This window comes from Somniosus microcephalus, chromosome 10 (genome assembly GCF_052327205.1).
Source record: "Somniosus microcephalus isolate GS21.2 chromosome 10, FLI_Smic_1.0, whole genome shotgun sequence".
Classification (NCBI taxonomy): Eukaryota; Metazoa; Chordata; class Chondrichthyes; order Squaliformes; family Somniosidae; genus Somniosus; species Somniosus microcephalus.
Window position 1 is genome coordinate 80,251,306 of NC_140996.1, and position 144,179 is coordinate 80,395,484.

At 46.8% G+C, this 144,179-nt stretch overlaps 1 protein-coding gene across 1 annotated transcript; it reads right to left on the bottom strand.

The window, feature by feature from the left end:
- Positions 1 to 4,329: 4,329 nt before the first annotated feature.
- On the bottom strand, positions 4,330 to 120,408 carry LOC147111561 (unconventional myosin-XVI-like). The gene is made up of 5 exons (XM_085998273.1): positions 120,382 to 120,408; positions 118,526 to 118,634; positions 36,925 to 37,049; positions 5,915 to 6,040; positions 4,330 to 4,350 (listed from the first exon to the last, which is right to left on the bottom strand). Exons 1-5 carry the CDS (start codon positions 120,406 to 120,408, stop codon positions 4,330 to 4,332), a joined length of 408 nt encoding a protein of 135 aa, XP_085854399.1.
- Positions 120,409 to 144,179: the final 23,771 nt, after the last annotated feature.

The following is a 144,179-nucleotide window of genomic DNA, read 5'->3' on the forward strand; positions in this document are numbered from 1 at the left end:
AATAGAACACTGAAATAATAAAAATGTCATTTAAGTCTACACAAATAATTTGTTTTATTTTTCACACACAAGAAAAAAATATATTTTCCTGTAATGCAAGGAGCTTTTGACAACTCTCTGATTACAGTTATCACTGCGATGAATTATAACTCCATCCACTTTTCTATCTCCTCTCACACAAACAGTGTGCACAGCAAGCTACAAAATTTAATTTATTCTCTAATAAGTCCCTGCTTTGGAGAAGGATGCCAAAAGAGCATTGAATTCCACTGAATACAAAATACAATCACAGTCAAGTATTGTTATGAAATAAAATTATGAAGTTATTGAAAGTAATGTTTCCAGTCATGTAGCTACTTAAAATGTAATATTAACAGAACTAACTCTCACTCTTTAAACATAAGCATTATCTTTAACACCAGAGAATAGAACAGCAGTATGCATATGGAATTAAGAGATTCCCGCCTGGAATTTCCACGGAGATTCACCCGATTTCCCACTATTATCTTCAGCATAAGATCTGTGGAAATTCCAGAGAAGTGTCCATTGATGCCATTTCTCCAGCATTTCTGCGAATCTTCCTCCCTAGTTACAGTACAAGATCGGGAGGACCCTGCACACATTCTCTCTCCTTTTCTCCTTCTTTGATGAAGCCCACTGGTCCCAATAGCGCTCAGGAAACCAGCACATCACAGTACCCTAAAGATACTCATTACATAGCAGGCACCAGCATCAGCAGCATATTTACCCAGTGGATTTAGAATAGAGAGTCAGTTTGAAGAAGGTGTACCAATGAGAGTCAGTGTACAAGTAAGCAGGACCATGCAGTGGTGGCAGTTCAGCTAAGCAATCATACATGACTGTGGGCAGCAGACGATTTAGGGGACTTGGCACACGTGTTAGTGACAGCAGGAAAAATTGGTGCTCAGACAGCATTTTACTTTTAAATGTCGGCCCAGGGAAGACCGAATCATAGGGCTCTGCTATCAAGAATGGGCACAAGTTGGCCCTCAGGCCAGCAAATTATTGCTGCTCCTCTGTAGATGATCTCTACAATAGGGACTGATCTTACTGTAGCTGTGAAGGAAACCAAAGCACTGCGATTTTATGCCACTGATTCCTTCTAAGTCAGCTGCAGTCCATAGATGTATCTCACAAATGACAGATGGATTTTTTCCAAGGGACAACATGTTTATCGCTTTCATTGAGGAAAGGTGGAATAAGCTGGATTTGGCACAAAGCTTTTACCGATGGTGGCAAGGTTCTCAAGAGAACAGGGTGTTGCCAATGGCATTCACGTGGATAATGTAGATCCCTCCTTGCATGAGTGCATAGCAATGCACATGCATGTTGTTTGTGGTGGCAGTGTTGGTTCTAAGCCCACCTTTCAACATTTATATGCCATTGTGCAAGCTACTTGTGTGCCCCACAGCTTTCCAATTTTGTTTTGTGTAAGCTGTGGCTCAGTGTAGCACTCTCGCGTCTGAGTTTAAAGGTGTGACTTCATGTCCCACTCCAGAGACTTGAGGACATACCCTAGGCTGACACATCAGCGCATTACTGATGAAGTGCTGTCTTTCAGATGAGACTTTAAACTGAGGCTACGTGGTTAGAAGACATGGATAGAAAAGGGCAGTTTAAAGGGCAGCAGAGAATCGCATTTACTTTCTCTACTGAAACACTTGAGTAAGCCACTGCTTATCACATTTAGGATTCAACAAAGGAGGACAAAGGGATTAATTAAGAGGGGGAAAATAGAGTATGAGAGTAAGCTTGCGGGAAACATAAAAACTGACTGTAAAAGCTTTTATAGATATGTGAAGAGAAAAAGATTGGTGAAGTCAAGCGTAGGTCCCTTGCAGTCAGAATCAGTGGAATTTGTGGTGGGGATCAAGGAAATGGCTGACCAATTAAATACATGCTTTGGTTCGGTCTTCACAAAGGAGGACACAAATAACCTCCCAAAGATGCCGGGGAACATATATGGCCTACAAATTCGGTGGGCTGCGCCACCAGTTAGCGCCTGAAGAGGGCACTCAGTGGCTTTAGCGACACTGGCCGCGCCTCCCGCGATATTTAGCGGGGCGCTAATGGCGGCGTTAGCCTGTAGCGCTGCGCCGCCACCGATGAAGTCATCGGTGTGCGCAGCGCCCCGCTACCACCCCGATCGCGATATTTGGTCGCGCCCGCCTCTGTAACGCCGGTCGCAAATCGCGCCAGGTTCACGGGGCCTACCTGTGGCGGTAGTGGCGCAAATTAAGGTGGAGGTGCGGGGCGGCCACTTTTTTCGGTGGCCGCCTGCCAGCACCTCCGTCCCCGGCCTCCTGATCGCCCCCCCCCCCGGGCAGTGCCGGCTGTGTCCCGAGAGCCCGGCACTTCTCCTCGGTGCTGGGCGCTTTTGCCGGCACTCGCGATCGGTCATCGGGCTGGTGCAGGCCCCTCCCCCTTAAGAAGGGGAGGAAGGCCTGCAGTACCACAGCGCACCGTTGCGCTGTGATATTCAGTTTCAGCGCCCCAAGAGGGACGCGAGGTGCCTCGAGCAGCGCCCCGCGTCCCTCTTGGGGTGCTCAAACTGAATTTCCGGCGGGCGCAACGGCTCCGTTCGCAGCGGTAATTATGGCGCCCAGGCGAGCTTGGCGCCCCGTTTGGGGCTCCACCGAATTTCTAGGCCATAGGGTCTAATGAAAGGGAGGAACTGATAGAAATCAGTATTTGTAGTGAAATGGTGTTAGGGAAATTGATGGGATTGAGGGCCGATAAATCCCCAGGGCCTGATAATCTACATCCTAGGGTACTTAAGGAATTGGCCCTAGAAATAGTAGATGCATTGCTGGTCATCTTCCAAAATTCGATAGACTCTGGAACAGTACCCATGGATTGGCGGGTAGCTAATGTTACCCCACTGTTCAAAAAGGGTGGCAGAGAGAAAACGGGGAATTACAGATCAGTAAGCCTGACATCAGTAGTGGGGAAAATGCTAGAGTCCATTATAAAGGATGTAATAGCAGAGTACTTGGAAAAAAGTGACTGGATGGGACAAAGTCAACATGGATTTACAAAAGGTAAATCGTGCTTGACTGATCTACTGGAATTTTTTGCGGATGTAACTGGTAAAATAGATAAGGGAGAACCAGTGGATGTGGTGTATTTGGATTTTCAAAAGGCTTTCGATAAGGTCCCGCATAAGAGATTAGCGTGTAAAATTAAGGCACATGGGATTGGGGGGCAAGGTATTGACTTGGATAGAGAACTGGTTGGCAGACAGAAAGCAAAGAGTTGGAATAAACGGCTCTTTTTCCGAGTGGCAGGCAGTGACTAGTGGGATACCGCAGGGATCGGTCCTTGGACCCAAGCTATTCACAATATATATTAATGCTCTGGACAAGGGAACTAGATGTAATATCTCCAAGTTTGCAGACGACACAAAGCTAGGTGGGCGTGTGTGCTGTGAGCAGGATGTCAAGAAACTCCAGTATGATTTGGACAGGTTGGGTGATTGGGCAGAAGGATGGCAGATGCAATATAATGTGGATAAATGCGAGGTTATCCACTTTGGTGTCAAAAACAGGAAGGCAGATTATTATCTGAATGGCAATAGATTGGGAGAAGGGGAAGTGCAACGAGACCTGGGCGTCCTTGTGCACCAGTCGCTGAAAGTAAGCATGCAGGTGCAGCAGGCGGTTAAGAAGGCAAATGGTATGTTGGCCTTCGTAGCGAGAGGGTTTGAGTACAGGAACAATGATGTCTTGCTGCAGTTGTACAGGGCCTTGGTGAGACCACATCTTGAGTATTGTGTGCAGTTTTGGTCGCCTTATCTGAAGAAGGATGTTCTTGTCATGGAAGGAGTGCAGCGAAGATTCACCAGGCTAATACCTGGGATGGCAGGAATGGCGTATGAGGAGAGATTGGGTCAATTAGGCTTGTACTCGCTGGAGTTTAGAAGAATGAGAGGGGATCTCATCGAAACTTATAAAATTCTAACAGGACTAGACAGACTAGATGCTGGAAGGATGTTCCCGATGGTCGGGGAGTCCAGAACCAGGGGTCACAGTCTAAGGATAAGGGGTAAGCCATTTAGGACAGGGATGAGGAGGAATTTCTTCACCCAGAGAGTGGTGAACCTGTGACATTCTCTACCAAAGAAGGCAGTAGAGGCCAATTCATTAAATATATTCAAGAAGGAGTTGGATATATTTCTTAAGGCTAAAGGGATCAAGGGATATGGAGAGAAGGCAGGAACAGGGTACTGAATTTGGATGATCGGCCATGATCTCGTTGAATGGCGGAGCAGGCTCGAGGGGCCAAATGGCCTACTCCTGCTCCTATCTTCTATGTTTCTATGTTAAGTCTCTGATATAGAAAAAAAACACACATGGTACCATTAGACACTAGCCCATTGATACTTAATTGAAGTTGGTTTGGCGACTTTACAGAAGGAAAATACAAAGTATGAAACAATAGAGAAAAGAGTATGGTGGAATGTGAGAACCTCTTCACCCATGTCAAACAATAGAAGTAATGTAGTTAGTCTATTAGTTATTGCTACTGTCGTTAGCAGTTAATAGTGCTATCAAGCGGCACCTACTCACCATTAACCTGCTCACCGATGCTTAGTTTGGCTTCCACCAGGACCACTTGGCTCCAGGTCTCGTTACAGCCTTGGTCAAAACATGGACACAAGAGCTGAATTCCAGAGGTGAGGTGAGAGTGACTGCCCTTGACATCAAGGCAGCATTCGACCCAGTGTGGATCCTTAGTAAAAGTAAAGTCAGTGGGGATCAGGGGAAAACTCTCCAGTGGCTGGAGTCACACCTGGCATAAAGGAAGATGGTTGTGGTCATTGGAGGCCAATCATCTCAGCTCCAAGACATTGCTGCAGGAGTTATGATCTGGAATGCACTACCTGAAAAGGTGTTGGAAGCAGATTCAATGGTAATATCTCCCCTCTCTGCCTCTGCCTCAGTCCATTTGCTGCTGAAACCCTCATCCATTCCTTTTTTACCCCCAGACCTGATCGTTCTCTCCTGGCTAGCCTCCCAACTTACACCCTCCATAAACTTGAGCTCATCCACAATCTGCTGCCCATATCCTAACTCACACCAAGTGCCATTCACCTATCACTCCTGTGCACGCTGACCTACCTGGTCCACCAATGCCTCCATTTTTAAATTTTCATCCTCATATTCAAATTTTCCATTGTCTTGCCCCTCCGAATGTCTGTAACCTCCTCTAGCCCTACAACCCTCCAAGAGCTGTGCATTCCTCCAAATCTGGCAGCTTGTACATCCCTCACATCCTTTGCATCACCATTGGCAGTTGTGATTCAGCCGTCTAGGCACGAAACTCTGGAATTCCCTCCCCAAACCATTTTGCCTCTCCACCTCTCTCTCCTCATTTAAGAAGCTCCTTAAAACCTACCTCTTTGACCAAGAGTTTGGTCACCTATCCTAATGTCTGTTTCTTTAGCTCAGTGTCAATTTTTTAACCTGATTACGTTCGTATGAAGTGCCGTGGGACATTTTACTACATTAAAGGCACTAGTTGTAGTAGTAGTAACTTTCAAAAGGGAATTGGATTTATACTTGAAAAGGAAACATTTGCAGGGCTTTGAGGAAAGAGCAGGGGAGAGGGACTAATTGTATTCAATTATGATTTAAACTGCATGAACTTAACAAAAGACTCTAGCTTTGTAGCTTGTATTTTATTGTGACTGTTGCCCTAAAACATTACTCTACAGCAACAAAAATGTGAGCTGTTTTACTGAGGATCAAGAGACTACTTTGAGTTGTTTTCCCCAAAACTATAATTCTTCAGACTTTTTTCCCAATCAATGCATGTAAAACAATCACAAATCCCATTAATAAATCTTTCTTGTGAGAGAGTGAAATAAGACAGAGTTAAGACCTTTATTTACCTGTCCATACTTTGCAGCTAGGTGAAGTGGTGTCCAGTAGCAGTTATCAGGAACATCAGGGTTAGCTCTGTTCTCCAGGAGTACGGTGGAGACATCCTTATAGCCACTAGCACATGCCATGTGTAGCTGCAAACAGTAACAAAATGAATATGTTGATGGGCAAAGTATGAAAACCAAATAGATAACTAGAAAGCCTTATCTAAATGTAACACATGGGCACATAATTACTGCGAGGAGAATGCCAAGGGCTGGGCCACAAAGGAAATAAATTAACTAAAATCAGATCTCCCTTGGAGAAAATGTCATTTTACTTATAATTGTTTACGGTTTAGATTATCAAGTGTGTGCATGTGTGTGATGAGAAAGCACAACACGTCTGGATGCATTGCTGGTGGACATGTTTAGTTAATTAGATGATTTCAAAGCTGTTGCCAACTTAATTTGCAAGGTCAGAAATGCCCAAATGTGATGGATTTTAGAAATCTCATTCCAGTGGAATGATTGACACTTCATTTCCTTTCAGGTAAGCCATCCAAGAACAGAATATTGAAGGCAGATCTGTAGCTGGCGAACGGTGCTTGAATTTCAAATTTTATTACTAAATTATTTTTAAAGTATAAAAATAAACTGAAACACAATTTGGATTGAAAATTAATAAATTCTTTAGTACTATAAATCCCTTACTCTGTAGACATATCTGCACCTTCACTAAGACCACCTATTTCCACCTCCGTAACATCGCCCGACTCCGCCCCTGCCTCAGCTCATTTGCTGCTGAAACCCTCATCCATGCCTTTGTTACCTCCAGACTTGACTATTCCAATGTACTCCTGGCTGGCCTCACACTTTCTACTCTCCGTAAACTTGAGGTCATCCAAAACTCTGCTGCCCGTGTCCTAACTTGCACCAAGTCCCGTTCACACATCACCCCTGTGCTCGCTGACCTACATTGGCTCCCGGTTAAGCAATGCCTCAGTTTTAAAATTCTCATCATTGTTTTCAAATCCCTCCATAGCCTCGCCCCTCCCTAACTCTGTAATCACCTCCAGCCCTACAACCCACTGAGATGTCTGCGCTCCTCTAATTCTGGGCTCTTAATGACTTCTTGTAATTTGCTGCAGTCCTCCTCAGTATTGACTATCCCCTCCAATTTGGTGTTGTCTGCAAATTTAAAAAATGTGTTTTTGATTCCAAAGTCTAAATTATTAATATAAATTGTGAGCAACAGTGGTCCCAACACTGATTCTTGTGGGACCCGATTTCCCAGCTTCTGCTACTCTGAATAGCTACATTTTACCCCTACTCTCTGCTTTGTCTTGTAGCTAGCTAGCTATCCATTCTGCTACGTGTCCCCTGATTCCGCATCATTAGACCTTATTCATTAGTCTATTATGTGGTACCTTATCGAAGGCAATTTGGAAATCTAGATATATTACATCTACTACATTACCCTTGTCTACATTCTTTGTTATCTCTGCAAAGAATTCAATGAGGTTGGTCAAGCAAGACTTCCCCATTTGAAATCCATGCTGACCATTCATTATTATATTTTTGGTTTCTAGGGGGGGAGAAATTCATTATAGCCCAGGAATGGGCAGTATCTTCAGAAAAGTTTGAGATTTAGCACCAGGCGCTAATGAATCACACTGCATGCAAAATTAAGTATCATCGCTCAAAGAAAAGATTGGAGCACTAAATCAAGCGCTAATGGCCTAGCTCAGTGGCGCTACACTCAAAGCGCTAACCAATATCAGGTGCTGTCTAATCGCAAGTCATCATTGCCACAGGCTCTTTCCAGTTCTTAAAGGGGAGGTTCATTGATGCTGCAGAACCTCATTCTCAGCATTTCTGGCTGTTAACCTATGTCAGCAAGCAGGAGCAGGCCAAACCCAAGGAGCTGGATGACTCAAGCAAGTGTCCTAATGGTAGATCCATGCCCCAGGGTGAGAGCCCGCAGATTTTTGGACCAAGCACTGAAGGAATTGGTGCCTGCTGTGGAGAGACGGCGAGCAGTGCTCTACCCGGCAAGTGGCAGGGGGCCCTCGCCGCAAGTCTTCCGTGCCATGTGGAGGGAGGTTGCCCAGCATGTCTTGAGCAGCACTGTGGTCCCAAGGACCCACACACAATGCAGGAAGAAATTTAACAATCTCACTCAGATGGTCAGGGTGAGTCAATGCCTCAACAAATGCTACATACAACCATCTGAAACAGTCTGCACACACTGGCCAAAGCACCACACCCCCAGCACTCATCCACCAACAATCTCTACTTACTGACACTCACACCCACATCTCACACCTTGCACACAATGACAGCTATTCAACTATGGCAGGCACATCTCCCAAACACATTGCTCCACACTCACTCACACACTTCCTTTTCTCTTGCAGGCCAAGGTGGCTCACAACAGGAGGGAGCAGGAGCGCACTAGCGGGCGACAAGCCGACACCCAACCACTGTCTGTGCTGGAAAATGGAGTGCTGCAGATTATTGGGTGCCAGGTGGTGGGCGCCATGGCCACCACCGATGTTGGCCCCCTTGGGGACAACAATGGTATGTTCATCCCCACTCCTTCTTCTCACATCCCACTTCCCCCTCACCCCACAAGCCTTTGGCACTTTCCAGCTAATCACGTTGTATGCATGCATTTCTCCCTTCCTGCCTCCCTCCCCTCACCTTAACCCGACTCTTGTGATTTTATGCTTTCAGATAATGAGCAAAAACCTGAGCAGCCTATCCCTGAGGGCACCGTTGAGCGAGGAGGAGGAAGAACACACCGCATCACTGCATGTCTCACCCGCAGACACCAGCTCAGATACTGGGTGTCAGGGCGAGGCTGGTTCTGGACCCAAGTGCAGATAGATGAGGCGAGAAGTAGGTATGCAGTCTTAAATAAAAGTACTTTACTAGAATCACACAGGTAAACAGTTACAAACATAGGAGCTCAAGACAAGCTACCACTAGGTAAATGGCTTGTCAAGACTGAGCACAGAGGGAAGAAACCACAGAACTTAAATACAAGCAAAAACAGGTGAAACCAATAAACCTGATAAAAGGCAGTTAAGTAAACTAGTAACTATTTAGCAAAGGGAAACAAACAAGTGAAGGTGCCATCTAGGGGTTACTGAGGGAACTAACCGGCACCCTCACAGGACCCCCTCCCCGAGGAACGGCTCCTGACGTTCCTCCTGGACGATCAGGGTGGCGACGGCGAAAATCCCTGATGAGTTCAGGATCCAAAATGTCCCGGGCCGGAACCCAGAAATGCTCTTCACGACCATAACCCTCCCAGTCGAGCAGGTATTGAATGCTCCTCCGAACCCGGCGACTATCAAGGAGGCGACGGACAGTGTAGGCTTGCTGACCGTCAATCATGCGGGGCGGGGGGGGGAGGTCTGGAAGCAGGGAGCAAGGGACTGGTAAGTACCGGCTTGAGGTGAGAGACGTGGAACGTGGGATGTATCTTCATCGACCGAGGAAGAAGGAGCCGGTAGGCCACAGGGTTTACTTTTTCCAAAATCCTAAAAGGTCCGATGAACCGGGGAGCCAACTTGCGGGACTCCACATGGAGCGGAAGATTCCGGGTAGACAGCCAGACCTTCTGTCCAGTCCGGAACCGAGGAGCTGGGCGGCGGTGTCGGTCAGCCTGCACTTTCTGCTGAGAAGAAGCAAGCTGCAAGGCGGATCGGACCCTCCTCCAGGTATGGCGGCAGCATTGGACGAACCCCTGGGCAGCCGGGACTCCTACCTCCCTCTCCTGTTCAGGGAAGAGTGGCGGTTGGAAGCCACATTGACATTCGAAAGGTGAGAGGCCAGTGGAGGAGCTCTGAAGGGTATTGTGCGCGTACTCTGCCCAGACCAGATACTTGCTGTAGGTGGAAGGATTGGAGGACACAAAGCTTCTTAGCACCCTCTCCAGATCTTGGTTGGTTCTCTCAGTCTGGCCGTTAGACTGTGGGTGGAACCCAGAGGAGAGACTGACGAAGGGCCCAGGAGGGAACAAAAAGCCTTCCAGAACCTGGATGAGAACTGGGGACCACGGTCAGAGACGACATCCAGGGGCAAGCCATGGAGGCGGAAGACATGCTGGACAACCAGCTGGGCAGTCTCTCTGGCAGAGGGAAGCTTGACAAGAGGGACGAAGTGAGCAGCCTTGGAAAAGCGATCGACCACAACTAGGATGGTAGTGAATCCCTCAGATGGAGGTAGCCCGGTGATGAAATCCAGGGCGATATGAGACCAGGGACGGCTGGGGATGGGCAAGGGATGCAGGAGAACAAGTGGAGGTTGTTGGGATGTCTTGTTCTGGGCACAGACGGGACAAGCGGAGACAAAGGCCCGGGTGTCGGCTTCAATAAAGGGCCACCAGAACCTCCTTTTAAGGAACTCGAGAGTCCGACGGATCCCAGGATTACCAGTCAATCGAGAAGAGTGCCCCCATTGAAGGACCTGGGCGCGCACCTGACTGGGGACATAAAGGCTATTAGGAGGGCCTCCTCCAGGGTCAGCCTCCTGACGTTGGGCCCCTTGCACCACAGTCTCAATCTCCCATGCGACGGGAGCAACAATGCAGGAACTGGGGATGATAGGTTCCGGGGTCCGGTCCTTTTCCGAGGGGTCAAACTGGCGAGAAAGGGCATCTGGTTTGAGGTTCTTAGACCCTGGGCGGTAAGACAGGAGAAAGTTGAACCGGTTAAAGAAGAGAGCCCACCTGGCCTGCCGAGGGTTGAGGCGCTTGGCGTCCTAGATATATGTCAGATTTTTATGGTCGGTCCAGACGACAAAAGGATGCTCTGCTCCCTCCAACCAGTGTCTCCACTCCTCCAAGGCCAACTTAACTGCCAAGAGTTCCCTGTTGCCAACATCGTAGTTACTCTCTGCTGGCTTCAGGCGACGGGAAAAGAAGGCACAGGGATGTAGCTTTTGGTCCTTAGGAGAGCGCTGGGACAGGACAGCCCCAACTCCAATATCCGAGGCATCCACCTCTACGATAAAGGGCAGGATACTCACAGATATTGCGCTTGGCCTAACATATGAAATCAGATTACGTTGGATTGTAAATGGAACCTCTCATGGCAGATTCTCCATTACTCAAGTCAGGTTCTTCCTGGCAAAACTGCTTCCTGGGGTCAACAGGAAGAAAGGTAGGAAGGTCAAATGACCTCTCACAGGAAGAAAGGAACAAAGGTCAAATGACCTCACACAGGAAGAAAGGAATAAAGGTCAAATGACCTCACACAGGAAGAAAGGAACAAAGGTCAAATGACCTCACACAGGAAGAAAGATCAGATGACCTTTGCAGCATACAAACTGTTAACACAATAACCGCCACCAGAGGGTGCTATTGCATGTAAAAATGTCCAGAATGTCACATAATGTCCATCGGTCCAGAACATGTACTGTTGCCCTTTAAACGTAAAGGCAAACTTGTACTGATCCTCCCTCCTTAAAGGGATGGACCAAAACCCGTTGGAAATATCCAGCACCGTGAAAGTGGTCGCGGATGCTGGGATACTTCCTATCGGGTCGGCAGCTGCTGCTACCGTGGATGCACAGGCAGGGATGTTACTATTGAGCACCCGATAGTCCACCGTGGCCCTCCAGGAATTGTCCAGCTTTCTAACCGGCCACAATGGAGAATTCACGTGGGTGGCTATCGGTCTCAGAATTCCCTGCTGCACTAAGGAGGAAATGGCTGCTTCCATGCCTGGCTCTGCTTCCCTGGGGAAGTTATACTGTTTCTGTGGTCGGGCCATGGGGTCCCCGTCTACGCTGACCTCAAACCCGTTGACCCTCCCGCAGTTGTGTTTGTGTGTGGCAAATGTGGCTAGGTGGGCCTGCACAAATGCCTGGAGCTCCTGTGGGGTGTTACTGACCATAAGCTCGAGGTTATAACCCTCTTTGGGCTTCATGGTGCATAGGGTCCCCTTCCCTTCCTTTCCTGGGATTACTACTACCTCACCGTCCTTTCCTTTACTTGCCCCCCATAGGCAATGATTTCTCAAATCTACTAGGATCCCGTGGCCCACAATAAAGTCAGCTCCCAGGACCCCACTTCCACCCTCCACTTCCCATTTCATCAGGACACAGGTCCACTTAGAGCAGAGCGGTCCTAAACGAATGGCGAGCGGGATGGAAATGAGCCGGCCTGTTCTTTGCCTGTGAACCCCGACAGACTGTGTGGGACCCCATTAGACATAGGCGAGGTGGTGGGGTTAGCTGAGTGGACCATGGTGCATGATGCCCCCGTGTCCAACAGCTAGTTCCCCGTCACCTTTTCCACCTCCATCTCCACGAGGGGTCTTTTCCATTCATCGTACCAGAGAGAACACAGGTAAACAGGCTGCGCTGGCTCTAGTCAGGGCTGCGGGTTGGATGGGGCTGACGGGGTCAGAGCACCGGTAGCGGCTGCTACTCTCCCCTGGCCAGTCAATAAGGACCTGATGGTGTCCAAAAGTGACTCGACCGCGGCGGGAGGGATTCCTGCCTCTGCCTTTTGGGCTGGGGCAGTGGAATTCTTACCCTTGTTATCTTTCCAAGGGTTTTTGCACTCCTTCCGCCAGTGACCATCCTTCCCACACCCGTAACAATTCGTCTTTGTGTTGGGGGGTTATTCCCTTCCTGGTGCCACTCTTTCCTACCCGTTCCGGATTTTACCTCATGCACCTTCCCCTTGGGTTGGTGTCCATCGGTTCCCCTACCGTTCTTATAGGCTAGGGTCAACTGTCTGATCACTGTAAGTTCGGTGGTCTGGGGATTCTTGGGGTCGAATCAGACCGCCACCTTGGCCCGGACCTGTGGCAAGCTGTTCGCCACCAGGCAATGGAGCCAATGGGCCAGGGGAGCCCCGTTCAGGAACGCCCGGTTAGGTGTCCCTGGGCAGGCCCTCCGGTACACCAGCCATAACCGGTCAGCGAAAGCCTGCGGGGTTTCCCCTGTGAGCTGGACCGTCTTCTCCACACGGGAGAAAGGACTTCCCACATTCATTCCCATGGCCTCTAGAACTTCATCACTGAGCTCCTCATACCCGCTCTGTCCCTTCTTACACTCGTCAGAGAGGGATTGGAGGAGCCTACTCTCCAGGGAGAATAGCAGCATCTTGGCCTGCTCAGCACCATCGCAGTCGTTGACGCTGGCTGCCTGCTCTACTTCCCTGAAGTGGATTGAGGGGTCTCCCTTTTCGGAGAGCTTTGGGATATGTCTCACCAAGCTGTTGGGTGCTATAGGGTAATACAAACTGGTTTTGCAGGGGTCCCCCATCGTCGCCATTGACGGGTGGGCCGAACCTCCGATGCCGTGCTGGGCACATCGGTCCCGACTCCGACCTCTCTGGCGTGGTTGCTCCACCTCTGCTCCCACCTCTGGCTCCACCCCACCTTGCTGCCAGACCTCGCTGAAACCTGGCGCTACGGGTGGTGGTCGTGAGACCTCCTGTCCCTCAACCGGGTCGTCCCTGGGCACTACCGCTGATGTTTGAACTGTCCTCCCCTCGTTCCCCATAAAATCCACCTGACCTGCTTATGAGGCACACCATGCCTTTTGCCTTCCTGAGGACCAGGCTCAGATTTTCTATCCGTTGCTTGCAGGGGCCGTGATCTGCATCTTCAAACCCCTGTTCGCTTGCTAGCTTATAAACTGCCTTTACCTCCTGTACTTTCTCTTCCTGTTCCCTAGCTTGCTTTGCCAAGTGGGCGTTCTTTTCCCGCAACCTTAACTCATTACCCTTGGCTTCAGTGACTTGGCACTGTAGGTATTCCAACTGGGCCTTGTGTTCCCCCATTAAATACAACCTCTCCTGATTCAGGGCCTGCAATGCTACCATTAACTTTTCCCCTGCTAGAGCCTTATCCTGGTTCTCCAGTGCTGACTCATTTAACTCGGCTGCCTGTGCTGCAACGAGCCTGTCCAGAAGCTGGACCTGCTTTTTGAAACACATCAGCCAGACTGCATTCTCTAAAGACTTCTTGTGTTCCTTTCCCTCTCTCCACTTAGCTGCTGCACCTAACGGATGCCCAGCCCTTAACAGAGAGGTGATCCACTTCTTTGTGATATTCACCTTGCTAAGCACATAATCAGAAATCCTTTCCTCCATCATGGTTTGCTCATCCGAACCATTGTCTACTGCATCGCACCCCTGTTGCCGGAGTCCTGCCGCAGTCGCCATTTTCTGTAGGGGGTGGCGTGTGGCGCGTGCGCCCAGTCAGCTTCGCCTCTGACTGTCCCTTGAGTGGTTCAAATCGCTCCCACACCCCTGGGTTCTAGACACCGGACTTAGGTACAGGCGGCGATGCAGAAAATCGAGTAGACAAGTGGTTTGGTATAAGAAAACCAAGAATTTATTAAAACAGAATAAAACACAGTCTTACGAGAAGCTACTGGTAGAAAATAGAGGCATAAACAATAATTATACTTATATGGGAATGGGGAACACACGGCACATCGAGGGAAAAACAACTACATTAACAATCCCCTTATCCTTATCCCACCCCATACCTAACTAGGTTAAGCTATGAGGGGCCAGGAATTCATGCGCACCAATCCAAAACCTATTGCTTTAACGTTGTGAGTTTTGAGGTTTGGTCTTCTGTCCTTTGGGGTACTCCATCGCCACGTGGTCTCAGGGCACGGTGCTGGAGTTGTTGCTGCGACTCACCTTCCCTCTCCTCAGCTACCGTCGTCATCTCGTCGTGATGGGTTCTCTTCTTCTTCTCCCTTGGGCAGTCGTCGGCGGTAACGTTGCGGTTGTGGGTCGGTTGGCGGTCTTCACTGCTTATTTGATTTTACTACCCATTCTTTGAACGCTGGCATATTCGTTGCGGCACGGACACCCGCGTCTAACGCCAGCTTATTTGCAGTGTTTAATAGCCAACTTATTCTCACTGTCCATACATACACTGCTAAATTTTTCCCCAAATGCCAGCTTATAACTAGGCGTTTGGTTTTTACCAATGCGTCTTTTGATGCCCTTCTCGGCTCTTGTCAGTTTTTACCTTCTTCTTCGTCTCGCCTTGTCTCGTCTTGTTTCGTGGCCCATGTGTCCTGTATGACTTTGAACTCGGGTCTCGTTCTTCTCGCCCGTTTGGTATGGATGTCCTTGGTTGTTTAAACGGTGTGGGGAGCGAGAAGAGAACCCGCCATGAGGCCAGGGCACGAGTACGAGCAGCAGCAGCCCAAGACCAAACAAGAGGTCAGAATCAAGAGAGCGATTGCTACTGATGGGCCTCCAATTATACATGTTTCCTCCACTCCTTATCTGTGCGCCAAATCAGGTCAGTCCATTGTTTCACTTTTGGCGGGCTGTTTTAAATGATTACAACCATTTACTTTAACTACTTTAGGAGTGGGTATCTCCGGGTCTAATGGCCCTGATGTCCTGGTTGCTTTGTCATGGAAAATGACTTGATTGTCCTCATCCTACCTTGATGGCTACTGGGAGCTGTTATCGATTAAACATGCAGGGACCTAATGGCCACCATTATAGGCCCATCTAGCTTGATTCGATTCGATTCAAATAAATGCATATTCTGTGTTTACTTTGTCTGGCTGGGCTCCAAAGAGTCTCTGATCACAGATTCCTGCATTTTAATGTTTTGTCTGCAGGCCTGCTTGCTGGCAAAGCCTTGCTTTTAAAAATCCTGTCAAGGTTGGTCACGAGGTTTACAGAAGCCATTTTTGGGTACCCTATTTTTCAATGACTTGTCCAAAAACAGGGTCCCTTGATCCATAACTTGGGGAGTGCGGGAATTTTGAGAACCCTGCACTTACAAGACGGCCAATTACATCCACTTCTTAACGGATGAAGCAAGTGTCACTGTGTGGGCAGTTGCGTTTGCCAATACGGCAGGCTTCCCAAGGGTGCAGGGCATCATTGACTGCACACATGTGGCCATCAGGGCACCACATCATAACCCAGCTGTATTTGTGAACCACAAGTGCTTCCACTCCCTTAACGTACAGCTGGTGTGTAACCACAGGTAGAACAATATGCATGTGCGCGAAAAGTTCCCTGGCAGCTGCCATGACTCGTACATCCTGCGGCAGTCCACTGTGCCTCAGCTCTTCAATCTGCCAATCAAACTTTCTGGATGGCTACTTGGAGACAAGGGCTATCCCCTGAAGACATGGCTAATGACACCGATGAGGAGGCTGTCAAACGAAGCTGAGGAGCATTACAATGAGAGCCACATTTCCACCAGAAGCATCATAGGAATGCTCAAAATGCGCTTCAGATGCCTGGACAGGTCTGATGGAGCCCTACAGTATGCACCAACAAGAGTGTCCAGATTCATTGTGGTCTGCTGTGCCCTGCACAACATTGTAGAGTAGCATAAGAACATAAGAAATAGGAGCAGGAGTAGGCCATACGGCCCCTCGGGCCTGCTCCGCCATTCAATAGGATCATGGCTGATCTGAATCTAGACTCACGTCCACTTTCCTGCCCTCTTCCCGTAACCCCTAATTCCTTTATCTGCTAGGAAAATGTCTATCTCCATTTTAAATTTATCTAATGTTGCAGCTTCCACAGCTCTCTGGGGTAGCAAATTCCATAGATTTACTGCCCTCTGAGTGAAGAAGTTTCTCCTCATCTCAGTTTTGAAAGGGCAGCCCCTTATTCTAAGATCATGCCCCCTAGTTCTAGTCTCACCCATCAGTGGAAACATCCTCACCGCATCCACCCGATCAAGCCCCCTCACAATCTTATATGTTTCGATAAGATCGCCTCTCATTCTTCTGAACTCCAATGAGTAGGGTACCAACCTACTCAACCTTTCCTCATACATCAACCCCCTCATCTCTGGAATCAACCGAGTGAACATTCTCTGAACAGCCTCGAGAGCAAGTATATCTTTTCTTAAATATGGAAACCAAAACTGCACGCAGTATTCCAGGTGTGGCCTCACCAATACCCTGTATAACTGCAGCAAGACTTTCCTGTTTTTATACTCCATCCCCCTTGCAATAAAAGCCTATATTCCATTGGCCTTCCTGATCACCTGCTGCACCTGCACACTAACTTTTTGTGTTTCATGCACCAGGACCCCCAGATCCCTTTGTACTGTAGCACTTTGCAGTTTCTCTCCATTTAGATAATAACTTGCTCTTTGATTTTTTCTGCCAAAGTGCATAACCTCACACTTTCCAACATTATATTGCATCTGCCAAATCTCTGCCCACTCACTTAGCCTGTCTATGTCCTTTTGCAGGTTTTTTATGTCCTCCTCACTCACTGCTTTCCCTCCCATCTTTGTATCGTCGGCAAACTTGGATATGTTGCACTCGGTCCCTTCCTCCAAATCATTAATATAGATTGTAAAGAGTTGGGGTCCCAGCACTGACCCCTGCGGAACACCACTAGTTACTGATTGCCAGCCCGAGAACGAACCATTTATCCCAACTCTTTGTTTTCTGTTAGAGAGCCAATCTTCCACCCATGCCGGTATATTACCCCCAATCCCGTGATTTTTTATCTTGATCAGTAATCTTTTGTGTGGAACCTTGTCAAATGCCTTTTGGAAGTCCAAATACACTACATCGACTGGTTCCCCTTTATCCACCCTGTATGTTACATCCTCAAAGAATTCGAGCAAATTTGTCAAACATGACTTCCCCTTTGTAAAACCATGCTGACTCTGTCCTATTAAATTATGTTTATCCAAATGCTCTGTTACTGTTTCCTTAATAATGGACTCCAACATTTTGCCAACCACAGATGTTAGGCTAAGTGGTCTATAGTTTGCAGCTTTTTGTCTACTTCCCTTCTGAAATAAGGGTGCTACATTAGCAGTTTTCCAATCTGCCGGGACCTTTCCTGAGTCCAGGGAGTTCTGGAAAATGATCACCAATGCATCCACAATCCCTACCGCCACTTCTCTCAAGACCCTAGGATGTAGGCCATCAGGTCCAGGCCAGTGAATAGTGTTAGATCTGTGTATCTTGATGTTGTGTTTCCCTCAATAATGAGACAAGGGACTGCAGGGAACAATCAACAGGTGTTTACTGGATGAGGGTTACTCTAAAACTAACTGTACAGATCCCTACTCAGGGTTTATATACAGCTAGGGGTCAAATTAAAAAACAGAACCTCAAGGGTAATAATCTCTGGATTATTACCTGAGCCACGAGCGAATTTGGCTAGGACAAATAAAATTAGAGCGTTAAATGCGTGGCTCAAAGACTGGTGTGGGAGAAATGGGTTTTGCTTCCTGGGACACTGGCACCAGTACTGGGGCAGGAGGGAGCTGTTCCGGGCTTCACTTGGCCAGTGCTGGGACTAGAGTCCTGGTGGATCATATAACTAGGGCTGTAGAGAGGGCTTTAAACTAACTAGTGGAGGGGAGGTTCCTAGAGAGCAAATAATAAAAATGACAACAGAGAAGGTCATAGACTTAGGTAGCAGTGGGGAAATTAAAAACCAGAGCGTGTCAGGAAGGGGCAGAAGGTATGGAGTAAAAGGTAAAGTAATAAAAAGGGCAAAAGCAGGAACTAAGTGTCACAAAACATATTTGAAAGTTCTCTATCTGAATGCACGTAGCATTCGTAACAAAATAGATGAGTTAATGGCACAAATAACTACATATGGGTATGATCTTGTGGCCATTACAGAAACATGGCTGCAGGGTGACAATGCCTGGGAATTAAACATACCAGGTTATTTAACGATCAGGAAGGACAGGCAGGAAGGAAGGGGAGGTGGGGTGGCTATGTTAATAAAGGAAGGAATCACTGTAATACAGAGAAATGATATTGGGTCAAAAGATCAGGATAATGAAATAGTTTGGGTGGAGGTAAGGAATAATAAGGGGGAAAAAACACTAGTGGGCGCAGTCTATCGGCCTCCGAACAGTTGCAACTTCTCTTGGACGGAGTATCAATCAGGAAATAGTTGAGGCTTGTAATAAGGGAACATCTATAATTATGGGGGATTTTAACTATCATATTAATTGGGCAAATCAAATTGGGCAGGGCTGCCTTGAGGATGAGTTCATTGAGTGTATTAGGGATGGGTTTCTTGAGCAGTATGTAACTGAACCGACCAGGGGGCAAGCAACCTTAGATCTGGTCCTTTGTAACGAGACAGGATTAATTAAAAATGTCCTAGTAAAGGATCCCCTTGGAATGAGTGACCATAACATGGTTGAATTCCATATTCAATTAGAGGGTGAGAAGGTTGGATCTCAAACAATCGTGCTAAGCTTGAATAAAGGAGACTATGAAGGTATGAGAGTGGAATTGAGTAGAGTGGATTGGGAAAATAGATTAAAGGGTAAGATGATACATGATCAGTGGTGTACATTTAAGGAGTTATTTTACAACTTCCAAAAAATATATATTCCACTGAGAAGAAAAGGGTGTAAAAGAAAAGACAGCCATCCGTGGCTAAGTAAAGAAATTAAGGATAGCATTCAACTAAAAACAAGGGCATATAAGGTAGCCAAATCTAGTGGGAGGAGAGAGGATTGGGAAAACTTTAAAAGACAGCAAAAACTAACAAAAAGATTGATTAAGAAAGGGAAGATAGATTATGAAAGTAAATTAGCAAAAAATATAAAAACAGATGGTAAGAGTTTTTATAGTTATATAAAAAGAAAAAGGGTGGCTAAAGTAAATGTTGGTCCCTTAGAGGATGAGACCGGGAAATTAATGGTGGGAAATATGGAGATGGCAAAAACACTGAATGAATATATTGTATCAGTCTTTACAGTAGAGGACACTAAGAATATCCCAACACTGGACAAACAGGGGGCTATAGGGGGGGAGGAGCTAAACACAATCAAAATCACTAAGGAAGTGGTACTTGGTAAAATAATGGGACTCAAGGTGGATAAATCACCTGGATCTGATGGCTTACATCCTTGGGTCTTCAGGGAAGTGGCGGTAGGGATTGTGGATGCATTGGTAATAATTTTCCAAAACTCCCTGGACTCAGCAAAGGTCCCGGCAGACTGGAAAACTGCTAATGTAACACCCTTATTTAAAAAGGGCAGTAGACAGAAGGCTGGAAACTATAGACCGGTTAGCCTAACATCTGTGGTAGGTAAAATTTTGGAGTCCATTATTAAGGAGACAGTAACAGGACATTTGGATAATCATAATTTAATAGGACAAAGTCAGCATGGTTTTATGAAGGGGAAGTCATGTTTGACAAATTTGCTGGAGTTCTTTGAGGAAGTAACATATAGGGTGGATAAAGGGGAAACCAGTGGACGTAGTGTATTTAGACTTCCAAAAGGCATTTGACAAGGTGCCACACAAAAGATTATTGCTTAAGATAAAAAATCACGGGATTGGGGGTAATATTCTGGCATGGATAGAGGATTGGCTATCTAACAGAACGCAGAGAGTTGGGATAAATGGTTCTTTCTCGGACTGGCAATCAGTAACTAGTGGTGTTCCACAGGGGTCAGTGCTGGGTCCCCAACTCTTTACAATCTCTATTAACGATTTGGAGGAGGGGACCGAGTGTAACATATCAAAGTTTGCAGATGATACTAAGATGGGAGGGAAAGTAGTGAGTGAGGAGGACATAAAAAACCTGCAAGGGGACATAGAGAGGCTAAGTAAGTGGGCAGAGATTTGGCAGATGGAATACAATACTGGAAAGTGTGAGGTTATGCACTTTGGCAGGAAAAATCGTAGAGCAAGTTATTATCTTAATGGCAAGAAACTGGAAAGTACTGAAGTACAAAGGGATCTGGGGGTCCTGGTGCACGAAACTCAAAAGGTTAGTATGCAGGTGCAGCAAGTGATTAAGAAGGCCAATGGAATGTTGGCTTTCATTGCTAGGGAGATAGAATATAAAAATAGGGAGGTATTGCTTCAGTTGTACAAGGTATTGGTGAGACCGCACCTGGAATACTGCATACAGTTTTGGTGTCCATACTTAAGAAAAGACATACTTGCTCTCGAGTCAGTACAAAGAAGGTTCACTCGGTTAATCCCGGGGATGAGGGGATGGACATACGAGGAGAGGTTGAGTAGATTGGGACTCTACTCATTGGAGTTCAGAAGAATGAGAGGCCATCTTATTGAAACATATAAGATTGTGAAGGGGTTGGATCGGGTGGATGCGGGGAGGATGTTCCCGATGATGGGTGAAACTAGAACTAGGGGGCGTAGTCTTAGAATAAGGGGCTGCTCTTTCAAAACTGAGATGAGGAGGAACTACTTCACTCAGAGGGTGGTAGGTCCATGGAATATGCTGCCCCAAAAAGCTGTAGAAGCTACATCATTACATACATTTAAAACAGAAATAGACAGTTTCCTAGAAGTAAAGAGAATTAAGGGTTATGGGGAGCGGGCAGGAATTTGGACATGAGTCTAGGTTCGGATCGGACATGGCCCTGTGGGTTGCGAAGCGGGCCCAGGGGCCGTGTAGCCTGATCCTGCTCCTATTTCGTGTGTCTAATTCTGTTAGATTCAGGAGATGGTTCTGTGATAGTAGATTGGCGGTTAGGATCAGATCAGCCATGATCTTATTGAATGGCGGAGCAGGCTCGAGGGGCCGATTGGCCTACTCCTGCTCCTATTTCTTATCTTCTTATTGCCACTTTGGTCCCTAATGGGCCCTGCTCTTTCTCTGGTTATCCTCTTGCCCTTAATATACTTATAAAACACCTTGGGATTTTCCTTTATTTTGCCCTCCGGTGTTTGTTCATGCACCCTCTTCGCTCTCCTAATTGCTTTTATAAGTACCCCCCTGAACTTTCTGTACTCCTCTAGGGCTTCCACTGTTTTTAGTCCTTTGTATCTGCCAAAAGCCTCCCTTTTTTTCCTAATCCATTCTTGTATATCCCTTGACATCCATGGTTACCTGGGTTTGTTGGTCCCACCCTTGACCTTTACGGGAACATGTTGGCGTTGTACTCTCTCTATTTCCTTTCTGAAAGACTCCCACTGCTCTGATGTGGATTTTCCTACAAATAGCTGATCCCAGTCCACTTTGGCCAGATCCTGCCTTATCATATTAAAATCGGCCTTCCCCCAATTTAGAACCTTTATTTCCAGTCCATCTTTGTCCTTTTCCATGACTACATTAAATCTCATCGAATTATGGTCACTGTCACCAAAATGCTCTCCTACTGACACTTCTACCACTTGCCCGGCTACATTCCCTAGAATTAGGTCCAGAACCGCCCCCTCTCTTGTAGATTCTATACCCCGGAATACTGAGCTGCCAGTCCTGCCCCTCCCTCAATCATGTCTCTGTGATAGCAACAATATCATACTCCCATGTGTTCATCAACGCCTTCAATTCATCTGCCTTACTCGCAAGACTCCTTGCATTAAAATAAATGCCATCCACCCTTGCCATGCTCCCCTGTGCTGTTACATATTTGCTCTGCCTTCCAGGCTGACTTGTTTTTTCCTCTATATTTGGCTGTGCATCACCCCCTACTATCGCTCCACTCCATATCCCATCCCCCTGCCAAGTTAGTTTAAACCCCACCCCCCAACAGTACTAGAAAACCTCCCCGCAAGGATGTTGGTCCCGTTCCAGTTCAGGTGCAACCCGTCTGACTTCTACAGGTCCCACGTTCCTCAGAAGCAGACCCAGTGATCCAGGAAACTAAAGCACTCACTCCTGCATCAACTCTTTAGCCACGCATTCATCTGCTCTATCCTCCTATTCCTATACTCACTCATATGTGGCACTGGGAGTAATCCAGAGATTACAACCTTTGAGGTCCTGCTTTTTAATATTCTACCTAGTTCCCTAAATTCTTGTTGCAGGACCTCATCCCTCTTTCTACCCATGTCATTGATACCAATGTGAAGCACGACTTCTGACTGTTCGCCCTTCCCCTTCAGAATGCCCTGCAGTCGTTCAGTGACATCCTTGACCCTGGCACCAGGGAGGCAACATACCATCCTGGAGTCACTTCTGCCACCACAGAAACGTCTATCTGTTCCCCTTACGATAGAATCCCCTATCACTATTGTGTAATGTATACACCTTTAAGGGGGGAACTATGTTTTACAGCTCATGTATACTGCAGTACCGGCAGTGACCACACCTGTATATAACACTGAGTAATAATCTGTACAGATCAGTTCCAGTGTGAGCCACGTTGAGTAAACACCTGTTGTACCATTCTCCGCAGTCTGTGTCTTATTATACACGGACGTAACATTGGCGACAAGGCACGTTCGAACCTACCTGCAACTCTGCATCACCTCCCGGGGATTCGTTCCTGGAGATCAGTGGATTGGAGGTCAAGGCCAGAGACTCGGGCGTCGACCACGGGCAACCGCCCAGTCATCCAGCAGAGACTCGAGAATTGCAGGGGAGGCTGGCGAGAGCCAGGCTTGGCTTTCCAGTCAAGGTGGTCCAGCGAAATGGGCTGGCAACAGGTAGTGCGCAGACCCTTCCTGGACAGGGTCAGGCTAGAGCCCGACCAAGCGGCACAGCAAAGGGCCGAGCAGCGTCGACGGGGGAGAGAGAGAGGGCAGAGCGCACAGGGTGCAGCCGGTGTTCAGGGGCCGAGCAGTGTCGGAGAGAGGGAGAGAGAGACGCGCAGAAACCCGCGAGGCGCCGCCATTGCCACGAGGACCGCTGAGAGTGGCGTTGGCAGCAGCGCAGGAGACGCGCGCGAAACCTATAGGACGCTGCCATTGCCACGAGAACCGCCAGGAGCGGCGTCGGCAGCAGCGGGGGAGGAAGGAAAGCGCGGGAGACGCCATTTTAAGCCATTGGGAGATGCCATTTTAAACCACACCCAAAATGCCAAATAGGGCAGTATCACCACATTTGACAATGAAGTCGAAGATTGGACTACATATGTCGAAGGAATAGAGGTGTACTGCAAGGCAAATGGGGTGTCAGATGACAAGAAAGCGTCGGTATTGTTAAATTTAATGGGTGCAAAGACGTATGGTTTATTACAAAATCTAGTAACCCCAATGAAGCCAATGGAAAAGAGTTTTGAAGACATAGTAACAATACTAAAGGAACATTTAAACCCCACACCGCTGCTGATAGCAGAAAGATTCAAGTTTCACAAACGGAACCAGCAGAAGGATGAAAGCAATGCTGATTATTTAACAGAACTGCGCAAACTATCGAAACACTGCCAGTTTGGAGCGGGACTGGCAGATACCTTAAGGGACAAGTTTGTGTGTGGGCTTCAAAGTGAAGGAACCCAGAAACGGCTTTTATCTGAAAAGGACCTGACGCTGGAAAAGGCTTTCAGCATTGCGGTATCATATGAAGCAGCAGCACGGGGCGCTGCAGAGATACAACAGAGACCGCAAGAATATGGCACAAACGAAATGTCATATGGAACAGGGAAGTGCTATCGCTGCGGCAGAACAACACACGACCAGAATGATTGCTGGTTCAAAGACAAAGTGTGCAGACAGTGTGGATAAGTAGGACACATAGCACGAGTCTGCAGGTCGGGAAAGAAAACCAGCAATAAGAAACCGACCAAAGGAAAGTACAAGAAGGTACATGAGATAACGGAGAATAGTTCAGACGAACAAAAGAGTGATAACGACTCCGAAAGCAGGGAACTGAGATGTCTGAAACTACATCATCTGATCACAACGGAGGATCACCGAACCATTTGGGTCACTCTCAAGATAGCAGGAGTCCAGGTAAAGATGGAATTGGACAGAGGATCAGCCCTAACAGTCATAAACCGACGGGACTACGAGCGGCTATTCTCACACATACCCATTCTCACACAAAAATTATTTTGAAGACGTACACGGGGCAAAAAGGCTACCCCAAAGGAAAAATAAGGGTGACCGTTATATATAACAGTAAGGAAACACCAAAACTAGACCTGTATGTATTGCAAGATGGAGGACCACCATTACTGGGACGTGAATGGATCCGGAAAATACAACTGGATTGGCATTCCATACAGGCACTGACTGTGGCTGACAAAAAGGATGACGACGTCACACCTGGGCGACTGTCAAAGATCCTAACTGATGCGAAAGAAGTGTTCCAGCAAGGACTCGGAACACTAAAAGGCATGACAGCAACGATTAAAATTGAAGAAAACGCAAGCCCAAAATTTTTTAATGCCAGACCGGTACCTTATGCGATCCGCCCAGCCGTCGAAGCAGAGCTGGAGAGTCTGAAACGTTCAGGTGTACTGTCCAAGGTAGACTGGAGCGATTGGGCTACACCCATTGTCTCTGTGACGAAAAAGTAGTTGAGTAGCACGCCTGGGGAACCAAGGAAGGTTCGCATCTGTGGGGACTTTAAGGTAACAGTGAACCCGGTCCTTCACACCGTACAATATCCACTTCTGCGGATTGAAGATATTTTCGCCTCGCTATCTGGAGGGAAACGCTTCACTAAGATTGATCTGGCCCAGGCATATCTGCAAATGGAGGTAGAAGAAGCATCAAAAAAATACCTCACAATCAACACCCATAAAGGTCTCTACCAATACAACCGGCTGGTATTCGGGGTAGCATCAGCTCCGGCTATTTGGCAGAGGGCAATGGAACAAGTCCTGCAAGGGATCCCAGGGACCCAGTGTTATTTGGACGACATCCTGGTCATGGGCGAAAATAACAGTGATCACCTTGCCAACCTGGAGCAGGTGCTCACTAGATTGCAGGAATATGGGCTCCAAGCTAACCGCCCCAAATGTGAGTTTTTTAGAAAACAGATCTCGTATTGTGGCCACGTTATCGATAAAGAGGGGTTACATAAGTCCCCAGAGAAGATTGAGGCAGTAGTCAAGGCTCCAGCACCGGAAAATGTGTCACAACTGAGGTCGTTCCTTGGGCTGGTAAACTACTACCATAAGTTCTTGCCAAATTTGTCTACAATACTACACCCACTGAACACCTTACTGCAAACTGGGGTGCCATGGAAGTGGAGTGACGAATGTAGACGAGCTTTCCAGAAGAGCAAAACACTAATCACATCGAAAGAGGTATTGGCCCATTACAACCCAGCATTACCAATTCGGTGGCATGTGATGCGTCACCCTACGGCATTGGAGCGGTGCTGTCGCACAAATTCTCAGACGGCTCAGAGAGGCCAATAGCCTTTGCGTCACGATCACTAACCTCAGCCGAGCGTAACTATGCCCAGATTGACAGGGAGGCCCTCAGCCTAGTGTGGGGAGTGAAAAAGTTCAATCACTATCTGCACGGGCAGAAATTCACCTTGCTGACTGATCACCAGCATCTTGCCTCCATTTTTAATCTGAAGAAGGGCGTTCCGGTGATGACTGCGCAACGACTACAAAGATGGTCACTTTTTCTAGGGGCGCACCACTATGAGATTGAATATAAGGGCACGAAACAGCATGGAAATGCTGATGGGCTATCACGCCTGCCACGGCCTACTGCAGAGGAAGCACCAGCAGTGGATCCTGTCGAAATATTCCATTCGACTATAGTTGAATACCTACCGGTAACTAACGTTTGTATCGAAAAGGAAACCCGAAATGACCCGACACTGTCTCGGGTATATGATTTGACGGTGAAGGGATGGCCAGCACATGGCGACTCACTGTTGCCAGCATTCTCGACAAGGAGAGAACAGCTGTCAGTGTGCCGGGGGACCTTGATGTGTGGATCCCGAGTGGTATTTCCACCCAAGTTAAGGGATAGAGTGCTCAATGATGTTCATGAGGGTCATCTGGGAGGGGTAAAAATGAAAAGCCTAGCCAGGGCTTATGTGTGGTGGCCGGGAATCGATAAACAATTCGAGGACCTGACCAAGAGCTGCTCAGGATGCCAGAAAGTCCAAAATGCACCACCACAGGCCCCTCTACACCCACGGGAGTGGCCCACATCTCCATGGCAATGGGTGCATATTGATTTTGCTGGTCCATTCATGGACTCAATGTTTTTAATAGCCGTGGATGCGCACTCAAAATGGCCTGAGGTCATCAAAATGTCCTCTACCACCACGGAGAAAACTATTGCAGTCCTACGGACCATTTTTACCAGGAATGGCTTGCCAGAACAGATTTGCTCCGACAACGGACCACAGTTTGTGTCCGAAGAGTTCCGGAGGTTCTTGAAAAAGAATGGGGTAAGGCATTACACATCCGCCCTGTATCATCCAGCCACAAATGGATTGGCTGAGAGGTTTGTACAAACCTTTAAGAAGGCAATAAAGGCTATGTACAATGACAACATTCCGCTGCAGCACAAGGTGGACAATTTCCTGTTCGCCTCCCAGAATGTGACACATGCAGTCACCAACCAGGCCCCAGCCATGATGTTCTTTAACCGAAGGTTAAGATCTCGCCTGGATTTGCTCAGACCAAATGTACGAAGAGATGTTGAGAGTAAGCAATTCCAGCACATCCATGAGAAGCCAACAAGGAGCTTCAATGTAGGGCAACCAGTCTTGGCCCGCGACGACCGAATGGAAAAATGGCAGCCATGAACGATATGCACACGGCAGGGCCCACTAATGTACACAGTGGACGTTGGGGAGAGCATCGTGAGACGTCATGCTGACCAGATCCTAGAGTCACAGGAACAAGTCAACCCCATGCCTCACCCATACGTACCTGGTGATGAACCCGACGTACAGGTCGCATCTACCCCAGAAACAGTAGCATCGGAAGCTGATGAACCAACCGACGACAGGGGGCCAGAATCGCCTCTGCACCAAGAGCAAGACACTCGGGAAAGGCGCTATCCAGAAAGGATCAGGAAGCCTCCCCAAAGACTGAATATATAAATAGACTATTTTCAGCTAATGTTGCATGTTAAAAGTGTTAATTGTAATTAGTTTGATATTTAATTGTTAAATGAGTGTTATGGTACTGTTAGTCTAAAAGGGGAGGAATTGTAATGTATATACCTTTAAGGGGGGAACTATCTTTTACCGGTCATGTATACTGCAGTACCAGCAGTGACCACACCTGTATATAACACTGAGTAGTAATCTGTGCAGATCAGTTGCAGTGTGAGCCACGTTGAGTAAACACCTGTTGTACCGTTCTCCGCAGTCTGTGTCTTATTATACACGGACGTAACATATTGCTCTCCCACACTTTTTCCTCCCCTCCTGTGCAGCTGAGCCACTTGTAGTGCCATGGATTTGGCTGTTGCTGCATTCCCCTGAGAAACCATCTCCCCCATCAGTATCCAAAACAGGAAATCTGTTGGAGAGGGAGATGGACCCAGGGGACTCCTGCACTACCTTCCTAGTTCTTTTACTCTGTCTGGCGGTCACCCATTTCCTGTCTGCCTATGCACTCTTTACCTGCGGTGTGACCACCTCGTTAAAAGTGCTATCCACGAAGATCCCAGCGGATTGGAAGTTAGTAAATGGAACACAGCTATTCAAGAAAGGAGGGAGAGAGAAAACAGGGAATTACAGGCCAGTTAGCGTGACATCAGTCAGCGGGAAAATGCTGCAATCCATTATTAAGGAAGTGGTAACAGGGCACTTAGAAAATCATAATATGATTAGGTAGAGTCAACATGGTTTTATGAAAGGGAAATCATGGTTGATAAATCTATTGGAGTTTTTTGAGGATGCAACTGGCAGGGTAGATAAGAACATAAGAACATATTTGGCCCCTCGAGCCTGCTCCGCCATTCAATAAGATCATGGTGATCTGGTCTTGGCCTCAACTCCATTTTCCTGCCCGTTCCCCAGAACCCTGACTCTCTCATCGTTCAAAAATCTGCCTATCTCCGTTAGATGTAGCATATTTGGATTTTCAAAAGGATTTTGATAAGGTGCCACATAAAAGGTTGTTATGCAAGATAAGCCCTCATGGGGTTGGGTGTAATATATTAGCATGGATACAGGATTGGTTAATGGACAGAAGACAGAGAGTAGGAATAAATGGGTCATTTTCAGGTTGGCACTGTGACTAGTGGGGTGCCGCAAGGATCAGTGCTGGGGCCTCAGCTATTTACAATCTATGTTAATGACTTAGATGAAGGGAACGAGTGTAATGTATTCACATTTGCCGATAATACAAAGCTAGTTGGGAAAGTAAGCTCTGAGGAGGACACAAATAGTCTGCAAAGAGATATAGACAGGTTAAGTGAGTGGGCAATAAGGTTGCAGATGGAGTATAAAGTGGGGAAATGTGAGATTATTCACTTTGGTAAGAAGAATAGAAAAACAGAATATTTTTTAAATGGTGAGAAACTATTAAATGTTGGTGTTCAGAGAGATTTAGGTGTCCTCGTACAGGAAACACAGAAAGTTATCATTCAGGTACAGCAAGCAATTAGGAAGGCAAATGACATGTTGACGTTTATTGCAAGGGGGTTGGTGTACACGAGTAAGAAAGTCTTGCTGCAGTTGTACAGGGTTTTGGTGAGACCACACCTGGAATACCATGTACAGTTTTTGTCCCGTACCTAAGGAAGGACATACTTGCCTTAGAGCTGGTGTAACGAAGGTTCACTAGATTGATTCCTGGGCTGAGAGGGTTGTCCTATGAGGAGAGATTGAGTAGATTGGGCCTATACTCTCTGGAGTTTAGAAGAATGAGAGGTGATCTCATTGAAACATATAAAATTCTGAGAGGACTTGATAGGGTAAATGATGAGAGGCTGTTTCCCTTGGCTGGAGGGTCTGGAATTAGGGGGCATATTCTCAGGATAAGAGGTCGGCCATTTAGGACTGAGATGAAGAGAAATGTCTTCGCTCTTACAATCGAAATTGGGCACTTTAGCACCGGCTGTTAAGGTCAGTTTTGCTGAAAAAAATGGTAGCCACCTCACTTCTGACCGCTTCCGGCACGGAACGCTGCGGCCGCCATTTTGGGCAGGTCGGCAACGCTGCAGTTGCCTGTGTTCACCGCTTATATTTAAATGATGCAGATCATGATGTCAATCAGCATGCAACTGGGGGCTCGAGTTGCAGTCGCACTTGGGCTGCAACATCACATGCAGATGGAGCCGAAGCAGCAAAGGGGACAAGATGCTCACAGAGGGAAGAGGAAACAAAAGATGATAAAGCAGAAGAGGAAAAAGCAGAAGGAAGGAGGCAACACAGATAGCCCCTTTCTAGCCAGAATATCCGGGATCGATTCATTCACCTGCGGTAGCAGTGAACACATCCCCAATTTCCCTTTCAACATTTGTCCCACACCTTACCTTCCCTCTGTTACTGACCATCACAGCGTCTTCTTGGTCACAATGCTGAAATAAAAGCCACCACAAAGCAAGCTTTCCAATCCAACTTTATTCATATATGCATCCAATATTACATCAAGAAATCAATCCCTTAGTGAGTGTCTTGTGTGTGCCTTTGCCTATCTTAATGATGTCACACAGTGCTACCCTAGTGGCTGCAGCATGGCTGGTGAAAGGCTGCTGACTTTCACTGGGGGACACTGCAGTTGGCCTTGCTGGTTGACCTTGAGGCGCTGGTGGCTGGGAGTGTGAAAGTGATTGACGGTGTTTCTTCTTCACTCTCCTCTCCCTCTTCTTGTTGACCCACTGGCTGGGCAGGCTGGATTTCTTGGGTGTGTGAAATGAGAAAGGCACAAGGGTAGGGTTGTAGAGAGGAGAGGGGGGAAAGCAAGAGGTGCATGCTTACACCATGTGCAGCTTGTACATTAGAAGAGATTATGGGATGAGCGGGAGTGGGATATGAGAAGGAGCATAACATATGAGAATACCAGCAATACCAGCATCTTGTATTCTTTCAGCCCCACCTTTGGCCAAGGGCTCAGCCAAAAATGGCCAGCTCCGTCTCCTCCAAGGGGGTGAGGTGAAGCTAAGAAAGGGAGGTGTGCTTCGTATTTTATAGAGATTGTTGGTAGGTAAGTTGGGGTGGTTGTACATTGAGCAGTGTGTGAGGCTAGTGGTGCAGTTGGTAGGAGAGGGCTTTTGAAGATGCATTCACTGACTTTGACCACTCATCTGAGGTCATGAAATGTTTTGCCACTGGAGCCAGGTCCTGGGGGCGTCACTGCTGGCAGTGACGGCCTCGGCGATCTGGTCCCACATCCTTCTTCTGGAGGGCCTCCTGGCCCACTGTTGATAGAGAATCTCCCTTCCAGCGTTGACCCCCCCTGCACAAAGCTGGAATGCTGCATCTGAGGCCCTGGGTGCCCTTTCCATGGCCTGTTGAACCATATGTGTTGGTGCTGAAGCACTTTTCGTATTTTTTACGTGCAGAAGGCAGCTGAGCTTTCAGATCTGCAGACTGCCTAGTGCTGAAGGATTTTAAATGTTTTCTGTGCAGAGGCATTTTGCTTTAAGAGCTTTAAACTGCCTTGAAAAGGAGCAGGCTAGTTTAAGTAAAGCTAGCCTTGCTCCAGCGGCGTGAACATGGGCCTCCTGCTGAGCGCACAGCCTGTCAACCGCGCGTTCGTTACCAGACTCCACGCTCCTATTATGTTAATTAGCAAGCAGCACCAGATTGGTGTGCTGCTTGCGCTTTCTGAATAGGTGTGGACATATCTCACATCGCGGTGCCCGCGGCCATTTTTTTGGCGGTATCGAATTCCACCCCCTGAATCTTTGAAATTCTCTGCCCTAGAAGGGTGTGGCAGTTCAGTTGTTGATTATATTCAAGGCTGAGAGCGCTAGGTTTTTGGATTCTAAGGGAATCAAGGAATATGGGGATCGGGCGAGAATGTGGAGTTGAGGTCGAAGATTAGCCATGATCTTACTGAATGGCTCGAGCTCGAGGGGCCATATGGCCTACTCCTGCTCCTATTTCTTATGTTCTTGTGAAAGAATGAACATCTTGAAAAGAGGAGGCTGAGAGGTGACCTAATAAAGGTCTTTAAAATTATGAAAGGTTTTGATAGAGTAGACACAGAGAGAATGTTTCCACTTGTAGGGAAGGGCAAAACTAGAAGTTGTCAATATAAGATAGTCACCAAGAAATCAAATAGAAACTTCTTTACTCAGAGAGTGATGAGAATGTGGAACTCGCAACCACAGAGAGTGGTTGAGGTGAATAGTATAAATGCATTTATGTGAAGGCTAGATAAGCATATGAGGGAGAAAGGAGTAGAGGGTTGTGCTGATAGAATTAGATGAGGAAGAATGGGAGGAGGCTCGAGTGGAGCATAAACGCCGGCGTGGACTGGTTAGGCTGAATGGCCTGTTTCTGTGCTGTATATTCTATGTAATTCTATGTAAGGTCTACGGGCTGCCCTGTTGGCTGCCTTAGTAACATCCCCATATGCAACAAGTCAGCATGATTGACTTCTTTATTTGAAAGACATTCCTGAAATATGTGTTAGAAGCATAATCCTGACTAGATGTTGAGTCAGCTTCTGCAGGGCAGCCCCAACAAACAATGGCTGTTCTTCACTGAAATCAATTTAAAGTGGAACCCCAAAGTTGACAAAAATCCACAAGTTGATTCGAAGGAGATTACTGAACAAATTGATCAAATTTCAATACCCTCTTCCTCATCCTCACAACACAAAAAATAGGTTGACTTTAAAAAAGAAGGTAAAGGGATTTCATCCAAACATTATATTATGCAGCTTCACCCTAAAAAGTTACAACACAACTAAAACTATGCAACATTTCAAATTTTGGATATGCTTAGTGACATTGAGCAAAATCCCCCAAATGGTTGGTGTTCTGGACCGATGGACATTATGTGACATTCTGGACATTTTTACATGCAATAGCACCCTCTGGTGGCGGTTATTGTGTTAACAGTTTGTAAGCTGCAAAGGTCATCTGTTCCTTTCTTCCTGTGTGAGGTCATTTGACCTTTGTTCCTTTCTTCCTGTGTGAGGTCATTTGACCTTCTTACCTTTCTTCCTGTTGACCCCAGGAAGCAGTTTTGCCAGGAAAACCTGACTTGAGTAATGGAGAATTTGCTATGAGAGGTTCCATTTACAATCCAGTGTAATCTGACTTCATATGTTAGGCCAAGCGCAATATCTGTATCTTTAGTTCTTAGCATAATAGCAACGTTGTCAGAGTAATATTTTGATAACACTATGTTTATAAAAGGTTAATATTTAATAGTTACAGAAGTTAGTTCAAATGTTAGTTAGTTATACAATTAGTCTATTCTACTGTTGTAAATATGTTTATATCTTGTGTAATATCGAATGTTTAGTACTCAGTTTATGTACAAAACATACTTTGTCTTTGTTTACAGTTTCACAAATTTGTTCAAGTAAAAGCTTCAAAACAGCAAACGGCTTCAGAAGAATTATTTTGAATGAGTGTTTAACTTGCTGGACAGCTAGATAGGAGCACGTCTAGCGCGGCCAGTACAGTGAAAAGATAGCAATATGGCTAGCTGTGAAGAGCGGAGCAGGAGGAACCCAGAGTAAGCCTTAACCTCGTAGAGCACATCTACCTCACATCAACATGTCAGAAGATAATAACGAAAATGCTTTGCCGCAAGTAGAAGACCTTAAACAGGCAGACGAAATTGTAGAACGTGACAATCGGTCTATAAGCACCGGTTACTACAGGTCGCAAGTTGGCTCACGGTCATCGGGTGGTTCTAGAGTAAGCATAGCCCTCGCCAAAGCACGGGCTAAACTAGTAGCAGCTCAAGCCAGAGCTGCACATACGGACAGTGAAATAGAAATAAAAGTAAGTCAGACCCGTCTCCAAGCTGAACCCCAAGCAGAACAGGCCCAGCTCCAAGCAGAACAGGCCCGACACCAAGTGGAACGCCAGGCTGAACAGGCCCGTCTCCAAGCCACATTAGAGGCTCTGCAGCAACAAAAAGAGATAGATGCTGCATTAGCCGAGACACAAGTATTCGAGGCAATTTTGGAGGGAGCTGATCCCGAGACAGCTTACAAACCTTTAATTCCCATTCCGTGGCAGAGTCCACGACAGCGCACCATAGATTACGTGAGCGACCATGCCAACATACAGTTTACAGGAGAAAGGGATGGAAGCCCGCACATCTCTACAGACGCAAACACTTCGTATAACATGCCACAAGTTGCCAACCAAGGTCAAAGCAGACGGCGTGCCTCAAGCCGCAGAGTCTCCGCCAGCAGAACGGAAGACACGGTGCAAAGGAATAGGACGCCGAATAGAGAAAGTCGGAGGCAAATCCCCTCTCGGTCCCTTGAGACCCCCAACAGAGCCCCCAGCCAAGGCAACCCTGGCACAGGTCCCAGCACCTACGACCTCGCCAAATACCTTGCATGCACCCAGCTGGTGACTACAGGGTTAACCAAGTTCGATGACAGGCCAAAGAATTATCGGGCTTGGAAGTCCTGCTTCCACGATGCCACATCGGGCTTAGACCTGTCGGCAGAAGAGCGCGGCCTCCTTATCAAAGAAGCCAAAGCCAGCAATGACCCCAGCTTCAACTTCTTCTCCTCCCACCCAGCACTTGCCAGAAGAGACAAGTTCGACAGACATGGAAAGACACCAATATCTGTCCACAGAATACAAGTGTCCTCAACTGAGCACACAAAGATTCAGAAGAAACCTGAGGGTATGAGCAAACAATGCCCTATCCACAACAAGCCCCATCCTTTAAAGAAGTGCAGAGGCTTCAGGGAGATGTCCCTGGAAGATCGGAAACAATATCTTAAAGAGAACTCTACATGTTTCAGGTGCTGCTCTTCCACGAGCCATCTCGCCAAGAACTGCAAGGTATATGCAAAATGCACAGAAGGCGAAAGTGATCGGCACGTTTCAGCACTACACCCAGGCCCAGCTCCTTGGAAGTCAGAGACGCCTCCTCCCGCATTAGAGCACGGCGGGGAGAGAGAGGGAGTTGCTGGTCCAGAGATTACATCAAGGTGCACCGAGGTGTGTGGAGAAGGAGTGAGCGCAAGAGCATGCTCCAAGATATGCCTCGTTAATGTGTACCCTGTAGGACATCGCACACTAGAGAACAAGCCATCTCAGGTGAGCACACTCAAGACTTCCATCTTGGAGAATGGTCGTCCAAGCTACCTTACCCCATGCAGTAGTCAGATCCGTGTGGTGTTTGACTCCAGTGCACCATATCAGGGAGTCTCTCTCAACGACGTACTCCTCACAGGGCCTGATCTTAACAACAGCCTCTTGGGAGTGCTCATGAGATTCAGGAAAGAGCCCATCGCCATCACTGCCGATATCCAGCACATGTTTCATTTCTTCGTGGTGAGAGAAGACCACAGAGACTTCCGCCGCTTCCTGTGGTATCGGGACAATGACCCTAATAGAGACATTGTGGACTACAGAATGCGTGTCCATGTCTTTGGGAATAGCCCATCCCCTGCTGTCGCCATATACGGACTAAGGAGGGCTGCCAAGGAAGACGACGACGACTTTGGCAGCGATGTGAGAGGGTTCATCGAACGAGAGTTCTACGTCGACGGCGCACTGAACTCATTCCCGACCGAGCAGAGGCCATCAGTACCCTCGGACGAGCCCAGGAACTACTTGCACTATCCAACCTCAGGCTGCATAAGATAGCCTCTAACAGACCAGCAGTGATGGAGGCATTCCCCCCTGAAGATCGTGCTAAGGATGTCAAAGACCTAGACCTCTTCACTGATGACCTCCCCCTACAGCGTAGCCTAGGGGTGTCGTGGAACATAGCAACAGACACGTTCACGTTCCAAGTCTTAGACGCCAAGAAACCCTTCACACGTAGAGGAGTGCTCTCTACAGTCAACAGCCTATACGACCCTCTCGGCTTCTTAGCCCCTGTCACCATACAAGGCAGGTTGCTCCTCAGGGAACTCTCCACACGCGCTGAAGAGTGGGATTCACCTCTCCCTGAAGAGATGGAAGCAGTGTGGGACAGATGGAGAGACTCACGCCAAGACTTACAGGAGATCCGAATACCTCGCTGCTATTCGTCTTTCTCTCCCTTAAATGCCCAATTCAAAGAGCTTTGTGTCTTTGCAGACGCATCCGCTAAGGCCATTGCAAGTGTGGCTTACCTGAAGGTCACCCCTCAAGAAGGACAAAGCAAAATCGGCTTCGTCTTTGATAGAGGCAAGTTGGCGCCCCAGCCAGACCTCACCATACCCAGGTTGGAACTGTGCGTAGCAGAACGCAACCTACCCCCTCACAGCAGTCTAATGAAGCTGCATCCTATCATCGACACCGACGGACCGTCTCCGAGGTGGTTCTTCTTTTGTCGCCAGAGGACTCCAGTGACAAGTAGAGTTCGGACTATGTGGAGTCGTTAATGACCCCAGACGGGGAGTGTTCTGGACCGATGGACATTATGTGATATTCTGGACATTTTTACATGCACTACCACCCTCTGGTGGTGGTTATTGTGTTAACAGTTTGTAAGCTGGAAAGGTCATCTTTTCCTTTCTTCCTGTGTGATGTCATTTGACCTTTGTTCCTTTCTTCCTGTGTGAGGTCATTTGACCTTCTTACCTTTCTTCCTGTTGACCCCAGGAAGCAGTTTTGCCAGGAAGAACCTGACTTGAGTAATGGAGAATTTGCTATGAGAGGTTCCATTTACAATCCAGTGTAATCTGACTTCATATGTTAGGCCAAGCGCAATATCTGTGAGTATCTTTAGTTCTTAGCATAATAGCAACGTTGTCAGAGTAATATTTTGATAACACTATGTTTATAAAAGGTTAATATTTAATAGTTACAGAAGTTAGTTCAAATGTTAATTAGTTATACAATTAGTCTATTCTATTGTTGTAAATATGTTTATATCTTGTGTAATATCGAATGTGTAACACTCAGTTTATGTACAAAACATACTTTGTCTTTGTTTACAGTTTCACAAATTTGTTCAAGTAAAAGCTTCAAAACAGCAAACGGCTTCAGAAGAATTATTTTGAATGAGTGTTTAACTTGCTGGATAGCTAGATAGGAGCACGTCTAGCGTGGCCAGTACAGTTGGACTCAACAAATTTTATGAAGTTTTCCATACCCAGAACTTTCCCAGTTAGTCCCAAGGGCACTGCAGACATCAGCAATGAACTGTGAAATGTATAAGCTTAGTTGGATAACTAGGTGTCAACCAAGCATTAGTACACCAATGGTTTATATTTAGACTATCTAAGTATTAAAGTGTCATTTTGTCTATAACACTACATCAAATGAAAATATAAAAAGATCAGCCAAGACTGGTGGACTGAACTATGTTAAAGCAATTGAAGATAAAATCTTACCAGCGTGACTCCTTCATCATTCATTTGATTAACATTTCCGCCAGCTGCCAAGAGATTCCTAACATCTGCCAACATTTTTGAAGGGCGCTGCAGCTTCATCTGCCATAAGGAGTTGACATCAACACCTGTATATAGTAACATTTGAATTAAACATGAATAGCTGGTATATCCTGCAACACAATGACACGAGAGGAGAGCAAATGCTACCTGCGTTCTTGCTCTCAGACAAAGGTAGGTTTCAAGAGGATTACGACAACAACAATAACTTGCATTTATATTGCACCTTTTTCATAGTAAAATGTCCCAAGGTGCTTCACAGAAGTGTTATCAAACAGAATTTGTTACCAAGCCACATAAGGAGATGTTAGGATAGATTACCAAGAGTCTGGTTAAAGAGCTAGGTTTTAAGGAGCATCTTAAAGGAGGAAAGGTAGAGAGGCGGTGAGGTTTAGGGAGGGTATGCCAGAGCTTAGGGCCTCGGCAGCTGAAGGCACAGCCGCCAATGGTGGAGTGAAGAAAATCAGGGATGCACAAGAGGCCAGAACTGGTGGAACGCAGAGATCTCGGAGATTTGTAGGGCTGGAGGAGGTTACAGAGGTAGGGAGGGGCAAGGCCATGGAGATTTTTGAAAACAAGGATGAGAATTTTTAAATCGAGGCATTGTTGGATCGGGAACCAATGTAGGTTAGCGAGCACAGGGGTGGTGGGTGAACAGGACATGATGTGAGTTAGGAGGAGGGTTCCAGATGAGCTGAGGCGGTGGCGGAATCGGACGATGTTACTGAGATGGAAGTAGGCGGTCTTAGTAATGAAGCAGATATGTGGTCGGAAGCTCATCTCATGGTCAAATATGACACCAAGGTTGCGAATGGTATAGTTCAGCCTCAGACAGTGACCAGGGAGAGGGATGGAACTGGTGACTTGGGAATGGAGTTTGTGGTAGGGACTGAAGACAATGGCTTCAAAGAATGTGTTGAAGTCATGTCCTTATTCTGGCTTCCATATTCGGCAATAATACTTTGTCCATAGAACGTGTCTGTAATAATTTTGTCTCAATTATCTTGGGATGTACATGTCTCTCCTGCAAAACTGCCATCCAGGTTCAGGATTCAGCTGCTATAAGCCTCAACATCAAAGCTTGGGATGCTTTGGTCTTCTCTATCCCAAGAAAGAATTGTGATCTCAAACTAAGCGTTCGACTTGGTGCAGTGCACCTCTTGTTGGCCAGTAGTGAAGCAGCACCGAGAGGGGCTGTGGTGAAGCTGGCAGCTCAGACCATGCACAACATCAGCATCATCATTGTCATCACTAGACTAACGTCAGAGCTCATTATTCATCAAGCATTCGCTCTTTCATTGACTTGTTCTGTAAGGCAGCTCTGTCACAGCTTGCAGGTCGTGGATGTCATTGGCCAATTCAAGGATTAGCTCATCTGCCTTTGGGTGTTGTCTTCTCCATCAAGGGGCCCACTCCCCTCCTGCAGGTGCTCATCCAGGCGAAGCCACTGGCACTTTCTGAAGGTGGAATTAACCACCGCTCAGCACTCGGTGTTGACAGGCACAGGGAGTGCCATCTACTGTCATTACGGTAGCAGAGTTAACACCCAAACTGACTGGACCATACACAATCCTGGTTGAAAGAGGGAGGAATTATGCCAGAACTCAGCAACTGCAACTTACTGCAAAAGGGAACACTGATGCATATCTCAGTTCTAACTGCTTCATTTGTTGCCTTCATTGAAGTAGTGTCACATAGAATAAGACTTTCATGATATATGTTACCAGCCTCACCTCTGATTTTGAATTTAAAAAAATAATTATGTGTGATCCAGTATGATTGCACAGAGAGATTAGTTTTCCTATTGCATGTCAGTTTTGTATTGCTTTTCCACTTTTGTGATAAGTTCTATCTACTGCTTTCTGTCCTCTTTTAACCAGGAGAGTGCATTATCTGAGTTTTAAATTTCTCCACAACCACTATCAATGTCATTCCCCTACTGGCCAACAGGAGGCACACTGCAGGCAAGTCTGAATGTTAGTCCATTTCGGGATTCAAATTTCTTTGGCGGGAAACCTCAGAGTGTCGCAAATAGGGCTCATTGACCCTCTGGCCCGATTCTACAACCTGTGCTCCTGTCAAGGGACTCTGCACTGGGGGTAGGGTTGCCAACCCTCCAGGATTGCCCTGGAGTCTCCAGGAAATAAAAACTGATCGCCCGCACACCGTTGAAAGAAACCTGGAATAAAAATTACTAAAATAACAACAGAAAATGCTGGAAACACTCTGCAGGCCAGTTAACTCTGTTTCTCTCTCCACAGATGCTGCCTGGCCTGCTGAGTGTTTCCAGCATTTTCTGTTGTTATTTCAGATTTCCAGCATCCGCAGTATTTTGCTATTGAATAAAAATTACTATTGTTCTCAATTTACATAAACGATTTGGACCCGAGAATTGGAAGGAGAATCATAGGCCGCGATTTTGCTGACCTCGGTGAGTCCATGGCAGGTGATGTCGATGGTGGGACCCGGCCCCGCTGCTGGCTCCATCCCGCTGTGCAGAATGAATTTCCCTTGATGGGGCTTGTTAAGCTCACCCAGCGCGTTTCCCAGCCAATTAATGGAAGCGGGTCTGGTGACGTCATTTGATGACGTGTCATCAGCCGGTTTCCTTAAAGGGACCATGCATCTCTTTATTTTGACATTTGTGCTGTCAATGTTCTACAGCATTGAGGTGCTGAAAACACTGACATGCTTATGGAGGGAGTCACAGCTCGCAGGGAGGTCCTCTTCCCTTCCCATGGGTGGAAGAGACCTCCCAAGGAGATCAACACAGCCTGCTTGCACATTGCAGAGGAGGGCACAAGCAGGAATGTGGTCAGGAGGACCTGGGTGCAGCGCCGCAAACTTTTCAATGATCTCAGTAGATCACGAAACGTTAGTACAAAGCCAAACTCAACCTTATCCTGCTGTGCCTCTCATCACATCCCCATCACTCTACCTTCCCTACCCTACTCTTGCACATACTTAATCATACCAACTTACCCTGGACCTCCGCCATCCCTCTCTAGCTATATTATCACTTCTCCATCTCATTAGCCACCCCTCACACTCACCCTCATCCTAGTGCAATCATACCAACTAACAACATACAAGGATAGGCACTTGAGCGTTCTATGCAATATTCATGTAAAGTTTCTATTAATGTGGTGTCAAACATTGAAACCTTTATTTTCAACACTTTGCGTTCTTGGACAGATTTGTGTGCACCTTTGGAAGTGGCTTAGTGAGTTGCAGTGAATGGTGAGACATAATGATATCCCCCGCAATGGCGTTGAGTGTGAAAGGAATGGTTTGGGCATTGTAGGGATGTGTTATGGTGTTGGTGTGGGGTGGTGCCAACCTGTTGCATCATGTGGCAGTCAGGGTGTACAGTGTCAAGTGAAGTAAATCTGGCCATGGTGAGGTCATCCCTGGACTCCCGGGCAACAATGTGGTCGGGTGCTGATGCCCTGTGTCCTGTGCAGCATCAGTTGATTGCGGAGAAGGTTGGTGTTTGTTGTTGGTGCTGCTGGTGTTGGGGCTGATCGTGGTGGGATCTGAGGACCAAGGTGGGAAAGTATAAAGGGCACCCATGCTGATGGAATAGTTAGCAGTTGAAGTTGAGATGACATAAGCAACCTGTCAATGGTGAGAGAGGTTACTACAATGAGGTGACACAGGCTGGAGAATTTGCTCCAGACACTTACAGCCTGCATACAGCTCAATCTGTGTTCTAAAGAGAGAAAACAACAGCTTGGAAAATGAACTGGTGTGAAGTGGGAGCTTTTATACTACATTTCAAGCTGACACTCATCAACTGATTCAATGGCCACTCAACTTCCACCTCAGATTAACAGACGGTGTCCAGGAGCAGCATGGAAGCCGTGGGCGAGCTGTTAAAGTCAAAAGGTAAGGTTAAATTCAACAAGCCAATAATTATTTAACTTAGGTCCGCTGCTGCTGCCGGTCGGTCTGCTCAGCGCTGGCAGACCCGACATTGGGAAAGGCAAGTGTGCACGATTTGACAGCGGGTTTCCAACCCGCTGTCAATCATATCAAGTTTCACTGCTGCCCCGCCACCGATGGCCTCCGCTGAGCACCAGCAAAATTCCAGCCATAGAATCATAGAATAGTACAGCACAGAAGGAGGCCATTTGGCCCATGGAGTCTGCGATGACTCCCCCGCTCTTTCCCCATATCCCTGCAATTTTTTCTCCTTCAAGTATTTATCCAATTCCCTTTTGAAGGCCACTATTGAATCTGTATCCACCACCCTATCAGGCAGTGCATTCCAAATCCTAACCACTTGTTGTGTAAAAAAGTTTTTCCTCATGTCGCCTCTGGTTCTTTTGCCAATCACCTTAAATCTGTGCCCCCCTCCTTATCAACCCTTCAGCTACTGGAAACAGTTTCTCTGTCTTTCTAAATACTTCGTGATTTTAAACATTGCTGTCAAATCTCCTCTTGGCATTCTCTGCTCCGAGGAGAACAACACCAGCTTCTCCAGACTATCCAAGTAACTGTAATCCCTCATCCCTGGAACCATGCTAGTAAATCTCTTCTGTACCCCCTCCAAATCCTCCACGTCCTTTCTAAAGTGTGGTGCCCAGAATTGGACACAATACTCCAGCTATTGTGCTCTATGCCTCTATTTATAAAGCCCAGGATCCCGTATGCTTTATCAACCCGTGCTGCCACAATTTCAAAATTGCCGTTTGACACCAAATTGGGGGGTATAGTTAATACTGAAGAAGACAGCAACTAGATATAAAAGATGTTCATAAACTTGCAGAATAGGCATATAATTGGCAAATTAATTTTAATATAGGTATGTGTGAGGTGGTGCATTTTAGTAGGAAGTATAAGGAGGCCAATGACATGGATTAATAAGGCCATATAAAAGCAAACCAAGCATGGGATTAATTTCCAGAGGGATAGTATTGAAAAGCAGAGAAATTATGTTAAACTTTTATAAAACCTTGATTAGACCACACTTAGAGTACTGTGCACAGTTCTGCTCTCCATATTATAAAAAGGATATAGAGGTACTGGACAAGGTGCAAAAAAGATTTATAAGGGTGATACCAGAACTTATAAGGAAATGCTGAACAGACTGAGGCTCTTTTCTCCAGAGAAGAGAATGCTGATGGGTGAGCTGATAGAGGTCTTTAAGATTATGACAGGGTTTGATAGGGTAGACGTAGAGAAAATGTTTCTACTTGTGAAGAATTCCAAAACTAGAGATTATGGGCCAGATTTTCAGTGTGCCGTAAGGCGGGCTTTTAGGCGTGCGGGGGGCAAAAATCCCGAATTCGGGGGTCCCGACACCATCCCGCCCAAAACCCGCCTCCACTTAAGTTTCAGAAGAGACGGGTACCCGCCCTGCACTGGGACCCGCCGACCCGAGGCAGGAAGGGATTAGTGCCAATTAACTGCCAGTTAACAGGTAGTTAACAGGCAGTTATTAGCCTAATCACTATTTTGAGGGGTGTCGTGTGGGATTCCCGACGGCTCCAAACCACGCCAGGTTAGAACAGGCGGGCCGTCGGGTTGAAGGACTTGGAGGGGTCGCGATGTCGGTGTTCAGGTGAGTGATGGGTGCATGAGTGTAAAGGTAAGTGTGTTTGGTGTGTCTAAAGTGTGTAAAGAAGTTTAAATTACCTGTACTTACCTTAACAGCCTTTCTTCCTCTAGGTTTCGGGAGTCCATCACTCAGCCGGCACTGAAAGCAAAATGGCTGCGAGCTGTCAAAAGTGACAGCCTGCACCTTTCAGTGCCGGTGAAAGTTCTAACTGAGTCTGCGTAGAAGGACTCAGGTTAGAAGTAAGACTGTCAGTGTTTGGCAGCTTCAAACAGCTGTGAAACATTGATATTTCATCTGTCAAGACGTCTTGACAGATGAAATTTCAGTCTGTGACGTCACCTGTTGCCGGATGGCCTTAATTGGCCTGCTGAGCCCGCTGGGTGGGCTCAACAAGGTCAATCAAGGGACAATCGCGTGGATTGGCCAGACGTCGATGTAGGCGGGACTAAAACCCGAAAGTTGTAGTCCCGCCTCCTTCCCGGCTGCTGAATGAAAATCCAGCCCTATAATTCTAAGATAGTCACTAATTAATCCATAGGGAATTCAGGAGAAACATCTTTACCCAACGAGTGGTAAGAATGTGGAATGCACTACCACAAAAAGTATTTGAGGAGAATAGCATAGATGCATTTAAGGGGAAGCTAGATAAGCACATACGGGAGAGAGAGATAGAAGGATATGCTGATAGGGTTAGATGAAGAGGCACGTGTGGAACACAAATGCCAGCATAGACTAGTTGGGCCAAATGGCCTGTTTATCTGCTGCAGACTCTATGGGCTGGATTTTGATAATGGGGCGGGCTGGGGTCGTGTAATCCGCATTTCGTGTTAGCCACCCGATTCTAAATCGGTGTGGGAAAATGATGCCATTTTAACTTAATTGGCCAATTGAGTTCCAACGTGTGGGAACCCATGGCCAATGAGTTTTTCCAGTCTGAAAGTCGCCTCCGATGACGTGATCATTGCTGCTGCATTTAAGGTCTGCAACAAGCCTTGCTTCTTCTGCAGACTGCCAAGCTTTTGCCCTTGCATGTTAGAGGCACCTGCAGGGAGAATGGCCAGCCAGAGAACTAGGGCTGCACCCCGTTTTGATAACGTTGCCCTGCAAGCTTTAGTAGAGGGAGCAAGAGCAAATAAAGAGGTGCTCTTCCCTTCTTCAGGGAGGAAGAAGCCTCCCCAGCAAACCAAGGCTATGTGGATCCTGGTGGCAGAGGAGGTCAACTCTTTGTCAGTAACCCGCAGAACCTGGCTTCAGTGCAGGAAGAGGTTTCATGACGTTCTGCGCACTGGAAAAGTGAGTATGAATTTCCCATCACCCTCAATCTGATCCCCTTTGCCTCTCCTCACCAGCACTCAGCTTTGACAACCTCTTCCTCCACATCCCACTTGACACTGACATCCATGCACCCTTACCCATTCCCTCTCTCTGTATGGTCACATTCACCTAACTATTCGACTATGCAGCCCTCACACTCCCTATCACTGTGATGCAATTACAACTTACAACACACAGAGAGGGCTCCACCTGATCTATCCAGGCATTTGAAGTGCATCTTCAGCAAACCGATGGTTTGCTCGATAATGGATCTGGTGGAAATGTGACTGGAGTTGTTGCGCTCCTCAGCTTCATTGGCTGGCCTCCTCAACGGCGTCATTAGCCACGTCCTCAGGGGATAGCCCTTGTCTCCAAGTAGCCATCCATTAAGTTGGTCTGGCAGACTGAACAGCAGAGGCACACTAGACTGGCGCAGTATGAAGGAGTCATGGCAACTGCCAGGATACATGGCAAAAACATGCAAAGTTTCCTTCTTGTGGTCACACACCAGCTGAACGTTGAGGGAGTGGAAGCCCTTGCGGTTGACAAAAATACCTGGATTGCGATGGGGTGCCTTAAGGGGCACGTGTGCAGTCAACGACGCCCTGCACCCTTGGAAAGCCTGCCAGATTAGCTAATCCAACCGCTCGCACCATGACACTTGCTCGATCCTTGGTGAAATAGATGTGATTTGTAATGTATACACCTTTAAGGGGGGAACTATGTTTTACAGCTCATGTATGCTGCAGTACCGGCAGTGACCACACCTGTATATAGCACTGAGTAGTAATCTATACAGATCAGTTGCAGTGTGAGCCACGTTGAGTAAACACCTGTTGCACCGTTCTCCGCAGTCTGTGTCTTATTAAACACGGACGCAACATTGGCGACGAGGCAGGTTCGAACCTACCTGCAACTCTGCATCACATCCCGGGGATTCGTTCCTGGAGATCAGTGGATTGGAGGTCAAGGCCAGAGACTCGGGCGTCGACCACGGGCAACCGCCCAGACATCCAGCAGAGACTCGAGAATTGCGGGGGAGGCTGTCGAGAGCCAGGCTTGGCTTTCCAGTCGAGGTGGTCCAGCGAAGCGGGCTGGCAACAGGTAGTGCGCAGACCCTTCCCAAACAGCGGCGGGCTAGAGCCCGACCGAGCGGCACAGCAAAGGGCCGAGCAGCGTCGACGGGGGAGAGAGAGGGCAGAGCGCACAGGGCGCAGCTGGTGTTCAGGGGCGAGCAGCGTCGGAGCGAGGGAGAGAGAGACGCGCAGAAACCCACGAGGCGCCACCATTGCCATGAGGACCGCCGAGAGCGGCGTTGGCAGCAGCGCAGGAGAAGCGCGCAAAACCTACTGGGCGCCGCCATTGCCACGAGAACGGCCGGGAGCAGCGTTGGCAGCAGCGGGGGAGGAAGGAAAGCGTGGGAGATGCCATTTTAAGCCATTGGGAGACGCCATTTTAAACCACACCCAAAATGCCAAAGAGTGGCAGTTTCACCGCATTTGACAATGAAGTCGAAGATTGGACTACATATGTCGAACGAATAGAGGTGTACTGCAAGGCAAATGAGGTGTTAGATGACAAGAAAGCGTCGGTATTGTTAAATTTAATAGGTGCAAAGACGTATGGTTTATTCCGAAATCTAGTAACCCCAACGAAGCCAATGGAAAAGAGTTTTGAAGACATAGTAACAATACTAAAGGAACATTTAAACCCCACACTGCTGCTGATAGCAGAAAGATTCAAGTTTCACAAACGGAACCAGCATAAGGATGAAAGCAATGCTGATTATTTAACAGAACTGCGCAAACTATCGAAACACTGCCAGTTTGAAGCGGGACTGGCAGATACCTTAAGGGACAAGTTTGTGTCTGGGCTTCAAAGTGAAGGAACCCAGAAACGGCTTTTATCTGAAAAGGACCTTACGCTGGAAAAGGCTTTCAGCATTGCGGTATCATATGAAGCAGCAGCACGGGGCGCTGCAGAGATACAACAGAGACCGCAAGAATATGGCACAAACGAAATGTCATTTGGAACAGAGAAGTGCTATCACTACGGCAGAACAACACACGACCAGAATGATTGCTGGTTCAAAGACAAAGTGTGCAGACAGTGTGGAAAAGTAGGACACATAGCACGAGTCTGCAGGTCGGGAAAGAAAACCAGCAATAAGAAACCTACCAAAGGAAAGTACAAGAAAGTACATAAGATGACGGAGAATAGTTCAGATGAACAAAAGAGTAATAACGACTCCGAAAGCAGGGAACTGAGTTGTCTGAAACTACATAATGTGATCACAATGGAGGATCACCGAACCATTTGGGTCACCCTCAAGTTAGCAGGAGTCCAGGTAAAGATGGAATTGGACACAGGATCAGCCCTAACAGTCATAAACCGACGGGACTACGAGCGGCTATTCTTACACATACCCTTGAGAGACACAAAAATTATTTTGAAGACGTACACGGGCAAAAAGTCTACCCCAAAGGAAAAATAAGGGTGACCGTTATATATAACGGTAAGGAAACACCAAAACTAGACCTGTATGTATTGCAAGATGGAGGACCACCATTACTGGGACGTGAATGGGTCCGGAAAATACAACTGGATTGGCATTCCATACAGGCACTGACTGTGGCTGACAAAAAGGATGACGACGTCACACCTGGGCGACTGTCAAAGATCCTAACTGATGCGAAAGAAGTGTTCCAGCAAGGACTCGGAACACTAAAAGGCATGACAGCAATGATTAAAATTGAAGAAAACGCAAGGCCAAAATTTTTTAAGGTCAGACCGGTACCTTATGCGATCCGCCCAGCCGTCGAAGCAGAGCTGGAGAGTCTGGAACGTTCAGGTGTACTGTCCAAGGTAGACTGGAGCGAGTGGGCTACACCCATCATCCCTGTGATGAAAAGGTCGTTGAGCAGCACGCCTGGGGAACCAAGGAAGGTTTGCATCTGTGGGGACTTTAAGGTAACAGTGAACCCGATCCTTCACACCGTACAATATCCACTTCCGCGGATTGAAGATATTTTCGCCTCGCTATCTGGAGGGAAATGCTTCACTAAGATTGATCTGGCCCAGGCGTATCTGCAAATGGAGGCAGAAGAAGCATCAAAAAAATACCTCACAATCAACACCCATAAAGGTCTCTACCAATACAACCGGCTGGTATTCGGGGTATCATCAGCTCCGGCTATTTGGCAGGGGGCAATGGAACAAGTCCTGCAAGGGATCCCAGGGACCCAGTGTTATTTGGACAACATCCTGGTCACGGGCGAAAATGACAGTGATCACCTTGCCAACCTGGAGCAGGTGCTCACTAGAATGCAGGAATATGGGCTCCGAGCTAACCGCCCCAAATGCGAGTTTTTTAGAAAACAGATCTCGTATTGTGGCAACGTTATCGATAAAGAGGGGTTACATAAGTCCCCAGAGAAGATTGAGGCAGTAGTCAAGGTTCCAGTACCGGAAAATGTGTCACAGCTGAGGTCGTTCCTCGGGCTGGTAAACTACTACCATAAGTTCTTGCCAAATTTGTCTACAATACTACACCCACTGAACACCCTACTACAAACTGGGGTGCCATGGAAGTGGAGTGACGAATGTAGACGAGCTTTCCAGAAGAGCAAAACACGAATCACATCGAAAGAGTTATTGGCCCATTACAACCCAGCATTACCAATTCGGTTGGCATGTGATGCGTCACCCTACGGCATTGGAGCGGTGCTGTCGCACAAATTCTCGGACGGCTCAGAGAGGCCAATAGCCTTTGCGTCACGATCACTAACCTCAGCCGAGCGTAACTACGCCCAGATTGACAGGGAGGCCCTCAGCCTAGTGTGGGGAGTGAAAAAGTTCAATCACTATCTGCACGGGCAGAAATTCACCTTGCTGACTGATCACCAGCCTCTTGTCTCCATTTTTAATCCGAAGAAGGGCGTTCCGGTGATGACTGCGCAACGACTACAAAGATGGTCACTTTTTCTAGGGGTGCACCACTGTGAGATTGAATATAAGGGCACGAAACAGCATGGAAATGCTGATGGGCTATCACGCCTGCCACTGCCTACTGCGGAGGAAGCACCAGCAGTGGATCCTGTCAAAATATTCCATTCGACTATAGTTGAATACCTACCGGTAACTAATGCTTGTATCGAAAAGGAAACCCGAAATGACCCGACACTGTCTCGGGTATATGATTTGACGGTGAAGGGATGGCCAGCACATGGCGACTCACTGTTGCCAGCATTCTCGACAAGGAGAGCACAGCTGTCAGTGTGCCGGGGGACCTTGATGTGTGGATCCGGAGTGGTAAACCCACCCAAGTTAAGGGATAGAGTGCTCAATGAGCTTCATGAGGGTCATCTGGGAGGGGTAAAAATGAAAAGCCTAGCCAGGACTTATGTGTGGTGGCCAGGAATCGATAAACAAATCGAGGACCTGACCAAGAGCTGCTCAGGATGCCAGAAAGTCCAAAATGCACCACCACAGGCCCCTCTACACCCATGGGAGTGGCCCTCATCTCCATGGCAATGGGTGCATATTGATTTTGCTGGTCCATTCATGGACTCAATGTTTTTAATATCCGTGGATGCGCACTCGAAATGGCCTGAGGTCATCAAAATGTCGTCCACCACCACGGAGAAAACTATTGCAGTCCTACGGACCATTTTTGCCAGGAATGGCTTGCCAGAACAGATTTGCTCCGACAACGGACAACAGTTTGTGTCCGAAGAGTTCCGGAGGTTCTTGAAAAAGAATGGGGTAAGGTATTACACATCCGCCCCGTATCATCCAGCCACAAATGGATTGGCTGAGAGGTTCGTACAAACCTTTAAGAAGGCAATAAAGGCTATGTATAATGACAATATTCCGCTGCAGCACAAGGTGGACAATTTCCTGTTCGTCTACCGGAATGCGACACATGCAGTCACCAACCAGGCCCCAGCCATGATGTTCTTTAACCGAAGGTTAAGATCTCGCCTGGATTTGCTCAGACCAAACGTACGAAGAGATGTTGAGAGTAAGCAATTCCAGCACATCCATGAGAAGCCAACAAGGAGCTTCAATGTAGGGCAACCAGTCTTGGCCCGCGACTACTGAACAGAAAAATGACAGCCAGGAACGATATGCACACGGCAGGGCCCACTAATGTACACAGTGGATGTTGGGGAGAGCATCGTGAGACGCCATGCTGACCAGATCCTAGAGTCACAGGAACAAGTCAACCCCACGCCGCGCCCATATGTACCTGGTGATGAACCCGACGTACAGGTCGCATCTACCCCAGAAACAGTAGCATCGGAAGCTGATGAACCAACCGACGACAGGGGGCCAGAATCGCCTCCGCACCAAGAGCAAGACACTCGGGTAAGGCGCTATCCAGAAAGGATCAGGAAGCCTCCCCAAAGGCTGAATATATAGACTATTTTCAGCTAATGTTGCATGTTAAAAGTGTTCATTGTAATTAGTTTGATATTTAATTGTTAAATGAGTGTTATGGTACTGTTAATCTAAAAGGGGAGGAATTGTAATGTATATACCTTTAAGGGGGGAACTATGTTTTACAGCTCATGTATACTGCAGTACCGGCAGTGAACTCACTTGTATATAGCAGAGTAGTAATCTGTACAGATCAGTTGTAGTGTGAGCCATGTTGGATAAACACCTGTTGTACCGTTCTCCGCAGTCTGTGTCTTATTATACACGGACGCAACATGATTGTGTGCGAGGGCAAAGAGGGCATCAGTTACCTGCGTGATGCAAGTGTGTGCGGCCGCCTGGGAGATTCCGCTGATGTCTGCTGCTGATCCCTGGAATGAGCCTGAGGCAAAAAAGTTGATTGCGGTGGTGACTTTGATCGCCACTGATAATGCTTGTCCACCTAGTCCTCTGGGCAGCAGGTCTTGCTGTAGCATTGTGCAGAAGTCAGTCACTACCTCTCGCGAAAGTCGGAGCCGCCATTGGCACTGCTGCTCAGACATGTTGAGGTAGCTGACCCTGCGTCTGTAGGCCCTGTCTGTAGGCCCTGTAGGCCTGCTTCACGACGACATGCAAACCGTGATCCTGACCAACGGTTCCACCAGACCCAATTCACGTACGAACTGGGGTCAAGCAAGGCTGTGTCACAGCACCAACGATCTTCTCAATCTTCCTTGCTGCAATGCTCCATCTCACCCTCAGTAAGCTCCCTACTGGAGTGGAGCTAATTTACAGAACAAATGGGAAACTGTTCAACCTCCGTCGCCTCCAGTCCAGATCCAAGGTTGTCCCATCCTCTGTCGTTGAATTACAGTATGCAGATGATGCTTGCGTCTGCACTCACTCAGAGGTCGAACTCAAAACCATCGTAAACACCTTCATCGAAGCATACGGGAGCATGGGCCTTACACTAAACATCCGTAAGACAAAGGTCTTCTACCAACCTGCCCCCGCCACACAGTGCTGCCCCCCAATTATTAAAATCGCCGACAAGGCCTTGGACAACGTGGACCACTTTCTATACCTGGGGAGCCTACTGTCAACAAGGGCAGACGTCGACGACGAAGTCCAACACCGCCTTCAGTGTGCCAGTGCAGCCTTCGGTCGCCTGAGGAAGAGAGTGTTTGAAGACCAGGACCTCAAACCCGGCACTAAGCTCATGGTCTACAGGGCAGCAGTGATACCCGTCCTGCTGTATGCCTCAGAGACATGGACCATGTACAGCAAAGCTCTGGAGAGGTACCACCAACGCTGCCTCCGCAAGATCCTGCAAATCCATTGGCAGGATAGGCGCACCAACATCAGTGTTCTTGCTCAGGCCAACATCCCCAGCATCGAAGCTCTGACCACGCTCAATCAGCTCCGATGAACGGGTCACATTGTCCGCATGCCCGATACGAGACTCCCAAAACAAGCGCTCTACTCGGAGCTCCGGCACGGTAAGAGAGCCCCAGGTGGGCAGAGGAAATGCTTTAAGGACACCCTCAAAGCCTCTTTGAAAAAGTGTAACATCCCCACCGACACCTGGGAATCCCTGGCCCAAGACTGCACAAAGTGGAGGAGAAGCATCCGGGAAGGCGCCGAACACCTCGAGTCTCTTCTCCGGGAGCAAGCGGAAGCCAAGCGCAGGCAGCGCAAGGAGCGCACGTCAACCCAAGCACCCCACCCACCCGCCCCTTCAACCACCGTCTGCCCCACCTGTGACAGAGACTGTAGGTCCTGCATTATACTCATCAGTCACCTGCGAGCTCATTTTTAATGTGGAAGCAAGTCATCCTTGGTTCCGAGGGACTGCCTAAGAAGAAGAAGAAGGCCCTGTTTGGGGGGTATCTCCTGCGCCGACGGGCTTCCAGGTGCTGGCCTCTTCTGGCCTGTGCAGCTTCAGGTGGGTGTGCTGCTGTTGCTGGTGCTGCTGTTGTTCCTGGTTCTGTTGCTGCCGCGGCTGGTGTTCGAGCTCCTCTAATGCCCAGATGGGAAGGAAATAAATGGCTCCCATGCTTCTGGTATATGCCTCCGTTGAGGAAGCGCTGAGTGAAGGTGGCGAGAGGGGTTTCCCAGGAGGTCACACTGGAGATGGGTGTGAGGCTCTAAACTTCCACAGGTGTGGTTAAGCCTTCTAAAAGTTGCCCCAGACCTGAGACCACTAAGTCCTGCCGCCTGCAAATCATGGCTGATCAAATCTCCTCTTTAATGGTTGACCTGCAGTTGATAGTCAGCAATCCAATAGTGCTCCCACCAGGTTTCACATTCGTGTTTCCCACCAGGCGTGTTTCACGTAGGAAAAGGGTTAAATTCGCAATGGCCTTTCAAAATAGGATTATAGAGGCCATTTAGTGGTTGTTAAGGGCCTTAACAACCAGTCACGCCTGTTGGATGCGGGACGGAGTTGGGACCATCAGACATGACTGAGTTAAAATTGCTCGGAGTCGGGAACCAGGCGGGGGGAGTCCCGCCCGCCAGTTTTTGCGAATTTAACACCCCGCACGCCTCCAAGCCCACCTCCACAGCTCAATGAAAATTGAGGCCATAGAGTACAAAAGCAAAGAAGTTATGATGAACCTTTATAAAACACTGGTTCGGCCTCAACTGGAGTATTGTGTCCAATTCTGGGCACCGCACTTTAGGAAGGATGTGAAGGCCTTAGAGAGGGGGAGGAAAAGATTTACGAGAATGATTCCAGCTATGAGGGACTTCAGTTACGTGGATAGACTACAGAAGCTGGGGTTGTACTCCTTAGAGCAGAAGAGGTTGAGAGGAGATTTGATAGAGGTGTTCAAAATCATGAGGGGTCTAGACAGAGTAGATAGAGAGAAACTGTTCCCATTGGCAGAAGGGTCAAGAACCAGTGGACACAGATTTATGTTGATTGGCAAAAGAACCAAAGGCGACATGAGGGAAAACTTTTTTACGTAGCGAGTGGTTAGGATCTGGAATGCACTGCCTGAAAGGGTGGTGGAGGCAGACTCAATCGTGGCTTTCAAAAAGGAATTGGATAAGTACCTGAGGGGAAAAAAATTGCAGAGCTACAGGGAAAGGGCGAGGGAGTGGGACTAGTTGAAGTGCTCTTGCAGAGAGCTGGCATGGGCTCGACAGGCCGAATCACCTCCTTCTGTGCTGTAACCATTCTGTGATTCTATGATTCTAACTTGTTTGGGACAGGAAACAATGTGAAGCGGCTGCTGTTAAAAGTCGGTTGCTTACCAGTAAAGGAAGGTTTTGACATGGCACAATTATGCTCTCAAATATAGAAAAGAACTTATATAGAGCCTTTCACAAGCTCAGGATGTCCCAAAGCCAATTAAGTATTTTGAAGGGTAGTCACTGCTGTAATGTAGGGAAACACATCAGCCCATTTGCACCCAGCAAATTCCCACAAACAGCAATGAGATAAATGACCAGATAATCTGTTTGATGGTGTTGGCCAAGGCTGTCGGGAGAAATACCCTCCTCTTCTTTGAGAAGTGCCATGGGATCTTTTATGTCCACCTAAGAGGGCAGGCATGACCTCGGTTTAACATCTTATCTGACCAACAGCATCTTCGACAGTGCAGTACTGCCTCAGTCCTCAGTTCAAGTAGTGCTCATGGATGTTCTTGATTGATTTTGTGGATGCTTGGCAAAATGTGTTCAATGAAGAATGCTTGGAAAACTCCCCCATTTACATTGTATGCTTTGGAAGTCCTGTTGCAGGAAGTGCAGATAAAGAAGGTGCCCCTCTTTGGGGCAACAGGTCAACCTCCTGCCAAAGCAGAGATCTAATCTACTTGGATAGAGGTGGCCCATAGAGTGATGTAGTTGTGGCAGCAAGTGAGGAAGATGTTTTCTGGTATTAGGAGGAGTGCACCCAGGAGTATTTGTACCCAGTTATACACACTGTTATTAAGCATAGTATGCACCGCAGAAATTATGGTGATTGCATGGAGACAAATATTTTCCCTTTTCTACGCATTCTTTCATAACTCACTTTTTGTGAGGCAAAGAAACAGCTTGCACTGTGAGATGTAAATGTTGAAAGGTGTGCTCAGAAGCAGCACTGCCACCAGAACCAACATGCATGCTGCATTTGATTGCACTCACACAAAGAGTAGTGTCTATTTCACTTCCTATGTCTTGTGTGTGCTGCCAGGAGAAGGCAGCTCACAATCCTCATTCACTGCTGGGGGAACTGTCAATCTAAAGAGCCAATGTTAGACTTGAGGAGATGGAACTTTCCAATTTTGGTCCGTGTGAAGAGAGTTTGAAGGCATATCAGCAAATATGAATCTTTTCTTATTCTCAATGCTATGCGTAATCATTCTCTTACTCAGTACCACGGAGGGATAAATTGTAAGACTGTAGTAGCATGACAAACATTAATCTGGTATCTTACCTCTGTTAGAAGGCATTACAACCTGAAATTATTCCAACACATATTTTGCTCTTTCTATAAAGCCTTTCCAAGATGAGATGGCATCAATGGTGGCTGCCAGGCCACCAGTCACTTTACAGTAGGTAGTGTCACACACTGTATACTGATGGCAAGCACAGATCCAAGGAATTAGATAATGAATTTGAGGAGGGAGTGCAGGGTGAAACACTGATCACAAGTGAGGATAAACAAGTTGAGTTGATTCTTGAGGAAGAGTCAGCAGCTGTCCAGGGTTACAGTCCAAAGCATTCCTCTACTATGTAAACAAGGGATTGGTACCCTGCTGGTCCAGTCTTTAGAAGGGGTTGACCAATGACCAAAAGGTCATGATGACATTTTTTTGAGATTACGTTGAACATCTTACAAGGGTTACTGGTGAATGCACAGCAGTGCACCATCAACTTCCAGGCTGCATCCGGTGATGGATTTCCATAGATACAATGCACATGGCAACTTCAAGAAGGAAGAACTTTCATTTATATTCCCCCTTTCATACCTTTAAGATATCCTGCAGGGCGTACAGTAGCATAGTGGTTATGGTTACTGCTCTAGTCATGCAGAGGCCTGGCCTAATGATCTAAGCGACATGAGTTCAAATCCCACCATAGTAGCTGGGAATTTAAATTCAGCTAATTAAATAAATGTGGATTAAAAAAAAACTAGCATCAGTAATGGTGACCATGAAACTATCAGATTGTTGTAAAACCCCATCTTGGTCACTAATATCTCTTCAGAGAATGAAAATTTACTGTCCTTATCTGGCATGACTACAGAAATATAGTTGATGCTTAACTGCCCTCAAGAAGGCAGCTCACCACCACATTCTTAAGGGCAATAAATGCTGGCCTGGCCAGTGAAACTCACATCCTGTGAATAATTTTTTAAAAATCCTTAAGTGCTTCAAAGTCAATGAATTACAGGAAACTTTGGTTTATCTGGAGGTTGTATGGCCGGAAACCTCGATCTAACGGCAGAAATCAGCAGCCGTTCTGTTAGGTTTTTTTTCTTTTTTTTTCTTCTCCTAGCATTTTTTTAAACAGTCAGTCTCTGGAAAGCCTCTCTGAAGCTGTTGCTAAGCTGCAGAGACGCTTCCAAGGTACGGGCCGACTGTTTACAAGCTGTTGCTAAGCAACAGTGTTTGTTGTCAGATACGGAAATGAAAACCTCCGTATCCTTCAACATTAGCGCTGGTCTGTCCAGAAGTTTTCATAGATCGGCATCACGCCGGTCCCATCGGTGCCGGATATCGCGAAGTTTCCTGTACTTTGAAAAGCAGCCACCGTTTTGTAGGCTAAGCCAATTTGTTCACGACAAGGTCCTACAAACAGCAATAAGACCAGAAAATGGCCAAGCGGGTACGTGGAGATCCTGTCAATCTTAACAGCAGGACCTCATTAACATTTTGTAGGCCCGTCTCCCACCCGGCAGCTGGCCAAAAGGGCAGCCTGGCTGGCAGGCAGGAGGGAACACCAGTGGCTGAATGCAGTTGCCGGGGAGGGACCCTTGAGACGGTCCCTGGCAATCGGGAGGAAGTAGAGGCCCGTGATCAAAAGACGGGGAAGATCATCAATTGGGGCTGGGTAGGAGGTCAGCAATCGGGGCGCAGGGGGAGGTCGACAGTCGGGGCTGGGGGAGGCCAAAGACTTCCTTGAAGGGCTTTGGGGGAGTACTCCTGCCCCTCTTGGCCCACAAAAAATGCTGAGAGAGCCACTTACCCTGGGGAGCTGGCAGCTTCCACCTCCATTTCACTGCCGAGTTTCCCGATCCCTGACTAACCCGTGCAGCAGCAGCAATTTCAAATCATGCTCCCAAATGAACAGTGGGAGCCCGATTTAAATATATTAATTAAGCACCTCGCCTCTCCACAGCGAGACACTCGGGCGCCTTGATATCCTTCTCTGGTAAAAAGGCAGCAGGCACATGCACGACGGGTTAGGAACACGTTGCCCATATTTCACTTTTTAACCCCACCCCTGACCCTCTTCCAGCCATCGTGGGTGAGTTAATATCAAGGCCTTAGTGTCTTGGCAGACAGCAGCATTCAATGATGCAACGCTGGAGATGCTGTTACAGTGAGCAGAGGGAAGGGGACTAAGTGGGTTGCTGTGTGTAGAAGGAGGTGGGAATAAGGGTAATAGTAATCTGTAACATATAGGAAAATTGGTAGCAGATGAGCAAATCCATGAGGGGAAAACTCCACTACCAAAAGTATTGCATTACCGAAAAGGTTTTCCTGTTAATTTGTTACACTTTGATTGAGGCCAAAGGCACAGCATTCAGATAACATTGCAGCTCTTTCAGAGATTCGCATGTGTTAAGTCCATGAATGATTGAGACACGGACTAGCAGGAGAGAAAACAAACAGAACTTTACTGGGGAAAGGCATAAACGAAACTAAACAACAGAGGCTCCTAGCGCCTTTTATACAGGGGTGGTCACTGCCGGTACTGCAGTCTGAGACCAGTTATTCTCTTAAAGGTACATACACAACAATTCGTCCCCTTTAGATAAACAGTACATAACATTCATTTAACAACTAATGATAATGAATTACAATCACAATTACTGTTGCTAGATACATTGGTTAAGTTTAAGCAATTATAAGTTCAGTCTTTGAGGAGGCTTCCTGATTCTGTCTGGATAACGCCTCTTTGGGGTATCAGGTTCTTCTGGCAATGTTGAGTCGGAATCAATGTCGTTGTTTGGTTCATCTGCTTCCAATATTACCGGTTCTGCGGTAGCTGCAATTGGAACGTCGATTTCATTACCAGGTGTATCAGATCGTGGTGTGGAGTTGACGTTTTCCAGTGACTCTAGAATCTGGTCAGCATGGCATCTTACAATGCTCTCCCCAACGTCCATGGTATACATGAGAGGTCCTTGTCGTGTACAAATCGTTCCTGGCTGCCATTTCTCAGTGCGGTAGTCCTGGGCCAAAACTGGTTGACCTATCTTAAAACTCCTGGTCGGCCTTTCATTCATATTCTGAAACTGCCTGTTCTCCACATCTCTTCGGACGTTTGGCTTAACCAAATCCAAGCGGCATCGTAGTCTTCGATTGAAGAACATCATGGCTGGAGTTTGGTTGGTAACCGCATGTGTCGCATTCCGGTAGGCAAACAAGAAGTTGTCCACCTTGTGTTGTAGGGGTATATCTTCATTACACATTGCCTTGATAGCCTTCTTGAATGTTTGGACAAACCTCTCGGCCAATCCATTAGTGGTTGGATGATATGGGGCAGATGTGTAATGCTTAACATCATTGTTCTTTAAGAACCTCCGGAACTCTTCTGACACAAACTGTGGTCCATTGTCAGAGCAAATCTGTTCAGGCAGCCCATTCCTGGCGAATATGGTTCGTAAAACTGTGATAGTTTTTTCCGTGGTGGTTGAGGACATTTTTATTACCTCTGGCCACTTTGAATGTGCATCCACCGCAATTAAAAACATCGAGTCCATGAAGGGACCAGCAAAATCAATGTGCAACCTTTGCCATGGAGATGAGGGCCACTCCCATGGATGCAGAGGAGCTTGTGGTGGGGCGTTTTGGACCTTCTGGCATCCTGCACAGCTCTTGATCATCTCTTCGATTTCTCTATCGATTCCCGGCCACCACACAAACGCTCTGGCTAAGCTCTTCATTTTTACCCCACCCAGATGACCCTCATGAAGCTCATTGAGCACTCTATCCATCAACTTAGGTGGAATTACTACTCTGGATCCACACATCAAGGTTCCTCTGCACACTGACAGCTGTTCTCTTCTCGGCAAGAATGCTGGCAGCAGTGGTTCGCCATGTGCTGGCCATCCCTTCACCGTTAAATCATAGACCCGTGATAGTGTCGGGTCATTCCGTGTTTCCTTTTCTATGTTTGCATTCGTCACAGGGAGACATTCGACTATGGTCGAGTGGAATAACTCCATTGGATCCACTGCAAGGTCTTCTTCTTCCACCGTCGGCAATGGTAGACGTGACAATCCATCAGCATTTCCATGCTGTTTAGTTCCTTTGTACTCGATGTCATATTGGTGTGCCCCTAGAAAAAGGGACCATCTCTGCAGCCGTTGTGCTGTCATTATCAGTACGCACTTCTGAGGGTTGAAAATGGAGACAAGAGGTTGATGATCGGTTAGTAGAGTAAATTTTTGACCGTGCAGATAGTGATTGAACTTCTTCACCCCCCACACTAGGCTGAGGGCCTCTCTGTCAATCTGGGCGTAATTACGCTCGGCAGAAGTTAACGAGCGTGACGCAAAAGCTATCGGCCTCTCCGAACCATCAAGGAATTTATGTGACAGTACCGCCCCAATGCCGTAGGGAGACGCATCACACGCCAGCCTGATTGGCAGTGCTGGGTTGTAGTGAGCCAATACTTCCTTTGAAGTGATTAAGTCCTTACTCTTCTGAAAAGCACGCTTACAATCATCGCTCCATTTCCATGCTACCCCCGTTCGTAGCAGGGCGTTCAGTGGGTGCAGAATTGTCGACAAATTCGGCAAAAACTTATGATAGTAATTCACCAACCCGAGGAATGACCTCAGTTGCGACACATTTTCAGGCGCTGGGGCCTTAACAACCGCTTCAATTTTTTAAGGGGACTTATGTAACCCCTCTTCATCAATCATGTGGCCACAATACGATATCTATTTCTTTAAAAATTCGCACTTGGGGCGGTTGGCTCGCAGCCCATGTTCCCGTAGTCTAGTGAGCACCTGTTCTAGGTTGTTAAGGTGTTCACTGTCATCTTCACCTGTCACAAGGATGTCGTCCAAGTAACACTGAGTCCCCGGAATCCCTTGCAGGACTTGTTCCATCGCTCTTTGCCATATCGCCGGAGCCGATGCTACTCCGAATACTAATCGATCATACTGGTAAAGACCTTTATGAGTGTTTATCGTGAGATACTTCCTAGAGGACTCTTCAACCTCCATCTGCAAATATGCTTGTGCTAGGTCAATTTTTGTAAAACGCATCCCTCCAGACAGCGAGGCGAAGATGTCTTCTATCCTTGGAAGAGGATATTGTACTGTGCGAAGGACAGGGTTCACCGTCACCTTGAAATCCCCACAGATGCGAATCTTCCTTGGCTCTCCGGACTTATTGGTTAACGTTTTCTTCATGACAGGAACGATGGGTGTCGCCCACTCGCTCCAGTCGACCTTAGACAACACGCCCGCCTTCTCCAGATTCTCCAGCTCTGCCTCGACGGCTGGGCGAATTGCATATGGTACCGGTCTCGCTTTGAAAAACTTGGGAACTGCATTATCTTCTATTTTTATCGAGGCGGTTACGCCTTTAAGCGTGCCCAGCTCTTGTTGAAATACCTCTTTGGCGTTAGCTAAGATTGTTGACAATCGTCCAGGAGTGACGTCTTCATCTTTTTTACCGTCCACCGTCATTGCATGAATGGAATGCCAATCTAAGTTTATCTTCCTGATCCATTCCCGTCCCAATAACGGTGGTCCACCATTTGGCAGTATGTAGAGATACAATTTCCGTATTTTCTTGCCATTGTATTCGACAGGCACCCTTATTTTTCCTCGGGGTATACTTTTTGCCCTGTATACGTCGTCAAGACGATGGATGTCTCTCTCAAGGGTATGTGTGAAAATAGCCGCTCGTAGTCTCGTCGATTCATGACAGTTAGCGCTGATCCTGTATCCAATTCCATTTTAACTTGGGACCCTGCTATCGTGAGAGTGACCCAAATGGTTCGGTGATCCTCTTTTGCGATTACATTGTGAAGTTTGAGACAGCTTAGTCTCCTGTTTCCGGATTCACTATCGCTCATCTCGTCTTCGGAACTACTGTCCGTCATCTTTTGTACTTTCTTGTACGTTTCCTTAGTAGCCTTTTTGTAGTCGCTGGTCTTCTTCCCAGACCTACAAACTCGTGCAATGTGTCCAATCTTCCCGCATTGTCTGCATATTTTGTCTTTGGACCAGCAGTCCTTCTGGTCATGGTTAGTTCTGCCGCAGCGATAACATTTTGCAAATCCCCGTGTCATTTCGTGGGTGCCGTATTCCTGTGGTTTTTGTTGAATTTCTGCAGCTCCCCTGGCTGCTGCTTCATACGATACTGCCACGCTGAAAGCCTTATCTAGCGTCAGCTCTTTTTCTGCGAGTAACTTCTACTGTGTTCCTTCACTCAGGAGTCCACAGACAAATTTGTCCCGTAGGGTATCTGCCAGTCCTGCTCCGAACTGGCAGTGCTTTGATAGCTTGCGTAGTTCCGTAAGATACTCAGCATTGCTCTCATCTTTGTGCTGAGTTCTCCTGTGGAATTTAAATCTTTCTGCTATCAACAGCGGTGCAGGGTTTAAGTGCTCCTGTAGAACAGCAACAATTTCGTTAAAACTCTTTGCCTTCGGTTTGGCTGGAGTTATCAGGTCCCGCAATAGGCCATACGTTCTAGCGCCCATTAAGTTTAACAATATCGATGCCTTTTTCCCCTCCGCTATATCGTTTGCCTCGAAATATACCTCGACTCTTTCCACATACGTGGTCCAATCCTCTAATGTATTATCAAAAGCAGTGATACAGCCAGTCTTCAGCATCTTGCAAATCTAAAATGGCACCTCCCGCGCTTTGCCTTCTTCCTCGCTGTTGTTAGCGCTGCTTTCCACGGTTTCTTGCGCGTATTCTTTTTCTTTTATTATTTTCCCGTCGTGGAGCGGACCCTCTGGGACACTTCCCTCCCTCTTCTGAGGTCCGAACGCTGCCCAGCTTCGAAGCACCGGCCGCGCCCTGTATGCTCCACCCTCTCTCTCTCTCTTTGCTTCCCGACTCGCTGCCCGGCCCCGTTGAAAAGCCACCCGATTGAGCTTCAGCCCGCCGCAGCCTAGGAAGGATCAGAGCACTACCTGCCACGAGCCCGATTAGCTGGGAAACCACGGACCGAGGAACCCAGCCTGGCTCTGGAAAGTCTATCCTGCAAGTTTTGAAATCGATGATTGACGGTCGACGCCCGTTTCTCGAGTTTCAATGGCCTATTTTTTTTTTTCTTCTTTCCTCTGGCTCCGACCTTCAACAGCGTCGTCGGAGCTGCTGCTGAGTTGCAGGTAAGTTCGTTTCTAACTCGTCGCTAGTGTTAAGTCCGTGAATGATTGAGACACGGACTAGCAGGAGAGAAAACAAACAGAACTTTACTGGTGAAAGGCATAAACGAAACTAAACAACAGAGGCTCTCTAGCGCCTTTTATACAGGGGTGGTCACTGCCGGTACTGCAGTCTGAGACCAGTTATTCTCTTAAAGGTACATACACAACAGCATGCATGCCCGATACTACTGCAGGACAACCTTCATAGTTGACATTAATTTTAATGGGTGGAAAATTGTGTGGGATATGAATTAGGCATTCTGACCTCTGTGCCAGAATTCCCCACATGCGATCCTGTTACATGAAGCTTTGTGATGGGAGTGATAACATGTAAACTCTATTCCTACAGTCACTTTACATCTGTAAAGTTGTGTCCACAAAGCAAGCTTCTAACAAAACCCAGGCACATGGTACAAAACATACTGAGACAAAGGTTGTAACACATGGTTGGGCACTTTGGTGTCATTGTCAAATGTCTAACATCTCAACATGATTTAACTACTTTCAAAAGAAGAAGGCATCGACCCGGAAAGAGCAATCGTGCACGAGAAGAAGGCGCCACAGCTTTTTTAAGCCAATTTGAAGAGACAACTTTGGAAATCCTGGGGCTTGAGGCCATTCCGGAGGTGAGGAAGGGTGAAGGTGAAGGCCTCACCTAAGCTCAGAGTTGGTACTATCGTTTCCTAATGTTCCTTATCCTCCTGCTTACACACTACTTCACTATAACACAAACATATTCTGCAGGACAATACTGTGATACACAGTAATGCAGCTATGTAAGCTCCATTTGAAGGGATGTCTTACAGTCAAAATATTAAGGTGTTTCTCTCTTGTTTTCTAAATGCAACCTCACTCGTGATATGTACAAGATTACGCCTTTGAAATGGGATCCTAGTGCTTCAGTTGTCCCAATTCAACAATAGCTTCATACTGGGAACTTTCGGTGAATGATCAATAATTACACCAAGATCCCAATCCTTCTCCACCTTTGGTGTCAGCTGTGGTTCAGTTGGTAGCACACTCACCTTTGAGTCAGAAGGTTGTGGGTTCCAGTTCCACTCCAGGGACTTTAGCACATAAATCTAGGTGGGCACTCCAGTGCAGTGCTGAGGGAGTGCTGCACTGTTGGAGGTGCCGTCTTTTGGATGAAATGTTAAACCGAGGCCCTGTCTGCCCTCTCAGGTGGACATAAAAGATCCCTTGGCACTATCCTGAAGAAAAGCAGGGGAGTTATCCCCAGTGTCCTGGCCAATATTTATCCCTCAATCAACATAACAAAAACAGTTTATCTGGTCATTATTACATTGCTGTTTGTGGGAGCTTGCAGTGTGCAAATTGGCTGCCGCGTTTCCCACATTACAACAGTGACTACACTCCAAAAGTACTTCATTGGCTGTAAAGTGCTTTGAGACGTCCGGTGGTTGTGAAAGGTGCTATATAAATGTAAGACTTTCATTTTTTTTCTTTATGGTGAGAGACATGCTTTTCTTTGTGTACACTTCTGCTGGTCCCCATTCCAGTATACATCGCCCTACATTGAGGTCCATCTGTGTAGCTGCTTTGGATCTTTTTACATAGAAACATAGAAGATAGGAGCAGGAGTAGGCCATTCGGCCCCTCGAGCCTGCTCCACCATTTAATGAGATCATGGCTGATTATCCAAATCCAAATTCCTTGTGTGGTAGAGAATTCCACAGGTTCACCACCCTCTGGGTGAAGAAATTCCTCCTCATCTCAGTCCTAAATGGCTTACCCCTTATCCTTAGACTGTGACCCCGGTTCTGGACTCCCCCACCATCGGGAACACCCTTCCTGCATCTAGTCTGTCTAGTCCTGTTAGAATTATATAAGTTTCAATGAGATCCCCTCTCAATCTTCTAAACTCCAGCAAATATAATCCTAATCGACCCAATCTCTCTTCATACGTCATTCCTGCCATCCCAGGTATCAGTCTGGTGAATCTTCGCTGCATTCCCTCCATGGCAAGAACATCCTTCCTCAGACAAGGTGACCAAAACTGCACACAATACTCAAGATGTGGTCTCACCAAGGCTATTTACTTCCCTTATGTCCCCCACCTGCCCAAATAGCTTGTTATCATCAAAACAATTTCCAATGTGACAAATAGGATCCTCCTCAAATTCATTCATGAATAAGGGACACAAAACAAGGAGCCACATTACACACTGTTTTCCCGCAGAACCTATTCCATATTCTGCTTTATATTGCCAGACACTTTCTAATCCAGTTGATTAATTTTCCATTAAGTCCACAAGCCTTTTACTCTTTTAAAAGTCTTACAAGTGGAACTTTTTCAAATACATTCTGTAAATGATATCAAATTGGCAGCTTTTATCCATTAGTTTAGTTACTCTGCAAAGAATTCCAGCAGTTCAGTGATGCATGACTAACTGTTTTTCAATGTAAATCCATGCTGATCACTCCTGATGGCACTTGTGCTCTTTGGCTGATCAAATCCTATTGAAATTAACATTCAAAACGTGTCTTCATCTCGTGACAAATGTGATTTCTACACTATAAAATAATCATCTTAAAAAAAATTGGTCATCCATCTTCAGTCCCCAAAGATATTCAGAATTTGAAACTGGTAAGCCATAATTTCTGCACTTTAAAACTTTACAACAACAACAACTTGTATTTATATAGCGCCTTTAATGTAGTAAAACGTCCCAAGCCACTTCACAGGAGTATTATAATAAGACAACAAATTTGACACCGAGCCACATAAGAAGAAATTAGGGCAGGTGAACAAAATCTTGGTCAAAGAGGTAGGTTTTAGGGAGCGTCTTAAAGGAGGAAAGAGAGATGGTGAGGCGGAGAAGATTAGGCAGGGAATTCCAGAACTAAGGGCCGAGGCAACAGAAGGCACGGCCACCAATGGTTGAGCGATTATAATCAGGGATGCTCAACAGGGCAGAATTAGAAGAGCGCAGATATCTCGGGGGGGGGGTGGGGCTGGAGGAGATTACAGAGATCGGGAGGGGATAGGCCACGGAGGGATTTGAAAACAAGGATGAGAATTTTGAAATTGAGGCGTTGCTTAACTGGGAGCCAATGTCGGTCAGCAAGTAGAGGGGTGATGGGTGAACGGGACTTGGTGCGAGTTAGGACACGGGCACCGAGTTTTGGATGGCCTCAGGTTTACGTAGGGTAGAACATAGAAACATAGAAACATTGAAGATAGGAGCAGGAGTAGGCCATTCGGCCCCTCGAGCCTGCTCCGCCATTCAATGCGATCATGGCTGATCATCCAAATTCAGTACCCTGTCCCTGCTTTCTCCCCATATCCCTTGATCCCCTTAGCCTTAAGAAATATATCTAACTCCTTCTTGAATATATTTAATGAATTGGCCTCAACTCTCTTCTGTGGTAGAGAATTCCACAGGTTCATCACTCTCTGGGTGAAGAAATTCCTCCTCATCTCAGTCTTAAATGGCTTACCCCTTATCTTTAGACTGTGACCCCCTGGTTCTGGACTCCCCCGCCACCGGGAACATCCTTCCTGCATCGACAGGAGGCGGCAGTGAAAATACAACACCAGAAAACAGGTAGGTGACTGGTTGGTGAGTACTTTCACAAACTTATTCTAAGTAGAATTCAATAATTAAGCTAAATCGTAGTAAATAAAAGGGTATTGTAAGGGTTAAGTCATGGAAGGGCAGCTCGGACCCGTGTCATGCTTCTCCTGTGCCATGTGGGAAATCAGGGACACTGTCCCTGACAACTATGTGTGCAGGAAGTGTGTCCAGCTGCAGCTCCTAGCAGACCGCATGGCGGCGCTGGAGCTGCGAATGGACTCACTCTGGAGCATACGCGATGCTGAGGATGTTGTGGATAGCACATTCAGTGAGTTGGTCACACCGCAGGTAAAGGCTAGCTCAGACAGTAAATGGGTGACCAAAAGGCAGGGTAAAGGCAGGAAGGTAGTGCAGGAGTCACCTGTGGTCATCTCCCTCCAAAACAGGTTTACCGTTTTGGGTACTGTTGGGGGAGATGACTTATCAGGGGAAGGCACCAGCAGCCAGGTTCAGGGCACCATGACTGGCTCTGCTGCACAGAAGGGCGGGAAAAAGAGGGATAGGGCTATAGTGATAGGGGATTCAATTGTAAGGGGGATAGATAGGAGTTTCTGTGGCCGAGACCGAGACTCCAAGATGGTATGTTGCCTCCCTGGTGCAAGGGTCAAGGATGTCTCGGAGCGGGTGCAGAGCATTCTGAAGGGGGAGGGGGATCAGCCAGTTGTCGTGGTACATGTAGGTACCAACGATGTAGGTAAAAAGAGGGAGGAGGTCCTACAAGCTGAATTTAGGGAGTTAGGAGCTAAATTGAAAAGTAGGACCTCAAAGGTAGTAATCTCTGGATTGCTACCAGTGCCACGAGCTAATAAGTTTAGAGAGAGTAAGATAGATAAGCTAAATACGTGGCTTGAGCAGTGGTGCAAGGGAGAGGGATTTAAATTCTTGAGGCATTGGAACCAGTTCTTGGGGAGGAGTGACCTGTACCAAGGGGACGGTCTACACCTGAACTGTGAGGGAGCCGATGTCCTCGGGGTAATATTTTCTAGGGCGGTTCGGGAGGATTTAAACTAATTTGGCAGGGGGATGGGAACCTAGGTAGTGGAAAAGAGGGAAGTCATATGAAGTTAGAAATAGATGGTAGAAAGGTGAGAAGCAATAAGCAAAGGAGAGAAACACAAAGGGCCAAACTAATTCATAATGAGAGTGTGAAAAAAGCAAGCCTGAAGGCTTTGTATCTTAATGCTAGAAGCATTAGGAACAAGGTGGATGAATTAGTTGTGGAAATAGAGGTAAACAAGTATGATTTGATTGGGATTACAGAAACGTGGCTGCAGGGTGGGCAAGGCTGGGAACTTAACATCCAGGGATATACAATATTTAGGAAGGATCGGCAAAAAGGTAGGGGAGGTGGGGTAGCATTGCTGGTAAAGGAGGGGATTAATGCAATGGAAAGGAAGGATATTAACTCGGATGAAACGGAATCTGTATGGGTAGAAATGAGAAATAGCAAGGGGAGGAAAACGTTAGTGGGTGTGATATATAGGCCTCCAAATAGTAATATGGAGGTGAGGGAAGGCATAAAAAGGGAAATTAGAGAAGCGTGCGATAAGAGCACAGCTGTCATCATGGGTGACTTTAATTTACATATTGATTGGAATACCCAAATTAGTAAAAATTCTGAGGAGGAGGAATTCCTGGAATGTTTTCGGGACGGTTATCTGGACCAATATGTCGAGGAGCCGACTCGAGATCAGGCCATTTTAGACTGGGTATTGTGCAATGAGAAGGGACTTATCAGCAATCTTCTTGTACGAGGCCCCTTGGGTCAGAGCGATCATAATATGATCGAGCTCTCAGTCGAGATGGAGAGTGAGGAAATTGAATCAGAGACTAAGGTCCAGAACTTAAATAAAGGGAATTACGAGGGTATGAGACGGGAATTGGGTAAGATTGATTGGGTGGTGTTTCTGGGGGGATTGACAGTGGATAGACAATGGCAAGCATTCAAAGATAGAATGGAAGAATTCCAGAACATGTTTATACCGGTTTGGCATAAAAATAAACCTAAAAAGGTGACTCAACCGTGGATAACGAGGGAAATTAGGGACAGCATAAAATCAAAAAAAAGGGCATATCAACTGGCAAAAAAAAGCACCAGACCGGAAGATTGGGGGCAGTACAGGATACAGCAAAAGAGGACAAAGGGATTAATCAGGAAGGGGAAAATAGAATACGAAAGTAAACTTGCAGCAAACATAAAGACAGACTGCAAAAGCTTTTATCGGTATATCAGGAGGAAAAGACTGGTAAAATCCCAAGTCGGTCCCTTGCAGTCCGATTCGGGAGAATATATAATGGAGAATAAGGAAATGGCAGACCAATTAAACTCATACTTTGGTTCTGTATTCACAAAGGAGGACACAAATAACCTCCCAGGAATATCGACAAACATAGGGACTAATGAGAGGGAGGAGCTGACAGAAATTAGTATCTCTAGGGATATGGTGTTGGGTAAGTTGAGGGGACTGAAGGCCGACAAATCCCCGGGGCCTGATAAACTACATCCTAGGGTACTTAAGGAGGTGGCCCTGGAGATAGCAGATGCTCTAAGGATCATCTTCCGGAACTCCATTGACTCAGGAACAGTACCCGTGGATTGGAGGGTAGCTAATGTTACCCCAATATTTAAAAAGGGGGGTAGAGAGAAAGCAGGGAATTATAGACCAGTAAGCCTTACATCGGTTGTGGGCAAAATGCTAGAGTCCATTATTAAGGATAAAATAGCGGAGCACTTGACAAATGGGGAAAGGATCGGACAGAGTCAACATGGATTTACAAAGGGTAAATCGTGTTTGACTAATCTGCTGGAATTTTTTGAGGAAGTAACTGGTAAAATAGATGGGGGAGAGCCAGTGGATGTGGTGTACCTTGACTTCCAGAAAGCCTTCGATAAAGTTCCACACAAAAGATTATCATGCAAAATTAAGGCTCATGGGATTGGGGGCAAAGTATTAACGTGGATAGAGAACTGGCTGGCGGATAGAAAACAGAGAGTTGGAATAAACGGCTCGTTTTCGGAGTGGCAGGCAGTGACCAGCGGGGTGCCGCAAGGATCTGTCCTGGGACCCCAGCTGTTCACAATATATATAAATGATCTGGATCATAGAATTGGATGCAATATTTCCAAATTCGCTGACGACACTAAACTAGGAGGAGGGGTGGGCTCTGATGAGGATGTCAGGAGGCTACAGTGCGATTTGGACAGGTTGGGGGAATGGGCGGATACGTGGCAGATGCACTATAATGTGGATAAATGCGAGGTTATCCACTTTGGGGGTAAAAACAGGAGGGTGGATTATTATCTAAATGGCAATAGATTGGGAGATGGGGAAGTGCAGAGGGACCTGGGTGTTCTTGTGCACCAGTCACTGAAGGAGAGCATGCAGGTGCAACAGGCGATTAAGAAGGCAAATGGTATGTTGGCCTTCATATCAAGGGGGTTCGAGTATAGGAATAGGGATACCTTACTACAGCTGTACAAGGTGCTGGTGAGACCGCATCTGGAGTATTGTGTACAGTTTTGGTCGCCCCATCTGCGGAAGGATGTTCTTGCCATGGAAAGAGTGCAGCGGCGATTCACCAGGCTGATACCTGGAATGGCGGGAATGACCTACGAGGAGAGATTGAATAGTTTGGGCTTGTACTCACTGGAGTTTAGAAGATTGAGAGGGGATCTCATCGAAACATATAAAATTATGGCAGGCCTGGACAGGCTGAATTCAGAGAGAATGTTTCCAATGGCAGGGGAGCACAGAACCAGGGGCCACAGTCTAAAAATAGCGGGCAAATCATTTAAAACAGAGATGAGGAAGAATTTCTTCACTCAAAGAGTGGTGAGCCTGTGGAATTCCCTGCCACAGAGGGCTGTGAAGGCTAATTCAATAAATATTTTCAAGAGAGAATTGGATATATTTCTGAAGGCTAAGGGGATTAAGGGTTACGGAGAAAAGGCGGGGATGGGGTACTGAACTGGTAAGATCAGCTATGATCTCAGACGAAGATCAGCCATGATCTCATTGAATGGCGGAGCAGGCTCGAAGGGCCGAATGGCCTACTCCTGTTCCTATCTCTATGTTTCTATGTTTCTATGAGTCTGTCTAGTCCTGTTAGAATTTAATAAGTTTCAATGAGACCCACTCTCATTCTTCTAAACTCTAGCGAATATAAGCCTAATCGACCCAATCTCTCCTCATACGTCATTCCTGCCATCCCAGGTATCAGTCTGGTGAATCATTGCTGCACTCCCGCCATGGCAAGAACATCCTTCCTCAGATAAGGCGACCAAAACTGCACACAGAGCTCAAGGTGTGGTCTCACCAAGGCCCTGTACAACTGCAGCAAGACATCCTTGCTCCTGTACTCGAAACCTCTCGCTATGAAGGGCAGCATACCATTTGCCTTCTTAACCGCCTGCTGCACCTGCATGCTTACCTTCAGCGACTGGTGCACAAGGACACCCGGGTCTCATTGCACTTCCCCTTTTCCCAATCTATTGCCGTTCAGATAATAATCTGCCTTCCTGTTTTTGCCACCAAAGTGGATAACCTTGCATTTATCCACATTATACTGCATCTGCCATATCGCCCAAACTGTCCGAATCATACTGGAGTTTATCTGCATCCTCCTCACAGCACACACGCCCACCCAGCTTTGTGTCATCTGCAAACTTGGAGATATTACATCTAGTTCCCTCGTCTAGATCATTAATATATATTGTGAATAACTGGGGTCCTAGCACCGATCCCTGCGGTACCCCACTAGTCACTGCCTTCCACTCGGAAAAAGACCCGTTTATTCCAACTCTTTGCTTCCTGTCTGCCAACCAGTTTTCTATCCAAGTCAGTACCTTGCCCCCAATCCCATGTGCTTTAACTTTGCACGCTAGTCTCTTATGCGGGACCTTATCGAAAGCCTTCTGAAAGTCCAAATACACCACATCCACTGGTTCTCCCTTATCTATTCTACCAGTTACATCCTCAAAAAATTCCAGTAGATTAGTCAAGCATGATTTACCTTTTGTAAATCTATGTTGACTTTGTCCAATCCTGTCACTGTTTTCCAAGTGCTCTGTTATTACATCATTTATAATGGACTCTAGCATTTTCCCCACTACCGATGTCAGGCTTACCGGTCTATAATTCCCTGTTTTCTCTCTACCACCTTTTTTAAATAGAGGGGTTACATTAGCTACCCTCCAATCCATGGGAACTGTTCCAGAGTCTATAGAATTTTGGAAGATGACCAGCAATGCATCTACTATTTCTAGGGCCACTTTCTTAAGTGCCCTAGGATGTAGATTATCAGGCCCTGGGGATTTATCAGCCTTCAATCCCGTCAATTTGCCTAACACCATTTCCCTACAAATACTGATTTCATTCAGTTCCTCCCTCTCATTAGACCCTATGTTCCCCGACATCTCTGGGAGTTTATTTGTGTCCTCCTTTGAAAAGACAGAACCAAAATATGTATTTAGTTGGTCTGCCATGTCTTTGTTCCCCATTATAAATGCCCCTGATTCTGATTGCAAGGGACCTACGCTTGACTTTACCAATCTTTTTCTCTTCACATATCTATAGACATGGGAGGCCAGCCAGGAGTGCGTTGGAATAGTCAGTCTAGAGGTAACAAAGGCATGGATGAGGGATTCAGCAGTGGTTGAGCTGAGACAAGGGTGGACACTGGCGATGTTACGCAGGCGGTCTCAGTTATGCCACGGATATGTGGTCGGAAGCTTATTTCAGGATCAAATATGACACCAAGGTTGTGAACAGTGTGGTTCATCCTCAGGCAGATGTTAGGGAGAGGGATGGAGTCAGTGGCTAGGGAACAGAGTTTATAGCGGGGACCAAAAACAATGGCTTCGGTCTTCCCAATATTTAATAGGAGAAGATTTCTGCTCATCCAGAACTGGAGTCTGACAATTTAGGGAACCGTCGGGGGTCAAGAGAAGTGGTGGTGAGGTAGAGTTGGGTGTCGTCAGCGTACATGTGAAAACAGATGATGTTGTCAAGGGGCAGCATGTGGATGAGAAATAGGAGGGGCCAAGGATACATCCTTGGGGACACCAGAGGTAACAATGCGGGAGCGGGAAGATAAGCCATTGCAGGTGATTCTCTGGCTATGATTAGATAGATAAGAATGGAACCAGATGAGTGCAGTCCCATCCAGCTGGACGACGGGGGAGAGGTGTTGGAGGAGGATAGAGTGGTCAACCATGTCAAAGGCTGCAGGCAAGTGAAGAAGGACAAGGAGGGATAGTTTACCATTGTCACAGTCATAAAGGATGTCATTTGTGACTTTGACGAGAGCCATTTCAGCACTGTGGCGGGGCGGAAACCTGATTGGAGGTATTCAAACATGGAGTTGCAGGAAAGATGGGCACGGATTTGGGAGGCGACATGACATGATCAAGGACTTTGGAGAGGAAAGGGAGGATGGAGATGGGGCGGTAGTTTGCAAGGACGGAGGGGTCAAGGGTTGGTTTTTTGAGGAAGGGGTGATGACGGCAGATTTGAGGAAGAGGGGGACAGTACCTGAGGAGAAAAAAACATCAACAATGTCAGCCAACATGGGAGCCAGAAAAGGAAGTTGGGTGGTCAGCAGTTTGGTGGGAATAGGGTCGAGGGAGCAGGAAGTGGGTCTCATGGACAAGATGAGCGCGGAGAGGTCATGAGGGGAGATCGGAGAGAAATTGGAGAAAGATGTGAGTTCAGTGCTAGGGCAGGGGGGAACCTTAGAGGAAGTGAGCCTGGTGGGCTAGGGGAAGGAAGGGAAGTGGCAGAGGCAGCTGAAAGGATGGTCTCAATCTTAGAGACAAAGAAGTCCATGAGCTCCTCACATTTGTTGTCGGAGGTAAGGGTGGAGGAGACAGGGGAGGGGGGTTTTAGAAGATGGTTAGCATTGGAGAACGGGAGCCGGGGTTTATCTTTGCATTCCAGAATGATTCTGGTATAGTGAGAAATTTTGACAGACGAGAGCAGGACCCAATAATGCTTTATGTGGTCTAGCCAGATCTGGCAGTGAATGGCTAAATCAGTTGTCTGCCATATCCATTCAAGTCTGCATCAACGAATGTCACAAAGTAGATGCTCAAATATCTAAAGCTGATTCCCTGGTCATGGGCTGCCAGTAAGGAGCATCACTTGGAGAGGATTGCTAGTTGGGACACTGTGGGCACACAGTGCCTAATTTTCCATCCATTAATTTGAATGGATGGAAAATCAGGGGCCACAAGCCTGTGATTTCCTGACCAGAGCTCCCTGCAAGTGTTACTAACCGCCACGAGCATCTGACCAGGGAACCAGCCCTTATATTACCAATAACCTAGAACAACAAGGCTGACTTCTTTCCAGCACAATTATCAGGTTGGGACTTGGCAAATTACCCATAAAGAATGTTAACAAGAAGCATGGGCATTGAGGTGTGCACTGGAAGTCATGCTGATCATACAAGCAGCACAAAAGCCTCTAGCAGTGAGGCACCATTCCTTTCAGTGACTCTGTCTGCACTTTCAGCCCAAGTAATCCTTCGAAGGCAGTAGGAATAAGATTTCAGCTTCCACTGTATCCATCTACAGTTCTATTGTTCCCATTAAGAACTAGAGAGCAATGTTATAAATCTTTATTTTTTTTCCATGGAGATTCATACCAATTTCAATTGCACAGCTCATCTACTGCAAGATATACACAGCACTGAGGTGAGAGCTAGTCTTTCTTCAATGGCTGAAATTCAATGGCATATCAATTAAGTTAATACTTGTCAATTCAATCTTAACCTCTGTGATAAAAATGCTAACTTCCGGGAAGTTATGTCATCACTTCCTGTGAACTATGAACTGTGAACTATGAACTGTGTACATACCTCACTTCCTGTCATATGTCACTTCCTGTTGGACTGGTATAAATACTGGTCTGTTCAGTATTGTAAGAGGCTTCTACCAGAGGCATGGTAAAGACCTCTCTTGTATATAGTGTGTTTATAAGTTACTTAAAGCTTACTTTAAAGTTACTTGATGGTAAGTCTCCTTTTTCTTACATCAATTTAAGTAACTTAGTATTTACACTGACAAATACTAGACCTTCAGACAAACTCGGAAGTTAAGGATCCAGGGAACCACCCATCATGGAGAAAATCCTTAGACCTATTCGTCTGGACTTGGACCCGAATACACCAGCAGCTGGCAGGGTATGGAAGCATTGGTATCGTACTTTTGAGAATTTTCTGGATGAATGTAAAGTGGATGCTCCTGCTAAATTGAAGATACTTGTCAATTATGTGACCCCAAAAGTGTTCGAATATGTTGATGACTGGGATAATTACGAAGAGGTGATTCGGGCACTTAAGAAACTGTATGCGAAGACCCCAAATGAGGTCTATGCTAGACATCTACTGGCCACAGCCCGACAAGGGCCAGGGGAATCAATTGACGAATTCCTGCAAGAACTTCGCAGGCTCAGCGTAGATTGTAACTTTCAGGCAGCCTCAGCTGAGCTGTACCGCCAAGAAATGATTCGTGATGCTTTCATCTGCGGGATTGCCTCTCCATTTATACGCCAGCGTCTACTAGAAAGTAAAACACTTGAGCTACAAAAAGCTTTTGACCTAGCTTGTTCACTGGATTTGGCAAAGAGAAATGCAGACCTCTATCAGCTGCCCAGATCTCGATCTGCTGCTGTAGCTGCAACCAGACAATTCAAGCGGTCTCAGGTGAACCCTATCATGGGGGAATCTAATTCTGATAATTCTGATGAAGAAGAGGAGGACGACCCCACTTTAGCAGCCTCTTGGCAATCTAGGAAGGAATGCTTCTTTTGTGGAGATGCTTTTCACCCTAGGAAAACCTGCCCTGCTCGCAATGCAATCTGCAGTTATTGCGGGAAAAAAGGACACTTTGCTAAAGTTTGCCTATCAAGGGCCTCTACGAGGGCCAATCCAGCTAAGACCTACCGAACTGCCCCAATTAGGGCCTATCAAGATGCTCCAGCTAGGACCTATCAAGCTTCCTCTCGAGCTCTCTCCCGAAGAAGCACACCGAGAGTTTTAGCCACTCTCTGTGCAACGACACCAATTACAGCTGCTTGCCCACAGAACCTGTCTCAGGCAGCCACAAAAATTTCAATTAAAGGGCATACCTTAGATGCCTTAATTGACTCAGGAAGTACTGATAGTTTCATTAAGGAACAGATTGTTGCAAAATTGAAACTACATGTCTTCCCATCGGACCAGGCAATTGCGATGGCCCAGTCATCACTTAATACCAGAATCTCCGGCTTTTGTGTTGTTGATATGACACTTCATGGTCGTATGTATCCCTCCACCCGACTTTCGGTGCTCAAAGACTTATGTAGTGATCTCCTCTTAGGGCTGGACTTCCAAAAACAGCATAAGAAACTCACCATTGAGTTTGGTGGATCCAAACCCGGACTTACTATTTCTAATATACCATCTAAATTACCTTTTTGTGCATTATCAGCAGCTTCACTTGATGAACCCTCATTATTTGCCAGTATTCCGCCTCAATGCCAACCGATAATAACGAAATTGCGGCGCTTTAATCAGGAAGACCAATCTTTTATTGCGGCTGAAATCTCTCGACTTCTAGCAGAGGATATCATTGAACCATGTTCGTCGCCCTGGCGGGCTCAAGTCGTCATTGTCAAGAACCCTCTAAAACCTCACAAACAGCGACTATGCATCGATTATTCGCAAACCATCAATCAATATACCGACTTGGACGCCTACCCATTGCCACGCATTGATGATATGGTTAATAAACTGGCCGAATACAAAGTGTTCTCAACTTACGATTTAAAAAGTGCCTATCATCAGTTACCCTTGAAGGTCTCAGATAAGCAGTACACAGCCTTTGAGGCTAATGGACGGCTGTACCAATTTCGTCGCCTCCCATTCGGGGTTACTAATGGAGTGGCTGTCTTTCAACGGGCAATGGATGGCCTGGTTAAGCAGGAAAACCTAAGGGACACTTTTCCCTATCTTGATAACATTACCATTGCAGGTCACGATCAACAGGAACACGACTCCAACCTCCAAAAATTTCGGGATGCCCTCCATCGCCGTAATTTGACCCTGAATGAATCCAAATCTGTTGAGTCACAACCGACCATCAACATCCTTGGCTACTGCGTAGGCAATGGTATCATTAAGCCAGACCCAGAAAGACTTCGCCCGCTCCAAGAGCTCCCGTCACCTAAGAATCCGGCTTCTTTACGTCGGGCTCTCGGTCTGTTTGCATACTACGCTAAATGGATTCCTCATTTTTCGGACAAAATCCAACCCTTGCTGCATGCTAGATCATTTCCACTGGGAACAGCGGCTGTTGCAGCCTTTAACCTTCTCAAAAAACAGTTGGAGAAAGCGGCTCTTCACTCTATTGATGAGAATCTCCCTTTCGTGGTTGAATGTGATGCCTCGGAGGTGGCGATCTCGGCTACTCTGAATCAGGAAGGTCGTCCTGTAGCATTTATGTCCAGGACCTTACAAGGTGCCGAGCTACATTATCCTCCGGTTGAGAAAGATGCCACAGCCATCATAGAGGCAGTACGGAAGTGGAACCATTTTCTAGCTCGCCAGCACTTTACATTGATCACGGACCAACGATCAGTCGCCTTCATGCTCGATAATCGAAAACGAACCAAAATTAAGAATAATAAAATACAACTTTGGAGGATGGAACTGGCCTCTTTTGGTTATACCATTCTCTATCGGCCTGGCAAGGAGAATGTGGCCCCGGACACCCTCACACGGGCATTCTGCTCCACTATGTCATCCTCCACTCTCATGGATGTCCACAATGGTTTGTGTCATCCTGGCGTTACGCGCATGCTACATTTCGTACGATCACGGAATCTCCCTTTTTCCACTGGAGATGTAAAGAAAATATGCTCAGAATGCCGGCTTTGTGCGGAATTAAAACCTCAGTTCTTCCGCCCCTCAGCTGGTATACTCATACATGCAACCCAACCGATGCAACGACTTAGCATCGATTTTAAGGGCCCAGTGCCCTCTTCAACTCGGAACACATATTTGCTCACCATGATCGACGAATATTCACGTTTTCCGTTTGCCTTCCCCTGCTCCAATATGCTGGCGTCCACAGTAATCTGCTGCCTTGAGCAGGTATTTTCTCCCTGTGGCATGCCGGCTTATATTCACTCAGATCGGTGTCCATCCTTTATGTCAAGGGAACTCAAGGACTACCTCTCAGAACGGGGAATTGCTACAAGCAAAACAACACCATACCATCCCATCGGAAATGGGCAGGTAGAGAGGTATAACGGTATCATCTGGAATTCCGTACGTCTCGCTTTAAGATCTCGGGGCCTACCAGACCAGCAATGGAAAACAGTGCTTCCGGATGCATTGCACTCTATACGGTCCCTGCTTTCTACAGCCACAAATACTACACCTCATGAGCGGTTCTTTGGATTCCAGCGTCGCTCATCTCATGGGACATCACTCCCGTCATGGCTAACTACTCCTGGACCTGTATTACTCCGAAGATACGTTCGGACGTCTAAAAATGACCCTCTCGTAGACGAGGTTGAACTAACCGATGCCAACCCCACCTATGCAAACATACGATATTCCGACGGCCGAGAATCTACCGTATCATTACGGGATCTGGCTCCCTGCCCACCAGGACCTAGTGGGACATCGGGTGATGGCATTTCACCAGGAAACTCTTGGGACCTATCGGGTACCCCTCTCCAGGATCCTGATCGGACACCAACTAGCTTGGTGCCGGTAGAACCCCATGCTCAAGGTTGCGACCCTCCCAGTACCGCGCATGAAAGTACTGATCCGCCACAGACCAGCTCTGCACCTCCCTCTGAACAGAGGCAGTCCGACTTTGAACCTATTGGGGCTCGTACTCGAAGCCATGATCTCCCCGACCCTTCACAGGGCAATCCAGGCCACACAGACTCTGACCAATGGCCAACCGCATGTAAGCGGACCAGCGACCCTCTACGACGGGAATCCAAACGGGTGCGACTCTTCCTTGTTCGGCGGCTGCGGACCAAAAGGTAGACCACAGCCTCCTAATCCTGCAGGAGGGAAGAATGTGATAAAAATGCTAACTTCCGGGAAGTTATGTCATCACTTCCTGTGAACTATGAACTGTGAACTATGAACTGTGTACATACCTCACTTCCTGTCATATGTCACTTCCTGTTGGACTGGTATAAATACTGGTCTGTTCAGTATTGTAAGAGGCTTCTACCAGAGGCATGGTAAAGACCTCTCTTGTATATAGTGTGTTTATAAGTTACTTAAAGCTTACTTTAAAGTTACTTGATGGTAAGTCTCCTTTTTCTTACATCAACCTCCATCCTATGAATTTACAACAAACCACAGCCATTACTGCAGTGCCAATTCATAACATCACCTTCTTCACCTATTGACGGGTCATTTGTTACTCTTCACATTATCAGTTGTGGTGACCATACGATTAGGTATGGATACAAACAACAGAATTCTATGAAAAACTGACCTAAGTGAAATTAAATAGCTTATTACAATTGGCTCATGTGAAGAACTGTACAAGCCTCATTGAGTTTGATGAAAGCACAATTTTGCACAAGTGCAAAGCTCGCAGAGCACTCCATCCAGTATTGTGCTCAGTATACAAGTCAGGAATATAGGCCTAGAAATTCAGTATAGCCACTTTTGGGGCGGTAAAGTCGGGCGGCCGCTAAAGTTTGCGCCCGGCGCAAAGTCGAGCCCCCTTCACCGATATTCAGTTGCATCGCCCTAAGAGGTTGCTGCTGCGCTAAAACAGGCGATGCACGACTATCATTAGGCGCTAAGCCGGCAGCCCGGGGCGCTAACACCGGAAGTTGGGCGCAGGGCAGGTGCGGCAAGCTGCTGATTGCCGGCAGACACTCTGGCTCCGGTGAGCTCTTAAAGGGGGAGGGTGGATCTGTTTGTTTGAAAGGCCAAGACTAGTGTATTTGTGTAGGGCTTCTCTCCATCAGTTTGTTATGTGGTACCGGTCTCCTCCTCCTCCTCCTCCTCCTCCTCCTCTCCTCCTCCCAAAGAAGGAGTGTTGCAAAACGGCTGCCTTTTCTACTGCAGGAGTGCCCTTTAATTTGCGCTCCCCGCGGCCCGCATCGGCTGAGCACCGTTCGACTCAACAGTCGCTAGGGCCGCCAGGCGCACAATGGGGCGGCGCGAGTGAAGTTCCGGTTCCGGGCGCACAAAGGGCGTTGCACGACGAAATGACGTCATGATCTGCGCGCGCAGATGAGCGCGCGCAATGACTTTGCGCCGGCGCTAAATGTCTACTGAAGTTGGGGCGAGGCACAGATCGCGCTGCGCCCGGGCGCTAAGCGCCTAGTGCTCGAGATCTACTCCTCCTAAGGCGCTAACGGCTGGCGCAGCCAACTGAATTTCTAGGCCATAAAGTTTCTTCAAGCAAGCCTGTTATAATAAATATTTGTGTCCCTTGGCAATGATATATGCTTTCCACTTATAAAATGTGGAGCAAAAATGACTCAATAAAATGAATGTGATGTTTATCATAAAATTAAATCAAGATTTAATTTTCTCGAAATGTGAAGGATTCTGCATTCTACATATTAAATGGAAAAATGGAAAGGGACAGTCAAAATAGTATGAACAACTTTGAGGCTAAAATGGGGACAACTGTATGGAAGGAGTAACTAGTTTAAAAGAAAAAATTCAGAATCCTGGTCGAAAATCCCCTCATCGCAGTAATAATAATACTGGTAATATTAATAGTTATCGGCAGGTGTCATGGCATGAGAGAGACACTTGGGTTTGAATAAGGCATTGGACATTACCGAAAAAAAAAATTCCCCCAATATTTAAGTAGAGTCAGCAATGTACCCTTGCTTTTCTACAACAACAACAACTGGTGTTTATATAGCACCGTTAACATAGTAAAACATCCCACGGCGCTTCACAGGAGCGTTATAAAACAACATTTGATACCGAGCCACATAGGAGATATTAGGGCGGCATCTAAAAGGAGGAAAGAGAGGTAGAGAGGCAGAGAGGTTTAGGAAGAGAATTCCAGATTTTAGGGCCTTCGCAGCTGAAGGCACAGCCACCAATGTTTTTTTCATTTGTTCACGGGATGTGAGCATCGCTGTCAAGGCCAGCATTTATTGCTCATCCGTAATTGCCCTTGTTAAGTCTGTGTGTTCCAGTTGTATTAAGATTAATTACTGACACAGACTACAAGAATAAAGTTCAACAGGTCTTTACTAGTTAGAGGTCAGGACTATACTAAAATACAGTATCACTACACAGTACTTATATACCGGTGGTCACCACCGGTATTACGTATACAGCAGCCAGAGAAAGTAGTACATCTCTTAAGGTGGAACAGGCTTAAGTTCTCTTAAGGTGGAACAGGTTACATACACCACAATCCTCCCTTTTAAGCTTAACAGTCATATCCCCATTTAACATAACATAACATATATACATATATAACTTCAGGTATAAACAGTTCAAAGGTTCAGTCTCTCAGGAGGCCTTCTGATTCGGTTTGGATAACGCCTTTCAGTGGTCTCTGATTCTTGTTGCTGAGGTGACTCTTCTTGTTGGTTTCCTATGTATTGGACGTCATCATCAGGTACAGTCCCTGCCAAGGTAGATGCTTCAGGTTCATTAACGTCTTCCACAGTTGTCTCTGTCGCAACCATGGGTTCGACCCTTGCTCTTGATTCTACCAGTTGATCCGCATGACGCCTTATCACATTGTTACCAATATCTACCGTGTACATCAGAGGTCCTTGTCTGGCCCGAATTGTTCCGGACTGCCATTTTTCGTTTCCATAGCCCCTTGCCAACACTGGTTGTCCTACGTCGAAACTTCGAGTGGACTTGTTATTAATATGCCGGAACTGTTTGTTTTCCACTTCTCTCCGCACATTTGGTTTTAACAAGTCCAACCTGGACCGCAACCTCCTTTTATAAAACATCATGGCAGGACTTTGGTTAGTCACTGCATGAGCGGCGTTTCGATATGCCATTAGGAAATTGTCCACCTTGTGTTGTAACGGAATCTGATCATCGTTCATGGCCTTTATTGCCTTTTTGAATGTTTGGGCAAATCTCTCGGCCAACCCGTTTGTCGCCGGATGACATGGGGCAGAGGTATAATGTTTCACCCCATTCTTCTTTAAGAATTTTTGGAATTCTTCCGACACGAACTGTGGTCCGTTGTCCGAACATCTCTGTTCTGGCAATCCGTTCCTTGCGAATATTGTTCTTAACACCGCAATTGTCTTTTCTGAAGTAGTGGTATTCATCTTGATCACTTCTGGCCATTTGGAATGTGCGTCCACCGCAATTAGGAACATGGAGTCCATGAATGGACCAGCAAAGTCAATATGTACACGTTGCCATGGGGCTGAAGGCCATTCCCATGGGTGTAGCGGTGCGATCGGAGGTGCATTTTGCACTTTTTGGCACCCAGCGCAGCTTTTTGTCAACTCCTCTATCTGTTGGTCAATGCCCGGCCACCATACATAAGCCCTAGCAAGACTTTTCATCTTAACTCCCCCCAGATGACCTTCATGCAGTTCCTTTAGAACTCTTTCCCGTAACTTGGGAGGAATAATCACTCTTGTCCCGTACATCAAAGTACCATGGCAGACGGACAGCTGGTCTCGCCTTGCCGAGAATGCCGGTAACAGAGGATCACCATGTGTTGGCCATCCCTTCACTGTCACCTCGCAAACTCGGGACAGTGTCGGGTCGTTCCTGGTTTCTCTTTCAATACTTGCATTGGTGACTGGTAAACACTCGATGATGGTCGAATGAAATAACTCAACAGGGTCAACTTTCGTCATCTCTTCTGCTTCAGGTAGTGGCAGGCGCGACAGCCCATCAGCATTGCCATGCTGCTTTGTACCTTTGAATTCTATTTGATATTGATGTGCCCCTAGGAAAAGGGACCATCTCTGGAGTCGCTGTGCTGTCATCACCGAAACACCCTTCTTAGGGTTAAAAATGGATACCAACGGCTGATGGTCTGTCAGAAGTGTGAATTTTTGGCCCTGCAGGTAATGATTAAACTTCTTCACTCCCCATACAAGGCTGAGAGCCTCCCTATCGATCTGCGCATAGTTGCGCTCAGCGGAGGTCAATGATCTGGATGCAAACGCGACTGGCCTTTCCGTGCCATTTGGCAACTTGTGTGAGAGTACTGCCCCAATACCATATGGAGAAGCATCACAAGCCAACCGAATAGGCAGTGTCGGGTTGAAGTGAACCAACACTTCCTCTGAGGTGATCAATTCTTTGCTTTTGCGAAATGCCTTCTTACAGTTTTCGCTCCATTCCCATGGTACCCCCTTCTGTAAAAGAGCGTTCAGTGGGTGCAGTACCATGGATAGATTTGGTAGAAACTTATGGTAATAGTTAATCAATCCCAGAAACGACCTCAACTGAGAGACATTATCCGGAGCGGGAGCCTTTACAACTGCCTCTATCTTGTCAGGAGACTTATGAAGCCCCTCCCGGTCAATGACATGACCACAGTACGAGATCTGCTTCTGAAAGAACTCACATTTCTGCCGATTAACTCTAAGTCCATACTCTTTCAGTCTGTTGAGCACCAGTTCCAAGTTTGCGAGGTGTTCTTCATCACCATCACCTGTAATCAGAATATCGTCCAGGTAACATTGTGTGCCTGGAATTCCCTGTAATACCTGCTCCATGGCCCTCTGCCAAATTGCCGGAGCCGATGCCACTCCAAAAACCAGCCTATTATACCGGTACAAACCTCTATGCGTGTTGATCGTGAGGTACTGGCGTGACTCTTCTTCAACCTCCATCTGCAAGTACGCCTGCGCCAGGTCTATCTTGGTGAAGTGTTTCCCGCCAGACAATGAAGCAAAAATATCCTCAATCCGCGGAAGCGGCTACTGCACCGTGTGAAGCACCGGATTAACGGTGATCTTGAAATCTCCACAGATGCAAACCTTCCCTGGTTCTCCTGGCTTGTTGCTCGAAGGACGTTTCATAACGGGAACAATGGGCGTAGCCCACTCACTCCAATCTACCTTAGACAGTACACCTGCACGTTCTAGCGCTTCCAGTTCCGCTTCTACAGTAGGTCGTATTGCATAGGGTACCGGTCTGGCTTTGAAAAATTTTGGTTGTGCATGTTCATCAATCTTGATGTTTGCCGTAATTCCTTTCAGTGTTCCCAGTCCTTGCTGGAACACCTCTTTAGCATCATCCAATATTTTGGACAATCGTTTAGGTTTGACATCTGTTTCCCCGGAATCTACCGTTAGTGCTTTTAAGGAGTGCCAGTCCATATTCATTTTCCTAATCCACTCCCGTCCCAGTAGTGGTGGACCTCCTTCAGGTAGCACATATAAGTCCATTACTTGGCTTTCTTCGCCCTTGTGGACCACTTTTACCTCTATCTTTCCGATGGGGTACACTCTTTGCCCCGTGTATGTTTTCAATATAATCTCCGTATCCCGTAGGGGAATATGTTGGAATAACCTTTTGTAATCTTTCTTATTCATGACCGTCAATGCCGATCCAGTGTCCAATTCCATCTTTACTTGGACTCCTGCTTTCTGAAGAGTGACCCAAATTGTCTGGAGATCTGCATCCTTACCAACGTTGTGTACTCTTAAGCTACCCAGTTCATTACTGCTAGCGTCTGAATCTGACTTCTGTTCGTTCGAACTGGTCTTTGTCACCTTGTGCGCCTTTATGTATTTTCCTTGCGGTGACTTTTTGTTGCTGGTCTTCTTTCCTGACCGGCATACTTTAGCTATGTGGCCAAGCCTGCCACACGTTCTGCATTCTTGGTTTTTAAACCAACACTGGTTCTGATCGTGTGTTGTCTTTCCACAACGATAACATTTTACAGTACTCAAACCCAATTTATTTGTACTGTGTTCCGGTGACCGTAGCTGCATTACTGCCGTGCCTCTGCGGCTTCGTGTGCTGCTGCCATAGTGACCGCTTTCTCAAGCGTCAGCTCATTCTCCTCGAGCAGTCGCTTTTGTGTATCTTCTTTTAATAATCCACACACAAATTTATCCCTTAGCGCGTCTGTCAGTCCCGTTCCAAACTGACAGTCCTTTGCTAGCTTACGCAATTCCATTAAATATTCAGCATAGCTTTCATCCTTCAGCTGCCTTCTGCTGTAAAATTTAAATCGTTCTGCTAGCATCAGCAGCGTGGGGTTTAGATGATTTTTCAGGACAGTAACAATCTCCTCGAACGTCTTATCCGCCGGTTCATCTGGTGATAAAAGGTGTTTCAATTGCCCGTATGTCTTTGCACCCATTAAGTTCAATAAAGTTAGTGCTTTCTCTGCATCTGGGATTTTATTTGCTTTACAATAATTTTGTATGCGTTCTACATACATGGCCCAATCTTTGATGTCGCCATCAAAGGTATCAATGTTCCCATGTTTAGGCATCGTTGCAATTAATTTTATCCCAAGATGGCGGCTTCCCGCTCTTGTCTTCGTCCTCCGCCTACAAAATGGCGGTTTTCCCGCGCTTGGCGGTCTTCACCCACTGGCTGCAATGGCGTTTGGCGTGCCGCTGCTGCTCCCCTTTCCCAGCGGTTAGTAACTCCCCCGACGCTGTCTCCGCTTCACCGCGGCTCCCTCGGGCATTCGCGCCTCCCCGATGTCGTGCCTCGCAGCCCCTCTTGCAGCCCAGCTATAAGCACCGGCTGCATTCGCCTTCACCGCGGCTCTCGCGCCTTCAGTCGCCCCAGACGCTGCGCCTTTTTGGCCCGAAAGCGGCCCGGCCCTTATCACCAGCCGCGATCGATGTCCCCGCGCTGCGCCTTTCGGCCCGAATGCGGCCCGGCCCTTATCTCCGGTCGCGATCGATCTCACCGCCCTTATTCCTCCGTCTTCCTCCCCCCGTCTGTACAGCCAACACGGCCGACTTTCTGCTCGCGTCGCTGACCGGCTTACCCACAACCGAGGTAGAAAGAAGATAGCTGACTGCCGCTGATGGAGGCTTCGAGTTCAGGATGTCTTCTGCACTCCGGGTTCTCGATGCCTGCCGCGCGACGTGTCTTCCAGCAGGGTGATGAGGGTGGATGCCTCTCTTCGACGCCCGTTCTGTGGACGAAGCCGCCGTGGATATAAACTGCCGCAGGGTAAGAATCGGACTCGTCGCCACTGTTAAGTCTGTGTGTTCCAGTTGTATTAAGATTAATTACTGACACAGACTACAAGAATAAAGTTCAACAGGTCTTTACTAGTTGGAGGTCAGGACTATACTAAAATACAATATCACTACACAGTACTTATATACCGGTGGTCACCACCGGTATTACGTATACAGCAGCCAGAGAATGTGTACAGTATTGATTTCCTTATTTAAGGAAGGATGTAAATGCATTGGAAGCAGTTCAGAGAAGGTTTACTAGACTAATACCTGGAATGGGCGGGTTGTCTTATGAGGAAAGGTTGGACAGGCTAGGCTTGTATCCGCTGGAGTTTAGAAGAGTAAGAGGTGACTTGATTGAAACATATAAGATCCTGAGGGGTCTTGACAGAGTGGATGTGGAGAGGATGTTTCCTCTTGTGGGAGAATCTAGAACTAGGGGTCACTGTTTAAAAATAAGGGGTCGCCCATTTAAGACAGAGATGAGGAGAAATGTTTTCACACAGAGGGTCGTAAGTCTTTGGAACTCTCTTCCTCAGAGGGCGGTGGAGCAGAGTCTGAATATTTTTAAGGCAGAGGTAACTAGATTCTTGATAAGCAAGGGGGTAAAATGTTATCGGGGTAGGTGGGAATGTGGAGTAATCAGATCAGACATGATCTTATTGAATGGCGGAGCAGGCTCAAGGGGCCGAGTGGCCTACTCCTGCTTCTAATTCGTATGTTCATATGTGGTGAAGGTACACCCACAGAGCTGTTAGGGGAGGGGGGCGGAGTTCCAAGATTTTGACTCAGCGACTATGAAGGAACGATGATATATTTCCAAGTCAGGATGGTGTGTGACTTGGAAGGGAAATTTCAGGTGATGGTGTTCCCATGCACCTGCTGCCCTTGTCCTTCTAGGTGGTAGAGGTCGCAGGTTTGGGAGGTGTTGTCGAAGAGGCCTTGGCGAGTTGCTGCAGTGCATCTTGTAGATGGTACACACAGTGTGCCGGTGGTGGGGGGAGTGAATGTTTAAGGTGATGCATGGGGTGCCGTAATAAACATCCCAAGGCCCTTCACAGGAGCGTTACCAAACAAAATTTGACACTGAGCCACATTAGGGGGTATTAGGACAGATGAGAGGTAGGTTTTAAGGAGCATCTTAAATGAGGATAGAGAGGTAGAGAGGCGGAGAGGTTTAGGGTGGGTATTCCAGAGCTGAGGGCCTTGGTAGCTGAAGGTATGGCTGCCAATGATGGAGTGATTACAATCAGGGATACTCAAGAGGCCAGAATTAGAGAAATGCAGATATCTTAGAGGGTTTTGGGGCTGGAGGAGGTTACAGAGATAGGGAGAGGCGAGGCCATGGAGGGATTTGAAAACAAGGATGAGAATTTTAAAATTGAGACGTTGCTTAACTGGGAGCCAATGTAAGCCAGCAAGCACAGGAGGTGACGGGTAAACGGGACTTGGTGTGATTTAGAACACGGGCAACAGAGTTTTGATTGACCTCAAGTTTACGGAGGGTAGAATGTGGAAGGCCAGCCAGGAGTGCATTGGAATAGTCAAGTCTAGAGGTAACAAAGGCATGGATGAGGGTTTCAGCAGCAGATGAGCTGAGGCAGGGACAGAGTCAGGCGGTATTCCGGAGGTGGAAATAGGCAATCTTAGCAATGGCGCGTATATGTGGATATTCTAAATAAATATCATAAAATAAAATGATGAAAGCCATTAATTTTGTTTTACAATTATTATTATAACAATAACAGTACTTGAACGTATATATCAGCAGTGTTCTTTTAGCTCAATGGCAACTATAATATTGCTGCATTTTCACCTGAAATACATTTGTTATGTTTTGAGGAACAATTGTTTGATACTTAAGTATGAGTATAAATGTTTCAATCGCCTGCATCATTAGTGGACCTCGCATGTAATAGGTAGTTTATGCACGTGGAAGGAAAAATAGGAGGCATATGTGCTTCATAAATGGTGTTAAAATAGTTAAAAGATGAAGCTGAAAAAGAGTTAGGAGTCTTGATAGATTTGACACTCAACTTGTCCAACCAATCAGCAAAGCCTGTAGAATGTTGAACTGCATGGCTAAAATAATAGAATATGAGTCAGAGTAAGTCATGATCAAACTGTACAGTGCTCTGGTCAGATTGCACCTCGAGTACTGTGTCCAGCTCTGGTCACTGATAGAAACAAGTGAGCCATTGGCCCCGATATTATCACAAAGGCATGTTCCAAGCGGGGTGGGGAATTGCATGTGCGAAACCTGGAAGAAAATTTAGTGGGTTGGAATGTCTGATTTCAACTTGATTTCCTAATTAAACATATTTCCTTCCTGGTTTCGCGTCTCCAAGCTTCGACAGCGGGCATGATGTGCACCCGCATGATGCAATCGCAAGTCGACTATTTAAAGGGCCAATTCAGAAATGGAATTTGAAGGAGCTAGGAGATTTTGGAAGGAGACGGTGAGAGTTAGTGAACATGGATTCAAGACGAGCAAGGCCAACACCCAGATTTAATGGTGCTTCCCTTGACTTACTGCTGAGTGCAGTCAGGAGCAGGAGGGAGATCATTTTCCCCAGCAACAGGAAGAAGGAACCTGCTGTTGTTACCAAGAAGACATGGTTGGAGGTGGCTGAGAAGTTGAGCAGCAGAAACATTGTGCCCTGGTCTTGGATGCAGTGCAGGAAGCAGTTTAATAAGCTAAATAGATCAGGAAAAGTGAGTAAATTTACTGATTCACCTACATCCTGTGGTGTACAACACACCTCCACCCTTTCACTTTATTTTCCAAGCATACTCCATCCCACCACTCCTCACCCCTACTTAAGTTTCAACAGCACCCATCCTTCACTTTCTACGCACTTCCTCACCTCCCCATTTATCCATCCACTCACCCCAATCCTTATGCAATGCGATGCTTCTGTCTGATAGTTACCTTCACTGAATGTATTGCATCCATGGGGTGAATATGTGACATTCATTCACTCATAGCTCTGTTCTTTCACCCCTTGTAGGAGAAGATAGCTTAAAATGCAAGAGAGAGGGAGTGGACTAGAGGTGGCCCGCCACAAATTGTGCAGCTCACAGATGCAGAGGAGGAGGCCATGGAGATAAGTGGCACATCTGTGTCACTGTCAACTGGAGATGGAGAAACTGGGAACTCACAGATGCCTGGTGACAGAATAAAAAATATCTCTGACACATAGTATGGTAATTGTCAAGATTGTTACTTTGCCAGGGCTAATGCATATTTGTTTCTTTTGTCTTCCAGGGCCTTCGCGTGTAGAGCAAGTCTGTGGACATGCCTGATGACGATTCCTCAGAGGACTTCATTCCTTCTGAGGCTGCACCATCACAGGACGTACAGCCATGCACCAGCAGAAATACTCACACTTTGGTGGGTTCAGTTAAACATTTAGTTGGGCACAATCCTCTCCAAGCTCTGCTCAGCTGAAACCCGGATGCCATCGTTGAGAATGAGAGTGATAGAGGTACAGCAGCTTTGCGAGATACTGGCAGACCTGCCATGCAAACACTCCACAATAGCCGAGAGGACAGAGGAGTCCAGCTCCGACAGTAGTGGATTGGTGTCGCAGGTAATTGTGAGAATGTCTGCTATGGAGAGTGGCCGCCTCGCGGGAGCTTCAAGCACGGCTCTTAAATTAGTCTGTGCAGGCCATGACCACGGCCGTGCAGGAGATGTCTGCCTCCTTAAACAAGTGGACAGATACTTTATCCTTGGGCTTACAATACGTCACTGATCTGAACCAAGCTGGTCTACAGCAGAGTGATAGAAGTGATGAGGCTCTGGCCCAGGAGAGGGATATGGCCAAAGTGTACATGGAAGTGGGAACTCCACTCACAGCGCTCACACTTCTCATCCGTTGACCCCCCTCAGCCAGTACCAAACATGCTGCCTCGTCTCCCTATGACCGAGACTGCCCCTGCAAAGGAGTAGTCTTTGAGGGGCCCTCAGGGGCTCCAAAACCCAGAGGTTGTAAACCAACAGCATCTCAGCAGTCAGAGTAGGGTTCTGAGCTGCCTGCCTCTGCCTCTGCTGAAGCCACAGGGGATATACCATGTAGAAGCGGTAGGAAGTGTAAAAGAAAGCAATTGTAATTCACCAATGGTATGCACATGGGTGTTTGACAAAATGTTATGTTGTTATGTTTCCTTTTTTTATAACGCCACATAAAATTTATTGATTAATCGATGGCACCCTGAAGCTGTGTGAAGCCAGCTAGAGACGCGAATCAGACTGCCTGCTCATTCTGGCTGTTGTCATGCAGGGGCAGTTGACATAAGTAGACTTCCTGACAAACAACCCATCTGTGACCTGTCGTATACATTATGTGCAGTTGACTGAGAGACCCTCGAGATGTCTCCAATAGTGCATTAGAGGGAGACAGAGGCAAAGAAACTGAGGGCAGTGGTGACTTTCACAGCGCCAGATAATGCGTGGCTACCAGGTCCAGCAGGGAGCAGCTCTTCTTGAAGGAAGCTGCAGATGTCAGCGACCACCTGCCCTGTTGATCTGAGCCTGCCGAAGCTCTGCTCTTCAGATAGGTCAAGAAAGCTGAGCCTCTGTTTGTAGACCCTCTCATGTGCATAGTGCCTCCTGTGACCTCGGCCCCTCTGTTGTTCTCCTCTCTGCTGTTCTCCACTCTGTTCTCCAGATCTGTGTTGTCCAGATCTGAGCTGTACACCTCTCTCTTGTGCAGCTGCAGATCCCACCACAGCACAACCTTGCTGTCGTGGATGGTGACTGTCTTCCTTGTCTGATGCCCTGTTGAAAATATCCAAGGTGCCCCCACCCCCCCATCCATTTGTTGTCCTTTTGAAAGCCTCCAAACTTCTGAAACATGTCTCTGATCACAAAAGTTCTCTACAAAACTTTTGTCAGAGGGAACTGAGAAAGCAGTTGTAAGCACTGAGCCTTTATTCATATCGGGTACTCTGACCTTTAAACACCCCCATGAAGTGCCACTCAATCCCGCCCCTGTTGCACTGGCGAGTTTCCTGAGCCTTGGGAAACTCATGCTGGAGGTGTTAAATTCAAACCTCTGTTGCAATCTCCTCAAATGTGATAATGATCGTCCTGCCTCCGGTGAGCAGGTTACTCACATGCACCTAAAGGCAACTCCATTAAATGTGGAAGCAGGCGTGTTGGAGGTGGGTTGGTGTTGGGTTTGAGAATTTAGAAATTTTTACTTTCCCGTCCGCCCCCAACCCACCCATCCTTGGGGGTTAAAATTCCCCCATTCAAGCACAGGAGGCAGTTCAGAGAAGAACAACAAGGCTGAACTGTAATGCCAGGACTTTAAGTTATAATGAAAGACATGGGCTTATCAACCTGGAAAGGATGCATCTGAGAGGTGATCTTATAGAGGTATATCAGAGAGTATAGAAAAGGTAAATCTGGAATATTAGTTTAAATTAAATTGTGGGAATAGAACAAGGGGACACAGGTTCAAATTACTAATCAGTATGTTCTTCTTCACGAGTGATCAACACATGGAATGGAATTCGAGTTGGACTAATGGAGATCTCTCCTGCAATGTGCTGGCTGAGATTAACCATCCTCCCTTAGCGGAACTGATATGGAAGGAAGCAGTAAATGGGGCTTTTAGGAGGAGAATGAGCTGAAGATTCCCAACACACATCTGGAGTGGGTCTAAGGGAAGCTTTTCTGGCACAGACCTCATGCACCAGGAATGTACATTGAGAATTCAGGAGCAATAACAGTGAAATGGTGGCGCTCTAAGAGTGTGAAGCTTTTAAAGCTTTTTGTTCTGTTTTACAAAGAAAGGACTTGCATTTATATAGCACCTTTCGCGACCACCGGACGTCCCAAAGAGCCTTACAGCCAATGAAGTACTTTTTTTTTTAAGTGTAATCACTGTTGTAATGTAGGAAACACGGTAGCCAATTTGCGCACAGCAAGCTTCCACAAACAGTAATATGATAATGGCCAGATAATCTGCATTAGTGATATTGGTTGAGGGCCAGGACACTGGGGATAACTCACCTGCTCTTCTTTGTTAGTGCCATGGGATCTTTTATGTCCACCTGAGAGGGCAGACGGGGCCTCGGTTTAACGTCTCAGCCGAAAGATGATGTTTTAGATGATTCTACGGGGGGCGATTTTGCCAGTCCTGGGGAGGCGGGTTTGGAGGCGGGACTGCTGGGAAAATGGCAGAAACTGGGGGCAGGTACCCATCCCGCCCCCAACCCGCCTCCGTGCCATCTTCCCAGGAGGCGGATACCCGACCCGCGCCGGGTCCCTTCTCCTGGAGGCAGGAAGGAGATTACAGCCACTTAACTGCCTGTTAACAGGCAGTTAAGAGGATTATCCCCATTTTTCCAACAGAGGTGCGGGCTTCCCAACATCGGGGAAACCCCGCCAGGTTCAGCGAGGCGAGCGGTGGGTCTGCGGGGGTGAGAGGGGTCCAAAAGTGTGCTGTGGACGTGAGTGATGGGTGCAAGTGTGGAGAGGTAACTATGTGAGGTAAGTGAAAAGTTTAGAAAAAGTTTACTTACCTTTGTTTCTTCCTGCAGGCTTCAATCGTTGGGGATCCGGCGGCTCCGGCATCTCCACGGTAGAGATGACAGAATGACTGCTGCATTCTCCGATGCAACAGCCATCTGCTTTCTGCTCAGGAAATAGGTTTGGTGAGCCTTGAATACAAGAACGCAAAACTGTCAAACGATGACAATTCATCTGTCAAAAATTTTTGACAGATGAAACATCATACGCTGACATTCTCTGTTACAGGCTTTCCATGAATTGGCCTGCTAAGCCCGCTGGGCGGACTTAACAAGGTCAATCAAGGGAAAATAGCGTGGACTGGCCACAAGTCGATGGAGGCGGGACTAAAACCCGACAAGCAGCAGTCCCACTCCAACACACCCCCATTGGCAATATCACCCCCTATTATTCATTTTTGTTGGCTTTCTAATGAAAAATTATGACTTTATTTAACAAGAGGTTTTTTTTCCATTCAGCTAACGGTACATAATGGTTAAATGTAGCCTAAAATAACCAAATAGTGCCTGTTATTTCACTGGAAAACTAACTGTAACTGAAACATTCCCAAGGCTTCAGGCTGGCTTTAAAGCACCGTAAATACAGTTCATAAGTGAAATGGTACAAGATGAAAAAGGCATGCCGAAGAGATCAGTGGCATCACAGCTGGATGGGCTACACCTGCCGTTATGCTAGCAACCATATCTTGCCGCCCTGGCAGAACTGCCACGCAATGGCCATGGCTTTGTGGAATGTGTGTCAGCATAGAGTTAGTTGTAGATGCATGTCATCTTCTATAAGGATATTAACAGCTAACCTGCCCTGTACTCTGTCACCACCTTTTTTTAGAAAGGTATTGTGTTCATCTACAGTATCAGGTCCACACACAAGTATCAAACAACTGAATACACCTCTTTTCCGACTGAATAGTAACAGGGCCACAACATGGATGTCCAGTGCCAGTGCACTGCCGCATTTCCAAAATTAGAAGGAACATTGATGGCAGGCAATGGGTATCCAACAGCCCATCCTATATGTGTTAGAAATTAGGGGTACCTAAAAAATATATGGTTTTGCGAATGAAATTGTGACACAAATAATACTGTGTATAGATGATTGTATTAGAGTTTGAGATAAAGTGTCTTCAGACTAGTATTAGAATAGCTGGATAGATGCTTAGAATTTGCCTATGTTTTCGATTCTCTGCCGATATTGAAATTCCGGTTGGAGGCTTCCCGCGGGCGTAAGCCCCCGACCTGCACAAACGAACCGCGCCGACCTTAATGCTCTGGGCCGGCATAGAATCCCGTTGATGTGCCTCCTCAAACTGCCGGTGCACAGGGCATGCGTATCCCAGGGGTGCAGCTAGTTTGCAGCGTCCCTGGGATCACATGGGCCATGGGGAGCCAATCGGAGCAGGGAATCTCCATTCATCGATTTGACAGGAAGACCTGTCAAATCTATGAATAGAGATCACCCTCAAAACATAAGTAAAGCTTCAAATAATTTTTTTTTTTAAATCACATTTTTTAAATGATTAAAAATTACATAAATTAACTATTATAAACAAAAATTTAAATTTTTGAAAGAAATAATTAAAGTTATTAATGGGGCTAAAAATATACTTACCTTTCTTTAAAGTATTTTAAAATGATAAATAAGTGTTAAAAAAATTTCTTCTACTGATATCACCTCTTACCTTGTTAAAAGCAAGCCTTGCACCTGCTTTTCCAGGCGCAGCTTGCTACTGACTTACCCAGACTGCATCAACCTCGAAAAAAACGGAAGTTCCAGGCGTACGCGCTGCCTCTCCGGTGCAGGCGTTTGACCTGCGAACCCCTTTCTTCAGAGAACGGAAGTTCCGGTTTCCAGCACATGCGCAGTGCATGCGTGAAACCGGCACTTCCGTTGGCCCTACGGGTGAGTACACAGTGTGTACACACCTGTAGGGAACAGAATTTATGGGCCGTTATAACATTCCACACAGTGGCAGTCACATATGACCTTGCTTTCCAGGCTAGCTGTCTGCTGTTTGTGTGCTAGGAAGGCTACTGACTGTATCTTTAAATTGGCCAACCGAGGTCCAACGCCTATGTTTCTTCCATTACCACTAATAACCATATTATAATGCTAAGTTAGGATTTTTACTCTGTTTAACAAAACTGCTTGCTAAAATGTAAGTTAACCAGTGTGTGAGAATAGAATAGATACTCTCGTATCTTTGGGAATTTAATGATTCATTCCATGGTACAATAGTCTGATAATGGAATGAAATAGTTAGTTTGCACAGCTAAGCTGCATGAACAGCTTTGAACATAAATAACTGATAACAAGCAGCTACGAACATCTGAAGGTGGACTGCTCATGATTTCTCCATTCCTTTGCAGAATTCCCAGCACCAACCCAAAAAGGACCAGAAACACACCACAAACAATTAATTAGGGCTGACGGTAGAAAATCCTGGGAATTTGTTCTGGCGTTCTGGTCATCTTGTTCCAGGCCCAGCACTAAAACAAAATAAAGATATACTTATATATGTAGCTCATTCCATAGGGCACATATATTACCCAAGTGTCTCCGTTACATAGATGACCTGGCCTAGGGGAAGCCAGAATATTTTTCAGTTGAGACTGGAATTCAAACTTGAGCCCTGTTGCCAGGAGCCCTGGAGTGCCACTTGCAGTTTTGTGTCTACCAATTTGCACTTTGTTTTTTTCTCACTGGGTAGTTTTCAGTTCTATATAACCTGCCTGGGATGGAGATTGAGATGATCTTGGGCATATCATCATCATTATAAACCAACAGATGACATTTCTTGCTAAGCAGGATGAGTCAATTTTGTTCAATTCCTCATTTTCCAAATGTAAGATGCCTTACTCTAATGAACAACAGTTTATATCGTGCTTTTAATGTAAAAAAAAAGTTCCAAAGTGCTCCATAATTAGGAATTAGGAAAGCGGGTGGCAGTCAGGAAAGGAGAGATTAGTAGGAGTGACCAAAGGCTTGGTCAAAGAGGTGGGTATTGAAAAAGTTTTTAAAAAGGAGGTGGAGAGGCAGAGATATTTAGGGAGGTATTTCATTGTGTTCTCCTCACAGCTTACTTTCCCAACTAGTTTTGTATCATCAGCAAACTTGGACACATGACATTCAGTCCCTTTATCTAAGTCATTAATATAAATTGTAAATAGCTGATGCCAGGGCACTGATCCTTGTGTCACCCCACTAGTTACAGCCTGCCAACAGGAAAATGACCCGTTTATCCCTATGTTCTGTTTTCTCTCTGTTAACTAATCCTCTATCCATGCACAGTGTCAGCTGTGGCTCAGTGGGTAGCACTCTCTAGGTGGGAGGGGCCAGGAGTAAGCAGGTGCTGCTTGTTGTCTGATTACTGCAGGGAGTTGGAGTGAGCTTGTAAAAAGTTGGTGGTGGATTTTTTATCAGATTTTAGGGCCTTTTTGGCCCATAAATAGCAGCCAGATAGATGGCTGCTGAGCGGCCCGGAGGGCCCCCCGGAGGACAGTGTTCCCAAGATGAATTTAATCAGGGGAGAAACTGTTGTTGGAAGGGAGAGAAAAAGGCCCAAAGATTTGGGCTGGGACCCTAGGAGGTTTGGAAAAGAAAACACGGTGGTGGTTCAGTGCGAGGATAAGGAGATACGAGCTTGGGATCGGAACATGTGGACTGTGGTGAGGGAAGTTGCATTGCCTGCCGACCAAATCCGAATGTTGCGTTTAAGGTGACGGTCAGTGACCAAAAGGAGGTAGAAAGACTTTTACTCAGTTTGAAGGTTGGGGATAAGTTCTTGGAGGTATCTCTGCTATATTCGGAAGAGGTGGTGGTCTCATTCATAAACTTGCCGGTTTATATTGAGGATGAGGTGCTAATCAAAAAGTTGGAGTTGTGTGACATTAAAATTTACTCGGCAATAAAGAGGAGATACTATCCAGGAACATGGGTAGCAGATGGAACCTGTTACGTAAAGGTGCGGTTCCCAGAGGGGATGAAGTCATTACCGTACAGCATGAAATTTGAGACAATGGAAGGAGTGCAGTACTTCCGAGTACTTGATGATAACCAAGTGAAGGTTTGTTATTATTGTCTTGGACACAACCATCTTGTAAGAAACTGTCTGGACTGTTATAATTGCGGCGAGTCTGGACACATCACTCGGAGCTGCAAGGAGGAGAGCTGTGGGGTGTGTCACAAGGGCCCCCCCCTGCTGTGAGTGTGAGGCAGAAGGAAGCTCTGAGTGACGAGGAGATGTGAGAAGGAGCAGTAGGTGTGAGTGGAACGGCCGGAGGAGCGGAGCAGGCAGAGGACACAGCTGGTGAATTGAAGGAGAAAAGAGCACAGGGCAGGGAGAGGCAGAAAATTGCGGAGAAGAGAACAGGATGGAGATGGTGGAAAACACTAGATAACAGCTTAAGTTCTACCAGCTTCCCTCGCCAAAGTCCTCATGTACCGCTTGGATAATATCCCAAGCTCATATCTCCTTATCCAAGTTCAGTGGAAAAGGTCAAATACAGCAGAGAGCAGCATGGGTCGAGGGCAGAGTCGAGCCATAATACAGTTCAGCTCTCCCTAAAGAATCTGGGGTCCACGGGAAGAGGAGGCGGGAGTGGGGTGCATGGTAAATGTAAGTACTTCAAAGAAAGACGGGGAGTTGGACATCTCGGTGAGCAGAAGGGGGAAAGACAAGGAGAGGGTGCAAGAGGCAGGAGCCTTAGAGGGGCAGCAGGATGGGAGTGGTGAGACGGGCTTCCATGCGCTGGCCCCTTCTGGCCTGTGCAGCTTCAGGTGGGTGAGCAGCAGCTTGGCGCTCCTGTTGTTGCTGCTGCTGTTGGTGCTGCATTGTTCATGGTTCTGCTGGTGCTGTGGCTGGTCTTCGTCCTCATCTGATGTCCAGAAGGGAAGGAAATAAATGGCTCCCATGCTTCTGGTATATCCCTCAGTTGAGGAAGCGCTCAGTCAAGGTGGCGAGAGGGGTTTCCCAGGAGGTCACACTGGAGATGGGTGTCAGGCTCCAAACTTCCACAGCTCTGGTTATGCCTTCTAAAAATTCCCCCAGACCTGAGACAACAAAGTCCTGCCACCTGCAAATGATGGCTGATCAAATATCCTATTTAATGGTGGAGCTGCAGCTAATAGTCTGCAATCCAATTGTGCTCCCGCCAGGTTTCACCATCGTGTTTCAAAGCAGGCGTGCTTCACGTGGGAAAAGGGTTAAAATCACAAAGGCCTTTCAAAATGGAATAATAGAGGCAATTTAGTGCTTGTTAAGGGCCTTAAGGGCCTATCCCGCCTCTTGCTAACTGGCATCGAGAAGAGAATATAAACAAAAGGTTTACGGATGTCTGTAAAGCAGTCGCTGGAGGGGATAAGGGAGCTGAGACTACGTTCCGGATTTTAAAGGAAGAGTGGGAATTATTGCAAGATGAAAAATGCAAGGGGGCCATTCTCCATGCAAAGATGCATTGGAGGGCAAAAGATGCACTAGATATTTTCTAGAGCAAGAGAAGCTGCAACAGAGATTATCATTAATTGGAGAGTTGAAGGTTGGGGAGAAGATCATTAATGAAAGTGGGGAGATTTTGGAGGTGGCTAGTAGCTTTTATCAAGAGTTATGTACAAAAGAAGACATTTCCAATTTGACGATGGAGAAGGTTAGTGCTTTTATTGAAGAGGGTTTAAAGGAGGATGAGAGAAGCATGTGTGACAAAGAAGTAGGATTAGCGGAAATAAAAGTAGCAATAAGTGGAATGAAGCGGGGGGGGGGGGGGGAAGCCCAGGGTCCGATGGACTAAGTGCAGAATTTAAAGAATTTTAAAGATTTTGGCCTAGAAATTCAGTTTGCACAGTTTTGGGGCGCTAAAGTCGGGCGTTCGGTAAATTTAGCGCCCGCCGGAAACTGCAGGCAACCGCGCCGAAATTCAGTGGATTTGGCCAAGAGTTTTGGCGAGTGCTGAAACCGGCGTTGCAATGCTCGGTTCCGGCGCTAAACCGGCGCTGCGGCCTGATAACGCCGATGCCGGGCGCAGCGCAGGTGCGGTCATGTGTTGCTTGACAGCAGACACCCTGACGCCGGCCTGCTCTTAAAGGGGGAAGGGTCAACTTTGACTGCTGCCACGCCCTGCACACTGGAGCCCTGCTGCTAGGCCTCAACAGTGCTGGTGGGACAAAATAGCGCCAGAACAGATGGAGATGGCCCGTGAAAGAGCCCAGCGCTTCTCAGACCATGCACTGAGGGTGCTGATTGATGCTGTCCAGGAGAGAAGACCCATCTTGTGCCCGGACAATGGCAGAAAGGCTCCCAGGAGAGAGTTCAGGAAAGCCTGGAGGAGCATCGCACGCAGGGTCTCCTCAAACTCAGATGTGCCCAGGACTGCGGACCAGTGCCGCAAAAAGTTCAATGACCTCTGTCGGCTGGTGAAGGTGAGTACCCTTTCCACTGTCCTCCTCATCCTTGCATGTGAGCCTCACACTATGGGCAAAGGGACCTCAAAGGCATAATGGGCAGCCCACCTCATGCAGCAATGCCACTGGCATGATCATCAGCAGCACTTTCTGCACTGACCACACTGGCCAGGCTATTCCACCATGGGAGGCAGTACACACAGCAACAGGGCACCACACTGTACTTAGAGTCCGTCCTTTCTCTTGCAGGCCAAGCTGGCAAGAAATGCGCGCAGCCGGCTGGAGACCGGTGGTGGACGGCCCCACTACCAGGCTCTAAGTGCTCTGGAGGAGAGCGTCGCTGGACTCCTGCGTCCCCGGGTGACTGGCCCTGTAGCCATCGGGGATGCGGACCCTGTGCTGGAAGCCACTGGTAAGGAGATGACCGCTTGCAGCTCTCTCGTTGCCCTAGTGCTTCCGATCTAAATCCTTTCCCACTGACGGACAAATGCGCATAATGCCACCGCTCAGGCGTCCCTCGCTGACGCCCTGTCCTCACTTTAAAGCTACTCTTGTGCCTTCCTGCTTTCAGCTGCTGAGGAGGAGGTGGTCCCTGAGGCGCCGGGTGCCAGGCCCTTGGAGGAGGAGGACGTCCAGGACGAGGAGGAAGCCGGGCCATCGGGCGAGCCCTCAGCCGTGCCAGGGGATGGCAATGAAGGGGGGACGTCTGGCATGCAGGAGAGCCAGGGGGAGGTGTTGCAGGGGAGGGCAGATCCTGCTTGCAGTGGGGTCCAGGCAGGCGGCAGGGGTCGGCCAGCTCGGCTGGCTTCTCCCCAGCTGCAGAGTCCTCTCTCCAGTCCGGAGAGTGGCCTCGGCCAGGAGGTGCGCCTCCTGCAAGAGATCTCGGTGGCGTCTGACCGGCGCCACCATGAGTTCATGGGGGTTGTGCAGCAGATGCCGCACGCCATCGAGTCCCTGGCTCAGAGTGTGGCAGCATTCGGCCAATCACAGGCCAGGGGGGTGGAGCAACTGGCCGCAGCGCACGCCAGGGGGGTCGAACTACTCGCGGCACTGCAGGAGGAGAGTCGCCAGAGGGGTGGTTCCTTCGACACACTGTCACAGCAGCTGGAGGCACATACCCGGGCAGTGCGGTCACTGACTTCTGCCACACTCGCTTTGACGCAGAGGCGTCGCACCCGCACCCGCCGCCCTGCTGCAACACAGCGGGCTGGCCTCCAGCACATAGCTGCGCCAGCTGAACTGCCAGGCCGGACGACTGCCACTGTGTCTGCTGAGCCTCGCGCGCCTGGCAGCAGCCAGCTTGCCCCCCTTGGAGCATCCGACACTGCCACTCCCCCAGCCAGGGTGCGAGGAGCTGCTGCTGCCACTGATGCTGGCCAGCCACAGCCGAAGCAGTCAGCAGCCGGCCCCTCCCGGGACGTGCGTCGTGTTGGCCGACCCCCAAGGGCATCTGTCGCGACGCATGGGGGCCCTCATGAGCCTTCCCCCAGCCTTGAGGCCGCCACAGGGCCCACGTTGAGGCGGAGCAGCAGGCCGGGCAGGGGCCGGGGAAGGCTCTCTAAGGACTCGCCCTCTCGGCACAGCCGCTGGAGTGTGGTCTCTGCGGCATTGTATATATGGGGGGGATTGTGTTTTGGGGGCTGATTTTTGTGGATGGCCGAAATTGAAGGCATTTTTTGTTTTTATGGGGGTCTTTCTGTTGGCGAGGGGTCCCTTTTTTTGTTACGGCCAATGTTGAAGGCCATGTGGATGGCCAACTTTTGTTAGTCCTCCCCAGGTTGGGGGAGTGACATATGTTTGTGACTGTTTTTTGGGTGTGTTCTGTGTTTTTGAGTTTCATGTGGGAAGGGGCCTCAGTTTGTTAAATAAAGGTTTTTATTTATTCAGCTTGTCCAGGTGTCATGTTTCAAGTGTTTGCTGCGTTAACCGGCTGACGGCTTCCGGAGCGGCTGCCTTCAGGTGCGCTCATTCCCACAGGCCATTCCCTCACAGCGGGCCTAGAAGTGTCGAGCAATAAGCCCCCGGCGTACGGCCCTTGGCCCTTCTGGCCCCCTCCTGGCCTGCTCCTCCTCCTCCTCCCCCTCCTCCTCCTGATGGTCCTCCTGCTCGTCCTCCTCAGGTGGTGGTGCAATGTCAGGTGGCAGTGCCTGCGTCCGGCGGATAGCCAGGTTGTGCAGCATGCAGCATACGACGACGAACTGGGACACTCTATCCGGCGAATACTGTAGAGAGCCGCCGGAGCGATCCAGGCAGCGGAAGCGTTGCTTGAGGACGCCTATGGTTTGCTCTATGATGTTCCTTGTTGCTTGATGGCTTTCGTTGTATGAGTCCTCCGCTGGGGTCCTGGGCGCGCGGAGCGGGGTCATGAGCCATGTGCACAAAGGGTAGCCCTTGTCCCCGATAAGCCATCCCCTTGGTGGAGGCTGTGCCTGGAACATGTCAGCCACAGTAGTCTGGCGCAGGATAAAAGCATCGTGGCTGCTTCCTGGGAAGCGGGCATTTACAGCTAGGATGCGCTGCATGTGGTCACACACCAGCTGCACATTGAGGGAATGGTAGCCCTTGCGGTTGCGGTAAACCTCGGGATTGTCTATAGGTGCCCGCATAGCCACATGCGTGCAGTCAATGGCGCCCTGCACCATGGGGAAGCCCGCGATCCTGCCAAATCCCACTGCACGCTGCTGCTGCCTCTGTTGGGTCATGGGGAAGGAGATGAACTGGTGTCTCCTCGCGAACAGTGCATCGGTGACCTGCCGGATGCAGCGATGTACGGCGAACTGGGAGATGTTCGCGATGTCCCCAGCAGCGGCCTGGAATGAGCCACTTGCATAAAAGCTGAGAGCCACCGTGACCTTCACTTCCACCGAGAGAGACGTCCTGGACATGAGCTGTGGCTGCAAATCTGCGTGAAGCAGCTGGCAGATCTCTCCAACCACCTCCCTTCTGAAGCGCAGCCTCTTTACACAAAGTGCCGCAGACATGGTGACATAGGACACCTGCTGCCGGTATTGCCTGGGTGCGTAAGGCCTACGTTGGCGACGCCTGATGGCCCTTCTGTGTCTACGCATGGCTGCCCGTCTCTCACAGCGTCTGCGAGCCCTCCGCACATAATGCTGCAACTCAATGTTGGCCCCCCATGCAGCCCCCATAGTCAAGGTAGCAACAGTGAAATCAGCAAGAGTCAAATGTCAAAGCACTGGCCAGAAGCCAGAAAGACCTCTCCTATCTTGTCCCAAATCTGGAATCTCTGTCCCTTGGTCTCTGTGTAGAAATCCAAAGCAGTGAAGTCATTGCAGCAAAATGGCTGGGCTTTATAGGTCAGTAGAGGTGCCCTTTAATTTGCGCTCCCCGAGGCCCACAGGGCCTCTGCAACGTTCCATTTTACAATTCCTAATAGCGCCACGCCCACATTGGGCGGGCGCCACTCAATTTCCGGGTTGGGGCGCTAAAACAGCGTTGCGCGAGGATATGACGTCATAAGCTGCGCGCGCACCCGAGCGGGCGCTAACACTTTGCGCCGGCGCTAAATCTCAAATGAATTTGGGCGTCGGCGCAGATCGGTCTGCATTCCGGCGCTAAGGCTTTATCGACGGAAATATCGCCCTTTTTTGGCGTTAGCGCCTGGCGCAGCCAACTGAATTTCTAGGCCTTTAAGTCCCTTGCTCTTAGAGGTTTTTAAGGAGATTAAAATTGAGGGAAACCTGGCCCCATCTATGAGGAGAGGTATCATAAGCTTAGCTTATATAAAAATAAAGGGGATAAAAGGGATCTAAAGAATTGGGGGCCCATCACATTATTAAATGTGGATTATAAGATCTTGGCGAGGGTTATGGCAAATCGTATGAAGTAGGTGTTGTCGCAGATAGTTTTGCCCTCTCAGTCCTATGGAGTCATAGGCCGGGACATCGCAGACTCTGTGATCTCAATCCGAGATGCGATAGAGCTCATGGAAGAGAGTGGGAGGGAGGCTTATGTATTAAAGATAGATCAAGAGAAAGCCTTTGATAACGTCTCTCATGAGTTTTTATTGATGGTTTTGGAAGCATTTGGTTTCGGGGAAAATTTAATTGAGTGGATAAGGATTTTTTATTCAAACATATTTAGCTGCGTTAAATGTAATCGTTTTTTATCCAAGTATTTTCCGATACAGAGATCAGTGAGACAGGGTTGTCCCCTGTCCCCAGTGTTGTACACATTGGTAGCAGAACCGTTAGGTTACATGATGCGAAAGAAACAAGGTGTAGTTGGGATTGCGGTTCCCAGTTCTGGGGTGGTGTCGGTGGTACACCAATATGCAGGTGACACAACCTTAACATTGAGAAATGGGGAGTCAGTGAGGAAAGCTATGCGTGTAGTGGAGGAATACTATAGAGCTTCAGGAGCCAGAGTGAATTAAAGTAAGTCCCAAAGCCTGGTTGCAGGAAGGGGTATGGGGGGAATAGTTGGAGGAAAGTCCCTTTAAGGTGGTGGAAGTTTTAGAGTCATAGGGCAGGATTTTCATTGGGCCGGGGAGGCGGGATTGGAGGCGTGTGGGGGGTTAAAATCCTGAAAACGGGGGGGCACGCACCCATCCTGCCACCAACACGCCTCCATGCCAGTTTCAAAGGAGGCGGGTACCCGACACGCACTGGGACCCACCTCCCCGAGGTGGGAAGGGGATTAGTGCCAATTAACTGCCTGTTAACAGGTAGTTAACAGGCACTTTTTAGCCTAATCCCTATTTTTATCCCTGAAGTGTGGGATTCCCGACGGCTTGAAACTACGTCAAGTTAGCGAGGCGGGCCGTCGGGCTGAAGGGCTTGGAGGGGTCGAGATGTCCGGTGTTCAGGTGAGTGATGGGTGCATGAGTGCAGAGGTAAGTGTGTTTGGTGTGTTTAAAGTGTTTAAATAAGTTTTACTTACCTTTACAGCCTTCCTTCCTTCAGGTCTCGGGAGTCCCTCTTCTCACGTGCACAGAAAGCAGAATGGCCACGATCTGTCAAAAATTGCAGCATTCAGCTTTCTGCTCCGGAGAGATCTCTAAATCATCCTGGGAGGAAAGAATTAACTTGGAGTACAGATTGTCAGTGTTTGACAGCTTCAAACAGCTGTGAAACGCTGATATTTCATCTGGAAAATGGTCTTGACAGATGAAATATCAATCTGTGACGTCAGCTGTTGCCGGGTGGCCCTTAATTGGCCTGCTGAGCCCACAGGGCAGGCTCAACAAGGTCAATCAAGTCAAAATCGCGTGGGTTGGCCACAACTCGATGGAGGCGGGACTACAAGCCCGAAAGTTGTAGTCCCGCCTCCTACCCGCCTCCTCAATGAAAATCCAGCCAATAGAGTCATAGATTTATACAGCACAGAAAGAGGCCCTTCGGCCCATCGTGTCCACGCCGGCCATCAAGCCCTGTCTATTCTAATCCCATTTTCCAGCACTTGGTCCGTCGCCTTGTATGCTATGGCGTTTCAAGTGCTCATCTAAATGCTTCTTGAATGTTGTGAGGGTTCCTGCCTCTAACACCCTTTCAGGCAGTGAGTTCCAGATTCCAACCACCCCCTGGGTGAAAAAGTTTTTCCTCAAATCCCCTCTAAACCTTCTGCCCCTTACCTTGAAACTATGCCCCTTGGTTATTGACCCCTCTACTAAGGGGAAAAGTTCCTTTCTATCGATCCTATCTATGCCCCTCATAATTTTGTACACCTCAATCAGGTCCCCCCTCAGCCTTCTCTGCTCTAAGGAAAACAACCCCAGTCTGTCCAGTCTCTCCTCATAGCTGAAGCACTCCTGCCCAGGTAACATCCTGGTGAATCTCCTCTGCACCCTCTCCAATGCAATCACATCCTTCCTATAGTGTGGCGGCCAGAACTGCACACAGTGTTCCAGCTCTGGCCTAACTAGCGCTTTGTACAGCTCCATCATAACCTCCCTGCTCTTATATTCTATGCCTCGGCTAATGAAGCCAAGTATCCCATATGCCTTTTTAACCATCTTATCTAGCTGTCCTGCTGCCTTCAGGGATCTATGTACATGCACACTCTGATCCTCTGTCCTTCCCAGAATCCTACCATTCATTGTGTATTCCCTTGCCTTGTTAGTCCTCCCAAAATGCATCACCTCACACTTTTCAGGGTTAAATTCCATTTGTCACTGTTCTGCCCATCTGACTATATCGTCCTGTAGCCTGAGGCTTCCCTCCTCGCTATTTACCACTCCACCAATTTTCGTGTCATCTGCGAACTTACTGATCATACCTCCTACATTCATATCTAAATCATTAATGTACACTATAAACAGCAAAGGACCCAGCACTGATCCCTGTGGTACACCACTGGACACAGGCTTCCAGTCACAAAAACAACCTTCGACCATCACCCTCTGCCTCCTGCCACTAAGCCAATTTTGGATCCAATGTGCCAAATTGCCCTGGATCTCATGGGCTCTTACCTTCTTGACCAGTCTCCCATGTGGGACTTTATCAAAAGCCTTACTGAAGTCCATGTAGACTACATCAACTGCACTACCCTCATCCATACACCTAGTCACCCCATCGAAAAATTCAATCAAATTGGTTAGACATGATCTCCCCCTGACAAAGCCATGCTGACTATCCTTGATTAATCCTTGCCTCTCCAAGTGGAGATTAATTCTGTCCCTCTGTCCCTTGGAAGTTCTAGGGGTGCATATGGGGTGCAAGAAAGACCAGGATGAAGTGGATCGATTAAATTGGGAACCAAAGGTAATGAAAATTAAAAAGATTTTGGGAAGATGGGAATGAAGGTGGTACTTATTGACGGTGGAGGATATTCCTGAGTGGGCGGAAAAGTCCATCCGAGAGGCTTGTGTGAGGTTTTTATGGGACGGGAAACCAGCCTTGGTTGCTTACAATACTATCATTGGACGGAGAAATCAGGGAGGACTCAATTTCCCAGATATTGATTTGAAGAAAAAATCCTTTAGAATCAAATGGGTGGAGCGATTTCTTCAGAAGTCAAATACAAGTTTTCGGAAGAGTTGTTTTGAGCATTTTTAAAAACTAAGTGGGATAGGAGGGCAGGGGATATTGTATATGGAATGCAATAATATGTTTTTGAAATCGATTAAACCTCTCCCTAGGTTTTATAAGGGGGTTGTAGAGACTTGGGCCCAATTTTTAAAACGTGTGCAATTTATGCCTAAGGGTGCTGAGGAATTTTTAGAACAGCCCTTATTTTTGAACAGGTGGGTCAACATTGAAGGAGAGGTCTTATTTAATCAAGCTTTTGTAAAAGCTGGGATTATTTGTGTGAAAGATGTATTATATGAGGTAATTCCAGGTTGGTTGCCGGAAGCGATAGTGAGGGACATGGTGTGGGAGGAGGATCAGGAGGTAGAGGAAAAAGCAATTATGATCATGTATGAGAAGATTGTGAGGGCAATGCCACAAGATTGGATGGAAGAAATAAATGCGGAAATCTCCAAAGGAAGTAAAATGCGTCCCGCTTTTCCAAGCTTTCTGCTGGAGAAAGGGGGAGAGTTGTTCCAATTTGACAACTGTAATACTCGAGATTTCTATGAGGTATTTAGAGAATGGAGATTCAAGACACCTGCTGGTCAGGAGTTTTGGCAGAGTATATACCCACAGCTGGACATCAACAGGATTTGGAAGGGAGTGTGGGCGAATTTTAAATGTCCAGAGTAGATTGAACTGGATTTCAAATTGGCTCATAACCGGATTTTTATCATGACGGTCTTGTGTAAGATTGGGCGAGTGGAGGGGGCAACATGCCCAGTGTGTGGGACACGGGATGAGACTCTGTCCCATTTACTGCTGTTATGTCCGCAGTTAAATTATTTTAATTACTATGTTCGACAGTTTGTGTGAGGTTTTTTTGCTGGGCGGGGATTGAAGAGCGATAATGGGAATCCCGTGGGACTTAATTTTGAGATGGGGATTGCAGGAGAGTCTGCCCGAGTCCAGCGGAGCGGCAATTAATTTAATGTTCAGTTTGGCTAGATTCGTGATTCTGCAAAGAAAGAATGCTCTGGTTTTTAAGGGGAGGAGAATCAATCTAAAAGAGTATTTTAAATATAAGCTAAATGATCATTATACGGCTCTATGGATGTTTTATTCAGAAAGGAATTTAAAGATAGTGGGTCGGGTATTCCGATCCCTACAGGCGTGTACGCGCTGTGTATACACCCGTAGGGACATCGGAAATGCCAGTTTCAGGCATGCATGTGCTGAAAACCGGCATTTCCGATCTGTATTGGATGCCTGCCCTAGAGAAGGGCCTCTGTTCTGCTTTCTGGAGAACCTCCGCCCGCAGAAAGCCCTTAGAAATTTTACGCCTGGTAAGGCCTGCTTTTACTAGCATAAGATTTGAAAAAAGTTTTTTAAAAAATTCACTCATTTATCATTTAAAAATACTTTTAAAAAAGGAAAGTTTATTTTTAGCCCCGTAAAAAACATAAATTATTTTTTTCAAAGAATTAAATTTTGTTTAAAATACTTAATTTATTGTAATTTCAATTAATTTTAAAAATGTGATAAAAAAAATTATTTAATGTTTTACAGTGTTTTTTCATTGATCTCCATTCATATATTTGACAGGTCTGTCTGTCAAGTGTATGAAGGGAGATTCCCTTCTTTGATTGGCTCCCCATGGCCCACGTGATCCCAGGGACGCTTGTGAACCACATGCGCCTCTGGGATACGTGGGCCCTGCGCATTTCGAGTTGGAGAGGCCCAGGAGCGGAAGTGTCCGGACCTCGGGAGCCCTCAGGTAAGTCCGTAGATTTTTTTCTGATCGGAGTCCTCTGCACGCGGGAAGCCTCCGATTGGAAAATACGGCCCAGTACTTTATGATCAATTTTTAAAGTACAATCGATTAATATATGTTATGGGAGACAAATTAAACTTCAGGTATTGATCTTAGTATGTGGTGGAGGAATGGCTGTGCAGAGCAGCGGAATGGATTTGAATGATACAATGGAATGTTCACGATGTTGTAAATATTCTTAATGTTCAATAAATGATATAATTTTTAAAAATGGGTAGCACACTCGCCTCTGAGTCAGAAGGTTGTGGGTTCAAGTCCCACTCCAGGGACTTGAGCACATAAATCTCGGCTAACACTCCAGTGCAGTGCTGAGGGAGTGCTGCACTGTCAGAGGTGCCGTCTTTTGGATGAGACATTAAACCGAGGTATCGTCTGCTCTCTCAGGTGGACGTAAAAGATCCCATGGCACTATTTTGAAGAAGAGCAGGGGTGTTATCCCCGGTGTTCTGGCCAATATTTATCCCTCAACCAACAAAAAACAGGTTATCTGGTCATTATCACATTACTGTTTGTGGGAGCTTGCTGTGCGCAGATTGGCTGCTGCATTTCCCACATTACAACAGTGACTCTACTTCAAAAGTACTTCATTGGCTGTAAAGCGTTTGAGACATCCGGTGGTCGTGAATGGTGCTATATAAATGCAAGTTTTTCTTTCTAATATATGACCCCCAACCCCATCTTCCCTAACAACATTTTTATGTGGCATCTTATCAAATGCCTTTTGGAAATCGAAATATATTACATCCATTGGTTCCCCTTTATCTACCCTGCTAGTTACATCCTCAAAAAACTAATCATATTGTATTATGATTTTCCAAATGCCCGGTTACCACTTCCTTAATAATGGATTCCAGCATTTTCCCGACAACTGATGTCAGGCGAACTGGCCTGCAGTTCCCTGTTTTCTCTCTCCCTCCTTTCTTGAATTGCGGGGTTACATTTGCTACTTATTTTCACTGAGCAATGAGTTTGATAACTAGAGCATTGGTAGTAGCAAATTCCTTTGGGTGAAATACACTGTTGCTTTCTTTATCATGTGTCAAATTATGCCATTTATTCAGCACTGACCAGAAAATGACAGTCACGAACAATTGTATCTGTCAATGAAGTGAGTGAAGATTGAGAACTTGAGATTATGCATTCTATATGGCTATTATCGCAAAAATTAGAGAGCAATGGAAAGCAACTTAAAACCCTTCTGGACACAAAACATTTTATATGACAACAGAATCTATGTACCCTCAGGGTCCTATCATAACTAATGACCTTATGTTAGTCGCAATAGAACTGCCACAGTGCTTTTTGATTGGTTGTCAACACTGGCAGGAGCTAATAAAGTTCATGAGGAAACAGATGTTAATGCTTACAATAGCTGCCGTCAGGTTTATTTTCTCTTTGTAATGGTGATGATATTTGCCTAGCACCCAAGTGTTCTGTCACTGCCATTGCTTCAGTTAATGACTTCATTGCTCAAGTGTAGCCTTGCAGTGTGCACACTGGAGAAGGGGTGACCCTGGGGAGATCTTACTGAGACATTTCAAGAGGTGTATAAAAGAAAAGAAAGACTTGAGTTTATAAAGCGCCTTTCATGACCTCAGGACATCCCAAAGTGCTTTACAACGAATGAAGTATTTCTGAAGTGTAGTCACTGTTGCAATGTAGGTAAATTGAACCCTAATAACATGCTTGACATAAACACAAAATCTACAAAGGGCGTGATCTCAAGCTCAGAAGAGGGAAGATGAACATAGAATTTAGATTGAATTACATTACAAAGAAGCTAGCAAATAGATTGAACAGACTACCCAGAGAGAATGAGGGTAGATAGTGTTTATTAAATTAAAAAACAGAACCTCAAGGGTAATAATCTCTGGATTACCTGAGCCACGAGCGAATTTGGCTAGGATGAATAAAATGAAAGAGTTAAATGCGTGGCTCAAAGACTGGTGTGGGAAAAATGGGTTTTGCTTCTTGGGACACTGGCACCAGTACTGGGACAGGAGGGAACTGTTCCGTTGGGACGGACTTCACTTGGCCAGTGCTGGGACTAGAGTCCTGGTGAATCATATAACTAGGGCTGCAGAGAGGTTTCCAGAGAGCAAATAATAAAAATGACAACGGAGAAGGTCATAGACTTAGGTAGCAGTGGGGGAATTAAAAAACAGAACGTGTCAGGAAGGGACAGAAGGTATGGAGTAAAAGGTAAAGTAGTAAAACGGGAAAAAACAGGAACTAAGTGTCACAAAACATATTTGAAAGTTCTTTATCTGAATGCACGTAGCATTCGTAACAAAATGGATGAGTTAACGGCACAAATAACTACATATGGGTATGATCTTGTGGCCATTACAGAAACATGGCTGCAGGGTGACCATGACTGGGAATTAAACATACCAGGTTATTTAATGAAGTAAGATATTAAAAATTGGATTTAATAAGGTAAAACAAACCAGGATTCATCTGTAACACCAATATACAAAATGGAGGGAATAGGTTAATTCGTACTCTGAGTTGAACAATAGAAGTCTGTAAAAATTGTATAAACCCAGATAAGGTTTAAACAGGACTAAGGGTTAACTGCTGAGAGATTAAAACTGTCAAAACAACCCCTTAGAAAGAGGGAGATATATGGGTTCGGCCACGCAAGTCGACACCTATGCACTTAAGGGTCTGTTAGTGTGAAGCTCAACAGGGTTCTATTCTTTAAACTAACTAAAGTGTTTTTGCTCTGTAGAAATAACTCAAGAGAGAGACAGAAAGTCTGCGGATTGCCCGCTTTGGAAAGATCTAGGCCTAGAAATTGAGTTTGCGCTGCGCCGGGGCTTAACGCCGGAAATTTAGCGCCGGTGCTAAGTCGCGCTGTGCGCGCCAAAAATTCAGTAGCGCCGCGCCCAAACGGCTGCCGGCGCTACTGAAGGCTGTTTGCGCCTGAAAACTGGCGCTACGCGCCGCATTGCGGCGCTATTCCGGCGCTGCGGCGCCCGATGCGGTGCGGCAGGCTCGGGAAGTGCAGGCCTCCTCCTTCAGTTAAGGAGGAGCTGCCTGCACCCGCCCGCTGGCCGGTTAAATCGCCACAAAAATGAGCCCGGCACCTCGGGGAAGTGCCGGGCTCGCAGCCGAGAAGCATCTGTTCCGCGGGGGGGCGGGTGGGGGAGTCCAGGGAGGGAGGTGCGGGCAGGCGGCCGGCGGGAAAGCGGCCGGCCGCCGCTCCACCTTTATGCGCCGGCGCAAAGTCGTGTAAGACTCTGTTGCCAGAGTCTTAGTTGCGGCTGCCACGGGCGAGGCGGCCGCAACTGAATTTCGGCGCTGGGGCCCGTCACCACGGCAACCGGGACGCTGCGCACACCGATGATGTCATCGGTGCCGGCGCAGCGCTACCGGTGTAACGCCGATGTTGGGCCCTAGTCAATTTCAAAACCAGCTGTAAGTCCAGCGCAATGCCCTCTAGCGCCGCAAAATGGGCGCTAATCCCACTCAATTTCTAGGCCCTACTATCTTAGAGAAATACTTAAAAAGACCAAGCCATCTGACAACAGCAAATGGACGATTGTAAAGTAATAAAGTTGAGGCCCAGGGTCATGAGAAAGTAACGGGACCAACTGATAACGAAATGTGAGATTTGTAAGCGACTGGAAGAATGGAATGTCACGGTTTTATAATTACAATTTAACTATAACTCTGTATATGCTAATAAGCTTATCCCCGCCTCTAGGGCAGGGCCTTAATTTTTGTATAACTGTGTGAACCTCAAGAGATTCGGTGGAGTTGGAGCCTTGTGTTGGGAGGCAAGAGCCACAGCTCCCCAGGCCTGAATAAACCGTTTTTACTTCAATTACATAAGAACATAAGAAATAGGAGCAGGAGTAGGCCAATCGGCCCCTCGAGCCTGCTCCGCCATTCAATAAGATCATGGCTGATCTGATCCTAACCGCCAATCCACTATGACAGGACTATCTCCTGAATCTAACAGCATTAGGCACACGAAAACAGGAGCAGGATCAGGCTACACGGCCCCTGGGCCCGCTCCGCTACCCACAGGGCCATGACCTATCCGAACCTAGACTCATGTCCAAATTCCTGCCCGCTCCCCGTAACCCTTAATTCCCTTTTCTACTAGGAAACTGTCTATTTCTGTTTTAAATGTATGTAATGATGTAGCTTCGACAGCTTTTTGGGGCAGCATATTCCATGGACCTACCACCCTCTGAGTGAAGTAGTTCCTCCTCATCTCAGTTTTGAAAGAGCAGCCCCTTATTCTAAGACTATGCCCCCTAGTTCTAGTTTCACCCATCATCTGGAACATCCTCCCTGCATCCACCCGATCCAACCCCTTCATAATCTTATATGTTTCAATAAGATCGCCTCTCATTCTTCTGAACTCCAATGAGTAGAGTCTCAATCTACTCAACCTCTCCTCATATGTCCATCCCCTCATCCCCGGGATTAATCGAGTGAACCTTCTTTGTACTGACTCGAGAGCAAGTATGTCCTTTCTTAAGTATGGACACCAAAACTGTATGCAGTATTCCAGGTGCGGTCTCACCAATACCTTGTACAACTGAAGCAATACCTCCCTATTTTTATATTCTATCCCCCTAGCAATGAAAGCCAACATTCCATTGGCCTTCTTAATCACTTGCTGCACCTGCATACTAACCTTTTGAGTTTCGTGCACCAGGACCCCCAGATCCCTTTGTACTTCAGTACTTTCAAGTTTCTTGCCATTAAGATAATAACTTGCTCTACGATTTTTCCTGCCAAAGTGCATAACCTCACACTTTCCAGTATTGTATTCCATCTGCCAAATCTCTGCCCACTTACTTAGCCTGTCTATGTCCCCTTGCAGGTTTTTTATGTCCTCCTCACTCACTACTTTCCCTCCCATCTTAGTATCATCTGCAAACTTTGATGTGTTACACTTGGTCCCCTCCTCCAAATCGTTAATATAGATTGTAAAGAGTTGGGGACCCAGCACGGACCCCTGCGGAACACCACTGGTTACTGATTGCCAGTCTGAATATGAACCATTTATCCCAACTCTCTGCCTTCTGTTAGATAGCCAATCCTCTATCCATGCCAGAATATTACCCCCAATCCCGTGATTTTTTATCTTAAGCAATAATCTTTTGTGTGGCACCTTGTCAAATGCCTTTTGGAAGTCTAAATACACTACGTCCACTGGTTCACCTTTTTCCACCCTATATGTTACTTCCTCAAAGAACTCCAGCAAATTTGTCAAACATGACTTCCCCTTCATAAAACCATGCTGACTTTGTCTTATTAAATTATGATTATCCAAATGTCCTGTTACTGTCTCCTTAATAATGGACTCCAAAATTTTACCTACCACAGATGTTAGGCTAACCGGTCTATAGTTTCCAGCCTTCTGTCTACTGCCCTTTTTAAATAAGGGTGTTACATTAGCAGTTTTCCAGTCTGCCGGGACCTTTGCTGAGTCCAGGGAGTTTTGGAAGATTATTACCAATGCATCCACAATCCCTACCGCCACTTCCCTCAAAACCCTGGGATGTAAGCCATCAGGTCCAGGTGATTTATCCGCCTTGAGTCCCATTATTTTACCAAGTACTACTTCCTTAGTGATTTTAATCGTATTTAGCTCCTCCCCCCCTATAACCCCCTGCTTGTCAAGTGTTGGGATATTCTTGGTGTCCTCTACTGTAAATTGTTGGGTCTGTCTTTCTTACAACAAGCCAGTGTTGTCGACTTTGTATATCACTTAGTCCACACTTTGGGGGCTTACATCATTTAACAATCAGGAAGGACAGGCAGGAAGGAAGGGGAGGTGGGGTGGCTATGTTAATAAAGGAAGGAATCACTATAATACAGAGAAATGATATTGGGTCAAAGGAGCAGGATAGTGAAACAGTTTGGGTGGAGATAAGGAATAATAAGGGGAAAAAAACATTAGTGGGCGTAGTCTATAGGCCTCCGAACAGTTGCAACTCTGTTGGACGGAGTATTAATCAGGAAATAGTTGAGGCTTGTAATAAGGGAACAGCTATAATTATGGGGGATTTTAACTATCATATTAACGGGACAAATCAAATTGGGCAGGGCAGCCTTGAGGATAAGTTCATTGAGTGTATTAGGGATGGGTTTCTTGAGCAGTATGTAACTAAACCGACCAGGGGGCAAGTAACCTTAGATTTGGTCCTGTGTAATGAGACAGGATTAATTAAAAATGTTCTAGTAAAGGATCCCCTTGGAATGAGTGACCATAACATGGTTGAATTCCATATTCAATTAGAGGGTGAGAAGATTGGATCTCAAACAAGCATGCTGAGCTTGAATAAAGGAGACTATGAAGGTATGAGAGCGGAATTGATTAGAGTGGACTGGGAAAATAGATTAAAGGGTAAGACGGTACATGATCAGTGGTGTACATTTAAGGAGTTATTTTACAACTTCCAAAAAATATATATTCCACTGAGGAAAAAAGGGTGTAAAAGAAAAGATAGCCATCCGTGGCTAAGTAAAGTAATTAAGGATAGTATCCAACTAAAAACAAGGGCATATAAGGTAGCCAAATCTCGTGGGAGGATAGAAGATTGGAAAGTCTTTAAAGACAGCAAAAAATAACTAAAAGATTGATTAAGAAAGGGAAGATAGATTATGAAAGTAAATTAGCAAAAAATATAAAAACAGATAGTAAGAGTTTTTATAGTTATATAAAAAGAAAAAGGGTGGCTAAAGTAAATGTTGGTCCCTTAGAGGATGAGACCGGGAAATTAATGGTGGGAAACATGGAGATGGCAAAAACGCTGAACGAATATTTTGCATCAGTCTTTACGGTAGAGGATACTAAGAATATCCTAACACTGGACAAACAGGGGGCTCTAGGGGAGGAGGAGCTAAATACGATTAAAATCACTAAGGAAGTGGTACTTGGTAAAATAATGGGACTCAAGGTGGATAAATCCCCTGGACCTGATGGCTTACATCCTAGGGTCTTGAGGGAAGTGGCGGTAGGGATTGTGGATGCATTGTTAATAATTTTCCAAAACTCCCTGGACTCAGCAAAGGTCCCGGCAGATTGGAAAACTGCTAATGTGACACCCTTATTTAAAAAGGGTAGTAGGCAGAAGGCTGGAAACTATAGACCTGTTAGCCTAACATCTGTGGTTGGTAAAATTTTAGAGTCCATTATTAAGGAGACAGTAACGGGACATTTGGATAAACATAATTTAATAGGACAAACACAGCATGGTTTCATGAAGGGGAAGTCATGTTTGACAAATTTGCTTGAGTTCTTTGAGGAAGTAACATACAGGGTGGATAAAGGGGAACCAATGGACGTAGTGTATTTAGACTTCCAAAAGGCATTTGACAAGGTGCCACACAAAAGATTATTGCTCAAGATAAAAAATCACGGGATTGGGGGTAATATTCTGGCATGGATAGAGGATTGGCTATCTAACAGAACGCAGAGAGTTGGGATAAATGGTTCTTTCTCGGACTGGTGCATGAAACTCAAAAAGTTAGTATGCAAGTGCAGCAAGTGATCAAGAAGGCCAATGGAATGTTGGCTATTATTGCTAGGGGGATAGAATATAAAAACAGGGAGGTATTGCTGCAGTTCTACAAGGTATTGGTGAGACCGCACCTGGAATACTGCATACAGTTTTGGTGTCCATACTTAAGAAAAGACATACTTGCGCTCGAGTCAGTACAAAGAAGGTTCACTCGGTTAATTCCGGGGATGAGGGGGTGGACATATGATGAGAGGTTGAGTAGATTGGGACTCTATTCATTGGAGTTCAGAAGAATGAGAGGCGGTCTTATTGAAACATATAAGATTGTGAAGGGGCTTGATCGGGTGGATGCGGTGAGGATGTTCCCAATGACGGGTGAAACTAGAACTAGGGGGCATAATCTTAGAATAAGGGGCTGCTCCTTCAAAACTGAGATGAGGAGAAAATTCTTCACTCAGAAGGTGGTATGTTTGTGGAATTTGCTGCCCCAGAAAGCTGTGGAAGCTACATCATTAAATAAATTTAAAACAGAAATACATAGCTTCCTAGAAGTAAAGGGAATTAAGGGTTCCGGGGAGCGGGCAGGAAATTGGACATGAGTCTAGGTTCGGAATGGTCATGGCCCTGTGGGTAGTGGAGCGGGCCCAGGGGCCGTGTAGCCTGGTTCTGCTCCTACTTCTTGTGTTCTAATTCTGTTAGATTTTAGGAGATGGTTTTATTGCTGTTCCTGGCTGGGGTGGAGATCGCCTTTACAGAAGGTAAGTACTGTAGAAAATATAGGGACAGAGTGATCTCCTGGACGAGTTTAGATCGCCTAGATGGGTCGGAGAGGAATATCCCAGGTTTTTTCTCCCAAATTGGCCATTGGTTTTTTTTTAAACTGGTTTTTAACTAGTAAAGAAAGAAAAACGTGTTTGGAAAAAAAAATGGCGATGATTGGCACGATTGCAGCATTTGATAGCAGCATTGAAGACTGGGCAACTTATATTGAAAGAGTGGAGTTGTACTGTGAGGCTAACGGAGTGGAGGTAGAAAAGAAAGCCACTGTTTTGCTGAGTGTTATGGGCGCAAAGACATAAGGGCTACTATGTAGTTTATTAACCCCTGAAAAGCCAGCAAACAAAACATTCAAACAAATAGTGGACACACTCCAAGACCATTTTAGCCCCAGACCACTGCTGAAAGCCGAAAGATTTAAATTCCATAAATGGAACCAGAGCAAAAATGAAAGCATTTCTGAATATTTGGCAAAGTTGCGCAAATTATCAGAACATTGCCAATTTGGAGTGGGCTTATCAGATGCATTGAGAGACAGATTTGTGTGTGGTATGCAAAGTGAAAGCACACAAAAGAAGCTCCTGTCTGAAAAAGATCTCACCTTGGAGGAGGCTCTAAGTATTGCAATTTCAATGGAAGCAGCAGCACGTGGCGCTTTAGAAATTCAACAAAAATTCCTGGAATATTCCACTCACAAAATGTCACTGAAACAAGAAAAGAAGTGCTATCGCTGTGGTAAAATGTCACATGACCACAATGACTGTTGGTTTAAAGACAAAGATTGCAGACAATGTGGCAAACGAGGGCACATTGAAACAGTTTGCAAAGCAAAGAAGCAGAAAACTGATATAATACAGAGCAAAAAGGCACATCAAGTGACTGAAAACAAGAAACTTTTCAAAGATAGATACAAGAAGGTACACTACGTGACTGGAGACAGTTCAGATAAAGAAAAAAGTGACACAGACTCAGAGGAAGAGGATCTGGCTTGTCTAAAACTACACAGTGTGAAAGAAACAGAGGATCACAGAATAATATGGGTTACTTCAGAAGTGGCAGGAGTTAGGCTGAAAATGGAGTTGGACACAGGCTCAGCTTTAACAGTGATCTCTGTACATACAAATGACTGTTATCACACATACTGCAAAGGCCAACTAAAGTACTGTTAAAGACATACACAGGACAAAGAGTGTGCCCCAAAGGTAAAATAAAAGTGACAGTGACATACAAAGAAATAAAAATACTGCAATTGAACCTCTATGTAGTGGAAAATGGAGCACCACCATTGCTGGGACGCGAATGGCTCAGGAAAATACAGTTAGATTGGCACACCATCCAAGCACTGTTTGTGTCAGCAAAGGAGGACAGCAACGCCACTCCTGAGAGACTGTCACAAATACTCTCTGACTCTCAGGAAGTGTTCAAGAAGGGAATAGGAACACTTAAGGGCATGAAAGCAAAAATTAAGATTGAGGAGAACGCAAATCCAAAGTTCCATACGGCCAGACCAGTGCCTTATGCAATTCGCCCTTCAGTAGAAGCAGAGCTGGAGAACTTGGAGCAGTTAGGGGTCCTGTCCAAGGTGGATTGGAGTGAATGGGCCACACCTATAGTTCCAGTGATGAAGAAAACCTCCAGCACAAAACCAGGAAAGCCAAGAAAAGTGTGCATCTGTGGAGACTTTAAGGTGACTGTTAACCCAGTCCTCCACATAGTACAGTACCCATTGCCTCGCATTGAGGACATCTTTGCTTCCCTGTCAAGAGGGGAACGCTTCACAAAGATTGACTTGGCCCAGGCCTATCTCCAAATGGAAATTGATGATGCATCAAAGAAGTACCTGACAATAAATATGCACAATCGGCTGGTATTCGGAATAGCCTCAGCTCCTGCAATCTGGCAAAGGGCAATGAACCAAGTCCTGCAGGGTATTCCAGGTACTCAGTGTTATCTTGATGACATCATCATTACTGGCAAGAATGACAACGACCACCTTTCCAACCTCGAACAGGTGCTCATCAGGTTATGGGAGTATGGGCTCCGAGCGAACCGAGACAAGTGTGAGTTTTTCAAAAAGGAAATCTCATACTGTGGACATGTGATTGACAAGGACGGTTTACACAAGTCTCCAGACAAGATTGAAGCTGTGATTAATGCACCAACACCTGAAAATGTGTCTCAGTTGAGATCATATCTTGGACTGGTGAACTACTATCACAAGTTCTTGCCCAACCTATCCACAGTGTTACATCCACTAAATGCACTGCTACAGACAGGGTCACAATGGAAGTGGAGTGACAGCTGTGAACAAGCTTTTCAAGAGAGTAAAAGACTCGTTACTTCAGAACAGGTGCTAGCTCACTTTGACCCATCCTTACCTATTCGACTGGCATGTGATGCTTCACCCTATGGCATTGGTGCCGTGTTGTCACATAAGTTCCCAGACGGCTCAGAGAGACCAATAGCCTTTGCTTCAAGATCATTGACGACAGCTGAACGCAATTATGCACAGATTGACCGAGAGGCCCTCAGCCTTGTGTGGGGAGTCAAGAAATTCAACCACTACTTGTATGGTCAACAGTTTACACTGTTAACTGACCACCAGCCTCTCGTTTCAATCTTCAACCCAAGGAAGGGCGTTCCAGTGATGACGGCACAACGGCTACAGCGATGGTCACTCTTCCTAGGGGCTCACCTGTATGATATTGAATACAAGGGGACCAAGCAACATGGCAACACCGATGGTTTACCACTGCCGACCTCAGAGAACTACAACAGTTGACTCAGCCGAGGTATTTCACACAACAATAGTTGAGCAGCAACCCGAACAGCAGCAGCAGCTACAGCCCGACAAGCCCAAATCCCCCGGGGAGAAGAAAGTCATCGCAACAAAGGTTCTTGGAACAGTAAAGTGGTTCAACATACGAAATGGCTATGGATTCATCAACAGGAATGATACAAAGGAAGATGTATTTATACATCAGACTGCCATAAAGAAGAATAACCCACGGAAATATCAATATTTGGAAATTAGGGTGATCTATACAATGTTGGCAAGATTATACCAGGCTGCAGAGTTCCGGTTAGAGATTCTGAAAACAACCTTGTACAAATACTTTAAGACTTTTATGTTTATGATGCTGCTGTTTGTGGGAGCTTGCTGTGCGCAGATTGGCAGATTACAACAGTGGCTATACTTTAAAAAAGGTAATTCATTGTCTGTAAAGCGCTTTGAGACATCCTGAGGTCATGAAAGGTGCGATATAAATGGAAGTTTTTCTTTGCTTATTTGATCTGCATGTGCATTTGTAAATGCATTTTACCCTGACATGTTTGGGAGATGTCCATTAAATATTAGAACATGGCTCATATCCCAGAAGGTTTGGTTTCTGGGTGGTAATGCGGATTAGACATTGGTCGTTCACCTTTGGGACCTAGGTTCAAATTTATCCTAATGAAACAATAATCTCCTTGGTATTCTGGCTGTAAAGGTTTTATGTGAAATGAGTTTGGGCAGTGTAAATTGAAAAATTGGGGATGTTTTGTTAGAACAGAGTAGATTACAGTGTGATTTGCTGGAGACATTTAAAATTATGAAGGGATAGACAAAGTAGATAAAAACAGACTGTTTCTAGTGATTGAAGATCTAGTGATTGAGGGTCTAAAACAAGGGGACATAGACATATGTAAGAGATTTAGGATATATAGCAGAAGAAACATTTTTATACAAAGGGTTGTGATTTTGTGGAAAACACTACTGGAACTAGTAATTGAAGCAGAGACCATGTCAACTTTTACAAATACGTTAGGTAGATAGTTGAAGGAAAGTGGAATAAAGGGATTTGGGAACAAGATGCCACACGGGATTAGCATTACTTCTATATGAAGGATAAACACAAACATGGACTGGTTGGGCTGAAAAGCTTGCGTCAGTGTTGCAATTTCTATGTTATTCTACGTAAAATTCAATTCCTGGTAGGCATAGACCAAAAGTACAAAAGCTGTCCCTAACTGAGCACTAATTGGTCATATCCATTTCATTCAGAGAGGCCACAGGATGACTGGTGTGGGAAATAATGCAGTCGAGACTGGTCTTCTGAGGTTCGGGCTGATGTATGTTGTTGCACTGATTCTGCGTCTGGCTGTGTTATACCTAACCTGGCAATGCTCAATACTGACACTGAGAACCTGAAATGAGAAATGAGTAGAATTCCATTCCTCAGCACCAACTTCTCTCACCTTGATGAGCTCAAAAAAAAGCAATAAGGGGAAAATTATCACATTAACAATATAAAAAGCAACTTGCATTAATAGGATTGTAGCCAAACCAGATCAGAATTAACAAAAGAAAAGAGCAGCTCTGATTTTTGCATTGATCCCATGCTAAGATTATGTGATTATACAAACCACTAATACCTATTACCATACAGATAACTGCTTTTGATACATTTGTGATGGGAACTTGAATTCTTTCATCCCTTTTACATTGACACCTACCTTTCCTATTGTGCATCCAACCACAAGCAACATTTGCTTGTCTGTCGTGATAGCAGAGAAATATACAACAGAATATGAACACAGATAATGAGTACACATGCACACAAAGGTGGGGGGGGCAGATTCATGCATCCACCTGTGTACTGCTGTCTTTTTTCTTTAAAGGGACAGGACAATCTGAGCTAGGAGTTGGAGTAAGTTCATGATTCACCAATATCGGTCACTCAGAGTTTTTTTGTTCATGACAACTGTGTATCATCCTGACTGGTTTATTAGATCTAGATTTTAAAGCTTTTTCAGCAAAATAAATTGAAACATTTCACGCCACACAAATGAAAAAACTACTCCAAAATGAATCTAAAGATTTAACTGCGGCGAAGTATTGGTAGGAAAGCAACATTTCAAATTTGTACCATTATCTTCTAGATGTCTGAGAAGGATGGAACTTGATTCTGTGCCTTCCATTGTGTAATCCAGTGCAATATTTCCATTGATATCTTGCAGTAACACATTGGCTCCAGCCTGAGAAAAAAACGTGAAAGACACATATCAAACTTTATTAGCATATATCTCTTTTATGACAATACATTTAATATTTGGTCAACTATTACAGCTAAATATTTTTGCTTTATATCAGTTTATTGAATGATATACTCTATGTCATATTCATATTTTCTATCATTTCTTTCAATATTCAATGTTATTTCTCTTGTGTATTGCCCATTTCTTTACCCCACCATTGGCAGCCACCAAGTCCCCACACTCCAGAATTCCTTCCCTAAACCCCATCACCTCTCCACCTCCCTCTACTCCTTTAAGATCCTCCTTAAAACCAACCTCTTTAACCATCCCTCCTAATATCTTCTTCTTTGGCTTGGTGTATATTTTTTTAATTATGCCTCCGTGAAATGCTTTGGGATGCTTTGCCATGTTAAAGGTGTGATATAAATGCAAGCTGTGGTTGGTTGTGACTCATCTGCCGAATTACTACGTCTGTTCTCAGCATGTGGGTGACAATAGCAAATTGTCCAACCTTAGCTGTCCTGAGGTGGTGGTTGTGGGCCTTCCCCTTGACCCACTGCAGGCTTTGTGGTGATGATGCTACCACCATGGTTTTAGGTAAGAAATTCCAGGATTTTGATGAAGTGGCAATAAAGGAACAGCTATATATGTCCAAGTCAGGATAATGTGTGACTTGAAGGTGATGGTGTCCCCACAATATTACGCACAATTGTGAATCATCTGCAATGTTGGAATTTTCCAGCTGAATTGATCCCAGTGGGGAGCCGGGCTCAAAGGGAGCACGGTTCGGAGACACCCTTTTGAGTACAAATTTGTCCTTTAATACCTTTATCAAGATCATTTGACAAACTACAGCCAGCAGAATTCCCAGCACTGACCCCTGGGGTACTCATGGTCACAACTATCCAGTTTTAATTAGTACCACTGATTGCCCCTTATTTCCTATGTTTAGCCAATTCAAATAGAAGCTAAATGATCAAATACCCTCCGAGAGTCTATTATTATTAACGGAGGGAAAACTCACCCATGCCTCGATCTCAGCATGCTGACCTCCACACCCAAATACCTGATAAGCATTCCATTGAGTGTTAAATCATAACATTTTCCCTAATATCCCTCAATTCACAGTACAAGATTCATGAGTGATGTTTAAATCACAGTTCGTTAAATTTGATATTTTTTCATTTCACTAGAACATCAGAAATCCTTGAACAAAGAAAAGGACATTCAACTCATTGAACCCACCTATTCCATAGACCAGGTTCTATTATCCTTATTAGGAATCTTATCCCACTTATTCAATCTCCTTAGGGAAAGTACATGAGCTGTTCAAGACCAATTCAAACAATCATATGCAAGTACATGTCACTGAAAATGCTCAGAAAATCACAAGAAATCATTTTGCAACATAAATATCGAAAATAATTCATCTAGAATTTTTCACAAAGAAGTCAACAATAAAGTCAAAACAGTGAATTCACATATAATTGTTAAAGGAGATTGCACTAACAGAATGATATCTAATCTTCCATTGTTAATTTGTAAGTAGATTGAAATATTAAAGCTTTCAACACGAGTGCAGTCATTCTGCCACATGGATTGGTGATGGAACATTAATTTGATAAATTGGCTTCATGTATGTAATCATATCAACTTGGATCAGTTATTTTGAAGTGTTTACTAACAATTTCACATTTCAATAACATTAGTAAATAGTAGAATGTATACTCCCAATTGGCAAACTCACCTCAGACTGCTGTTTGGCTGCAGTCATGCATTACCGTTTAGATCAGTCGCAGCAGAGTACAAATTGCACTTTAACCATCAAGAACGAGCTCTGTGCGTATCTGCTTAAATACATGGACAAAGTATTGCTCCCACGGCAACTAATTTTTATTAGAAGAGAGTTAATAGTACTGTCCACCTTCTCGTAATATTGAAAATGCTCTGCAGTAAGTTTGTGAATTGCTCAGGTGGTGCAGTGGAGTACCGAAGCACTTTTTAAACCAAGCTTCACGCCATATCAGAGTTGTACTCCCCACAGTGCCTATCCCCAATTATGTGAAATGTTTTCTACTACTTGGCTTTAGTGTATTCAGAGCCACATCAGGATCTGACTCCATAATTATACTATGATGATCACTTCAGTTCATACCCGCAACTTCGCTGGACTGAAAGAAAAGTGACAGTATAACTGCAGTCTTCTGTATCCATCACTCAAATTACTCACCACTTTACCTATAATCAATGTGGAGATCAATACAGAACATGGCACTTCCCAAACCTGCGAAATCCACAACCTTGACGGAGAAGGGCAGCAAGTGCATGGGAACACCATCACCTCCAAGCTCCCCTCCAAGTCACACACCATCCCGACTTGGACACATATCCCCATTCCTTCATTGTTGCTGGGTCAAAATCCTGGAATCCTACCCAACAGCATTGAGGGAGCACCTCATCACATGGGCAAGAAGAATTCAGTAAGAAGGCCCGCTGTCATCTTCTCTAGGGCAACTAGGGATGGCCAATAAATGCCGGCCTTGCCAGCAAAGCCCATATCCCAAGAATTAATTAAAAAAATTTAAAAGGCTGTGTATTTTTCTCTTGTCTGCAATACACAAATACATTTTTCTGCATGCGAAAATGCAACATTTATAATTCAGATGTTGCTGCATCCTGCAAAAGTTTCTCTGTTCTTTTATGAATGCACAAAGTCATTGCACTCATCGGTGCATTAAACAGTCAAACTACGCACTTTGTTCACCTTTTTCTTTTCCATTTGAAGAAAGGTTTCCGCTAATAAAACGATTAGCATTGCATGTTTGTAAAGTGTCTATAGACTTACGGCAGAACTAAACTCCAAAGGAAACAATATGGCTTTATTCCCACGTTGGCACATAGAGACAGCAGTGGAACGAAAGAACACAGTATAAGGGGGTGAACTGGGATCAGCACAACTGCGTTCTGACCGTGAAAGCTCTACACAGAAACATGGGTTAGTCTCTTCTCTTTTCAGATGCTGATGGCAATGTTATGCATTTCTGGCATTTTTCTTTTTCTTTATCACCTTTACTGGATGTTGCTGTGCCTGACCCATATGGTTGTTCACGGCTTTCCTTTGCACTGAATATGTTGTGGAGTGACTGTTATCTTGTTGGACCAAGAGCTTACTCTGTCAAGCCCGTGTGGTAGCTGGTGTGCAACAGCCACCCCACGTTAAAAGAATTCACGCACAGGCATCTTCCACCCTTTAAAATGAAGTTCGGGACCTGGAACATCAGGACCCTCGTGGACAACCCCAGCAGTGACAGACCGGAATGCCGTACTGATATCGTTGCCCGGGAGCTCAGACATTTCGACATTGACAAGACCCGGCAGGCAGGGGAAGGCCAGCTCAAGGAACAAGGTGGTGGCTACACCTTCTTCTGGAAAGGCAAACCTGAAGAAGAACGCTGGCTCCATGGGGTAGGCTTCGCCATAAAAAATGAACTAGTTGGGTGTCTCAGAGACTATCCTAGTGGTATAAACGAGCGCCTCACGACTCTCCTGCACACCCTAGCCCGAAACCAGCACTACGGTCATCAGTGCGTACACCCCAACACCGGAAGCCACAGACGAGACAAAAGAGGAATTCTACTCCAACCTCATACAATCTCTGTCCTGAGTCCCAACGGGCAACAAGCTGATCCTCCTTGGAGACACAGGGTATCCACAGCGCCTGGTCTGCACGCAAGGCCTCCATAATCACCACCTGTGAAGAGACGCTCGGTCACTTGACCAGGAATCACCAAGACTGGTTCGACAAGAGCGCCAGAGTTGGAAAGGACACAGACCTCTGCGGAGGTGTGATCGGCAGAGAGGGGGTAGGGAAAGCCAACTCCAACGGTAGCCTCCTCCTGTCAAAATGCTTAGAACATGGCCTTGTCATAACCAACACCTTGTTCCGTCAGAGAGACAAGTACAAGGCTTCATGGCAGCACCCTCGCTCCAAGCACTGGCATCTGCTGGACAACGTCATCATCTGAGCGAGGGACCGCAAGGACGTCCGCATCACCCGCACCATGCGAGGAGCTGACAACTGCTGGACAGACCACCGCCTAATCCGCTCTGTCATCTCCATCAACGTAGCCCCAAAACAGCAGAGGCAACAGAAACAATGCCGCAGGAAGATCAACGCTGGAGCACTCGAAGACCCTGCTAAGAAAGCCCTATTCAGCCTGCGCCTCACAAACAACCTGACGACTCCCAGTGATGCAGAGTCACAGAGTGTCCACAGCGCCTGGTCTGCACGCAAGGCCTCCATAATCACCACCTGTGAAGAGACGCTCGGTCACTCGACCAGGAAACACCAAGACTGGTTCGACGAGAATGACCAGCAGATCCAGGAGCTAATAAGCCACAAGCGCAGGGCATTCCTGATCTGGAAACAGCAACAGAACTCGATGCAAGAAAGCAGCTCTACAGACGCCTGAAGGCCGAGGTCCAACAAAAAACTCGCGACCTAAAGAACAGATGGTGGGTGGAGAAAGCGCAGGAGATCCAGCAGCTAGCCGACAACGACATGTGTGGATTCTTTAGCGCAGTCAAGACCATCTACGGCCCAAGCACCCAAGGTCCTACCCCACTGCGGGCCAAGAACGGAGAGGTAATCATCAAGGACAGAGAGGCAGTCAGTGCCTGCTGGAAGGAGCTCTTCGAAGATTTCCTTAACTGAGACTCTGTCTTCAATGCGAGTGTCCTCAACTCCATCCCACAGCATGCTACCCGCCACCATCTCAGTATAACCCCAGTCCTGCATGAGGTTGAAAAGGTCATCCAACAACTGAAGAACAACAAGGCCTCAGGAGCAGATGGAATCCCCACCGAGGTGCTAAAACATGGCGGAGAAGCACTACCGGCGTGAATTCATGAGCTCATTTCTCTTATCTGGAAGGAGGAGAGCATGCCAGGGGATCTCAGAGACGCTGTATTTGTGGCCATCTTCAAGAAAGGTGACAAGTCCGATTGCAGTAATTACAGAGGAGTTTCCCTGCTGCCTGCCACAGAGAAAGTCATCGCAAGAATCCTCCTCAATCGCCTTCTCCCAGTGGCCGAAGAGCTCCTCCCAGAGTCGCAATGCGGATTCCGCCCACTAAGGGGCACAATGGACATGATCTTCACCACACGTCAATCACAAGAGCAATGCAGGGAGCAGCATCAACCACTGTACATGGCCTTCTTTGATCTCACAAAGGCCTGTGACACTGTCAAACGTGAGGGACTATGGAGTGTCCTCCTCAAATTTGGCTGCCCTCAAAAGTTTGTCAACATCCTCCGCCTGCTTCACGATGACATGCAAGCCATGATCCTGACCAACGGTTCCACCACAGACCAAATTCACGTACGGACCGGAGTCAAGCATGGCTGTATCATCGCACCAATATTCTACTCGATCTTCCTTGCTGCAATGCTCCTTCTCACCCTCAGTAAACTCCTCGCTGGAGTGAAGCTAATTTACAGAACAAACCTAATTTACTGTTCAAACTCCGTCACCTCCAGTCCAGATCCAACGTTGTCCCATCCACTGTTGTCGAATTACAGTATGCAGACGACGCTTGCTTCTGTGCTCACTCAGAGGTCGAACTCCAAACCATCGTCAACACCTTCACCGCAGCGTACGAGAGCATGGGCCTTACACTAAACATCCATAAGACAAAGGTCCTCTACCAACCTATCCCCGCCACACAGTACTGCCCCCCGATTATCAAAATCCACAACAAGGCCTTGGACAACGTTGGACCACTTTCCATACCTCGGGAGCCTACTGTCAACAAGGACAGACGTCGATGATGAAGTCCAACACCGCCTTCAGTGTGCCAGTGCAGCCTTCGGTCACCTGAGGAAGAGAGTGTTTGAAGACCAGGACCTCAAAGCCGGCACTAAGCTCATGGTCTACAGAGCAGCAGTGATACCCGCCCTGCTGTATGCCTCAGAGACATGGACCATGTACAGCAGGCACCTCAAAGCACTGGAGAGGTACCACCAACGCTGCCACCGCAAGATCCTGCAAATCCATTGGCAGGATAGGCGCACCAACATCCTTGTTCTCGCTCAGGCCAACATCCCCAGCTTCGAAGCTTTGACCATGCTCGATCAGCTCCGATGGACGGGTCACATCATCCACATGCCCGATACGAGACACTCAAAACAAGCGCTCTACTCGGAGCTCTGACACAGCAAGAGAGCCCCAGGTGGGCAGAGGAAACGCTTCAAGGACACCCTCAAAGCCTCCTTGAAAAAGCGCAACATCCCCACTGACACCTGGGAATCCCTGGCCTAAGATCGCACAAAGTGGAGGAGAAGCATCCGGGAAGGCTCCGAACACCTCGAGTCTCTTCGCTGGGAGCAAGCAGAAGCCAAGCACAAGCAGCGCAATGAGCGCACGTCAACCCAAGCACCCCACCCACCCACCCCTTCAACCACTGTCTGCCCCATCTGTGACAGAGACTGTAGGCCCCGCATTGGGCTCATCAGTCACCTGAGAACTCATTTTTAATGTGGAAGTAAGTCATCCTCGGTTCCAAGGGACTGCCTAAGTAGAAATCTTGTGTGGAAAGATTCAGTCAGAATATTAAGAAATTTTGAGTTTTTATCAGATGTTTCCTCCACAACACAGCTCAATTTATAAACATTTGTCTAATTTCCCTCTTTGAACATTGGACAAGATATAGGGGGCATATTGTACAAATTAGCACTCCCAGCACAGAGTTCCACGCAGAAGGAATGCACATTGGGAATGCTGGCAGCCTGCAAGATTTTTAGAGCATTAATTTTAAAGAATGAGTTAAAGATTTAGTGCAGAAAGGAATTCTCCCTCATATTATTTCTTTTTATCTTCATCAGGTAATTCAAACGGTGCTAATAAAGTTTATTTTTTCAGTGCTGATCTCTTTCACAACCACTTATGAAGATTTTCCCATTTGCAATGGGAGAACCACTGATCCAAAGGCTCCTAGAGCCCTGTCTGGAGCAGGTTTGAGAGGCCACAGTAACCGCTATCAAACTTATGTGATGCTACAAACAAGACAATGTGGTTAGTTAATGCATGCCATTGAGTCTTATATGCATTAAATTAAGGAGCAAGCTATAAAGACTAAGATAGTTCCTCTGTTGTGTTACCTTACTGTTCTGACTGCTTTGGAGACATTGGCCGGAATCTTTACCTTGGAGTCGGGTCGGGTGCGTGTGGGCCGTGTAGCAGGTCACCATCCCGAAGATTCCAACAGCGTGTTCTGCACTGCGTGTTTAACTCAATTACATCAATTGAAACAGTCATGCAGGTTTCCCAGCAAATTAAATGGAGCAGGTCTGGTGACGTCACCGATGACTGATTTTCAGCTCGGAGCCTTGCACACATCCCAGTTGAAGGTTGTTGGAGGAGTCACGAAGGTGGTTGGGAGAGGTGGCTATTGATCTATAGCGAAGAGATTTGTGTGGGTGCAAGTCACAGCGACAGAAGGCTGTGCCCAGGTTCTCAGATGGGGATGTGAGTAGGTGAGTAGTTCTCCATGGAAGACCTGGTCCAGGGAGTCAGGAGCACGCAGGGAGGTTGTATTCCCTGGCAGTGGCAGGAAAAGAGCAGCCAGAAAAACCAAGAGGGCATGGCTAGAGATCGGCCAAGAAGTGAGCAATAGGGGTGTTGTCAGCCGCTGCTGGATTCAATGCCGGAAGAGATTTAATGATCTCATGAGGTCAGGAAAGGTGAGTATAATACCACATTCAACTGCATCCTAATGTGCGTGTCACCCCACCCCATCACTCTGCCTTCCCAAGCCTACTCCTGCACGTCACTCCTCACACCAACCTACCTTGCAGGTGCACCCATCCCTCACTGTCTATGCACTTACATCCCTGTCTGACTAACCACCACTGACACTCACCCTCAGCCTAATGCAATCCAACAAAGTAGCGCCACAGAAAGAGGCCATTTGGAAATGTCATGCCACTCGCTCATAGTCACCCTCTAAAGATGTAGCCCATACATCCCTTACACTCATTCCATCACTCTCACTCAAAGTTCTCTTCTTTCCCTCCTAGCAGAAGAGAGCGCACAACAATAGGGGGAGGCAGAGAACCGGAAGTGGCCCTGCAATATTTACAAAGCTGACGCCTGCAGAGGAGAAGGCTCTCGAAATAAGTGGAGTGACTGAGCTGCTGGTGATGGGAGATGGAGAGATGGGGACCTCCCAGCAACCTGGAAACAGAATTAAATGTCCCACATGGCATACAACAGTCACTCATGGTCACTGATGTCAGCAGCCAGTGAAATTTCATCATGTGCATAATGGTAACGTTACACATTTTACTCTCCCACAGGTCTATCAAGTGCCCCCCGCAACACTGTCCAGCTGGATGAGGAAGACAACTCCTCAGAGGAAGCTCCAGTCTCTGAGGGTGCACCATCAGCAGACCCATGCGCAGTCAGCAACAGTGCAGGTACGTGCATGTCGGCGGGTCCAGTGAGACATACAGTAGTGATGTCACCTTGTGTCTCTCACATCACAAGTGAGCAAGAGCAGATGGTGTTGACAGGGACAGCAGTGGAGAGTCCTCGCTGTAGGGTGCAGGACGCTCCAAGCTTTGCTCAGCTGGATGTAGATGCTCCACCTCGGGCCATCGACAAAGAGGGTGATCTTGGAGGAGCAGCAACAAATGCGCGAGGCTCTGGCAGAATTTCCAGTCGCGATGTGCGTGACTGTCAAGAGAATGGAGCAGGTGATGGCCATCTGCATGGAGCAGCTAATGCACCAGTCCAACGAGAACATGCTGGCTGTGAACAACAGATTGCAGACTCTCATTGACCTTCTCTCTAGCAGGGCTACCAACACAGGCTTGGGCATTCATCGCCCCACTGATGTGCAACAAGGTGCTGTCCAGCTCCTTGATAGCAGGGAAGTGCGGACGGCCCATGAGAGGGATGATGGTGAGAGAGCACATGGAAGTGGGGGCTCTGCTCAAAGCACTCCCACTTCTCGCCCATGGCCTCCCCCTCATGCAGAGCCCCACATGCTGCCTCGGATCCCAATGACCAAGTCTTCCCCTGCACAGTTGCAGGAGAAGCAATCTTTGGCGGGGCCCTCACAGGTCCTGGAACCCAGAGGACACCCGCCAAAAGTGTTTACCGAAATGTTAGTGTTAAGCTCCAGTTCTATCTATGATGCATGTAAATTTATTTCTTTGCACCACTTTCCTGTCTTGTCCATTTTTGCCTCCTACTTGGGAAGTGGCTTTGTCACTTGGAGTGAATGGTGAGACATTACTTAACCTTGAGCAATGGGTGTTTGGTTGACAGGAATGGTTTGGTCATTGTACGCCTGCTTTGTGGTGGTAGTGGAGGGGGGGGGCGGCGGGGGGGGGGGGGGGAAGTTGGCGCAGCATCTGGGAGCCAGATGGGTGCACTGGTGCAACTTAAGTAAACCAGACCATGATGAGGCCGTCCCGGGCCTCCCGGGAAGCAATGTCCACCATTGCTAGTGCCATCTCCACCTCAACTTCCTCCTCCTCCTTCTCCTCCTCATATTCCACCTGTTCCTCCTCCTCCTCCTCCAAAGAGGCTGTGTGCTCTGCACCTTGCTTGTCCTGTAGCTCCAATCCTCACTGCTGTGATATGTTGTGCAGCACACAGCATACGACGATGATTCTGGAGACCCTGGCCGGTGTGTAATGATCGGCTCCTCCAGATCTATCCAGGCATCAGAAGCGCATCTTCAGCATGCCGATTGCTTGCTCTATGACACATCTGGTGGACATGTGGCTTTCATTATATCGCTCCTCAGCCTCATTGATTGCCATCCTCAAGGGAGTCATCGGCCACATCTTCAGTGGATAGCCCTTGTTTCCAAGCAGCCAGCTGGTAAGTTGGTTTTGAGGTGCAAAGAGCTGAGGGAGGGTGGACTGGCGCAGAATGAAAGAGCCATGACAGCTCCCAGGGAATCTGGCACACACATGCATGATGATCTTTTTATGGTTGCAGACGAGCTGCACATTGAGGGAGTGGAAGCCCTCTGGTTCACAAAAACTCCTGGGTGATCTGGGGGTGCCTTGTTGGACACATGTGTGCAGTTGATGATGCCCTGCACCTGTGGGAAGCCAGCCAGAGCAACAAAGCTGATCGCCCACCCTGTCAAAATGGCTTCATCAGTGGCAAAGTTTTACATTTGTGGCTGACTTGTGAAACATGGCATCAATCACCTGGGTGATGCTTTTGTGGGTGGGCCAACTGCAAGATCCTGCAAGTGTCTGCTGCAGCTCCCTGGAAGGAGTCTGAGGCAAAGATGTTGAGGGCGGAGGTGACTTTGACAGCCACTGGTAAGGCGTGTCCACGAGGTTCTCTGGGCTGCAGGTCTTCTTCTAGCAAGCTACAAATGTCTGTCACGACCTGCCGCAATAGCCTGAGCCTCCTGAAGCACTGCTGCTCTGTCATGTCCGGGAAGCTCATCCTCTGCCTGTATACCCTATGTTGGGGTATCACCTCCAGCGTGGTGCACCCCTGTGCTGACCCACTCTCTCCTGTGGAGCATCAGGTCGGTGAGGAGAATGCTGCTGCTGTTGTGGTTGCTGCTGCTGCTGGTGTGGCTGGTGTTGTTGGTGCTGAGGCTCATCCTGGTCAAATTCTGAGGTCCAAGGTGAGACAGCATAAGCGGCACCCATGTTGATCTGATAGATGCCAGGTAAAGTGGAGATCAGAGGCCCACTCCTTCAATGTTCTGATAGTGACTAGCAATGTGGTGAGAGTGGCTTCCGAGGTTGCAGAAATCACCTGCAAACTCCTAAAAGCAAAATCTCTGCACAAAATAGTGTCAGCAAGAGCCTTTCCCTTAGGTAAGGAAGCAGGTGTAAGCTGTGTGTATTTATGTGCATTTTCCAGCTGTCACTTAATGGACTTACACAATGGCCACTGAGCTTCCACCTCCCCTTCACAGGCGAGCTTCCCAAGGTCCGTGAATCCTGTGCACAACCAGTTAAAGTTGAAACCTCACGTTAAAAAGGCTGTTAAGGGTCTCTAAACGAGCAGTTAATGAACTCAATGAGGTCGCCCACCTCTCCTGAGTGGGACTGTGGTGCGCCTCGAAACCCGCCCCCGTCAAATGCGGAAGTCGGCAGGATGACGGCGGGTTCCCGACACGCTGTCAATTTCAGCACTTTTAACTGCCGACCCGCTCCCAAACCCATACTCTCTGCAATGGGAAAATTCCGGCCTATCTTACTGTAATTTTTGTCCACATGGTCATATTTTTGATATCACCATGGACATGCCAAGCTCTTCCAGATGGCATTCCAGAATCTTTGAATCTACTGTCTCCTCTTACCCAAGATATATATTGGGCACTTAATGCAAATCCCTGGTAACATAGCTCAAGTGGACGCAGCAGAATCAGGACTGAAGAAACTATTGATATCTTCATCATCAGTTTTGTATCTTCCATTCTCTGTTGGGAGTCCAGCTCTTCTGCCAGAAACCAGTTGTAAATGAAATCACAGATGTCCTTTCCTTAATACTAGCACAAGTTATTATCTGCAACATCTAGAGAAGGTAGTGTTTTACTTCTCCCATTCAGTGCTGTAGCGAGGGCTGATTTTTGTAGGTGTGTATTTCGGGTGAGATGTTAAACCGAAGCCTTTTCATGTGAATGCAAAAGATCCCATGACATCATTGAAAGGGGACAAGGAGAGCTCCCGGTGACCTGACCAACATTTCCCCCTGCACCATCACCACCAAAAACAGATCAAGTGGTCATTCATCTCATTTTCTGTTTGTGAAACCCTGCTGTGTGAAAATTGGTTGCTGTTTTTACCTACATACAGTAATAGTGATTGCACTGCAATGGCAATTCACTAATTGTGAAGCACATTAGGATGTCCTGACAACATGAAAGACACTTTATAAATGGAACTTCTTTCTCATATTAGAGTTGAATGGCTATGATGCAGTCAAATTCATGGGCAACATCAGACATCCCTTTTGGATGACATTAAGTAGTCTTTCCTTAAGTAATAAACCGCAGAATGTGATTAGTTAATGCAGGGTCTCAGCTAATGTGTTCATTATATTTGTCTAGGTAATATAATTATAAATGCTCTGCTGTGTCTCAGCAAAATCAATCCAAGCAGAAATCATCCCAAATTAAATAAAATAAACTATAATGAGCAGAAAATTGGAAGTCAACTTATCACTGCATACGTATGAATCTATCTTTACAACCTTGACCTGGGGCAGACCTGTCAGAGAATATAGTGTGAGGAGCTGGGAAACAGTCTCTCCTACACTATGAGGAATCCATGGAATCTTAATACTTCAGGGCTTTAAGTGCACATTTGATATTTGTCAAATTTTTTTCCCTTCTAAGTCTGTTGTCCACAGACATTCACTGTGTTACCCCATAATCGGTTTGTACCAGAGGTGGGACATAAAAGATTTGCAATATAATTTGGTTGTAAAGATTCATCTGTAACATTTCACTGTCTCCACATCACTACTGACCCTTCCTGCAATGTGCACTGTCTTACAAATGTTGGGCCAAAATTTGCGGTTGGAGGCGTACTTCCAGAGTACGCCTCGGACCCGAAAGAAAATACGAAAGTACCTGATGGCTCCGGACCTTCAGAGTCTTCGGGTCCTGGGCTTTCAGGCATAGGCCTGCGTAAAGGCCCACGATCCCAGGGACACAGGCGGCTCAGAAGCGTCCCTGGGATCACGTGGGCCAGACCAACCAATTAGAAAGGGGGATTCCTCATAAGCTTATGGGGATTCCATTAACGTACAGAGGGGGAGAAATTGGGTGAGTAGCGCCACCTGTTAGCACCTAAAGAGGCAGTCAGTGGCTGTAGCGCCACTGGCTGCGCCTCCCGCGATATTCAGCAGGGGCGCTAATGGTGGCGTTAGCCTGTAGCGCTGCGCCACCACCGATAACGTCATCGGTGTGCGTAGCGCCCCATTAGCGCCCCGTTCGCGATATTTGGTAGCGAACGCCGCTGTAGCGCCGTTCGCTACCCGCGCCCGGTTCACAGGGCCTTGCTGTGCCGGCAGCGGCGCAAGTTAAGGTGGAGGTGCGGGGCGGACGCCTTTTTTGGCGGCCGCCTGCCATCACCTCCATCCCCAGCCTCCTGACCACCCCCCCCCCCCCCGCGGCATTGCCGGCTGTTTCCCAAGAGCCCGGCACTTTTCCTCGGTGCCGAGCTCTTTTGCTGGCACTCGCGATCGGGGATAGCGCTGTTGCAGGCCCCTCCCCCTTAACAATGGGAGGAAGGCCTGCAGTACCACAGCGTGCCGTGCCGCAGCGTGTGGCGCTGCGGCACGTTGCGCTGTGATATTCAGTTTCAGCGCCCTAATAGGGACGCAGAGCGCCTCGAGCCTCGCCCCGTCTCCCTCGAGGATTTCTGAAACTGAATTTCTGGCGATCGGTATTACTCCCAACGCAGTGCAAAAATCAGCGACCAGGCGAACTTGGCGCCAGTTTGGCGCCTCAACCCAATTTCTAGGCAAGAATCCCCATAAGCTTATGAGAAATCCCCAAATAAATAAATAATTGACACAATGCTAATAAAAATAAATATTCCTGTGTTCAAAATGAATTAAAGTCCCTTTGATTAAGCACTTGAAATAAAAATTTAATTTTTTGAAAAATATTTAAAATATTTTAATTCGGCCCAAAATTTACATGAACTAATTTTAAATGTTTTTGTATGCTTTAATCATTTTAAAAATATTAATTTAACATGTATCTTAACCCTTACGCTGGTAAAAGCAGGCCCTATGCAGTCTTTTACCAGGCGTAAAGATTTTGTGGGCATTCGCTGGGCAGTATTTGGACAAATAGCCCAACTCTGTGCCAGCAAAATTGTTTTTGGGCCGCATGTGGATGATCTGTCAAGGAGAAACTTGACACATCGCAAGTTCAGGGTTTCGTGCATGCGCAGCGCATGCGGAAACCCGGAACTTGCGGGGCCATTCTGAGGGCTTACGACAGCATACGCTGTGTGGACGTCATCATCGGCATGCAATGCACTGGCATTTAATTGCTCAAATCTCATCTGTGATACAAAAAGACAGCAACCCACCAATCATTAACTGAGACATTTGCCCCAAAAACAACCTGCTTATTTTTTATACCACCTTCTTTTCTGTAAACTTTAGGTAGTTTCTCAATCATCTGAGAGAACAAAGAATGTTCACATCACTTCTACTGAAAGCAAACAAAATTCTCGGCGGTGGTGAGCCTTGTAGCAGAGATGTACACTAGGTTTTTAACCATCTCCTCCCTCAGTGGAGGCTGTTAATCAGGTGATCAACCTGATCATTCAATATTTCAGTAATAACTCATGGTCCCTGATAACCATATGGCCATTTAAATGGTAAACACTGCCCAATGGTTTTATAATGTATGACTGATCCATGGGAAAAATGTGGCTCATTGTCATTTGTCCCAGGTAAGCACATGACTGTAACAAGGGATTATATCATAATGACATCATGGAGCATTTACAACTGGGTTTCCCTTGGGCTACAGAACAAAAAGAAATCCTTCAAAAATGTGGCACCAAGGTGAAAAATGTAAGTTAAGGAGAAGGTTCAACATTTTCGTCCTATATAATATAAAATTAAGAGATATATGGTAAAGACCAGTGAGTAATGGATAGCAGGAAATAATATAAGTGTAGATCATACAAAACATAATATAGTTTAAAAGTGTTATTCATGAGCAATGCCATGGGAGGTCAATTGTGTCATTAATATAATTACGGAATTATCTGTGTCTTTATTCTCATTGGTATGCACACAGGGGCAGTTTTAAAAATTACAAACTTATATGCACATGTGCAATGCCTGCTGCTATTCACATAAATAAAGTTGTGCGCACAAAATTAAAACTGGATCTCAAAAAACAGGAGAAACTTTGGTTTGTAAGCACTGTCCCAAATATTTAATAATCTCCCTTTCATGAGAAAGGAGCAGCAGCTAGTTTGCGTTGCTAGCAAAATATTTCAGACATTCTGTTCTCAAATGATGCTGCATGTAAAGGTGCAGTACCCATGGCTTTTTAATAGATGTACAAGCAGGGAGCCATGGAAAAACAGTCTCAGATCACCATGGGATGGGGGCTTAAGGAGCTCTTTGCAGGCACATTCAAACACAGTCATTGGGCACTGCTTGACAGCTACAGACTCTATTGCTTCTTACCGACAAGAATAATGGCAGCTCTTCATGGTCAGTAGAAACTAGAGAAAAGATTTTACAGAAAGGAGCCTCATCTGCCAAGAGCACATGTCAGGGAATCACAGGCGAGCTTCTCACAATTGACCATCAATTATTGGTGGAGAATGGTGAGGTGCCTGTAGGATAGAGTGTACCTGTAGGATTAAGTAAACATTGTTAAGATTTTGTAAGCATTATTAAATAACTATAATATGTGAAATTGTATGTTAAAAACCTAAAAAGCCTGTATAAAATGGTGAATGGCTGGGTAGCAAAGCATGATGGTAAAATTAAGCCAACATTGGCCCAGTAATTCCAGTCCCAACGCGTGAGTACGGATGGGGTATTCACGCGTGGGCCCGTTGGAAGTGCCAGATTTCAGCATGCACAGCGCATGCGCGGAAAACCGGCATTTCCTCTCCTCTGAACCAAAGGGTTAAGAGGCGGTTCCCCTGCAGCGTTTGAGGCAGCGCGTACGCGTTGAACATCGTTTTTTTTGACAGGTTTGTCCGTGCGTGAAGGCCTCCACTTTTTACAAATGTAAAAAGCAGATGTAAGGACTTAGTTTTAAAAGGTAAGTGGTCTAATAATTAAAGTTAGAATTTTTTTTCCACAGGTTTATTATTTTTAAAGAATTTACAGTAAGGTAAGTGTATTTTTGGACCCGATTTCTTGAAAAAAAATTTTTGGCAGAAATTTGAATAATTGTTTAAAATAGTTTTTTACAGTTATTAATAATTAATTTAATTATTGGAATGTTTTTTTAACTTTTATTTAAAGTTTAAGTAGTGTTTTTGGCACCCGAACTTTTCATGAATTTGACAGGTCTTATGTCTAACTCATGAATGGGCTTTTGTAAACTCCCATTGGTTGCCCAGTGCTCACGTGATCCCAGCCGGCTCACCACACTAAGTACGCCGCTGGATCACGCACGCACAGCGCGCCGGGAGCTGAACCGGGCCACAGACCGGAAATCCACGCAGGCCATCTTCAAATGTCAGCGCGATATGTAAGTGTAGGTCGGGGGCTTGCACCCGCGGGAAGCCCCCGACCCGAATTTCTGGGCCATTATGTTAACTGCGAGAATAGTGCTGAGGCCGTGTAGATTTTCTGTTATATTAAAAACAAGAAGCCAGTGAAGGACAAAACATTAATTAAGTCTCAAAGTAAGATAGAGGGTTTTCAATACCTAACATCCCTTATCACTGAAGTTTCAGACCAGTCTAGATAATGGGCTATGGGAAAGGCAAAAGACCTCTGTCTTAATTCATGGGAAGTCTGGCTATGTAAAAGTTCTCATACTCAAAGCTCACAGCAGAAAAGGGGAGAGAATCATAGACTGTACTTGTGAAGGTCAGAATGGTGAGATAGCCCAAGCAGCTGCAAGTTGCTATGTATTTTGAAGGGGAAAAAAGTATAAAGAAACAGCTACTGAACACTGAAAGCAGCACGAAAACAGAGGATGAGAAGCTTCAGTCAACAGAACACAGCAAGAGTTAAAGAGACCACGCCACAGTCACTGGGAAGGAACGCCGGGGTTCAATGAACAGACTGCGACTATCTTCTTGTTAAGTATTACTTCTTTGTACTGGATGTTTAATGTTTAATAAACCTGTTTTACTGATACACAATATACCTGGACCCAGAGTGGGTTGAGTAGTCACAGACAAATTATTCTAAAGAGCTTTTAAAAGCGGCATGCATGCCTAAGATTTCCCAACATTTGTTCCTGGTAGGCAAGTCTCCTGCCGAGTGCGCACTGGTAAAATTTATCCCCAGAAAATAAAGCTAAGCAACATTTATAATCTGAAAAGTGAAGTAAAACAAAATAAGATCCTCTTATGGAGGAGAACTAATAACAATCTTACACTCCTGTTTCTTCCCTAGTGCACTAAAAACGTTGCCCCAGAATAAAGCATTTCTAACTTTCCTCTTACTTTGCTTCACTTCACATTTGGGACTACAAATGTTGGCTAGCTTTATATTAGATGGTGGTCTTGGCTCAATGGTAGCACGCTTGCCTCTGAGCCAGAGGTCATGGATTCAAGCTCCACTCCAGAGACTAGAGCACATATTTTAGGTCGAAACGTCAGTGCAGTTCCGAGGCAGTGCTGCATTGTCACAGGTGCCATATTTCAGATGAGACATTAAAGCAAGATCCCAACTGCCCTCTCGGGTGAGTGTAAAAGTTCCCATGGCATTATTTAAAGAAGAGCAGGGAAGTTATCCCAGTGCCCTGATCAACATTTGTCCCTCAACCAACATCACTAAAAACAGTTCATTTATCTTATTGCTGTTTTGGATGCTTGCAATGCACAAATTGGCTGCTGAATTTTCTGCAATACAAGTTACTACACTTCATACGAACATATGACAATGACGGAGAAGAAACAATTAACTGGTCCATCCATAACTCTAATGCCTTGTGCATCATAATATAGACACTCTCCATCCCACCCAAAGGTCATGTAATCTCCAGGGAGAGGTGAAAAAACAGACAAAGCCCAGGCCAATTAGGGACAAAAATCTGGAAAATTCCTCTCTAACCACTTTAGGTGATCAAAACTAGTCTAGCAGACCACTCTAACCCCGATTAATGTTATATCGTACCTACCTTTTATATGAGGTGATCTCCGCCCAAGCCAAAAGCAAGTCTTGCTCTTGTTTGGAGGAATTTCATGAATTAGCATTCACCGCACGAGAAGGCAGCCTGTTCCACAACTTCATTATTCTCTGGAAAAAAAACCACCTCCTAACATCTAACCTATATCTAGCCTTACATAACTTGAGATTGTAACCTCTGTCCCTCCCTAACCTATTCAGTTGAAACAAGTTGTCTACACAAACACAATCTATTCCTTTCATCATCTTATAAACCTCAATCAAGTCACCCTTGAGTCTACACTTTTCTAAAGTGTGTAGAGTGCCGGCTTTGTCGGCCTATCTTCATAACTAAAATGCTTTATATTGGGTGATGGGCCTTCAATAACCACAAAACTAGAAGTTATAGACTTAAACAAGTTGGCTTTTAATCACTAAGATCAGAGCTAACATCTCAACATGCCGACTGGTTCACAGGAATGAGTCATACAGATCCTGGGATCTTTATGTAAGAGAAGTCAGGGGCGGAGCCAAGAGCCAAGACCTGGAACCTCCCAGGTTAGTCGGGAAAGAGGAAGTGAAACTATACACAGTGGGGGAGGGTAATATACATGAGTGCAAAACGAATACAGGATCAAGACAAACAGATTTCATTACATTCACCCCTTCTATAGATTTAGTCCATCGGGGTGATGTTTCTTAAAAGTTGGTATAAGTGAGTCTGTCAGGAGGTTTTGCAGTTCTCAGTGATCGGCGCAAAGCCAGTTGGGGTGCCTCTAGGGGAGTGGATTCTGGTTCCTCCACTGTCCGGGCCTCCGCAGTGTCTTCCAGGTTATCTGCAGTGTCCTCCAGGTTAAAGTTGGGTATTGATAGCTCTGGGCGTCCTGTCTCTTTGTAGTGTAGGTCGTCATCGGGTAGTCTCCCATCGTTCTCTCCGCTCCCCGAGGGAGCGAGGTCTTTTATGGAAACAGTGTCCGCTCGCCCGTCAGAGTATTCGATATAGGCATACTGAGGGTTTGCAGGAAGGAGCTGTACCTTTTCCACAAGGGGATCCGTTTTATGGCCTCTCACGTGCTTCCACAACAGTACTGTCCCCGGAGACGTCAGCCATGTGGGTAGAGATATGCCCGAGGTGGATTTCCGGGGGAAAACGAACATCTTTTCGTGAGGGGTAGCGTTAGTGGCAGTACATAACAGAGACCTTATGGAGTGGAGCACGTCTGGGAGGACTTCCTGCCAGCGGGAGGTCGGAAGGCCTTTTGAATTTAAGGCTAACGTGACAGCCTTCCAAACAGTAGCATTCTCCCTTTCCACTTGCCCATTACCCCGGGGGTTGTAGCTAGTGGTTCTGCTAGTGGCTATCCCATTCGAGAGCAAGAACTGGCGCAGCTCGTCACTCATGAATGACGTCCCCCTATCGCTGTGTATGTAGTTCGGCATGCCAAACATGCAGAATAGATTACAGAGACACTTGATGACTGTGGCACTGGTCATGTCTGAGCAGGGAATGGCAAAGGGGAAGCGGGAATATTCATCAATGATATTGAGGAAGTATACGTTACGGTCGGCAGAGGGAAGGGGTCCCTTGAAGTCCAGACTTAGGTGCTCGAATGGCCGTGTGGCTTTGATAAGGTGTGCACGGTCAGGCCTGTAGAAACGAGGCTTGCATTCCGCACAGATGCGGCAGGCTCTGGTCATTGCCCTGACCTCCTCGATGGAGTGGGGCAGATTGCGGAACTTAATAAAATGGTATAGTCGGGTGACCCCTGGGTGACAGAGGTCGTTGTGGAGACCCTGTAATTTGTCCATATGAATGCTGGCACACATTTCCCGCGATAGGGCATCTGGGGGTTCATTAAGGGCTCCTGGCCTGTACATAATATCATAGTCGAACGTGGATAGTTCGATCCTCCACCTGAGTATTTTGTCATTCTTGATTTTCCCCCTTTGTTTGTTATTAAACATGAAAGCCACCGACCGCTGGTCGGTGAGCAGGGTGAAACATTTGCCGGCTAGGTAGTGTCTCCAGTGCCGCACTGCCTCCACTATAGCCTGTGCCTCCTTCTCGACAGAAGATTGCCTGATTTCAGGTCCCTGAAGGGTTCGGGAGAAGAAGGCCACAGGTCTCCCAGCCTGATTGAGGGTCGCAGCTAAGGCAAAGTCTGACGCATCGCTTTCGACTTGAAAGGGAATGCATTCGTCCACTGCACACACTGCAGCCCTTTCAATGTCCTGTTTAATACTGATGAAAGCCTCCCGAGCTTCCGCTGATATTGGGAAGGACGTCGATTTAATGAGGGGTCGGGCCTTATCAGAGTAATTGGGCACCCATTGGGCATAATACAAAAAAAATCCCAGGCACCTTTTTAAAGCTTTGGGATTGTGTGGCAGGGGCAGTTCCTTTAGGGGGCATAATCGGTCAGGGTCCGGTCCAATTACCCCATCTTCCACCACACAGCCGAGGATACAGAGACGGGTTGTGTTGAAGACACATTTGTATTCGTTGTAGGTTAGATTCAGCTTTAGGGCAGTTTTTAAAAATCTCGCAAGATTTAGATCGTGGTCTTGCTGGTTGTGCCCGCAGATAGTGACATTGTCCAGATAGGGGTAGGTAGCTTGTAGTTTATTCTCGTCAACCATGCGGTCCATCTCATGTTGGAAGACCGAGACCCCATTTGTTACCCCGAAGGGCACTCTGAGAAAATGGTAGAGGCGCCCGTTCGCCTCGAAGGCGGTGTATGGGCGGTCCTCCGTTCTAATGGGGAGCTGGTGATACGCAGATTTGAGGTCGATAGTTGAGAAGACTCGGTATTGCGCAATCTGGTTGACCATTTCTGATATGCGGGGTAAAGGGTAGGCGTCCAGCTGGGTATAAATATTAACAGTCTGGCTGTAGTCAATTACCATCCGTTTCTTTTCGCTATTTTTAACTATGACTACTTGGGCACGCCACGGGCTGGTACTGCATTCAATAATGCCTTCCCGCAGGAGTCTGTCCACTTCCGCCTTGATAAAGTGTCTGTCTTCCAGACTGTACCGTCTACTTTTGGTCGCTATGGGCCTACAGTTCGGAGCGAGATTAGCGAATAAAGAGGGCGGGCTGATTTTTAAGGTTGATAGGCCACAGACTGTGGGTGGCGGCTGGGACCCGCCATATGCTAGCGTGACACTTTCGTGGTGGCACTGGAAGTCCAGGCCCAAGATTACATTAACACAGAGTTCTGGCATCACGAGGAGTTTAAAATCCTTGTAGTCCGTGCCTTTTACAGTCAGTGTTACCACACAGTAGCCCAAAATGTCCGAAGTGTGGGGCTTAGCAGCCATAGCAATTCTGCTCTGTGTAGGGGTTACCGTTAATGAGTGCCGCCGTACCAGGCTAGGGTGGATAAAACTCTCGGTACTCCCACAGTCAATTAAACATTTAGTTAAATTCCCGTTTACCTGTATGTCCATCATGGATTTTGTCAACAGGTGTGGCCTGGATTGATCCACCGTGATCGAAGCCACTGTTGGGCCCTGGGCGGCCGTTGAGTCGGGAAAAGATGGCGGATCCCAAGATGGCGGCCCGCACAGCACGCACGAGGCGGTGACGGAGTTGGAAATCGGATTCCCCCTGCAGACTTTGCTAAAATGCCCCTTCTTCTTACATTTGAAGCATGTAGCGTCCTTCGCTGGGCATCGTTGTCTGGGGTGCTTGGCCTAGCCGCAGAAGTAGCATTTCGGGCCTCGAGACATTGCCGCTGTAGTAGGACTCCTGGGTGAACTTCTGTGTGGGGACTCCAGCGGCGTAGAGCTGGTCTGAGACCTGGATGGGGAAGATGGCTGATTCCAAGATGGCGGCCCCCTTGGTGCACACGAGGCAGTGAGGGCCGCATGGCCGGAAGAATAAGAGTCAGAGTTTCTCTGGGCCACGTCCAGCGATCGCGCAGTGGCCACTGCCTTTTATAAGTCCAGGACCTCCTTCTCCAGCAGTCTCTGCCGGATATAATTCGATTTGAGGCCCGTGATGAAGGAATCGCGGACCAATTCGTCAGAGTACGCGTTGGCCGTCACGGCCTTGCAGTTACAGTCCCGGACCAGGTCCTTTAGGCCCTGTAAGAAATCGTCCATTGATTCCTCTGGTCGCTGCCTGCGTGTAGCCAGCAGATGTCTGGCGTACACTTCGTTTACCGGCCTCTGGTATTGGGCCTTCAGGATAGTGATGGCCTCCGTGTAAGAGGTGGCGTCCCGGATGAACGAATAAATCCGATGACTTACACGAGTAGTCAGTAGACTCAGTTTATCTACCTCGCTAGCGGATGAGGCCCCCGCGAACAGTTCGAAGCATTTGAGCCAGTGTCCAAATTGATTTGATGCTTCAGCAGAATTTGGATCCAAGTCCAGACGCTCTGGTTTTAGCAGTCGATCCATCCTAGTATTCTTTAGTGATTAAAATTGATGGGCCTTCAATAACCACAAAACTAGAAGTTATAGACTTAAACAAGTTGGCTTTTAATCACTAAGATCAGAGCTAACATCTCAACACGCCGACTGGTTCACAGGAATGAGTCATACAGATCCTGGGATCTTTATGTAAGAGAAGTCAGGGGTGGAGCCAAGAGCCAAGACCTGGAACCTCCCAGGTTAGTCGGGAAAGAGGAAGTGAAACTATACACAGTGGGGGAGGGTAATATACATGAGTGCAAAACGAATACAGGATCACGACAAACAGATTTCATTACATTGGGTATCAATCTTGCATCCTTGCCAAAGCCTCAATATCACCCACCATGTAAAGAGACTAAAACTGGACACAGTATTCTAACTGAGGCCTAACCAAGCTCTTGTACAATGGGTTCTTCTGAATTATTTTATTGTCTGTGAAAAGCTTAGAGATGTCCCAAGTACGTGAATGGCGCAATAAATACAAGTTCTTTCTTTAAGATATTAAAATCAAGCAACATGTGGTTTTCCTGAGGTCAGAATAGATAGCAAAATTAAAATAACTTTCATCTCCTCTTAATGGGAAATAATGGACCATAATCCAGTGAGCAGAAAATAAGTAGTGTGCCTGCAGAGAATTCATTTCACATTGAGGTGAGCAGCCTTGTTAAAAAAAAAACGAATTCAACAAACATCAGACAGAAGGGAGTTTCAAGCAATTGCAGTAATAGTACGCTTGGTAGAAAGAAAGAAAGACTTGCATTTCACGACCACCGGACGTCTCAAAGCGCTTTACTTTTTGAAGTACTTTTGAAGTGGAGTCACTGTTATAATGTAGGAAATGCGGCAGCCAATTTGAGCACAGCAAAGTTCCACAAACAGCAATGTGATAATGATCATATAATCTGTTTTTGTTATGTTGGTTGAGGGATAAATATTGGCGAGGGCACTGGGGATAACTCCCCTGCTCTTCTTCGAAATAGTGCCATGGGATCTTTTATGTCCACCTGAGATAGCAGGTAATATTTCATCCGAAAGACGGCACCTCCGACAGTGCTGCACTCCCTCAGCACTGCACTGGAGTGCTCAAGACCCTGGAGTGGGACTTAAACCCACAACCTTCTGATTCAGAGGCGAGTGTGCTACCAACTCAGCCACAGCTGAGACTGGTAGCAATAGGAAAACAGATATATCAATAAAATCAAATGGTTTATGCCATTGTCTAAGATTGCAAATTGTGTGGATTCTTCTGTACCTGAGAGAATCAGAAAGTTTTATTGAAATCCATCCCTCCACAATGTTTTTGTAATACAAATGGTAAAAATGTGTGCCTCTTTATACATTTTAGGAGCTTGCGGTAAAGACTAAGCAGCAGCTTAGCTTAATAAAACATCTGTTTTTCTGGTAAGCTATTATGAGCTATGCAGTAGACAAATTATTATTTAAATCCTGAACCCTGAAGGAGCCAAAGATTAGAAAAAAGTCAGTAAAAATGGGTCAGACTTGTCACAGCAGGTGGAGCACATATTAATTGAGTTCAATTGTATAAATGTCAAATGAATGTGACCTGTAAGGCTGGACTGCATCCTTCTAAGAATCCACAAGTAGAATTGGATCCATTTCAATAGGGCTAAGATCTGGCTATGATTTATTGTTGGCATTTATAGCTCAAGCCTATGATAATAACTGGCCTGAAGCAGAACTCTAATCTCAGAAAAAAATACAGTACTTCAAACCTTCAGAACAAATATGTTTATTGAAAAATGATTATACATGAGGGAAATTACACCAGGCATATGGCAAAATGGACTTGTCTCTTCCTTTAACTGATAGAATTCCAGCTGATTCAGGGAAATGTCTGTCTCCATGGTCCAACTGGTTTCGTATATTTTGAGCATGGTTAGAGTAGACTTTAATGTTGTCGGTGCAGAGCTTTCCCTGAGGGGAGTGTACGTCAGCAATTCACTCCAAAACTGAATTCCTGATGTACTCAGCATTGCCCTTATTGTAATGCTGAAATAGGCAACAGTATAGTAATAAAGTTGTAGACATCTAGGCCTAGAAATTCATTGACGCCACTTTTGGGGCGCTAAAGTGGGGCGTCCGCTAAAGTTTGCGGCCGCCGCCAAATCTAGGTCACTTCTCCGATATTCATTAGCTTCGCCCTACTAGTTCGGGCGAGCGCTAAAACTGCTGCTGGACGCCTCTCTTTGGGCGCTAAGCCGGAGGTGGTGATCGATAGCGCCGAGGCCGGGCGCAGCGCAGGTGCGGCCATCTCGTGATTGACAGCAGACACCCTGGCGCCGGCCAGCTCTTAAGGGGGAAGGGTCGACTGTGTCTGCTGCCACGCCCTGGATAGTGGAGCCCTCCAACTAGGCCTGAACACTGCTGCTGGACCCAAATAGCGCCTGAAGACATGGAGAAGGCCCGTGAACGTGCGCAGCGCTTCTCAGAGCGTGATCTGAGTGTGCTGCTTGCTGCTGTGGAGCAGAGGTGCCATGTTTTGTACCCGGACAATGGCAAGAAGGCAACGGTCCGCGTCTACAGGAGAGCCTGGAGGCATGTCGCCAGCAAGCTGTCAGCCAACAGCGACGTCCCCAGGACCGGTGCCCAATGCCGCAAAAAGTTAAATGACCTCACACGCATTGTCAGGGTGAGTACCCTTTCCAATGACCTCCTCATCCTTGCATGTGCACCTCACATTATGGGCAAAGGGACCTGAAAGCTCTAATGGCCAGCCTTCATCCAGCAGCTATGGCACAGGCATGAGCATCAATTGCACATTCTGCACTGAACACACTGGCCAAGCTATTCCACCATGGGAGGCATTGCACACCAGATCATGGCGACACACTGGCCAGGCTATTCCACCATGGGAGGCAGTGCACACAAGATCACGGCGACACACTGTACTTAGAGGCCGTCCTTTCTCTTGCAGGCCAAGCTGGCGAATAATCGCAAGAGCCGGACTGCGACCGGGGGAGGACGACCCCATATCCAGCCACTCACCGACCTGCAACATCGTGTGGAGCGCCTCATGGGTGGCCGGGTGATTGGGCCCGTTGCATGTGGAGATGCCGACCCTGCTCTGGGCAGCAATGGTAAGGACATCACCTTTTGCACCTCTCTCGTCCCACTTGCGCATCAGATCTACATCCTTTGCCACTGTCCGACCAATGCGCTGAATGCCACCACTCATGCATCCCGCACTGACGCCCTCTCCTCACTCTAAAGCTACTCTTGTGCCTTCCTGCTTTCAGATGGTCAAGAGGAGGTCCCTCAACTTGCCA

Coding starts and splice junctions, on each gene's coding strand:
- LOC147111561 (XM_085998273.1), bottom strand. CDS start 120,408: ATGACTGCAGCCAAACAGCAGTCTGAG. Junction 37,050..118,525: donor CAGACATCTAGAAGATAATG/GTACAAATTTGA, acceptor TACTATATACAG/GTGTTGATGTCAACTCCTTA. Junction 6,041..36,924: donor ATGATGAAGGAGTCACGCTG/GTAAGATTTTAT, acceptor TACTGTTTGCAG/CTACACATGGCATGTGCTAG.